Source organism: Cygnus olor, chromosome Z, assembly GCF_009769625.2.
Source record: "Cygnus olor isolate bCygOlo1 chromosome Z, bCygOlo1.pri.v2, whole genome shotgun sequence".
Lineage (NCBI taxonomy): Eukaryota > Metazoa > Chordata > Aves > Anseriformes > Anatidae > Cygnus > Cygnus olor.
In genome coordinates this window covers 35,098,573-35,242,751 of record NC_049198.1, presented here as the reverse complement: position 1 = coordinate 35,242,751, position 144,179 = coordinate 35,098,573, and the positions used below count along the sequence as shown (strand labels likewise).

Genomic DNA, 144,179 nt, shown 5'->3' with positions numbered 1-144,179 from the left:
GGTGCCCTGTAAGACCATTGCCTTTATCACGCATCTGTGATATTAGTGAATCACATGTGGGACAGGAATCACAGAATTGTAGGGGTTGGAAGGGACCTTGAGAGATCATCGGGTCCAACCCCCCTGCCAAAGCAGGTTCCTTAGAGCAGGCTGCCCAGGTAGGCGTCCAGACGGGCCTTGAATATCTCCAGAGAAGGAGACTCCACAACCTGCCTGGGCAGCCTGTTCCAGTGCTCCGCCACCCTCACTGTGAAGAAATTATTTCGCATGTTGGTGCGGAACTTCCTGTGCTCCATCTTTGGCCATTACCCCTTGTCCTGTCCCCACAAACCACTGAAAAGAGGTTGGCCAAATCCCTCTGTCTCCCACACCTCAGGTATTTATACACATTGATGAGATCCCCTCTCAGTCTTCTTTTCACCAGGCTGAACAGACCCAGGTTTCTCAGCCTTTCCTCATAGGGGAGATGCTCTAGGCCCCGTATCATCTTTGTGGCCCTAGCAAGGCCCCAGCTGGCAGCTATTTAGATGAATAACTGGGTGAGCTGCCACCAGATGAGCACATTACAGAGCTTTTGTCCTCAGGCCACAAAACATATGGATATTTGCCGTCTGGAGGCAGGTGTTGTTTAAAGGTTAATTACATTACTCTAAATGCTTTATCATGATCTTGTACAACAAAAGAAGAGTAGTAACTACAAATTTTAAAAGCCTCCCCTATGTTTTTTGATCATGAGCATGCACTGGAAACACCCCTCTTTAACTCTTCTGGTAAGGTCTGGTAACTGTGGGAAATACTGCTTTGTAAAAGTATCTTGGAGAATGCCAACCAGTAGCCAGCTATCTATTATGACTGGGAATGCTGTGTGGTGTGACAGGTGTTGGCAGAAACTGCTCTCTAAATATCCTTTTATCACATTTGTGGGGACTTACCTGAAAGTCTTAGAGATAACTAGTTCTTTCCCCCTAATAAAGTAAGCATGATTGTTATCAATGATCTGATGAACTCTGCTACTGAGGGTGACAAAAATTGAGATTTTTTTCTAAGTATGTGCATCCTAAGAGTCTCAGCATCCTGCACACGTCCAGAAAGCTTTTTGCCATCATAAAAGGAGCTGCACAATCACACACAACACAAAATATGTGATATTAGTAAGAATCCCCAAGATAAGCTCTAGGTTGCATCCCTGGCAAGGCTCTGTTTTTTTCAGAATCATTTGGAGAGGTTATGAAGGTTACACATGGATAGCTGTTTGTCAGTTAAAACACTTCTAACTGAGAGAATTTTTTGGCTAAGGACCAGTCTTTTCCAGCCAGAGTGGATGGCCACTTTGTTATGGTTTAATGCTGATAAGCAGCTAAGCACCATACAGCTGCTCTTCCACTCCCCCTCCACAGAACAGGAGCAGAAAGTATGATGAAAACAAACTCATGGATTGAGATAAGGACAGGAAGATTGATGACCAATTATCATCATGGGCAAAATAGACTCCATTTGTGAAAATTGATTTAATTTATTGTCAATTAATAACAGCACAGAGTAGTGAGAAACTCAAAACAACATGAAAACACATTCCCCCTCCCCAATCCACTCTTTTCTACGTCGTTCCCCTAAGTGGCACAGGGGAATGGGGGCTGTGGTCAGTCCCTGATGCTTTGTCTCCGCTGCTCCCTCACGGTCACTCTGTGCCCGTGCTCCACGTGGGGTCCCTCCCACAGGATGCCGTCCTTCCTGAACTGAGCCTGTGGGGGCTGCCCAGAGGCAGCAGCTCTTCAAGAACTGCTCCCACATGGCTCTGTACCACGGGGTCCATCCCCCAGGAGCAAACTGCTCCAGCACGGGTCCCCCACAGGTGGGCGGCAGCTCCCCCCAGACCCCTGCTCCTGCGTGGGCTCCTCTCCACGGGCTGCAGCTCCGGCCCGGGGCCTGCTCCTGCGGGGGCTCTCCATGGGCCGCAGCCTCCTCCAGGCCACATCCACCTGCTCCACCGGGGGCTCCTCCACGGGCTGCAGCGTGGAGATCTGCTCCATGTGGGATCCATAGGCTGCAGGGGGACAGCCTGCTCCACCAGGGGCCTCTCCACAGGCCGCAGGGGAACTTCTGATCCAGTGTCTACAGGGTTGCTTCTCTCAACATTTTCTCACTCTTAACACAGATGTTGCTACAGTGTTTTTTAACTTTCTCAAATATGCTGTCACTGAAGCACAACCAGTGTCTCTCATTGTCCAGCAGTGGTTTTGCTTTCCAGCTGTATGGAACAGTCTCTTACCTGATACAGGGCAGCTTCTGGACTCTTCTCACAGAGGTCACCCCTGCAGCCTCCACTGCCGTTCCTCTCCTTCCCTGCTGTCCAGACCTTGCCACATCAACTACATTTACAAATTGAAAATAAAAATGACTGGTTTCAGCAGTAAATAGTGAAGACAAGAGAGTGACAACCCTTGTTGCTATCAGTGCTGACTTGGGAATGCGTTGTCCCACTGTCCCTCCTGGACCTGTTGGTCTGGTCTGACTCCTTGGCAGAGGGAAGCAATACTCTGCACTGCTTCTGATGATCTGATAAAGGTCATTTCTGAAACTGCCCCGTGTACCGTGAAGGGAAGCACTGCATAAACACCGCACCAGATACATGTTTTGAAACAAGTTTGCAGATTCATTACAAGCTTGAGTAATAACCAAAAGTCAAAATCCTGTTCCTTGCAAGGCTACTGTAGGCCTATTTCAATCCAAGTCTACATATCATGGCAGTATTTCCTTAAAGGAGAGCACCAGATAAGGCATTTACTCTGTCATCAGAATTGGATTACATCTACAGTCTATCAAACATCAACTCAAAATCAGAAATGAAGCTTTAGTTTAGTACACAGGGTGGGTTCTGAGTAGGTTGAATGGATACAGTGCACTTCATAGCAAAATGTCCTTTCAATATATTGCATTTTTGGCACCTATATTATAATGTAGTCCCAAGCTACGGACCTACAGACAAAAATAAGATGAATGGAAACACCATGGATTGACTATTTGTCTTTCTTCTCTTCATTCCTTAAAAGAAGAATTTTTACTACAAGCTTCTGAAGAGACAGAAAATAATTTTTCCTAAAATAAATAACTGAATAAAATTAGTCGTGTTAATGTGACATGGGCTTACAATTAGTCACAATAAGTCATAGACTCAGAATAAGGATTAGACCAGATCATCTAGGATGTTATTTCTGCAGGGCACTTATGCCTGTTTCCACTGGTGTTGGTGCCAAGATTTCTGTTAATCTCTTAAGCAAGGTGATCTGATCTAGACTGAAGGCAGAAGATTCAAGCCTATTCAGATCCCAAAACTGGAGTTAAAGTTACTCTAATATGCATATAAAAATTGTGTGCTGCCTCTGCCTGCATAATCCACTGAATCACACTCAGCTCTTTCCCTTTGGGGTTTTGGACAATGTTCCGCCTGGGCCTATTCAACCAAATTCCTATGGGCAATGTGAAAAGATCAGGGTCACAGTCCAGAAGGTTTATGCTGGCTTAATTTTTATTTCTGACTAAATCACATCAGATTTTGTTTACCTGGTGACAGCAATTTTCATTCCTGGCTGCAAAGTTCTCCACTGCAATCGCTTGTAAGTCTTGATAATTCCCTCAAGCCTTGCAAAGGAGCTAGCAAGAAGAACAAATAAATTGTGAATTGCTGCTAGGCATGTGAAACTTGGAGGTCTGAAAGTGCAAGGTTAGATGATCTCCCAGGATACATCTTAAACCCACATTTGAGCCTATTATTTAGTGGAATGAAGCTGGTGGAAGCAGAGGGAAGAAAGATTTAGCTGTTTAAACTAAATAATGAATAGTACGGGAGAAAGGCCACGTTAAAAAAAAGAAAAAAAAAAACAAAAAACAAACAAAAACAAACAAACAAAAAAAAACAGAGTTTAGAAACATGTACACAGTTAGAAGGCTGGTTCCTTACTTTCATGCCCTTAGCTGTGTCAAGTCTTTTCATTAAAAATTTAAAGATTTAATTGAATTCAATTCTCTTTGGCAGTTAATGATTTGAAAAAATCATACAGCCTTATGAGACACAGGTGGGATGAGGATTGCTATTAGGGTCAACTGACACCACACATTGGGGGTTAAAGAAAGCATGCCCCAATTTGCTTTTTCTTATTCAGGCTTTTTTAATGGAGAGGGGAGAGGGAAGGGGAGGGGAGGGGAGGGGAGAGGATTCCTCCTCAAAAGCCAAGTACTCACACAGTCTTCTGCTTCATGGGAATTAATGATCCCCATTCAAAACTGTGCTACATTCAGAGTAGCAGGAAATACTTTGTTGCGATGAAAGGGTGGGTCCCTTTTGACTTCCACAAAGTTTGACTTATTTATGCTAGCAGAGAATTTGGCCCTGAAATTATTAGTTGCATTATGTGTACCTCCCTCTGCCAGAGCAGGATTATTCCCTCATTCAATGCATTTTGCAGTCTAATGTTAAACATGAAATCTTCAGCATTCCATATGACAGGGTTTTCCCTCTGTCTGCCTCTTGGGATGCTAACTCATTAAGAGCTTTTTCTGATTGCTCAACTTATGCTGATTTCTCTTTATTACCATCTGACTCCACTAGTCCCAGTTCTACCCCATGGTACCACCCAAAGCAATTCTCCATCGTTTCTTTGTGTGTAAGTCTTGTGTTTCAGGAAAAGGAAAGATCCTCTTTTCATAGAACAAACTTATGCATATCTGATTGTTCTGCAAAATGTTCAACATTTATTATTACAAGAGTTAAAAGTTAATTTAAAAAATAAGCAAAATGTCACCTTTGATCTTCTTTATGTGCTAAAGGGAGTACAAAAATTCTTACTGAGCAGGTTGCCAGGAAAAAGGATGTGAAGAAATATAGTATGCTTCTGCCCCTACATGTAGGTGAATGAAGACTGCCAGATGCACCAGAGGCACTCTTTAAAGGGGAACCATAAAGAAAGCAGAAGAGGAGCCTCCTACTTCTCATCTGGAGCTGGAAGTACATTCTGTACACTCCCTGACACTGCTGCTAAATGCCAGAGATTGAACCCTGCTTGTTGAGAAGGATTAGACTAGCAGAGCTCTTAAAAAAAAAAAAAAAAAAAAAAAAGGTCAGCGACCCTTTGGCCCATTGTAAGGCCACTTACTTTGGGTTCTCCAAGACTGTGAAGATTCTGCTTTGTGGTCTAATTTTGCTTTGCTTATGTATGTTGAATAGTAATTTACCATTTTTGTATCCCCTCAGAGCTCAATAAGACTACTTATGAAACAAAATAGTATTCCATTGCCAGTAAAGATGGCACACAAAATTGCCCCTGAGCCATCCTTTTAAAAATCCTGTCATTAGACAGCTCAGCAGGAGTTTAGCCAGTATACATACTTTCATACTATCCTGAGTTGCAGAAGCTGGAAGTCCTTCTCAGCTCCTGACACAGTAATTTACATGTTCTTTTTCTAACAAAAATATGCATCTCATGCTCTCTTCTAATAGATCTTTCTAAGCAAATATTTACACCTCTGCAGAATACTACAAGTAGCTCTTACTAATATACTGTGAAATAGGTCAAATTGAATGCAGATTGATGTCTAATACAAAAGTGGGGTCTATAAAGTGAGAAGTTAGAGCACTGTGATTTTGGCTGCAGGGCCTCACTGGACTTGAGCAGCTAAATTGTTGGAGCCCAATTGCTATTCTGATGCCAAACATTTCTTTGCACACTGTTCCTGTGCAGCTCAGGCTCGGCTTTGTCAACATCCCTGTGACTTAGAAGGCACTGCTCCTCCTAGCCTCACATGTTGAAACTGTCCCCTGTTAATGAAGTCATACTGACTGAACATAGCTTGCTCCAAGCAAACACTGATCGCAGGGCACGGGAGACACACAAAGAACAGCCCTGCCCTCCCCGCCCCAACACACACCATTTTACAGCCCACGGATTTCTAGCAGAGAGAAAATGCAGAAGTGTCACATCTTCCAGTTCTGCTGAGAGGTGCTCCCAGCTTTGCCTCCGGCTGGTCACCACCTGCTGTATGCTTCTGCAGAATAGAAACATGTTTATGAGGCAGGGAATTCAGTTTTTCTTTTTGTATAGATGCCACAGAACAAATTATTTTCAAATACAGCCCCTCCTAGATGAAGGTTTAATATGCATACTGCACCGCCTACAATACAAAGTTAGTAGAATATTCACTCTTTTTAGTGAAAGGTACTTACCATCACAGAGTGCTTGTTTTCTATATTAGGTAAGTTGACATAAAAGTCTATCCATGTTATCAGCCTCTGGGCTTAGCTTCATCAGAAAAATAAAGTTCCTTGAAGTGTACTCTGCAATGATACAGGTATCAGTGATATCATTAGCTTAAATCATGAGGCTTTACCCTTCCAGGCTTATTTCCATAAACAGTTCAGAGAAAGTACACATTCAAGAACAATGGCACTTTTCAACTCATTGAAATGATTATCATGTGTAAAGGAAGCAACAAATTGGTCACAAATGGGGAGTGGAGTTGACATGTTGGAGTTAAGAAATTCCAAAAGAAGGAACAATAGCTTCATAACAATATATGAAAATGCTAAATCTGCCAGTGTATGGCAAACTGCGTGATCTTCATTATCTATATGTTTTTGGTTTTGACAACAACATATCTTCGATTCTTTTATCCAAACGACACCTTTTAAACCTCAGTATGAACCTAACACAGTTGTGTAGTGAGATAAAACTTCAAACTCAAATCTCATATTTGAAAAACTTCTGAGCTCCATATTTTAAACTTTCAGTAGTTTGCTTAACTGGTTTTATAAAGCAGTAGCAATCACTTGAAGATTTCCAGCCCCTGAGGTGATACATGGGATCATTCCAAAATTCAACAGTAGAATCTCACAACGAATGAATGCAGCTTAGCCTCCATACAGTATCATGCTATCCTCTGTTTCAATTAAATATTAAAAAGTCAGGATTAAAGGAATCTCAGTTTCAAATACAGTCAGCATAAAGTAAACTTTCTCAAAAGAGATGTATCGGATATAAGACAAAACTGAAAATGTAAGTATATGAAACAATATAAGACAAAAAATGAGCAGAATGGTCCAAGCAATGAATACTCCCCACCAAACATCTGGTCACTGCAAACTCTGAGGAAGTTACTGCATCAGAGTCCAGATTTTGCAGCTGTCTTGTAACGAGCTAATCCAAAACCTTGGATCTGTTCATATCTGAGTTTTAAAGATGTTTGTATTTGAACCTTAGTTTTTAGCTCTGGCCCAGTTAAAATACATGCATTTTAGATGTTTCTGAGACACTAAAATGATTGAGATTTGTAAAACAAACAGACAAACAAAATCAATATTTTGAAATTTATTTTAAGAGATGTTGTTTTACCCTGATAAGAAACTGGATTAATTAAACTTTCTTATTTGGATCATTTTTATGTATGCATTTAGGTAAAATTTTAACTTTACATGCTCTACAAGTTGCACTGAATGTAAGTGTGTTATGTGTCCATAAGTTTCACCTTTTAAGTTCCAAAGAAGTACTAGGAGTTTAAGAGGCTTCTAAAGGTTTTTTATCACTCTTGCTAGTGTTCAGTATTACTTAGCTTAGTAAGCACAAAGCACCATCTGTCGAACTGGTCACTTCTTTATAATGTGGTTTTTCACATATTAGTCAGAATATTTAACATTTTTCCTAGGTAATTTAAAATTCTTGAAGATCTTTGGTATTCACCAGAATATTTTCTCTTGCAAGATAAGAAGCTTTTTTGTTTGTTTGTTAGAACAGAAATGTGAGCAAAGAACACTTCTTTATTTCCTGGTTTGCCATCATACAGATTCATTGATTTTGTACCACAGAGGGATGAACTGTGGCTTCTTCAAATACCATTCCTATTAAATCTAGTTACTTAACTATTTCATATATATCTTGTGACCTAGAAATGCTTACACAAAGAGCAACTGACAGCAGTTTCTCGGAGAAAAATTACTGTGAGCCAGAAGCAAAGCCTGAACCCCGCTATAATAACTGTGAACCCTGTAGGTGCACATAGTCAGGAGAGTTGATTCAAATACCTGGCCAGCCAAATAACTGTTTGAAAAGGTTAAAGTTTTGCCACAGAACAGTGTTCAATATCTCTTGATGCCAGTAGACACTGCTTCTGTCCCTCTTTCCTTCCTCCCACCCCAAGCCCCATGCTGAAATCTTCACCATTCTCTGATGCAGACTTTGTAAAGAAAAAAATCCTGTCAAAAGCCTGATACCTGCCAAGTACTTCTGGAAAACAGTTGGTGTCCCCTGGGCTGCAGTTTCCTTAGGTAACACTCACATTATATGAAAGCCTCACCTCAGCCAGAAGACAGGTTACAGAATCAGTGTGCCTGAAAGCCTAGCAGAACTGGAAGTGAAATTGCACCTTTATCTATCTCTCTGTGGGGAACTGAATTACAGCTTTGCTGAGGATTGCAAAGACTTGTCAGCTGTACTTAGCAGCGCAGAGCAGCTGTGTTTTTAGTTTTCTTCATGCAGAAGACTAAAACAGCAGCAAGATAACAAAAACACCTTTAAAAGGTAACATTTTTCTTGAGAGAGAGAGTTTGGGGAAGAAGAATTTCCTTTTCCTTCAGGATGTATTTTTGCTTTTCATACCTTTTCAGAGAGATGTGGATCAAACAGCACTTCTAATATGATGCAGATTACAATCACAAGCTGCTATTGAAAAGTACAAGATTCTTAAAATCATTAAATTCTTCTTGTTGTAAACATCCTTTTTATCTGTCCCCATTTTTTTGAGACTTTAGGAAGCATTTGGAAATCTTATAAACATTCTCAGTTTCTACATGAGCAAGAAACATACTTGAAAGATTTCTCAGTATCCATTAATTTCTAAGTGTTAGAGGTTCTTAAATTAAACCGGACATATGGCAAGAAATGATGATAATGAACTTTGAAAATTGACTGTAGTGGTCAAGAGAGCTACAATAAAACTATTTAATGAGCCATGAACATAATCCAATTCTTGTTTTCATACCTCTGTGTCTACCACCAGAGTAATTAGACAGAGATCAAGCCTCGAATAGTGATTTAAAATAGGGTCTTAAACACACTACTGCCTTCACCTTCATATATCCTTCCTCACCCATTTGTGAACTGTAGTTAAAACAGCACAAAGGACTTCAGTATCAGCACAGAATTTTGCTTATATAGACTGAAGTTTTGATGTGAACCAAGATGAGTAAATGAAATTGAAGTCCTGGGACTTAGGAAACAGCCATGAACTGGCTATTTAATTTCCAAGGATTTTCAGTCAGTCATCACAGATATTGGATGATATCCATACTGAAATGGAGATGGGGCATAACTGGAACGTTTTGCTCATAAGCTTTAGTTAGATAAGTGAAATCTAGATCATCAGTGATCCTGATTAAAGTAAGAGGATAGCAGGTAACTACATTGGCAGGCATCACCTCTCATTCACGCACTGAAAACATAGGTAAAACAGATGGTTAAAGTGTTATAACTATTGGTTAATTTGTCCTGCACTTCTACCTATCCATGCTTCATGGGAAACATGGGAAAGAGAAGGATGATGACGGAGTGAATGTCATTGATTTCTGCAGTCATTTAATTTGCAAGAGGAATACATGATATTAGAATGAATCACAGATAACCCTTAGGAAAGCAGCAGGAATTAATTCTTCAGTTTGTGTCATATGAAAGATTCAAATCTCACAGGCCTGGTAATAATAATCAGTGCTTTCTGTAGCTAAACAAAAGTCCTGTTCTGCAGCTATTATAACAATAAAAAATAATCAACACTCTTACTGGCAATTTAAGCTGAGTAACTGAGGATTTAATGATACTCTTAGGTATGACCCTAGAGTCCATGGTTCCAGCAATCATGATAATAAGCTTGTTTTAGATGATAATAAGCTTGTTTTAGAAAAATAAGATTGAATAGGATCAGAGAGTTAGCCAAATCCTGTTCTTGAAATGTAAAAAGTACTTTAAAAAGGCTCAGCTTAGATTACTGTCTACACAATTTCTGTTCTGTATTCAAACATAGAAGCCATAGCACTTTTAAATACCCTTTAAAAAAGTTAAAGCTAAATGAAGAAATTCCACAACTATGAAGAAACATGGGAAAAGACCAGAAAGGACTGAAGTTCTTACTGATCATAGCTTCCTGATTCCAAGGTCCCCTTTGATGAACCTCCTGGTTAGTCCTCAAGAGGAAACCATGACTCACATTACTACTGAGAGGGGAAAAATCTTTTTTTTTTCTTTCCAATTTGATCTAAAGCAAATTTATTTATTTCTCCCCAAGCTGACAACTGGTTAAATCCTGAGTATATTCATTGGTCACACCAGTCAGACACCTGCTAAAAAAAATAAAAATAAAAATAAAATAATAATAATCCATAGGCCATAACTACAGTTTATCTAAATTTATTTTCAATTCAGTGCTTCAGAGAAATATGACAATGTCCAGCAGCCAATTCTTTAAGTGCTAATGGTGGGGCTGAAGGAGGGAGGAAGAGAGGGAGGGAGAAGGGTCCTTCCTTCCTTGGCATGGAAATAAAACCCAAAGCAACTAACAGAAGAATCAAAACATGGATTAACATAGCAAAGACAGACTCCAAACAAAGAGTAATCCAGCCTCCTTTCAAACTCCTTTTGGAATATGATGTATTGATACATCCAAAATTTCATTCTTGATCTCCTAGCAATTATCTTATTTTAAACATAAAACCATGTTCATAAGTTTCTTAAGCTTCATGTTAAAAGAGTTTGGATTTCTTGACCCTCTATCCTATTTCAGAGAATATTACAGCACATCTCCTTAGATATCTGGAGATACCATTGTAACAATATTTCAGCTGATATGCTCGTGTTCATTAGTATGAATTTCACCCTAACTAATGTATAACCATTTGAATATGCACTCTTGTCATCCATTAACTTCAAAAGCCTTTCCTCTTCCTCAGATACACTATTTTGTGAATCTTCATAGTAACCATTCTGTGCATCTACTCCATTATCATGTTGTCTTTCTTCAGTACAGGTGATGACAAATGTATGATATCTAATATTCCCGGTACCTCCTTAACTTTATAAAAATATCTATCTATAGAATTGTAAGTTTTCTGTATTTACAATACACTGACCTCTTTTTGTTCTTTAATCCTGGTAGGCAGCTCAGCCCCACACAGCCGCTCGCTCACTCTCCCCAGGTGGGATGGTGGAGAGAATCAGAGAGGTAAAAGTGTGAGAATTCTTTTTCCCATCAAGACCTTTTAATAAAATATAATAATGTTTGTACCAGGGATCCTATTTCCAGTAGGAAAATTACCACCTAAAGTGACACTCAAAACATTCCCAGTTTTTCTAATTGAATTCTTACTTGATCTCTAATTAAAATAATCAGTGCTAGGCAATCAGTTTTTGCCAGTCTCTTAAGACTAACTCCTTTATATAGCTATGCAGAACAACTTAGTTGGCCCATCATTTTTTACATTTCCTTTGTTATTTATTATCTGGCATATTTGTGCTTGGATAAGAATAAATTTGCTGACAGACAAAATCCTGTACTTGTGACTTCACATTTTGTTGCCATGGAAATGAATACAGTGTCACAAATGTAGCATTATTATGACCTACACTTCTGGATCAAATTGAAGGATGCTATAAACCTGAAAAGAGCAAAACATTTTAAGTGCAGTAATAGTTGAACAGGGCAAAAGGTCTTTCAAGAAATGATTGGCAAGGTTGTGCATAGATTTTTCTTGAAATTTAAAAATTTGTAATTTGACTCCTATTTCTTCTGTTCTACAGACTTCATCTTGTGGCAAAACCTCCTAATAATTTTAAAAAGGAAGAATACGGTCCAAACAATAAAATTTCCTAACCTAAAGTGAAAAAGGGGCTGGGAAGACAGTGAGCTGTTGGGCACTTACTGGCAGCAATTACAGAAGACTTTTTCTTAGAAATTGATCTGTTTACTTCAAAAGCAGTGAGTTTATGTAGTGTTTTTACTCAGCTGGGCCACTGAGCTCTACCATAACTGTTCTCTCACTCCCCCTCCTCAAAGGGAAAGGGGGAGAAAATACAATGAAAAGGGCTCAAGGGTTGAGATAAGGACAGGGAAATCACTAAACAATAATCATCCTGGCATAAGGGTCTCAGCATAAGGGAGATTAATAATAATCTCAGCATAAGGGAGATTAATGTAATTTACGTACTACTAACAAGCTAGCGAAGTGAGAAACTCAAAACAAAATGAAAACACATTCCCCCGCCCAGATCCACCCTTTTCTATGTCCTCCCCCCAAGTGGCGCAGGGGAATGGGCGCTGCGGTCAGTCCCTGTCGCTTCGTCTCCGCTGCTCCCTCACGGTCCCTCTCTGCCTCTGCTCCCCGTGGGGTCCCTCCCACGGGATGCCGTCCTTCCCGAACTGAGCCTGCGGGGGCTGCCCACAGGCAGCAGCTCTTCAAGAAGTGCTCCCACATGGCTCCGTACCACGGGGTCCATCCCCCAGGAGCAAACTGCTCCAGCACGGGTCCCCCACGGGTGGGCGGCAGCTCCCCCCAGACCCCTGCTCCTGCGTGGGCTCCTCTCCACGGGCTGCAGCTCCGGTCCGGGGCCTGCTCCTGCGGGGGCTCTCCATGGGCCGCAGCCTCCTCCAGGCCACATCCACCTGCTCCACCGGGGGCTCCTCCACGGGCTGCAGCGTGGAGATCTGCTCCGTGTGGGACCCATGGGCTGCAGGGGGACAGCCTGCTCCTCCAGGGGCCTCTCCACAGGCCGCAGGGGAACTGCTGCTGCGTGCCTGGAGCACCTCCTGCCCTCCTGCTGCACCGACCTTGGGGTCTGCAGGGCTGGTTCTCACTCCTCTCTCTCCCAACTGCTATTGTGCAGCAGTTTTATTTTATATACATATATATACATATATATTTTCCCTTTCTTAAATCTGCTCTCCCAGAGGTGCAAACAACATTGCTTATTGGGCTGGCTCTGGGCAGCTGTAGGTCCCTTTGGAGCCAGCTGAACCTGGCCCTTATTTAACATGGGGCAGCTTGTGGACTCTTCTCAAAGAGGCCACCCCTGATGCCCCCACTACCACAACCTTGCCACATAAACCCAATACAGTTTGACAGTGTATCTGTGTTGAAAATGACCCAGATATGTCTGATGCATCCCTAGTGAATCGTACTGAAGCTAGTGTCTAAGGGGCAGAAAGTTGGCAAGAAAACTTGTAGGCTTTCTAAGTCATTTGTATATTAAGCAGATAATGATTTGTAAGCAATGTACTTTGCAGTAAATTTTCACTTTCTGCCCTTACAAGAGTTAAAATTAAATATGAAAGACAAATTGACATATTGTGAATTCTGAAGGTTTTTGACCAGTTGGGTTCTTGGAGCACAGGGACCTAGAAATACTGTTTCTTTGGGGCATATAACATTAGGTAGGAGTGTAAAGGTGCACCTGGACAGAGGAGTGAAGGAAATGCAAAGGAAAGGAAATACAAACTGTAAAATAGCTAGGCTAAAAGAGTGTAAGAGTATAAAACATTTACATCTTGCTAGATTTCAAGGAAAAAACACAGGCACGACAAACAGTGGGACAGAATAAATTGTTTAATATGCAGGAGATATGAAGGGAAAAATAGAAATAGGGCTTATCAGCAACTGAATTTTTCTGCCTTTACAGTGAGCAAGTGGCATATTTTTAAATCCACAAGGAAATTTGTGAGGTTAGACAATTTAAACAGGGCTATTAGCAGCACAGAGAGTTTTCTATGAACAAAAAGAAAATCAATTTTATGCTTGTAGTGTTCTGGCATGAAATAAATTGAAGATATCTTTTCATTATTTTACAAATACTCTTGAATCAAGTATTAAAATCTGTGTCCCATTCATAACAAAATATGTGTTAAACTTTTTTTTTTTTTTTTTCCAAAACAAAATTGTATCCTATCATGAGATCTGCACTCCATAATCACTTCTGAAATAACTATAACATGTTGAGGTCTTTTTCTAGATGTTACCAGCCAGGGCTAGTGAAAGCTGTTTAAATCTAGGAACTCATACTAAGATTATTTCTTCTTTGCCAAAATGTATGTTACTTTGAAGTGCAATAATTCTTATTTGGTGATGACCTGATATTAGATGTGGAGTGAAAGGTCCTAAAAAAAATCATATTAACATTAGTTCTAACAACAAATAATCAATGATGTACTAATGACCTGTGAGACCAAATTCACTAATATTTATACCAACAACAAACAAACAAACACAAGCTTTGGAAATCATGGAATCATAGAATGGCTTGGGTTGGAAGGAACCTTAAAGACCAACTAGTTCCATGTTTCTGTCATGGGCAGGAACACCTTCCACTGGATCAGGTTGCCTAGGGCCTCATCCAACCTGCTCTTAAACACCCCCAGGAATGGGACAATCAGAACTTCTCTGTGCAACCTGTTCCAGTGCCTCAGTACCCCCTGAGTAAAGAATTTCCTCCTCACCTCTAATGGCTTTTAGTTTAAAGCCATCCCCTCTTGTCCTGTCATTATTTGTCCAAGCAAAAAGTTGTTCTTCATCTTTTTTATAAGCCCCCTTTAGGTATTGAAATGCTGCAATGAGGCCTCCCTGGGGCCTTCTCCAGGCTGAACATCCCCAGCTCTCTCAGTCTTTCTTCATAGGAGAGGCGTTCCAGCCCTCTGAGCATCTTTGTGGCACTCCTCTGGAATTGCTCTAACAGCATTAGAAAAAATCTAAAGCACATCCTTCTGGTGCTGGGGGCCCCAGACCAGGATGCAACACTCCAGGTGGGGCCTCACAAGGGCAGAGCAGAGGGGCACAATCCCCTTCCTCAACCTGCTGACCATTCCTCCGTTGATGCAGCCCAGGACGTAGTTGGCTTTCTGGGCTGCAGGTGTGCACTGCTGGCTCATGTTGAGTGTTTCATCCACCAGAACCCCCAAGTCCTTCTTTGCAGGACTGCTTTCAATGAGTTCTTCTCCCAGTCTGCGCTCGTGTCTGAGATTGCCCCGACCCAGGTGTAGCACCTGGCGCTTAGACTTGTTGAACCTCAACAGGTTCACATGGACCCACTTCTCAAGCTTGTCCAGGTCCCTTTGGATGGCTTCCCTTCCTTCTGTTGTATCGACTACACCACTCAGCTTGGTGTCATCTGCAAACTTGCTGAGGGTGCAGTCAATCCCCCATTGTCTATGTCATTGTTAAAGATATTAAACAGTACCAGTCCCAAAACGGACCCCTGAAGGACACCAGTCACCACCAGCCTCCACCTGGACATAGAGCCATTGACCACCACTCTCTGGGTGTGACCTTCAAGCCAATTCCTTATCCACAGAATGGTCCACCCTTCAAATCCATATCTATCCAATTTGGAGATCAGGATGTCATGTGGGACCATGTCAAAGGCCTTACAGAAATCCAGGTAGATGACATTGGTCAGTCTTCCCTTGTGAACTGATGCAGTTACTCCATCATAGAAGGCCACCAGACTGATCAGGCATGATTTGCCCTTGTTGAAGCCATCCTGACTCTCTCGTATGTGCCTTGATGTTGCTTCCAGGAGGATCTGTTCCATGATCTTGCCAGGCACAGAGGTGAGGCTCACTGGTCTGTAGTTCCTTGGGTCCTCCTTTCTATCCTTCCTACCCTTTTTTAAAATGGGAGTGATGTTTCCCTTTTTCCAGTCACCAGGGACTTTGCCTGACTGCCAGGACTTTTCAAATATGATGTAGAGAGGCTTGGCAACTCCATCAGTCGGTTCGCTCAGGACCCTGGGATGCATGTCATCAGGACCCATAGACTTGTACCTGTTCAGTTTCATTGGGTGGTCTCAAACCTGCTCTTCACTTACAGTAGGAGGGACTTTGGTACCTCAGCCCTCATCTTCAGGTTCAGGGAAATGAGAGTCGTGAAAAGCCTGACTGGTAGCGAAGACTGAGGCAAAAAAGTTGTTGAGCACCTCAGCCTTCTCCATGTCTGCAGTTACCAGTCCTTCCTTCTCATCTGTCAGATGGGTTACACTCTTCTTGGCCTTTCTTTTCTTGCCAATGCACCAATAGAATCCCTTCTTGTTATTTTTTGCATCTCTTGACAAGCTCAGTTCCATCTGTGCCTTGGCTTTCTTGATCCCATCCCTACACATCCAGACGACATCCCTGAACTCTTCCCAGGCCACATGTCCCTGCTTTCACTGCCTGTGAATTTCCTTCTTGCACCTCAATTTGACCATCAGGTCATTGCTGCGCCATCCCGTTTTTCAGCCCTCCCTGTCCACTTTCTTACACACGGGGTTGGAGAGTTCTTGTGCTCTAGGTAAACATCCTTAAAGAGTTATCTCTGATCAGCTCCTTTGTCTCTAAGGACATTGTCACAGAGGATCTTGTCCCCTTGGTCTTTAAGTCTGCTCTCAGAAGTTCAGGATCCTGGCTTTCCTCTGCCAGGCCCATATTTCTCAAGATCACCAGCTCAAGCAGGACATGGTCACTACAGCCCAGACTGCCTCCAGTCTTCACCTCTTTAATGAGTTCATTCACCATGGTGAGGCCCAGGCCCAGTAACACTTGTCCTCTGATTGGCTTGCCTAATACCTGGATGATGAAGTTATGTACTCCAGGAATCTCCCGGATTGCTTACAGCCTGCTGTGTAGTTTTTCCAGCAGACATCCAGGTGGTTGAAGTCTTTCATCAGGATGAGACCATGCATGCATGACACTTCTTGTAGTTGAAACAGGAAGGCCTCATCAACAGGCTACCTTTTATCAGGTAGCCTGTAGTAGACCCCAACCACAAAGTGTCCTTTATTGGTGTGGTCCTTAACTTTCACCCACAAGCTCTCAACTGCTCTGTGGCTGTTTCTTAGAGGCATCTCTTCACAATCCCTTCTCTAACGGAGAGAGCAACACCCCTGCCTCTCCTTCGCTGCCTATCTCTTCTGAAGAGCTTGTAGCCCTCTGTTCCAGTGTTCCAGCTGTGTGATCCATCCCACCATGTTTCCGTGATAGCAATCAGGTTGAATATTTCTAATTGCACCATTGTTTCCAACTCCTCCTGCTTGTTTCCCATGCTGCATGCATTGGTGCAGAGGCATAGCTGGGCTATGCCTCTCACCTTTTCAGATGAACACTTCTTAATTGCTTTGGGAAGTGCCTATACAGGTGTGACTTTTTCCTAAATATTTTGCAACAGATTGCATCACTAGATGCAACACTCCTCCTTGAAACACTCTCCATTTATTTCAGGAGCTTGTTTGAAAATCTTTGGCATGACCTGTCCATTTTTAAGGGAAGTAACGTTACAGAGCGCTGAGACTTAGTAGCTTTACCTTGTCTTATCCTTTCGTGAATTCACCCCACTTCTTCTAACTCCATGAAAGGCGTATAAATTAAGTTTCTTTCTCAGGGTAATATCTGAAGTACAGTTCCTACCTGTCTTTTTTTTTTTTTTTTTTTTTTTTTTTCAAATTGTTCTATAGAACCCCCAAGGCCTCAGAAAATAAGGATCTTTCATGTGGTATTTTCATTTTTATAGGTGAAAACATGGAAAACAAAAGAGATCATTAGCTGATTAGCTGAAAAGAGTAAGCTGATTCGCCATTTGTAGCACAAGGTCACCATTGCCAGAAAACAGGCACATTTGCTGAGACTGGTAATGCCACATTTTCCATCCTTAACATAACATTTTGCATGTGATTAAAGTTTTCCCAGTAATCTTGTGCTAAAGCTAAAAAGCAGTGATGTATGCGTAGGTATCTCATAGGAAAAAAAAAAAAAAAAAAAGGCTCTTAGATCATGTCCAAACACCAAGTGATAAGACGAGGGGAAATGGCCTCAAGTTGCACCAGAGGAGGTTTAGGTTGAATATTAGGACAGATTTCTTTACTGGAAGGATTGTATGGCTGTGGAATAGGCTGCCCAGGGAAAAGGTTGAGTCACCATCCTTGGAGGTCTTCAAGAAACACGTAGATTTAGATCCTAGTAGTGTGGTTTAGTGGTGGACTTTAGTGTTAGGTTAAGGGTTGGACTAGATGATCTTAAAGGTCTTTTCCATCCTGAATGATTCTATGATTCTATGTATTTACATACTATTATATGTAGTGTATTATATACTGGGTATATACACACTATATATACATACAGGACTTATGTCCTGATAAAAAGCTCACTGAGCCAACAGTAACACTACATTAGGTTTTAGTTTAGATCATGCCGATATAATCAGTCATAAGTATAGGATATTTGCCTTAAACAGTGAAAATTCACTCTTTGTTATCCAAGTGAATTTATTAGGGAACACATAGCAAATTTTGTGGTAAATTTTGGCCACCAAAAATCATTTTACACAGAGCACAGCAAACTGGTACTTAGTGTGATGCCAATAAATGCTACTCTAACAGTCACATGGGCAGCAAGTCTTCACTAGATTGGGTAATATTAAAGAGAGTTGATGAACAGTTGCTGCTGAGGTACACAGAATAGGTTTTGCTCAGGTGCACAGAATGAATCATCGAATCTGAGTACAAATCACAATCTTCTACCTCAAAATATCAAATAATTGGGCCAAATAAAAATTCAATGTTCAGTACTTTGCAGCACTGAACTGAATTAGAGTCACTGAGATGATTCTAATTGATTTTGCTTCATATGAAACCTAAAATATAGCACTAACATGAAGTCTGGATTTTTACTGCTTACATTCAATGAATTATAATTCTGTTTCTAGGATTAACAGAAAATGTGGGACAATTTTAAAGTCTTTCAAAAAGATTGACAGTAACGAAAATTTGAACAACTGTATACCGGGTCCTGTAACATAGGCTCTAGCAGACAGTTTCGTGCAGCCATTAGGTCAGAAAAAAGATTCTGGATTTTATTTTCCACCTCAACTCTATCACTGTCTCTACAACTCCAACCTTTAAGACTCAAATTTACCTTTTCATGAGCCACTTTTGAGACCCTTGGGAAAGAAGCACTGAGTTAAACATATTAATGATAAAGTAAACAAAACTCCATAAGAGGTGCTTTCTGAGAGCAAACGAAAAAATGAAGCAACCTATTGAACACTTCCAAATGCAAACAGTTTCCCTCTTCATCACCAAGATTCTTCTAAGACAGTTTACCTGGATGGTATGCAAGCCTTTCTCACTGTATTAAAAGTATTTGCAGGTATCCATTTCTTTCTGTCTTGGCCTTGTGCCTATTGCTTAAAGTTGTTGGAGAGCTGAAAGTAAGACAAAGCCTTCCTAGTTTTGCATGAAAAAGAGCCCACAGATCATTTGTTAAAAGATTTTTTCTTGACATATATCAGTTTGTTTTGCGTATCTCTAGCCAAAAGCTTGTGTGAGCCTTACATGTTATACTTTAGCCACTTCTGTTATCTGAAGAAGTTGTTTGACATATTTCAAAGGTTATTCAATTATTATATTTTTACTGTATGAGGAATTCATTTCTTTCCCTATTACATCCAAAAAAAAAAAAAATAATAATAATAATAAAAAAAGGAACTGGAACAATGTAGCTCCTTTTGTAAAATGAAAATATGCAGGGAATCCAGAGGTGTGCTAATAATGCTTGACATTAGGAATGTTTTTCATAACAGAGAAAATAAAAGAAAAAGCACTTGTTTGCAAGCTAGGTGGAGATCTTAAATGTGATAACATTTCTATTGCACTGTGCAGTTCTAGCATGCAGTTACAAGCGTCCAAATAGAGCAGAAGAACATTCTTCAGGACTCACTGGGGCTAAAGCATCCATTAAAACTTTAAAATCACCTGTCGTGAATGTAAATTGCATTGTTCTTCCTGTATTACAGAAACATGCATACACCTTTAAACTGAAATAGATGGAGTCAGGCAAATTTACAGTGCAGGAATTACGTGGGTGAAGTGCTGAAATGTTTGACTCTATAATGCTGATGAAAAAATTTACACAGCTGTCCACTTTAGAAAGATTCTTTTGTTATATTCTGTTTCTAAAATAAATAAGTGCAAATCTTCAACTTCTAAGAATACTAGAAAAAGCCAAGTATGAGAGAGAAGGAACTCATTGTAAGTTTCCAGAGGAGGAAAAAAAAAAAAAAAAGTCTAAATCCAAATAATCCAAACATTTCTGTTTGATTTTTAGTGAAAGTTAACTTTTATTAATCAGAACAAAGTTCTCTCAGGTCGTGAATGTTGCATAGTTAACTACAGATATAAGAAGCCGTTCTCCAAAGCTCTTCCCTTGTTTGAAGCAGTAAAAACTGCTGCTCAGAAGCAATCATATCGTACTAAATTATATTGAGAAACTATGCAATTAAAAGCACACTACGTCTTTTTTTTTTTTTTTTTCCTGACATTTCTTTGAACTGGAATTGCAATTTACAGTGATACATTAAATATTGGGACATTTTCATAAATTCCCTCATTCGTTCTTTCAAAATACCTTATTTTTTCTGCACATCAGTACCATTAAAGACTAGTTTAGAATTGAGCTGCCATAATAGAAGATCAGGATATTTAGCAGGTTTCTGACAGCATACCAGAGATATAAAATTTGAGTTTTTTAGACCCTATGTACCCTTTCTTCTTCTTCTACCTTCTAATTTCTTTGATTGGATGTTTCCCTAACATTCAAACAACTTTTTTCACACATTTTTCAATTTCTTTGTAAATGTTGATGTTAGAGCTGTATTCAATATTCTGGCATCAGTTTCCCAATGATATATATTATACTATAATGTCCTCGCTATGCCTACTAATTTATGTACTGCCCAATTTACATAATTTACATCATTCAGAAAGTTAGTGTAGCTGTTGTTAGGATAGAATTATGGTATTTATTTCCAAATGCTGAAAGCAGATGACAAATTAATAGTAAGTATGTGAACAAGACAGTATGTCAGCTATTAAAATCTATCATGTACAGCCCAGGCCTTATTTCGAACAGTTCTCCCCAATGATGTTTAACAAGAATATTGCACCTGACATCAATTCAGCTTCTCAACATGTTCTCATGTGTAAAAGTTTGTGACCTTTGTTTTTATGTTATTATTTTGGCTAAAATAATGATGTTATCACCTCACAGTGATTTTTATAATCTCTGTTTATCAGCCTGTAACAGTAATGCAGAATGAAAAGCAAAGAATTGGGCAAACTCTGTATCTCTGTTCATGCACCAACAAATCATTGTTGCATTATGTTGCATTGTTGCACGTGAAGTAAGAACATAAACATTACTAGATGGGGAAGAAAACTGCACAAATCTTCAGACCTCTGTGATAGCCTTCTGAGATATGTAGGTTTGGAATTTTGATCTGTTAATAAAGAACAGTCATAAGTACTCACTATTAATTCATCTAAATATCAGATCACCTGCACAGAATTGTTGGGAAAGATGTCAAGATTTATGCACCTATAACTCAAGAGAAACTGGTCAGAAGATGTAGCCAGTCTTTTTTAAAGATAAAGTTTTACAAAGTAAAAGCATCCATAGTATCTCATCAATGTGGTTATCTATCCTTGAGTCATTTTCAAGGTGTCAGAAACTATCTTAAGCACAGTTATATGGAAAGCTTTCACAGAATATTTCAACTGGTAAATCAACAGTTTGGGAATATATTTTCTGGAAAGGTTTAGTTTTCTTGTTCTTAAGTGGAAATAATAGAAATAGAAACTGAGATGCTCATACAAGAAAATGTCTTCAGACTTGATGGGAAGAGAAAAACATATCCTGAAGCTTTTTCTCATATCACTCTGAGGGGAGAACATTTGGTCAGAAGCTTCTTGCTTCCTTTATTTGTGTCAAGCTTAGCTGACCTTGGATGGCATCCTGCTTGATACCACACATCCAGGAATTTCTAATTATCCCTTTCTATCTCCAGAATTACTCACCAGATTCCTAGCCCCTGGCATCTATTTCTGTTTCCCTCTGCGTGCAAAGCTCCCACTAGCTTCTCCTCGTCTTCAGGAGTACAAACCCCAGGGATACTAACTGCACAGGGTTAGCTATTCCTAAACATTGCTACTAAAAGACACTTGGCCTGTTACTTTTTTTCTCTGTAATTGCGCTTGAGCAGCATCATCTGAATAATGTCATTACGATCTAGATTATCATTACAGACCTTAATACTGGAGATTTTTAAAAGCAAGCCTGAATAATTGGGTATTATAGAAAATACACAGAAAACCTGCTAAGGCCAAGATCAAGATGTAAGATGGTGTCTACAGCAGCTAAAGCGTGATATGCAGAATTACCATGAGCTTGCGTCATATTGCACATAACACTCAAAAAACAATACTGAGATATATATTTTTTTATTTTTCTATGCTATGTGCTGTAGAAATCAGTTAATTAATTGCCTAGGCATAAGATCAATAACTGAAAGACACAGGTGGGGGGGTGGGGTATACAACCTGTGACAATGCACCCCTACATGCAGATATAAGGTATAAATTAGAAGATTTTACAAAGTATTTTCTCAGATAGATCCCTGATCTCCGAGCATTGAATACAATAATAATAATAATAATAATAATAATAATAATAACAATAATAAAAAAAAAACTCCACAAAGTTTTACAGAATGTTAAGTAGATGAGGACAAAAGCCAAATGCAAAAAAAAAAAAAAAAAAAAGTTGCAAAGACTACTGTGATACCTAGCCAGGAGAGCTGAAAACAGAAGAGGAGTTACTATTTTCAGTCTATGCTGGAACATGACCAAATTCTCAAGATTTACAGTAAATACATGAGAGAGGGAGGTGATGACAGGAAAAAAAAAAAAAAAAAAAAAAGTAAGAAAAAGAATCTTGATAACAGAAATTTGGAATTTGGGATTACCTTTATAAAAATTATCTCCTCAAGGACAAACTGATTAACAAGTAAAGAAGTATCCTCTATGGACACCAAAATTATCAGCCATGAAAACAAGAAAAAATACAAAATATAAAGCTGTTGCTTCCATCAGTTCACTGGAATACTAGTGTGGGGCAAAGACATGGTACAAGATGTCCAGTATTCTTTTCTTGTCATACCTTAGCAACTATGGATACCATTTTACATAACACTAAGTGTATCTTTATCTTGCCTAAGCAGCTTTTTTGTAGCAAGGTGACATCTCTGAATAATGAAGGTACTCAAGAGCTGACTGAAAATTGTTGGCTTTTGTCAGAAAAAAAAAATATGAAAAAAATGAAATTTTAATTACAAATTGTTTCCAGTGGCATGTTTCTTATAATAACAGGTCAGAGTAGAATACCTGAGGAGTGTAAGAGTGAATGCTTTAAATACTTTTTTCAAAATTAGAAATATTCACTTGTTTTTTCAACTTGTTGTTTCACATGCTTTCTTTTCTATCAAAAAGTGGGTAAAACATGACATGTAAAATGTATAAGACAGAGAAGATAGCTTACATTATATTTGAAATGTTATAATTAAAAACAGAACAGAACACTAAACCATACTGGTTCAAAAGCGAGAACTTACCAATTTTTTTTCCTCTAATGATGAGATTTTTGCAGAAAACATTTTAGTAGTTAAAGAAAGTTGTAGCCTTCCCTAAATATTATGAAGCAAGATAACTTCCGTGGTGTTTTTTTGTTTGTTTGCTTTGGTGGTTTTGTTGTTGTTGTTGTTGTTGTTTGATAATAAAAACAATGTCACAGAGGGAAAAGGAAAGCTAGGTAGCATGACATGGCTGAGTAAAAGGACCAAAAAAGTGGGATAGACTGTGTCAGATAAAAGTATTGCATTCATATATACACACACACAGAGTTGTGTGCATGATTCCCTCCAAGTTCTCATGTCAGATATTTGAAGCTGCAGAAAAAATGCTACTCTCTTCACCCATTCTGTGGTGGGCTCTGCCTAGGGACTTGTCACCAATGTTTTAACAGTTGCATCTCGGGTCTTCTGCTTCTATGTGCTGCCAGATGTCCACATATCAATTTTCCCCAGTCACTGATACTGGAGTGTTTTGTAGCCAGGTGTTGTCTCATATTGGTGCATGATGGTATCACACTCTGCCTTTTCAGCAGTTTCATGTGTTGTTCTCCTGTCACTTGTTGATCCATAGCCCACACCAAGGGTCATCACACTCGGTTCTTGCTTGCACAATTGTGTTGGCTATGGATTATTATGCTTAGTTACCTGCTTCTTATGCTTCCATAGTAAATAAACAAAAAAATTTTTAGAAAGATAAAAAAAAATAAAAAAGGTTGGAAAGGGATAAAGACTAAAACATCCTATGAAAATGATTTACTTTCAGCCATCACAAGATGTTTTGCCATCATCACAGAAATTTTGAAAATTTACTACAACACAGAACATGAATAATTTGAATCTTGTCTTCAGAAGCCCTGTGGTTTGTAATCACAAGGGAATTCCCTTAGGTCTTCAGAAACAAAGTACCTGCTAAAGCAAGTGCTGTCACTGATGATGCTTTGAAAGGACACAAGAATAAAGACAGCAAAGACTGCAAGGGATTTTCCAGTGCTCATCAATAAAAGCTTTCTGCTTTGCGAGTTCAAGAAACTTGCAAGAAATGTGTTGATATCATCCTTCCTGCAGCACAGCATGTATGTCTTTCCTAGGACAGTGGTATGTAAGTGAAAGTAGCAACATATACGCATTAAGTTTTATCCTCATGATTGTGTTCTTGTATTTCTATTGCAATGACAAGAAAAATAAATAAATAAATAAGTAAATAAATAGATCTATAGATAGATTAAATAAGAGCCAAGTTTCTTCTTTTTAACCCGTTCTAAATAGTCAAAATGAGAGTTATAAATGGTCAAAATGTCAGGAAAAATGGTTTCTATTATACCAAGCAGAAATGCATCTTACAAAGCACTGCCATTGCTGATGACACCAGTCCAGCTCACCAGTGGTACCGTGCAGGAGCACACATGGCAGTGCTTTGTCATCGCTGCTCCTGTCCCTTTGATATCCAAAGTATGCCTTGACTACACCAACAATAATGCCTCAGGTTATTATCCTTTTGCCCCACACATTGCCTCCTCTTGCACATGTACAAGTGTTCATGAGGTGGATAGTCTTAAAAGCTGTTTTTGAGGCTGTTTGTAAGATTTCACATTGATGAGTAGTTGTTTCAGAACTTTAACAGGTGCCTTTTGGCTTAGTTGTTTACCAATACAAAGAACTTTTGGAAGGTCTCTGGAGAACCCATCTTTACTCCTTAGGGTCAAGTTACTGATTAATTAAATTCCATTACATAATGAGTCCACTCATGTCCCCTTACTAGTAATACATCACTAGAGAAACAACCAAAACACATCTGAAATCACCCTAAGCTTACTGTGAAGTACAACCTGGCACTGAAACAACTACTTCAAGATATGTTTTGGAAAAAGCTGGTCTTATTCACATGTGCCTCAAGGGCCCATATGTAAAATGGGTATAATAAAAAAGATTTTGCTACAAGGCGCCGCAATTAATACGCATGAATTATTTGGAGAACTTCAGATGAAAGGTGCTATGAACTGTCAAAACATTCATATTCTAATATCTTCCCTGAGACAGTTTGGCCCAAAGAAAGCATAACTCTCCTTCCAGCTAGAGGCTGACAAGATGTATTTCATGATGAATAGTTTGTGCTTGAATGAACAATTCCAGAAGTGATTCTGATTTTTTTAATGTTTTCTGAAGGAGAGCATCTGCAATTCTATTATTATAAGGGGGTAAGGGAGAAAAAAAAATATCCAGGCATGTGTGTACCTGACAGAAATTACAAAGCTTTATACTGGGAGGATCTGTAGGTAGGAGACAGCTAAAATAACTTTATTTGGGGCAGATGGGTGATGTGAATGTATGGGTGCTATTCAACTGCTTTACTGGACTTTTCAACCCTTAGATGTCTTTCATTAACCCATTCTGAAGATCTGCATGAACAAAAGATTTCCTGTATTATGCAAAGATGAAGTATGCCAAGATGATATATGGAAGTATGTAGGGTGAGCTTTGGCAAATTCCACAGGTTTGGGATATTTTTGTTTGTTTGTTTGTTTCCGTTTTTTTTTTTTTTTTTTTAATTTCAATTTTCATGTTTGGGTGATATTGAAAATGCAAGCTTTCACAATCAATTTTACACAATGGCCGTTATCTGTAGGAACCTTTATGTTTGTTAAAAGTATCTTTTAAAACTTTAAATTTGACAGAAAAAAAAAAAAGTATCTACTAGTTAATAGTATTAAAATTAAATGCCAGAGTGCCCTCTACTGGCTCCCAATATTAACAGCAAACTAACAAAACGCAAGTACTTCTAACCTGGCAGGAGCTATGATACAAAATTTATGAGAAGTTTGCCAGCTGTATTTAATTAGAGCATGCTGGGCTTGTTAAAAACAGATTTGGGTCCCTCCGTTGTCTTGAGAAGGTGGTGGAAGCATATGTGGTATGCAGCTTGAAGAAAATGACTGTCTTATCCAGTGGCTGCTGATGCCTTCCTTACTGGAAGAGAAACCACATTCATATTGCAACAAAGAGGCTTCATTGTTATACATCACCAATCAAAAAACGCTTTGCAGGGTATGAAAATAGAAACAAAGCATGCCTTATTACATTTTCTAAAGCTCGTGGGAGCCTATAAGTTCAGCAGGGATTGTGAGATTCCTGCTCTTGTGCAGTCGTTCCCTGCTGTGGTTTCCCACAGGAGCAATGACAAAAGTGAGCTGCTAGGCTGTATTAAGTTTAGAACACAGACTGACAGTCACACACTATCAAGAGAAATCTCTTTACCTCAGAGATCAAATAAGAGGCTTCTTGCACAAACTGGAAATACTTGCGTAGAGCTGACTGCTTATCTTCAGGAAGTAGTGCCCCACATATGAGGAATATGAGGCATTTTAACACCTGACTGTGCTTCCAGCTTCACCTCCTAGCAATCTCTAAAAGTGTGTATACAGTGCTACAAGTCAGATCAGCAGACTAGTTTCTTCGTATGTCTTCATACTACAATAGCAACAGATAAGTGAGACCTTACTGGGTCCTTTTCTTGGGGTTTAAAGAGTTGGAGAATTCCAAGAACTTCATTTAGACATAAAGAAGTGAAAAGCATACCAGCTAATGGGACTATTTTTCACCTTTGCAGGCTTTGAAGAATAGAGAAAGAGCTGTTCGTGTTGTTTGTGCTATTATTTCATAGGCACTCTGACATAGAGGTGTGGAGGAGCACATCTGCTGTTAAGCTCACAGCCTAGTGAAATGCTAAAGTTGTGGTCTCCAGATATTTGCCTATGAAATTGCAGCACATTAATACCAGTATTTGCCAAACATCACCCTAATATACACTGGAGGATACCTTCAGCTTAATTCCATTTTCAGTCTCTCAGCTGAAGTTTAGGGTACGAAAGCTTAGCAAGTATTCTAAAACAGCCAAAGGTAACACTTCAGAGTTGTAATTTTGTCCTCGGGTAAATGCAGAAATTTTTATTTGGTTGGATTAGTGCAATAATTGCACAGAGCAAACTGAGCAGATTTTTCCTCAAGTCTACAGTGTTAAGTCTGAGAGCTTCATGCACATTAACACACATTCTCAACAGCTCTGTGAACCATGGAATTATTTTCAGTCCTTATTGTACAATTGGAAGTCTAAAACTAAACGCATGGACCAACTTCTGGCAACAGTTCTCTGACAGCGCTGGAAATCAAATCTATGCTGAGCCACATCCTAGGACCTTAAACAGATCTCTGTGTGCTTTGGAAATGAGTATGATGTGACCTCAGTAACTTGGGGATCCCCATGAGACCCTGTTAGACTTCCAGGCCAAAACAAATAGTAATTTCTCAATGATCTAGAGTGAAAGCAGGGAGCAGTTTCTGGGAGAAGAAATGCCGAAGAAGCTGTGAAATTGTCTGTACTGTTCTATTCCTCTAGAGGCTTCCTCATTTTACACAGTTATTTCAACTTTACGCACAGCTGAACACAACTACTGCTGTTCTTTTGCAGTTAATGTTGTGAGTCTAAATTATTTTTGTCTAGTGTGTCTGGCTTTTTATCCTTTTTCTGACAAGTGTTAAAATGATGGCATACACAGTCCAGATGCCTTCTATTTACTTAATATCTGTAATTCATTATGCTCTTTGAAGAGCAAGCTTTACTGCACCTGCTGGCTTACAGGAGCTGATGAGCTGCCTTAGCGTTATCCTTCCCTCTACTCCACTCATCACACAGAAACTGAGTACAACATTGGATCAGAAAATTGCTGTAGTATTGGATGAAGCTGATGCATCTGCAGTTTCCTTTGGACATCATCATCAGTGCATGCCAATGTCCATCATCATACCATATCTTTTCCTCATGGTTCAAGTTTGCACTATGGTAACTGTGAGCTGTTAACAAGCTTGTTTTGTCTCCTGTACAAGAGCTATTGTCATAGGCCAGCTCCTTCTCTCACTCTGAGAAAGTAAAGTATGTTTGCAAGGTTTTCTGTTCGTGTCTCTATTTTGCTCTTTATGTCAGTATTTGTCTTGGGACCAGCAAAGACCATTCTGATTGCTTTTCACTAAACAGTTAAAAGTCAAAGAAATTCCAGGAATATAAGTCCCATCTCTGCTGAAATAGTTGAAAATAAATAAAATCCCTTCCCTATTTACTTACTGAGTATTCTGCTGTTTCCTGTTGATTTAGCAAGCATTTATTCCTCAACACCACCTGAAAAGTTAGTGATAAGAGAGGATAGTTCTAGCTCTGAAGCTTCCTGCAAACAGACCAAACATCCTTTGTGCCTCTCCTTGAGTTGCATTCTTCATCATGCAACACCATACACAGGCTGAAATTTCAGACATGACAATTTTGCATTACTACAGGAGCTTGTGGTTTTCATACTCTTCTGATCTCTGGAGGGCTCAGGCAGAAGGGGATATAAAATATCTGTCTGGGACTGCCCAACTAGAGTTAGTGCTATAAATTTGCTGAGAGTGCTTAAAGAAAAAATCACCTAGCAGTCCTTGATATAAATTAAGAAAATATGAGACTGCAAAGTGGACTGAGTTCTGCTTGCAATATTGCCAGAGTATTACCTAGCCTGTCAGTTGCAAAGGGTCAAGGTTGAGTTTTGCCAAGGCTTCAATGCTTCTGGGTAAGACATGCAGACACTTGAGGAACTTTGCAAACAAAACCTGTAATCACCACCAGCCTAAGTGGCAACTCAATGGGCACTTTAAGAAACCAAACTTTATACATAGGCACTTACAATAGATGTTAAATCCTTGAAACCTAGCCAAGGTTTCGTGGAATTCTCCTTATGCAATTAACTCAGTGTAATCACTCAAACTGTGTATTGTCATTTCCACTATTAGATGCCTCACTAGCCCTCAAGTACTTCATGTTGTCAACCATTATAGCCTTAACCATTACACAAAGCCATAACTAGTCTTGATCTCGCTGTGCATAACATACAGGCTTTGGAAAAGGCCTGTGGACATTCAAGTATTTGACGCATAACATATAACAGTTAAATTTTACAGAGGCAGCTGACAGACAGAGCAGTTTGCACAGCTCTGATGTGAAGGACATGGGGGACCCAGTGTATGCCAAGTTGACCACAAGCCAGCTGTGTGCCCTTGTGGAGAAGGCCAACAGGCTCCAGGCTTCTTTAGGCAGCGTTGCCGGGAGGTTGAGGGAAGTAATCCTTCCCCTCTCTCTCATCAGCACTGGTAAGCCAAGTTTAGAGTCCTGGGTCCATCCTTGTCTCCCCAGTACAAGAGAGGCATGGATATACTGGAAGCATTGTCCATAGGTGAGATTGGTCAAACCTGGTGTCAGAGGGTGCCCAGAGAGGCTGTGGAGTCACCACAAATATCTGTGGAGATATTTAAACCTGACTGGACAATCTGAACAACCTGGACCTGAACAACCTACTCTAGCTGGCTCTGCTTGAACAGGTATGCGACTAGAGAATTCCAGACAGCCTCAGCCATACTGATTCCGTGGTGACTCATAGCATCTCTTTTTACAGAAAAAATATAAACAAAATAATAATTAATATAATTAAATAATAATTCTGTCCTTGAGGAAAAAAAAAAAAAAAAAAAGAAAAAAGAAAAAAGATGATAAGTGATTTAGGTATTAGAAAGCAGAGATCTCAAAAGTGTGCTGAGCTCCAGGATTTGAACAGAGAAGATGTAATGGTATTAGTAAAACATTTTAGATGCACAACAGATAAAATTTTTCTTTCCTTTTTTTTTTTTTTTTAACAAAAAATTTGCCTTTAAATTCTACACTGCATAACTGCATATGGTGCACATGATGAAGGACAACTGTCTAAAATGCTACTCAATTGTGCTCTGTTATTAGAGATTTTTGCACAAAAGTTTGTAAAGTACAACTTTTGCAGTTGTAGGCCCTTACTGATCTTTTCAAGGCATGCATCCTTATTAACTTCACCTGATCTTTTCTAAACAGAGCTAAGGGGTCTTCTTTCTTGTGTCTTTCACTTGCCACCATTCACAGGCTAATGGCAGTGTGCTGGGTTTATATGCAGATGGAAAATTGATTAGTAATGTATTTTCTATAAATGACCTGGTTCAAGAAAAAAAGACCAACACACATGGGTCATGACTAAAATTGTGCTATGTACACTTAGATGTGGCTTGCAATTTTTTACAAAACTTGGCTAAGTTATTCCTTATGCATTTGTTCATTATTCATCAAATTAATTAAGTGGATGTTTAGTCAAAATCTTATTAGCTCAAAGTCTTTCACTATTTCACTTTAGCCCATCACTCTTGCCTGTCTTCATATATCAATAGTTAGATATAACTATTAAAGGTACATAGCATAGAATTGATCTGTACTTTACAGTTCACAGGAAGATTTTTTCACAAAGCTGTTCCCATCTTCCACAATATTTTGGGCCAAACAATGAGGCAAGATAGCAATACCTTTTGGAAATTCCAAGTCTGCATTTGGACTGTCAGTTTACAGATTAATAAAATAATGCATACAGAGCAGAAAATCTGAACTTAAATTCTAATTTTCTTACTTGCATAGTAGGCTAGTTAGTAGGCTAATTGCATAACCAACCTACTGGTGCATTACAGAGAATTAACACCAGGTTCATTTCAATAAAATGGAGTCAGATTTATATACTGCTACCTTGGAATGTGCCCTAATTCACTGCTTAATATGCCCATCTTGAACACGGCCTACTTTTATGCTGGGAAGAGACCCATATGTACATAGACCCCCATACACCCTGCTCCCTGCTTTTACAAAATCTATGCAGTTTTCATAGCCTATTGATGTGACAAGCGTAGGGCACATCTTGGAGCAGAACTATTGCTCAGCTTAGATGGTGCCATCTAGAAAGACCTAAGAACGTGAACCCAGGAAAGAAGACCCCCTAGCACTTTGCAGGTCTTGTCTCCTTATAAAGCAAGAGTTGTCTGCATGGTGCAATAATTGAAATAAAAAACTCTCTGTGCGACTATCATCTTCTTTCAAACTTTCTGGAAGGAAAGGAAAGGGATATTTTAAAAGAGAGAGAAAACTAAAAGGCAAAACAAAACCAGTTTGTTTGTTTCTTTTTGTAATCCACAACTGTTCAGGGGAAACCTTTGTGTTTTTTGTTTTTTTCCCCATTTTTGTTTTTCACAGTTTTACTTTGCAATAAATGAGAAAGAGAAAGAAGGCAAAAAAAAACAAAACAAAACAAACAAAAAAACCCACAAAATATTTAGCTGTATTCAGCAGATGATAGCTTATGCTGGGAGACTTTCTTTTTTTTTTTTTTTAATTTAATTTAATGTTTTTTACAGAGAAGTTTGATAATTAGGCATCCATACCAAATTTTAAAAATGTTTCTGAAAATATACACCTTAGGAAGCAGGATTTCAAAAGTTATGTCTGCCAGTGAAACAGAATGTTGCCTCCCATCAGTAAAATGTTAGAAGGGAATGGAGTCAGAGCTCTGTAGACAAAGCTTTGAACTACCTGGGATGTAAAAACAGTTTCCTGTTTTCTTCCTTTCCCTAATCCTATCACTGGAGCTTTAGATGCAAACTTTTGTCAGCCCTAGTAATCTCTGTTGTGGCCAAATAAAGTTTTGATCCTACTTAAGGATTCCTATAGAACGTTCTTCAGGGATCACCTGGATGAGACAGAAAACAGAAGCACCAAGAATACAACATGTCAGGTCTGTTCCCACATCACAGAGTGATGGCATTTAACAGATTTTTTGACTCTTTGTGCATTCTTTCTGGCCTTATTTGTGGAAAGACACATTTCCCCCCTGTACTCGGCTCTGGTGAGGTCGCACCTCCAGTACTGTGTTCAGTTTTGGGCCCCTCACTACAAGGACATGGAGGTGCTCGAGAGAGTCCAGAGAAGGGCAACAAAGCTGGTGAGGGGTCTGGAGAACAACTCTTACGAGGACCGCCTGAGGGAACTGGGGTTGTTCAGCCTGCAGAAGAGGAGGCTCAGGGGTGACCTTATTGCTCTCTATAAGTACATTAAAGGAGGCTGTAGAGAGGTGGGGGTTGGTCTGTTCTCCCATGTGCCTGGTGGTGCCTGGACAAGGGGGAATGGGTTAAAGTTGTGCCAGGGGAGGTTCAGGTTGGATATTAGGAAGAACTTCTTTACCGAAAGGGTTGTTAGGCATTGGAATGGGCTGCCCAGGGAAGTGGTTGAGTCACCATCCCTGGAGGTCTTTAAAAGATGTTTAGGTTTAGAGCTTATTGATATGGTTTAGTGGAGGACTTGTTAGTGTTAGGTCAGAGGTTGGACTAGGTGATCTTGGAGGTGTCTTCCAACATAGATGATTCTGTGATTCTGTGACTTCCCTATGCTCTAAAAAACAACTCCTCAGCAGGGTGGGAGTGGGGCAGCACTGCATACCAATCATCTTTTGCTCTAGATCATACATAATTTTCTCTAAGATAGTTGCTGTATACTTGCACACCCTACAAAAACAGTACAAAATAGTAAGCCAGCAACAATCATCTGGACGTGCTCCATGACACCTGAGCAGATACGCTCACTGCAGCACACAGAGGGGCCCCACAAAGAGCAGGGCAAAAGTGCAAGGAGGAAGGGGAAGCAGAGAGGAGCTGCTCTGGACCGACCACAATCCCAGCTCACCAGCCCCATGGGCTGTTTGGGGAAAGAAGAGTCAGGAGGGAAAGAGTGAATTTGAGCTTGGGAAACGGCAGGAAAGGTGTTATTTTAATGTTAGTCTTTTTCATTTCTCACTATCCAAACCTATTTTAAGTGATAATAAATTTCTCCAGGTTGAGTCTGTTTGTGACAGTAACCAGTAAGCAATCTCCCCATCTTTATCTCAACTCACAAGTTTTCTCATTGTTTTCTCTCCCATCCCACTGAGGGACCGTGAGGAAGTGGCTGGATGGGTGTCTGGCTCTTTGCCAAGGCTAACCCATCACAATATGTGTACAATAAAGAGTATAAAATGAAATTAAATGCTGAATTATATAAAACAAATGAAATATTACTACAAACTACTAGCATTGTAGTAAGGATTACTAGGTGTTTTTTTGAAAACCATCCATCTTTAATGGGAAATACCACGTCTCCACAAGATTGGATGCTGGTCTTTATGACATTAACTTAATGTGCTCAGTGTTCAGCTTACCCTGTTTATGAGGGCTATTATACATATGGGTTGCAATTCAGAGAAGCAATATAATAATATAAAAAATAACCTATATATATATATAAACATTTGCAGGTCAGGTTTGAAGAAAATGCTTTCTGAAACAAAATTCTTATTAGCTGAAGTTAGCACAACAGATTTATAAGCAATAAAATAATAATACACAACATTATTCCAGTTATTCTCTCAGCATTTATTTGAAATATCAATATTTCCATGATACAGTTTATACATAAAGCAGTAGGGAATGTCTTCATTTCACATCATCCAGTACTGAAGTGGCACATTCGAAGCAACACATTAAACCTCTGAAAGAGTCTGTATAGTTTAGATAAACAGAACCCTGGACTACTAAACTAACAGAACTTTTGCAATTGTTACCAAAAGAACGCTGAGAAGCTAGGCACAGCACTGTACACACCAAGTGCAGTAAGGAGGAAAAAAATAATGAACTAAACATATGGGGAAGTGTTTTTGCATATACAGCCACATGTCTTTAATTGCTCAACACAAAAATAAATAAGTTTTATTTAGTCCTCATTGAGGGCAGAATATGCACAAATGATGTTCGAAGAACACATGGTAGACAGAAATAAAAGAAGGGAGGGTTGTGTTTGGTTGGATTTCTTCCCCAGTGAATGAGTTTACAAAGAATATCTGGTTCTTAAGCAGCATGACTTTATGCCAAAAACTGACAAGAAACAGTTAACACTTAAGCAGTTTTATCCCCTATCTTGCCCTCCTATTGGCATTTTGTTGAGCATGCTCAAAGTTTCTGAAGGGCAAATTCATGTGGTTTGTGGTTCAAGCTTTTTGTTATAGGAATCCCCTTTTTATGGTTTACAGTTTACTTCTGGATGGAAATAGGTTTTAAATAACAATCAAGAATACAAAAATGAGCATAGATCAGAAGGGCACACGGTACAGTGGTTCACTTTCGAGAAACCAGAGGGTCTACATTTATACTGTCTCTGTGAGAATAGCAAGCCATTTTGGTCAGAAGACACAATTCTGGTTAGACAAGGTTAGACCTGTGTGAACTGTACCATAAGGAAGGGAAAGATGGAATGGTAAGAACTCTTCCCTCTTTTTATAGAGAACTAAGATTGAAAAGTAATACAGTGGTGATAGGCATTATCTTCCCAATACCGCCTTCACTTCCTGCTACTTCACCATGAGTCATCTGTCTGGCTTGCTATTGTCTTCCCAACTCCATCTCAGCAATAGCTCTGGTTACCACCAGGCCAGCATGGCCAAGTGATCTAACACTGTGTTGGCTCACAACATTGTGTTGGCTCAGAAGATACCACGCATCACCACTACGTAGTATGACAACACATAAACCAAAGATGCTCAGTGGGACTTGATGACTCTAACCACTGCAATTTGCACTTGTAAGGTGTAAGAAGCAGCATTTGGAAAGCAGTGGTACTGACATTACTATCTGGGTCAGAGGTGGTGAATCAGCCATTCTAATTGGGTAAAGGAACTAGAATATCAACATAATTGATAGGGAAGAAGCCTGACTGGCCATGAAGCATCCCTTCATACCAGTTTTCATCAATCTGGTTAGTAAGGGTAATAATATCACCCTCTTTAAATCCCAGCTCCCCCTCATTTTCTGGTTCAAAGTCATACAGAGCTCGGCAGCATGGCTGATCCATGTGAGCACCTGTGGAGAAGAAACAGAAAGAAACAGCATGTTTAAAAATCATGACTGTTACAGTATCCATTTAACCCTCCTACTTTCTACAAATTTTGCCGTTCTGAGGTAATTCATATGGTGATGACAGTCCTTTGACAGCATCTAAATTTGGACTGCTAAACTGCATTAGAAGGTAGTTAAAAGCTTTTGACAGCCTTGAGTCTTCACATGTGGTTCTGCTAGTAAATGAGACTACTAAAATAACTAAACTATAGTCAAGCCCAGTCCTAAAAGAGCGGCTACTACCAGTTTGGGATCTGATTTTTATCTGTTTACAAAACACACAAAATGAAGCAAAAGCCCAAATAAATTTCCATCTTTACTGGCACAGATGCTTTGTCTGGGTCTCAGGTAAACAGTGAAAGGGGTATATTGAAACAAGAGTGAAGATTTAACTATGCCTTTATTTGGAATCTTCACTGGTACAGATATACTTCAAACAGTCATACATGATCCTAATCTTCAGAATTTAAAAGCGAGGTTTCCAATGACAATTTCTCCCCATTACCACAAAAAAAATGATGATTGCGTGGCCATCAGGGTAGATTTGGAACAGGTTTAAAATGGAAAGCTTTCAAATATGGTAGCTGATAAACATCATGTAAACCCTTTAGAATGGCTAACAAATATTACTTAAAGTCATTAGTTAGTTTAGATTTTCATAGCTTATATGAAATTAAGAAATATTCTTTCCTTCTTGCCCCACCCTTCTACCTCCCAAGTCTCTATAGCTTCAAGCCTACCAAAAGCACAACTGTTCCTGGTCAAAATATTTAGGATTTATCAGAACTACAATGTATGAAACTTATATTCCTACCTGACTTCCCATAGTAAAAGTTCATGTACTTCCAGTGGTCTGAGTGAACTGATGCATGCCATTACCTTATAATGACATTTCTAGGAATACATATTCCAGCTTTTTCATATGTACTGGCTTCATGATGAATGAAGACCTATGCTTGAGCTACATTTCTATAGATGTCAATACAATAAGCTTTTCAGATAGTATATTTAATTTATGAAATTCTGTAGTGAAACCTCCTTTCATTTCTTTACATATTGCTCACTGTTTATTTTGCTGGAGGAGTAAAGTTAAAGATAAAGATAAGAGAGCAGACATCCTTTATTTTTCATGAAGTCTATTTTGCTGGCATTAACAAGCCTTATGATGCCTGTTTGGTATCCTCATCACTACCAGCTGAAACACAGAAGACTTAGCTATGAAAGGTAAACTAGAACTAAAATTCAAATGAACATTGAAGATCTGAGCTTTGAATGAACCAGCCCAAACCTATATTAAAGAATTTTCAAATAAGAAGACAATTCTCTGAAACTGATGAGAACTTCAAAAGACAGAACCCCTAATGAAGAAAATGCTAAATATTGCTCTCTGAAAAGGAAAACACAAATGCTTAAGGGATACAGGAATATCAGTCTGTACTGCCTTTGCACAGACAAGTGTTCATGACACCACAAAAACACAAAGGAAGAAGAAAATTCTGATGACAAGACAGGAAGACCTTTACTATGCAAGACTCAAGCCACACTCAAGCACAAGGAATCCCTAGTATAACCCCCCGTGCATAATCCCTTGTATAATCCCCCATGTCTTGCCAGTATAATGAGAAAATTACTACTTTAGAAGGCTATGCATGACAATTTCCAGTTGCAGGTGGCAAATGGAGATACTGTTGCTGCCTGTACTTGGGAGAACATTAAATATTCACATCAGGATACAACAAGAAGGAAGGAAATCCTGACTAAAGATCTAGTGAAAAACCACTATCTTGCAATACAGAATGTGCTAGCTATTGTCATTGAGATCAACTGGAACAGCTGATGTCAGGGACCAGACAGAGGACAACCATCACTGTAACATGGAATTAACAGACCATTACTGTGAGAAACAAGCAACAAGGCTTTCTTAGTATATGCCGATATGAACTAAAGCACATCGTTAAGACAATAATGATGCATGCTTACATAAATGTTTCATCCTGTTCCCAGCTGAATGAAAAACTCACTTCGCTTTGTTCTTGTTTTTAGTGATTTTTAATTTCAGGCTGTATGTCTGTCTTTACAGAGCAGGATAAGATTATGGAGTTTTTTGGGGTGTCAGGATTCTGCATGCTCATGGAAAACTTACAGTTGGTTTTTGGGTTTTCTAAATGATTGTTTTGTTAAGATCTGTATTTCAAGGTGAATTTAGTATGGCAGCATCTCTTTGTGTTTCTAGGACTAAGGAAACTTCTGACTCAAAGACAGATTTAAAGCAGTGGATCCATGTTCACATGCCTGAGGATGTGAACATTTCAGAAAGAATGCTGTACTTTGTTTTGCAACTGGACCGTGTCCTTTGGTGGAATTGGTATAGCCAGTTCAAACAGTTCAAGTAGTTCACCTGTACTATCTTCATTTTCATTTTCCCTCACTAATGAAGAACTACTCTCTAGGACGAAGCATGGAACTTCTGCATTGTAGTAAAATTCAGCCAAATTTGGCGCTTTTTTCTCACATTGTTGCTGCCATTACCTGCTGGTTTGGGAGTGGTGGCATGGGATATTCCTCCATTGTGCTGAGTATTGTCACCAGTTGTGAAATCCAGGCTCATACGAGGTTTGGGCTGGTATTCTCTTTTGGGCTGAGATGACGCCTCTTTTATTCTGCCAAAACATATCAGTTGAATGTCAAGAGTTACTTTCTTGTCAACAGATGAGATGCAAGCATCATTATTTCCAAGGCTAAAGTTAACATCCATCAATCAGCCTGTCTAAAAAAGTTTTGGGATTTGGAGTAATTTTTATTTAATGTGTTAGTTCAAATTACCAATAATGACCTGATGCAACTGTGCCATGGAGTTATTAATTTTTCTTTTCCCTTAAGAAATAGCGTTTTGGCCAACTTCCTTTTGTCTAAGAATAACAAAGAGCTTATAATGGAGAAAAACCTGTGATATGATCTAGCAATGCTAAAAGAAGGACTGTACAAATATCTCTACCCTCATTTTTAGCTTGACTGAAACCTGTTATTTTGCTGCTGTTTTTGGCAAGCCTTAACTATTCAGTTGGTTGATGCCAACTCTTGTCATTTTGTGCAGAGACTGTGTGGGAATGTATTGACTTCAGCTGTATTGACTCCATTCATCTGTAATTTGGAATACTTGTTTCACAGAGACGTGCAACTCCAGTTTTCCTGGATTCCCAAAATAAAAATATTATGCATCATTCATTTTAATTTATTCTTTTAATTGAGAAGTCTAGAATTTCTAGGAAAGGGTACTTTTTCAGATTCATAGTTAAGGTTGATAAAATGAGAGCAATTTATGCAAAACAACTTCCATAAGTAATTCTAATACCACTTAGGGAAGAATATTTGAGTCAAGATCTTTGCATTTAAAGTGCAAGTTGGTTTATCTAACTGTCCCTAGTTTGGCCCCAGAGTTGCTGTTGGTAGCATTTTGATTTATGTATTGAAAAAAACTGCTTCTAACTTAACCAGTTTTGGTCCTGATAACAAGAGTCTCTTCACCATCCAAAATATTATCAGTATTAGTCAGTCCCCAGAAATTGCTTTTCTTCTTCAGAAATATAAAACAGAAATATATTTAAAACAATAGTAATGATGTTGTCAAAATAAACTTAAACAAAAAGGCTTTGTTGTATTTCATTCAGTTACAGTTCACAGTAAAGTTTTGAATAAAAAAATACTTAATTCTATTATACATAATATTTCTGTGAAGCAGATACCATTTTTCACAGATTATGAAGTTGAAGGTGACAGTTTTAGTGACTTGCTAAAATCTCTCTAAAAGCTCAGCAAGAGCCTTGTTTCTTCAGAAAAGAAATATCTCCAAGGAAACTGTTCTTGCTTCCCAGCTGCTCTGTCATGATACTCCTTCTACTCGATGAAAAAGAGAATTTAAAAGGAAAAGTCTTTGCTGACCTTCCAGATTTTATGAATTTTACTCTAAGTCTTCCAATGTTTGCCAAGTCCTTTCCTGGAATCATGGTATTTTAAGGAAGTTTAACCCTTCCATTAATGTGTAGAAAGGTTATCTTTTGGAACTTGTTAATTGTGTGGTTACGAAAACAAAGACTGTCTCACCAGGCAACTGCAAATTAAGGTTTATGTGTTTTAGAGATGTAGATGATTCTGAGTGACTGAGTAGAGGAAAGCATCTCAGCTCACTAAAGCTATCAAATGTGATTTAATTGAAAGCATGTGTTTATAAACATTGTAAGTCAGTGTTACATACATTTTGCATCCTACTTATAGGTTTTCTGCCTCTGGAAAACATAAAAAGCAATTCAACAAATTTAAAGGAAGTGTATTACCTGTCTTCCAGCTTAGAAGTAACTCGCTGAAGGATCTGTGTGGCCTGCTTGTGGTACTCCAGCTGGGCTTGTACAAGAGCAGAAAGCTGGCTCACTTGTTCAATCTGAGGATTGACATTAAAACATCGTATCTTAGGTCAGTATCAACACATCAGCAGTAGAAAGTAAAGACCACTTTCAAGCTGACACTGCAAAGGCAGTGCCTTTGCTTTTCACTCTAAAAAATTCATCCATCTTTGTAGTTCATAAATAGTTACATATCAGCCTTTATGTATTACCATGTCTGGTTATGATCGGATATGGAATGGTGACTGCAACTTTTCTCTGTTGATCATCTCCATGGCCTATTTGCACGAACAGTAGCCTACAGACCTACTTCATTCAGGAAACACTGTGAAAGTAAAGATCAGACTGTAATGAAAACATAGTACACCTTCTCTGTCCCACCATTAGATGGGCACAAAATGGTACAGAGTACGGTCATGCTTCTTATGCATTCTGGGCTGTGAAATAGACAGAAACAGGAAGATGTTACATCCTTTTGTATGTAGGGTATTTGTAGTGAAGTCAGACAGAATTCTACTTCGTGAGGGAAAAATCATCCAAAGCTCTTGTGAGGATGCTGTAGTTCCCAGCAGTTCACACAACACACCTCAACGGTGTCATGCAGGCCAGGACTATCTAGTTATATGGGGATGTATTTTAGTACAGGGATTAAAACTACAAATTCATTATACTTTCATTTTAGCACAGCTGTATTTCATTTATGACATGCAAATGTTTTCATTTTTGTTAGGTCCCCTCTAAAGCGCTCTGGCAACAAAATGAGGTATTAAGTTACACATGAATTTAAACTTAAAACCGGTCATTTCCTTCAACTGGAATATTTAAATAGAGTATCAGTTGACAAGATACCCTGTAAGACAGACTTCAGATGTAATGTTTGTTTGTTTGTTTGTTTTCATCCAGAAGTAGCAACTTTTTCTTCTCGCGTTACAGTTTCAAGATTACTTACAAATAGAAAATAAAGAAAACTAATAGATGCTCATTCCTCAACTAGCGCGTAAGTGAAAAATATGCTGCAAAGTCATGTTTCAGCAGTCACATTAAGTTTGGCTTTTCTATTCATTACTGCATACGATTACAGCAGAGACCATGGGGGTTGTGAGCTTATCATCTCTGACGTTTACCAATCATCTCAGCAGCATACATACTTGAACAAATGCCTCAGATCATACCCCAAAACAACAGCAAAGTAAAAATCATGATTTACATTTATGTAATTCTAAATAGGAAGGTGTTGTGTCTTTGTAAGTGACACTGTTCAGTAACGAAGCACAACGCTGTTACAGAGGATTGATGTTCTTTATCTCATTTATTTATCAAACACTTGCTAAATTAGTCCTGCATGTGCATGCTGTACGTTACTACAGCTTCTCACTGTGTCTCACTGAGTCTAGTGAGGTAGGAAGTGCTTCCCCATTTTAAAGTTATAGGAAACTGTGGCATCACAGACTTATACAGGTTTTCAAGTTCTAGACTGCTTTAGATTGCCTTCACTGCTGAACAAGCATCTTTCTTTTGTTGTTAATATTCAGCTCAAAGCATAAATGAGGGATATCTCACATCCATCTCCAGAAGGTTGAACATGCTTGACTCAGCAATTTCTTTTGATTCATCAAATTTCTCCAGCGCTTGGCGAAGCTCTTCATCAGGGAGCTTGCCCTGTCTTTTCTTCTTGTAGTCAAAATCCAGGCGCCGACCCTCCATTTTCTTTAGGTGATGCTGAAAAAACAAAAAGGCAAGCACAGAATAAAGGGTGTTTCCCAACTCTCTTTAGCCAAAAGCTATCTGCATTGTAATCAGATAGTCCATGTAGATTTTCAAGTATGTGCTGTTTGCTGTATATCATCCCTTCCTCAGAGGGGAACAACAATGACGTGGTTTTACATCTCTTTTGAGATGCTCTGCCCTCTAAATATGACAGACATTCAGCATTAAAAAAGGCCACACAGAATACACACAGAATGGATAACTGCAGTCAATACTTGTATAAAAGATACGAGAGTTTCTGACATTTAACTCTGATGTAGAGTTGCCTGAACACTGTTATTTTCCCCTAGAAATTTAAGGGAAAATTCAAGTAAAGTCAAAAGGTTGTACATTTTTGCTTGCATCATAGTTTTCATGAACAAAGCAACAGAGAAAATACAGTTTCATCAGATCACCAAAGGATCTTAATGTTACCTTTTATTAAAGATTTTCCGGTTTGTTAACTGACAGAACAGTCGTGTCATTCTATTTAGTAGTTGCCAGGTCAAACCCCCAAAAAGTTAATGCTACCAGCCCCAGAATGAATATTCAGGTGTTTACTTTCCCTCAGAAGCATCAATGTTAGAATTTTGATCTTTCCCCTTGTAAACCATCAATGAGAGAGACAGGACTGGAAAGTAAAACTCAAAGCAACAGACCAAATCAGATCCTCTGTAGACAAAAAGCCCTTTTAAAATTAGACAACAAACAAATTTTGAACATTTACATATTCTGTACAGAGTACAACTACCACGTTTAGGACAATACCTGTATTTCTCTCAGGTCTTTGTCATGGAGATTCTGAAGTGGGTCGATGAAGTTTTGTTTAACTTCCATGTCTAAAGAGTCTTTGACCTCAGAAAGCTCCTTCATAGCTTCTCCCACATCTGCAAGTGCTGGTCCTGAAAAAGAGGATGCCCCGTTTAACTTAACTTAGTTCCAAGCACTGTAGAACGAAATTGACTCATGGTAATTTCAGCTAATATTTAATTTTCAGCCTCAAGTTTAGGAAAGAAACAGAGTATGACACACCACGTGAAAGGGCAACATGTATTTTGCATTTCTGCAGCCCCCAGAGTTTATGCCTTGCGATACACCTGAACTTGAGAATTCATGCTGCATAAAGACAGCCTGCCTCTACACACACCTCATTGTCCATTCATTCCTCAATCTTGTGAAGAAAATATGTTAGAAAATAATTATATTCATTTGCTCCAGTGTTGCTGCCAGACGTTAGATTGCATATAAAAATAGTTTTAATGCAAGTCTAGGTCTTCCTATTTGTATCAAAGAACGTAAAAATAGTTAACATTTACAATGTTTTTTTTATTGGGCGGGGTGGGGGAATGAAAGATTCTTTTGAAGAAATTCTCAAGTTCATACCCTTAGACAAGTTCATATAACTCAGTAAGAATTAGCTGCCTGAATTTCTGAGATCTCCTCCAAGACTCACTTGATGTCCACAAAAGTTACTGTTCTATTTTATGTCCTCTACATAGAAACAAAAGCTCAAAAATACTCTGTGGTTTGAGATGTAGGATGGTGGAAGAAAGTCCACTTTCCCTTCAAGAACAGAAAGGGTCTGAAAACTTAAAAATGAAAGGGATCAGAAGGAGCTTTGTCTCCCAAGCAGGGGATGCCAGCAGTGCAAGGCAAAATTAGAGAGCCTGCCAGACCTGGATGACAAACAGCCATAACAGCTCCTATTAGTTAAGAATGTGAAAATAATTGCCATATCTATTCTGCTGTGTACTAATGCAATCATCAGAGAATACACAGCAATTTGCACAAATTAAATTCTATTAGTTCTTCATTTTCACTTTAAAAATATAGTTGAAATTCAGCAAGTGAGAGGCAACCAATAAAAAAAATAATTCAGCAGTGTTTAGTACAAACCAGCCTACATTTGCCAAGCTAGTCAATTACTAGTCAACAAACAAGTACCTTCTCCATTGCACATATCTTTATGCCAGGAACAAAGGAACAACGTGCTATGAAGATTCAAAGAGGAATCAGAATTTTCAGGGTCCTATTTGAATGTTTGGGGTGTTGACATATAAAAACAGCCAACAGAGAAGCTCACACAATTAGGACACAAACGATCCTGCAATGAATGCTACCTCTTTTACTTAGACCTCTAGTGTTAAAGAACACCATGCAAAATCTTGGTTTAACATTTCTGACTCGGGAAGTTGTAAATTCATCTGGGGCTTGGTGAGAAGAAGGATTTTACAGGTAAGACAGGAGTATTCACTAGTGCCTTAAATGTGTAAGCTGGCCAGAAAAAAGGCCAAAATGCAAGGAATGAAGATTTTCAGTAATGGCTTTTAAAAAATGGATTAGCCTTAATTCCTTGCCTGTAATGAAGACAGTAACATTAATTCTGAGGTTAAAAGGTTCTTATTGTACACACATATAGACAATAATACCATTTCTGAACACATATATCTTCCACCACAACAAAGACCCTTTAGCATAATCTATGACAGAGCCTAAAGCCTGTATGGGTATGGTTCCAAATGGAAACAATTTGACTTCCAGCTCTAAGAGAAAAATCTCTAGTTCAAATCTGCGGAAGATACTGGAACCACGTCATCTCAGCAGGTTGACCTCAAAAGGTTAAGACTGATGAAGCTGAACTCTCACATTTTTTGCAGAATTTATTCCTTTATAAGAGCACAAGACTTCAATAATGAAAGTAATACTAAATTTTGTTACCGTTTTTATTTCAGTATAATGGAAAGGGAAGTAATAAAGTTACCAAAGTTGCATTCTTCTCCAAGTTCACGGCCAAATTTCAGCATTGCATCTGCCAGCAAGGCTTCAGCCTGTGGGTAACCTGGTCCCTTTTCCTGGCCTCGAATTTTTGACATAGTGTTGATCATGCTGAGTTTAGCTCTGGAAGCTGAAAAAGGAAAGTGACAGAGGTTACAAACACACAACAGTTTGAATATGCAGACTCTGTTGTGAACTTCAAGTCAAAAACTCCCTTGAAATGACTCAGACAGAAGAAAGTCCATGAACATTTTCAAGGCACAATGTTTGATGTGCTACATCTCAGGAAAAAAATCTTTAAGCTATCCCCAAATTATTAAACTTAGAATCCATGACTAGCAGACAGATAGCAGATTGAGTGAGCCTTCCTGTCAAGGACAAGTCAAGACTAGGCACTCTCAAGATTAAACTTGTGGAACCCCAAATGTTTATGTTTGACAGTTTTTCATCTGTAGAGTATGAAATAAAAACTTTGTTCCCGAATGTCCAAAAACCTTTGAAAAAAAAATTTATTTTTTTAAGAGAATTTTGGAAAACTCCTACATCAATATGTTTTTGACCGTACTTTAGTTTATTTCAAATACACAATTGCAGATCAGAAGAAAGCATACAATTATCATAATTGATGAAAACAAAGGCAGCAAAAATAAACTAAATAATTTGCTTGATGATGTGCTTTAAAGTGAATTTTTGCAGCTACAGAATGTGAACGGCCTGCAGAGATTGAATTAAGTAATTGCATTTTACTTCAAATTTTGCCAGCACAGCTGACTCAGAGTATGCGTCTCTGCCTACACTACTGCATGTGCTACAGGACAGCAGCTGTGAATGCCTCTACCTTCCTCCATGCAAAGATTCAATTCTGGCAGTTGCTCATATGAGTTAGCATTTCTGTGGAAAAAAACATCAGTAGCTAATGTCATTGTTCAACACTCAGCCTTGCATGCATTTCTGTAAGACGAAAACATCAGCAGGCTGCAGTCAGCAAGTGTTTTGCTCTTAATTTACTGATGAATAGTGTATATCAAAAGATGTTTTTCGTTGCTGAATGTGTTTCACTTCATGGCATATGCACAGACATAGATGTGCAAACAAAGGAAAATAAGGCAAATGTCATAGTACTTATTTTGCCTGGGAAGCAGCTATGAAAAGATAACATGTTTTTAATATATAGTAACCATATTTTTGTAAGCTTTCTCACTGCACTTCAGCGACATCAGATCATGCTTTTCTGCACTTGGAATTGTTTGATGCTTTGTGTTGCTACCCATTACAAAACTACATTCAGCTGACTAGCTGACTGCTCCGTATAAGAAACTGCATTTTAATGAAGTGCGTGGCCTTTAAAAATGGCATTGAAAGGATGGTTGAAAAGGGAAAATACAGAAGCACAAAATGGAACCCAGGCACAAACAAAATCAGTAGGACAAGAAATGGAAACAGAGGAATAGAGGCAGCAAGCTGAATTAAAATGGGAACAAATGGGAATAGTTTCAGAAATTAAAGCAAAAACAAAAGAGGGAATTTTAAAAAACAACAATGTGGCTATATTCTAGACAGACTGGCAAGAGTAAAAAGAAAAAAGTATAGGAAAGAATGCAATAGATGAAAGAACAATAAGGGAAGGGCAAGAAGGGGAGAAAGGTACGCATGAAAAATTCATGCTTCAGTGATTCATCTATTCGTTGTAAGCATTAAATTTGGTTTCTACAGTTAACTTTATTGGAAATTTAAAGTCCCAAATCACATCATTTTAGTATAAAATCTTAGAATACATCCACCAGTGTCTTCATTCCACCTTCCTTCTTTTAAAGTTGATTCCAGTAACTTCCAGGGAAGCTGAGGTAGGCTTGTGCTCAGTCAGTCTGAAAATCCCATCCTGACCCATTTCAGTTCTATTGCTTTTGCTGTGCTAGTGCCACATACTTTCTTTTCTAAGTTATGTCTCAACCTGAGTGAAGACAGGCAGAGATGTACAAAGCACTACATGGTGGTGATCTGAATGCTTGATTCTTTTGCCAGTTCTCTCATTTGTATTGACTTCCCTGCTGTCACTTATGATTCACCTTAATAGCAAGTGTTAACAGACCCATGGTGAAACATAGTTCTTTATTCTGTCTTTATACTCATTATTTCTACTTTCAATCATGTTCATCTTTCATCTCTTTTTCTTCAAATTACATGTACATCTTCATGGAAAGTCTCCAAGCCTTCATCATATTTAATTTTAGTCATTTTTCAAGAGGCCTTCCTTTTTTTTTTTTCATAATTTGGAAGTCTACAAAGCTTTTTCCTTCACAGTAACCTCAGCCAACATCTCTTTCAATAACTTCACCTTTGTCATTAAAATTCTTCTTTTTCCTTTCTTCTCCTTATTTCCTTTCCCTTCTTTTCCTTCTAGTATCAGTTCACTAACTGTTTATTGAAGTTAGGCAATGGTGCTTACTTCATTTGTTGATCCCCCAAAGTACCATGAAGACAATAGATCTCTCATACTGCTGTACGCTGTTATACAATCATAATGCTGTTTTCAGGGCATATCTTACTTATCAAGGAGTGTGCGGTACACCGCAAACCTTCTTTATCCTATGGAAATCAGGTAAACTTCTAAAGAAAATCATATTGCTGTTAAAGTGTTTTTTTTTTTTTTCATTAATTTTCCCTCCACTTTCTAATTTAATGTTTCTATTTCTTATTAAAACAAACAAAACAAAACAAACAAACAAAAACAGGAAATAATGAAATAATGGAAATAGGTAGTTTGGGTGCCTCAAATACTATTTTGGCAAATACTATATTAGTTGTACGGAAATAATCTTTTTTCTTTTATTGAAGAAGAATGTCATTTTTCCATGTAATTCATATCACTATATAGGAGCCCTTTTGCAATCAGCATACACCAATCCAAGATCAGGTGAGAGCTACAAGAGGTAGTCCTCCTTTCTGCTTACTCCATCTGCTACCTCTGCCCAGGTGGCAAATAAGGTGATCTCATTTCATATGCAAAAAAAGTAAATCTTCCCCTGTCTATTACAATTTTAATCTTCGGATGTTACTCACACACTCCACAAGCAAATGAAAAAAATGTGCAGCTGGGGTATGGGAACTGCTCCTTCCTGGAGCAGTGCAATCTTATAACAGCCTCAGGTGCCTGAAATCACACCCTGAGCTACTTCCAGAGATTTTGTTCTCTGCTGTTGCAGTGAGCCTCTTTTGTGATTCACAGCAATCATAATCACTCAGATGTGTCAGGAAGGCAAGACAGAGAAGCACAGAAGAGCCAAAACTTATTACTCAGTCTATATGATGTTGGACAACAGCAGCTTGACAGTAGTTAACAATTTTATCACTAGCCCCATGTTTGTCAATCTTATTTCTTTTCCTGCAGAGTGCTTGTTGATGATGAGCAATGTAGCTGTGGACTCAAGTCATAAACAGTATTCCATCTGTTGACATAGAAACCATTTTAGTCATTATTTTCTCTTTAACAGTTCTTGTACTTGTAAATATTCTTCCTCCTTTTATCAATCCACTGGCAGCATCATCGAATTATCCTCCTTTCCTCTGTGATCTAACATACAAATGTCACCAATTAAGCTATACCAGCAATGGTCCTTCATTCTACCACACTGGCAATACAATGTTTCACACTAGCTTGAATTTGTTTCCAGCTATTAAGAGACACTGAATGAATGTTTTTTTCTCTGTACTTCCATAAAACTCTAAGACACTAATAGTAGGTACACAGACTAATTTTACTTTCACATTAATTCTTCACTTGCACAACTCCATTGATGCCATCAGTGAAGCTGGCATTGACTCAAAACCCTTACATTCCTAGATCACTATGGAAATATTTAAGTAATTGAATTTAATGGTGTACAAGTGACCACAACAGCTTCACTGACTCCGCATTAATCTCAGCTGCACCAGTAAGGATGAGATCTGTCAGGCAACGCACCAGTGAGAAAAGAGTATTTTCAAAAAGTGCTCCAAGTACTGTGAGATTGTGAAATTATATTACCTGGATTGGGCTGAAGATATTCTATTGTCTTCGCCATTATTTCCATAACTGCCCTGCTGGTAACATCCACTTTCTAAAGGACAGAAAGTTAAACAAAAAGAAACATGAAAAGAGATGTCAGATATGCACGATATGTGTTTCACTCTTCTTTTTGTTCTTATGAATTCTTTTAACTGTTCTTATCATTTTAATTTTGTGTCCCTGAGTACAGCTGTTGAGTAAATCCAGCTCTGGTTCCAGCACGGTAATAATGCTTGAAAAAATACCAAAACACGAGTCCATCATTTCTGCTTGTAGCAGAATCACTCTTAAGTGAGGCCATTAGTACAGAGTACCTCAGGATGTACAGGGAATTTGATACAACTCTTTGCAATGTACTGATGTTCTGCATCACCCTAGGAAGTGTCCACAACAGGGATAACTTTTTGATAGAAAGGTCATTGAAACCTATTTTAAGAATTAGTAATCTTTGGTCCCTTAGTAGCTGGCAAACCAAGAGAAAAGCAGATGCCAATCAAAACCAAACACCAGTGATAAAATGCACTGTCTACATCTTTCAGAGTGAGTTCTGGTAAAATTTGGATAGGGAAGACAAAGTATTTCTTGCCATCTGATTTCAAGAAAATTATCAGCTTGAAGGCATCAGCCATTTATTTCCTCTGGATCACTCCATGAAGAAGTATTTTGTATTCTGGAATTTAAAATAAAGCAACAATTCAGAACTACTATTACTCTCTTTTACTGTAGTAGGAATTCTTGCTTTCTTAAGAAGTGTTCTGCATCATTTTCCTAAGTTGCTTATAGTGAAATATACAACTATTCTATCTCTTAGAATCAGAACTCAAAGGAAAAAATGTTGTTTTGGCAGATTTGGGGATCCCTGTAATGTGTGCTGTACTCTGCATTTATGAAGACACATTGCTTATCTCTGCAGGTAGCTTGTATCCCACAGAGTGAACTTCTTTACCATAATGGCAAGTTCCTATTTTAAAAAAGAACACCTGAGATAAGTTGTTTGCAGCATGCTGTGACTGACCTCTTTCCTGTTTTCTATGGCCATTGCCATCTGCCAGGCCTTGCTCTATGCTTTACACAAAGAAGCAGCAGAGGTCTGTCTGCCCTGGGTGAACAAGTAGCTGAACTGCCTGGTAGGGAGCCCAGAAATGGCTAGAAGGTTGCAGAGGAGAGTTGGGGGCGAGGGAACAGAAGGCCATGGACAGGCAGAAGGAGCGTGTCCTCTGCCTACAGAAAAGCTGGCAATCGACACAGGGCCTGGTGGGGAGTGGGGAGGCAGCCGATGAGCTTTCTCTGTTCTCTTCTCAGCTCTCAGTGCTCTCATCTTCTGGGCTGCCAACCCATGCCACCCACAAGCATATGTGGGACCCAGCTGTGGCTGTTGCTCTGTCCTACTTCCAGCTCTAAACCTAGCATCAGTTTTCTGAATTTTCTTTAACAATTTCCAGTTTTGATGACAGTGCTTAAACCTATGACACATTCAAAGGGAAGCTGGGGGAAGTGAGAAATCAGAAGTGAGAAATCACTTCTGTAATATCTCCACTGTGTGAAGAAGTGCAAAGGATATGCCCTTCTCCTTTATTTTCCATCTTCTCCTTTATTTCCCCATCTCCCTACAAAAATGTGCAAATAAATAGCTTCTGGTTCTCTTGGCTGGTATCAGATACATACCCTACAAATCACCTAGCAGTAACTAATGTTAAAACATTTGATGGTAACTTTAAAATCTGAAGTTAAAAAAAAACCTGCCACCACTGACCTTTCAGCTAACATATTCATACTACTACACATAGCGTGGGCTCTTCTTTCCACGAAAACACTTGGTGCTACCACTGCCAGCCTCACTGAGAAGTCCATTGGGAGAAATTAGCCCCCATTTTCCTGAAGCATTTTGTCATTGGAGGCTTCCTAACTCTGAACCTGTGAGTGAATAACCAAGTGCTTACGTCAGCCCCCTTCCTCAGACAGCTCTTGCTCCTCTCGACTGATGCCCAAGGAGCTGAGAATTACAGGCACCCTCTGCCACTGAAATGACCATACTTGTAAACAGACTCTTTCTGCTTACAGGGATCTTCCACAATAATTTAACTGAAGGTAATTTGTAGCTGGCATCAGCCTCAATCTCTGAATGAAATATTGGCAGTATAAAGAGTGCCAGACATTATGTATTCCTCAGTCAAAAGATAAAATGGGATAAGAATCCAAAAATTCAGTCCTGACAAATAAAAGTCCAGTCTTTCAAAATTACTGAAATGGGGACAAAAGCTTTGAAAATCCTGTCCTAGAAAAGAAAAAATAATGGTAATAGTGGATGTACATATCTGCATTTAGACTTACCCTTTCCATTTCTTTGAAGTCATCATCTAGCTTGGTTCCTTCTGCACCTCCTACTTTTTCACTCACTTTCTGCAGTTTAAAAAAAAAAAAAGAAAAAGAAAAACATTCAGCAATAACATCAATTTTGGTCACCGTGTTTTTCTGGGGAAGTGTTGTTTTTTTTTTCTGTAAGTTGGTACAACGTTCAGATGTATCATTCTTTCTGAAAAAAAAAAATTTCAAACACACTTCAACATAAGTTAAGCAATCAGAAAACAAACAAACAACAAAAAAAAACTATTGTATAAGTCTCACAGACCCAATCCTCTGCTGCTATCAGAAGACATACATACTATCACATCTTTGCACTATCACACCCTTATTCCTCTGTGGGATGGAGGTCCGTATCTTGAACTTATCTAGCAACTAATCAACAACAGAGCTGTATTCAGCAGACAAATATCCGTGGTCATGTGTGCTGGTGAAAAAGGAAGTGACTTGACAGAATGAACTAGGAAAAGAATCACAGAACGAAAAACTTTCTCATCAGAGCTGAAAAATGGCCCTGCTGCATTGTCCCGTACATATCAATTCAACGCCAAGGATAATAACCACGTATAAGCACAGAGCAAGAAGCTCCCAAGCCATGACTCCAGCCACACAGAAGGCAACAGGCGTCCATGCCCTTGAACTCTCAGAACATATTGACTAAAGCCACAACCAGACCTTCTACATTAAAAATCAAGTTTATAAATAAAAGGGATACATATATAAATATACATCCATATTCACACCATACAATAGCTTGAGGATCACATGAATTCTACCCTGAAGAAGGCTCGGAGGGACCTCACCACAGTATTCCAGTACTCAAAGAGGACTGCAGCAAAGCTGGAGAGAGGCTTGCTCTTAACAAGAAGCCACAAGGAGATGAAGGGAAATGGGTATGGGTTGCACTTGTAAAGGTTTCGTGTTCAAATAAGAAATATTTTTTTTACAGTGAGAACAATCAGTCATTGGAAAAACTTCCCCAGGGACTTGGCAGAATGAATCCCCATCACTGGAGGTTTTCAGGATGCAAGTGGACATGGCTCCTTTTTCTCACAAAAGATCTCACTTGATCATTTTTCGAGATTCCTTCCAACCTGGGCTGTTCTCTGATTCCATCATTCTATGTAGAATACCTAGCTGACAGACCAATTAGGAATAAAAAAAAAGTGAATGCTGGTGTCATGTTTTTAGCAAATATTCTTTTTTTTTTTTTTTTAATAAAATTCTCATTTGGCAAGCAAATTGGAAAACAACATGATGCTACCAACAGCATCCTGGCTTGTATCAGAAACAGTGGGGCCAGCAGGACTAGGAAGTGATTGTCACTCTGTACTTGGCACTGGTGAGGACTCATCTCGAATACTGTGTTCAGCTTTAGGCCCCTCACTACAAGAACATGGAGGTGCTGGAACATGTCCAAAGAAGTGCAGTGAAGCTGGTGGAGGGTTGAGAGAACAAGTTTTATAAGAATCAGCTGAGGGAGCTGGGGTTGTTTAGCCTGGAGAAAAGAAAGCTCAGGGGAGGCCTTACTGCACTTCAGTGTTCTAGTAGACGAAAAGCTGGACATGAGCCAGCAGTGCACCTGCAGCCCAGAAGGCCAACTGCGTCCTGGGCTGCATCAGTAGAGGGGTGGCCAGCAGTGGAAGGAGGTGATTGTCCCCCTCTGCTCTACCCTTTTGAGGCCCCACCTGGAGTGCTGCGTCCAGGTCTGGGGCCCCCAGCACAAGAAGGATGTGGGGCTGTTGGAACGGGTCCAGAGGAGGGACACAAAGATGCTCAGAGGGCTGGAGCACCTCTCCTGTGAGGAAAGGCTCAGAGAGCTGGGGTTGTTCAGCCTAAAGAGAACACTCTGGGATGACCTCATTGCAGCTATTCAGTACTTAATGGGATAGAAGATAGCAACTTTTTTTCTCAGTCAGATAATGACAGGATAAGGGGGAATGGTTTTAAACCAAAAGAGGGAAGATTTAGGTTAGAGGTTATGAGGAAATTCTTCACCCAGAGGGTGGTGAGGCAACGGCAAAGGTTGCCCAGAGAGGTTGTAGATGAAGTCTTCTTTAGACCGTTTTAACAAAGTGTAAATACTGATTTCGGGAAAGTGACTCCTGCATTAAACAAGCAGAAATTAAAGAAAAATTGGACTTTTTTTTTGCTCTTAGTTTCAACCCATTTTAGCTCATCCATATCTTTCTTTCACAATATAGAGAAGGACAACCCACAGCCTGCCATATGCCTGCTATTAATAAAATTCAGGCATCTGATTGATTTCATATTCACCACAGTTCACTCCTACAAAGCTGCAAGTGCAGCACAGCCAAGCACTTATTAATGCAGACTGTTATGTTTGGAATAGAAAATGGCTATCAGTTCTGTTTTTTTTCTGACAGCTCTTTGCAAATAAGTACCAAAAATCATGCATTAATGATACATCAACACTACTAAAAGCTTAAAAAAAAAAAAAAAAAAAAAGGAGAAACTTATCCATTTCTTCCTACACAAAATAGATGTCCAGATCACACAGACACTTTCCTGTCATTAATTTGAATATAGAAGATAAGTTTGTGTGGTCTGTATTACTGAATTTATGCCTTAAAGAGATCAGTGAGGCACCACAAAAAGTCACAGATTTCAAACTCTGCTCTGTTAGGAATAATTCCACTGTGGACAATAGGTTGATTCAATGTCCTAAAAGATACTATTCATCTGCAGATTCTGTGAAAAATGGTAACTAAGGAACCATAAAGGCCAGAGGTTTTCTTCATCAATCCATGAATGAATCTTCTGCAAATTGATCTCCTATTACAGCTAAGATGGCAAAAGCTGCATAGGAGCTATCTAACAACAAAGAATTCAGGTCCCTGAAAACAACAGCAAAGATGCTAGCACTTAAATATTCAAAGCAGATTTTGAATAAATGAGGTTCATCTCTGAGGATACAAAGTAAACAAAGGTAATTATTCCAGCCTCTTCTAGTTACAGCTTTTCTTTTTGTACTTCTAATACCTTAGGATCTCTTCATAGCTGATGAGGTTTTGCAGACATGTCTTATCATCCCCAAAGATCCCCTGAAGATCCCATCTCACATCTACAAACCTTAGCAATTACTCTTTCCCTTCATATTCATCATTACTCTAGAGGGAGAATACATGACACTTAACCATGCAGCTCTGTAGTCAGCTGGAGTGACCACTGTCAGGTCACGTCAAAAAGGCAATTCACTCCTTTATTCTCAGCATGCTTTACATTTTTGGTCACTTTGTCAATATTAGTTTCACAATCAGTATTAAGAGTCACTCATTTAAGATGACAAACAAAAGAGCCATGTTCTACACATCAAATTAATTTGTACAGTTCTGGGTCAAGCGCTGTTACAGACAACAGGGATGAGTCACAGGAGGGAGGCAAAACATGAAGCCTTTACTCCTTCTGGAGTGGTGTGACTCTTCTCTCAGGGTTAGTTACATCACAGACCTTCAGAAAGTACCTTCACCTCCATTATCCAGACAAAAATCTAATTTGGAGAAGTGCTGACAGACCTTAGGAAAAGAGCAACTGAACCACCATCATATCTGAAAACTTAAATGCTACTTATTCTTGAAAGGCTACAGGCACTCAGCAGCCAGAGATAAGAAATCAAATTAAGGGTTCAAATTTAAAGGAAAAAAAAAAAATCAGAAGTTCTTTCCCCTTAGGGCAGAAGGGGGCAATCTTCTCAGAGGAGGATATTAAGACCCCATTTCAAGGCCATAATCTATGGTGGTCCTATGGGAGCTGTGGGCCTGAGAAAGGAAACTGAAACATTTCCAACTTAAACCACATCTATGTCATCACTGTATTGATTAAATTTAGAGATATTCCTTAGCCTGTTTATATTCATCCTCCTAATCAATTGTTAAAGCATTGTTAAGGCATTTAATTATGGCTGGTACTTCCACTGTTCTCTAAGACTGTCAGATTCGATTATCATAGGTCAGGAAGATAGAACAGCTTACATCATCTGAAGATCTGCTTGTGCCAAAGATTCAGAAGCAGTCAGAAAAATCCCTAGCTACAAACAGCAAGAAAACAAAATTCTCTTTTGCCCTGTCATGTAAGTCAAGGTTTCAACATTTTGTTTCTTATTTTACAATGGAATGAAGATTAGACCCTTGAAGTTGTCTCTACCACATTTCTCCTAAACCAGTCATCATATGGAAGAAGCAAGGCCTAACCTAATATCAGGGCAATATTATTTAATTATTTTCTGATCATGAGTTCTCTTTCTAATTTTGATTACTTATTTCATCTTGTCTCCAAATAGCCTTTACAATAAGATTATCATAAAAATACAAATTTATTTTCATGAAAAAAGACAGGTTCAACAAACAAGCATTATCCAAGTGTGGGAAAAATATGAAAAGTTTTTTATGCATCGAAGGTATGCAGAACTTTCCTACACCTAAAAATGTGATGTTTTATAGTCATGATCTTCAGGTCTTATATAACTGAAAACAAGTGCTGTGTGCATCAAAGCACAGTCCAATTGTTTAAAGATCCCATCTCCACTCAGGTAGAATATTAACATTACATCCAGTGGTCAGAATGGTTTCAATACAGACAGCAAAGGTGTCACGACAACATTAAGCCTATTTTTTTTTTTCTTCTCCAGAAGATAATTTTTTAAAGGTAGTTTTGTCGTAGATTCTGACAGGACAAGGAATATAAGCCATTGTGACAGCAGATAGCAGTGTGATTTGGTAGATGGAGTTGTTGTGAAACAGGAAAACAGGTCTTGGCTATGGAACCATTGATTCTGTTTTCATACAGCTATGCAAATTACCTGTTTTGTATTGCTGTGTCACAAGCACTATGTTGCACAGGGAAAAAAAATTATTGTGCAGTCACTATGAATATGCTGAAAATTCCCATTACCTTTTTTAGAATACACTGATAATTACTTATACAACATCCTATAAAGCCATCTTTTAACTAGTAATGATACAAATCTGACAGTCATCTCTCACTACTCACAAGATGTTAAATCAAATGTGCATTAGGTTGCTATTCCATGAGAATTATGTTCTTCAGTAGTATGATGTTGCATTCTATTAGGCCGGTCAGTCTCACGTCAGTGCCTGGTAAAATTATGGAGAAGATGATCCTTGAATTTATTGAAGCGCACCTGGGGGACAATGCAGTCATTGGTCCCAGCCAACATGGGTTCATGAGGGGTAGGTCCTGCCTAACAAATTTGATTTCCTTTTATGATAAGATCACCCATCTAGTCGATCAAGGGAAACCAGCTGATGTGATCTTTTTGGACTTCAGCAAAGCTTTTGACACAGTTTCCCATAGGATCTTATTGGACAAAATGTCCAGCATACACCTAAACAAAAACATCTCATGATGGGTGAGCAATTGGCTGACAGGCAGGGCTCAAAGGGTTGTGGTAAATGGGGCCACATCAGGCTGGCAGACGGTCACTAGTGGGGTCCCTCAAGGCTCCATTTTAGGGCCAGTCCTCTTCAATGTTTTTATAAATGATTTGGATGTAGGACTAGAAGGTGTTTTGAGCAAATTTGCCGACGACACCAAACTTGGAGGAGTTGTGGACTCAGATGAGGGTGGAAAGGCCTTGTAGAGACATCTGGACAGATTGGAGAGCCGGGCAATCACCAACCACATGAAGTTTAACAAGAGCAAGTGCCGGGTCCTGCACCTGGGACGGGGCAACCCTGGCTATATGTACAGACTGGGCGACGAGACGCTGGAGAGCAGCCCCGCAGAGAGGGATCTGGGGGTTGTGGTTGACAGCAAGTTGAATATGAGCCAGCAGTGTGCCGTGGCAGCCAGGAGGGCCAACTGTATCCTGGGGTGCATCAAGCACGGCATTGCTAGTCGGTCAAGGGAAGTGATCGTCCCGCTCTACTCTGCGCTGGTGCGGCCTCACCTCGAGTACTGTGTGCAGTTCTGGGCACCACAGTACAAAAAGGACGTTAAACTGTTGGAGAGTGTCCAGAGGAGGGCGACGAAGATAGTGAAGGGCCTAGAGGGGAAGACGTATGAGGAGCGGCTGAGGTCACTTGGCCTGTTCAGCCTGGAGAAGAGGAGGCTGAGGGGAGACCTCATCACAGTCTACAACTTCCTCACGAGGGGGAGTGGAGAGGCAGGTGACCTATTCTCCTTAACCACCAGTGATAGGACCCGCGGGAACGGTGTTAAGCTGAGGCAGGGGAGGTTCAGGCTGGACATCAGGGAAAGGTTCTTCACCGAGAGGGTGGTCGCACACTGGAACAGGTTCCCCAGGGAAGTAGTCACTGCACCAAGCCTGTCAGAATTTAAGAACCAATTGGACTGTGCACTTAGTCACATGGTCTAAAATTTTGGGTAGACCTGTGCGGTGCCAGGAGGTGGACTTGATGATCCTTATGAGTCCCTTCCAACTCGGGATATTCTATGATTCTATGATTTTATGATTAGAGTGCTTTCTGAGCAATTCAAACAGAAAAATCAATTCAAAAAAGAAAATCTTGCATGGCAGTATATGCCACTATCCAAACTTGAAAATGAAGCAAAATCATTATCAAACCACAAGAGTAGTCACCTGAGTCTGCAGCTCTACTAATTTGGTGAAATACAGTAATGAAAGGAGGTTAGAAATGCATGATGGAAAACAACAGTACCCTCTGTAGTTCATGCTTATTAAATACAAGTCACCCTGTTGATGTCTCACTCCTTAGTACCTGTTCCATAGGTTCCCTGCAATTCCTCCATGCAGTTTTTGCCTCTTTGACTTTTGCCTGTCCTTATAAGGTTTCATGTTCTGGGAGTACAGGGACAGAAGTATATTCAGGTTTGCTAAGGATTTTCAAACAGGCTCTAACATGCTGTAATGCTTTGTTAGCATTGCAAACAGATGAAAGACATAGCTGGCTTGCAAAAGAAAGTAGTGAAAAATACACATTTTAATGGGAAGAAGTCTGTGTACACATGGTGATGGTTTGCCAACATTTCAGGCTTCTCAGAAGGAGAAAACATTTGAAAAAGAACATTTATAAAAAGTACAGTCTCTAATCTAGATTTTTTTATTTATTATTCTATTGCTTCCCATTCTGTCACTTCACACTTGCAGGCTAATTTTTCTGCATGTTTGATTCCTGTATATTTTGGCACTTCAGGTACCAGAATTTGTTACCACAGGAAGCGTGACACCTGAAATTCCAATTCATGATCATGGCCCTGGTCCAATGAGGCATACATCCTGTGGCAAATCATACTCTCAGCAGTAGCAGTAAGCAAGAGAGGAGATTCTCCGGTAATTTCAGACAAACTAGAAAACAGACTAAAAGAAAGAACTCACCTCATAAGTATAAGTAAATTAGCTGTACTTGAGACTTCTGCTTCTCCAAATGACATTAGAATAGTAAATAAAAGAGACACCTTTTCAAGGTCACTTATCTCCTGTAACACGGAGATAGCTCATCTTCAGAAATCTTAAGAGGCTGTAGAAAATATCACTGTTGGTTCAAAGAACCTTATTCTGTACTGAAAATGAAATTTACATCTGATTTCAACTGAGGTAAAGTGATCTTGCTCAAGTTTTTCAGAAACAGCCATCTAGATATGGGAATTCCCAGTTTACAAGTAAATGATCCAAAACCATTAGCTTTGGAAAGCTTCAGAAAATTCAACAGGTCTGACACAGCTCACCAGAAGAATCTGATTTACCTTACAAAGTATTCCACTCTTTTATTGGAAAAACTGAGCAAAAACCGTATTTTTGTTAAACAGAGAAGATTTCAAAAGACAGGAAAGCTTATCACCCTTTCCCTTGCACTTAATATTCTACGTACTTTATTCTATTTTTCTTTTAATTTGTAAACACATTGTATAAAATAGGAATTGTTAATAGGATGCAGGACAAGCCACTTCAGTGGTAAAACACAAATACGATCCCAGCTTTATATATGTGGAAGATTCAAAAGGACTGTAATGCTCGTTTACTTTCCATTAGTAAATTTCTCATTCCTCTGTTGTGACAGCAAGAAGAGCAGTCCAGAATGCCAGCTGGGGTTCGTCAGCACAGGATCCTCCCCTTGCAAAACTGAGAAGCACAGTGACTGTGCTGCTACAACAGAAACCGTAAGGAGTCATGAAAACAGTGTGAAAGGCAAAAGGGAAAAAACAGACGTCCAAGAATCTCCAGGGAACTTCGCTGTTTCTTTTCTGTTTGCACTGATACTTTGATTATGCCATTGAAGCTTTGCTTTCTCCCTGGCAAAATGAAGAAATACACTTGCCTACCACATGGGAAAATTGTGAGCATTAATTTGCACCTGCTACTGCTTGTAAGCACGAGCATATCTAACAAAAATGTTAGTGATACACTTAAGGCAAGCATCTGCAGCCAACTCTGAGATTATCTTTTCTGTTCCTTTCTGTCACTTGACAGATGTATTTAATCAGGAAATAATATACTACCACCCCTGATAGCACTCCAATCACTTTCTCCCTGCTAGAAGTCTTTTTTCACTGATCTGTGCCACCTCGAGTGCACACCAACCACAACTGAGTACTTCTGTCCCTTCTTAAAAGTTCCCTTGACTCTGATGATGTTGGATGCAGAATGACAAGAAGAGCACTATCCAAAGATTGGTAAGTGAACTGAATTTGGGAAAGTCAAGAAGAAAAGCGAAGGCTGAGACTGGCCTACAAAAGGCTTGCCTTCATCTCTCTCACAGCATCTTCTTGAAGTACTCTTTATACACGTACGATAGCTTGGCCGTGCTAGTTCCTGCAGTTGCTAGTAGCAGGGCCCACAGCCTTGTTAAGAGCCTTACTTGTCCTGGAGACAGTTCAGGAGTCCAGGAAAATTAATAATAATGTGGCATACAGAATGTGACAATTAAAAACAATGTGACATACAGAAGAAACAGGACTTGGCAATCCTAAAGACAACCCACTGACAAAGCTTGTCAAGTCAGGAGCAAAAATCTTCATGGGACAGGTTCTCCAGTGACTCCAGTGATAATCTGGAGCAAAGGCAAAATGGTTCACTGGAACATTTCAAGACATCTCAAGGAATCCAGTGTAAGAAATAGCCATAGTGAACCTGTCCCATGTTTCTACTCTCATCACTTAGAATAAATCCCTAATTTGACCTTTTTTTTTTCATTTTCAGCTCAAGCTGAAGGGAAAAGAGGTTGTCTGGATCAGTGATTACTTTGCCATTCTGGTCTAGCATTTTGCTCCCTGCCTGCTAGCAAGGACCACACCGCAGAACTCCTGCTACGCCAGCATTGCAGAGGGAGTCCACGCTCAGCACGAGCACACAACATAAAAGTACACCTGCCTCTGCGCAAGCTTCTGCGCTGACGGCAGTGACTGCAGAGCCGCCGCTGCAATGCCACTGTGTTACACTGGAGACTGGCCACTGGTGAGAGAAACAGGGAAGGGTGAGAGCAGGGACAGAAGTGCTGAGGAAGTGCTGCTGTACTAGTAGCCTGGGCTGTACCCCCACGGAAAGTCACTGCACAGAAGCACCCACCCCAAGAGGTGACTGTAGGCAGTACCACAGGGAAGACACAAAATTAAATGGGTATTACACAATCTAGTGACAGAGGTGTGCTGGTAACTTGAGACACTGCAGTGCATCCCCAGTGAGCAAGGGAATCTATTTCATATGTTTACGCTTATTACCAAAATTGCACGTTTGCCAAATGCACACTTGAGGAGTTCTGTTCTCTGCAAAGTTTGCGTTCAGCCAGGATGCCAGCACCTTGCTGTTCAGAGTGGGCTCAGGAGTTGGCAGAGAGAATCTGGCAAAAGCTGCCAGGGATCTGAGGACAATCAGAACACTGTGTGCTTTTTCAACATTACCTCTCTGTTCCCAGCAGGCCACCAGCACTAGCAGCAGAGAAAAAATTGTTATAAAAAAGGTGCCTGTATCACCTAGAAGATGTGCCAATCTCTACTTTTTTGTTGTTGTTTGTTTTTGCAGTAAGGAGGAGGGACAGAGAATCTACTCCCATATGGTATTTCTGCTTCTGATGACAACAGTACCATGATCCAGTCCCTGTAGTAGACCTGCAGGCAATAAATAACACGTTCACAAGCTTTTCACACCTGTGCAAAGGAGTATGGATTCAGACCTACAATCCTTAAGAGCTCCCCACATTGCAGCACTGGGAGCTCTGCCCTACACTGTACTGTCACAGAGAAAGGTCACATCTGTGGTCTATTTCCCAGAGTGCAAAAAAGTTTGGTAGCAGCCTGAGTGTTTTTCCAAGGTAAGCAGCTCACTCAGCTGGATGGTGGTAAGGCAACTCTGAGGGAAAGGCAAAAACAATGCAAGAATACCACCAGTTTTGGAGGTTTGTTGCCGGCAGATGGGAGCAGTACCACCTGGAATGCTATCAGTTGTCAGCTCCTGACCCATTGTGCTCTATTACCATAAATAATGTTTTTTTTTTATTTTAGATGGAGAGTGTGAACCACAAAATTACATATTTATTCAATCTTCCATATCTTTTTTTCATGTCTCCAAAACAATTTTTATGAATTTTTAAGGGGGAAGATGCTTCTTATAAAACTCCTGAGTAGGTAGAACCTAGAATTGCAGCTTTGTTTTGTTGCTGCCCTTTGTAAGAGGAGTTGTGGATATTAAAACCATATACAGAGGTGTATAACAGCACACAGAGTGAAAAAAAGGCAAAGAGAACACAGACCACGTATCCATCCAGTTAGCATCCTATCTGGAACTCAGGTACAGTGTGCTTATTGATCATGATCTATCTTATCTGCATACATTACCACATGCATGCCCATAGCTTCTGACTTCAGCAGAAGCGATGATCTCTTCCTTTTCACTGCTTCAGCTGCCATATGCTTACCTCACCACCTAGCAAACCTGCTCTGGGCACAGGCAACAGGTGACTTAAGCCATCCCTTGGTTTCTTGTCACCAGGCTGCCTGAGCTCATCTGGTCCATTTCAGCACAGAGCTGTGTGAGGAAGCTTCCTATAGCTGTGGTTTAATCCGCCAGCTGAGAAGCAGAGCTCACCTTCACCCCTCATGACAAATAACTTTTGCATCAAACTTCAGCTTTGAAAAGTTGAGTGTTTCACATGCAGGCATAACACATGGAGAGCGCAAGGACATTCTGCCCACCACTCAGGTCTTACAGGCTGTGGAGCCCAAATGCCTGACCAGCATTACACAAGCAGTGATGCAATCACGTACTGTTCATCAGTAAAGTATAGTCTGCTGCATGTGACTCTGTCAGGCAAATCAACCACACATTTTACACAGTATTAAACCTTTGGAGTGACATAATTTTCTCTCTTGGTACAGGAAAATTAATTAAGTTTCAGTAGAAATAAATAGGGCATACTCAGGCCTAACAAAGCAAAATAACAGCAGGAGAAATTTATAGCAATTAAATACCATTTAAGCCATATTTTATAACTCTTCAGAATGTATGCCAGTCTGCAGGCCTTTTGCTGGGTGAAAGTCATGGTAGTCCTTAACATCTGGAAATGTGGGAATGCTAGGAACATTGAGAAGCTGCTGCAGACCAAAAGAACAAAACATGGCTTAAACATGATTCATCATTTTAACAGCTGCACAAACTACACAATTGTGAAGTTGATCTTTCTACATTTGAAAGTTCATTTGCTAGACTCCGTCAGTGAATTAACTGTTATCTAACAAAGACTTGAAGTTAGGGGTAGTTTGCAAGCGAAAGCATGTCTATAAGCTGTTGCTGGTAGTGAAGCACATTTATTTCTCGTGTTCCTATTGCCACAAGATATAAAAGGCTGCAGAGTCTGTACAGCACATCAGAGAGCCAGTCCAAACCGTTTGTATATCTCCTTACCCTATCGGCAGCAATGAGAGTTTATTCACTACATACAGAGCAACCAAAAGCCCAAAGCCACCCACCACCTTCAGTTTAATAACAGCATATTTAGACACTGCTGAAAATTGACCTAAGTTTTTCACATGAGCACTACGTTTTTCACATGAGCACTACTAAGCTGAATGCCCTTTCCTGAAATTCACGTCCCCCCTGCACATGCTCTCACACTCACTGCACACCAGCAGCGTGGCCCAAGCACCGCCTGGCTGTCGGGGCAGGAGGGGCATAGCAGCAGGCACTGGACATTCCTGAGGGAATGTCCTTGACCAAAAAGGCAGACTGCCTTTTTGCACTCCTGGGATGTACACCAACGAGCAATAAGAAGAAAGAAGGGACTGGGTGGGCTAGGACTGGGTGAAACATGTCGAGAGGTAAGTACAAACATGAAGGGTGGAGATGCTGTGTGGCATCACCAAGCCTGCTGTTGTGCTGCACTATGCAGGAAATGCAGGGAGCAGATGCAGCTTCTCTTCTGCGGCTGCAGCAGAGCTCGGAGAGGGGATTCTGTCAGTCAGAGTGAGAGGGAAGGCCAGCCCTTTCTTGCTAACATTAATGCTTAGTCACAGCCCTCAGGTATTATTATTTAAATTTGCAGATGATCATCTTTCTCCTCTTTCCTCCTTACATCACTGTGTGCACCAGTTACCAATGGCACAGGACATTATGGTAGGTAAGGAACCAAAACTTATACAACAAACAAGAGCCCCAAGACCTCAATTCCGACCTAAACACTATTGCAATTCACAAAAAAACACCTCTGAGTCCAGGCAGTTAAACAAGACATACCTGCACGAAGCTACAGCAGAGCCGAGCGTGCTGTTCTGTGGTACTTATTTGGGAATTCTAAGAGGTACCAAAGAAAAGGGGAAAAATGACCACAGAATCCCCCCCGGAGGCAGATGATCTCACTAACTGGTTCATTACCACCACCAAGACTGATAATAAGACCACACAAATCAATACAACAAGCTGTGCTTCACACGCGGAAACAATTTGTGTCTATGGCTCTAGCTAGTGTTAGAGATAAAGATACTCCAAGAAGTCTGCCTTGCAATGAAAACCTTTCTTTAGGTTTTTATCTAATTTACAAAGCAGTTTCCTATTAGCAGGAGGGATAAAAAGATTTTTTAGATATAATAATGAGACAGGCAACTTTCCTAATGTTATCTTGGAATTCATTTGAACAAAGGAAGTCAGATGAAAATAAAATAAAAACGAACACTGGGCTTGGTAAAAGGACCAGCTCAAAAAAAAAGGCCAGCTCAAAAAAAAAGGCCAGCTCAAAAATTAGAAATATTTACACCTTTACATATCTCAAGATATTCACATAATGCAAATATTTTCAATCAGTTTTTCAGTCTTTTACAGCATCTGAAGCCAAAAACATTGTGTATGAATTATATACACACCTGATGTTCCGCAGAAAAGAAAGGGAGAAATGTTTCTCTGAAAGAGCAAATTCAGTTGCCTAGTTATTTTTTGCCTTTTTGCCTAGTTATATTCCCTGTGATTTTAATTTCAAATGAAAATAAACTATTCCATCAACAAGTTCAGCTTTATAAAGCTATTAGATTTTATTGACTTTTCCTAAAAATATTATGGAATCTTCACGAAGATTGCACTGGCTGTGCAGGCTCATTTACAACTCCTGAATTTTAAAACAAGTTAGGAGGATCCAAAAGTGGAATTGCTTACATTTCCCGCTCAATACACAAGTGCGAAGATTTATAACATACTCTTTCTGAACTACTTTCTGAGACAACTAATCCATTGTTACTTCTCCCCCTGCCCTCAGTGTCTGGAATTCCTCTGTAAGTTCACTATCCACAATAAAAATTATGTGCCCACTGCACTGGCCCATGCAGAAAAACAGGCAAGTTAGATGCCCATGTGCACAGGAACATGCAGGTAGACTACTTTCAAAGGTAGACTACTTTCAGAGAATAAGTAAGTCTAAAAAATAGTGAAGTCTCCATAAAACATAAAGGGGAAGACCACGTCTGCTGAAATTCCATCCTTCCTAAGTTACACCATAGGCATGTCCCATCACAGAGATGGGCAATTACCTTTTAAACTGCACTATGAAATAAAACCATAGCTGTATGAAGGGAGTAATATTCACACTTCAGAGTGCAGAAATGTATACATGGGAATATACCTAGTAGTAACAGCCCACCTGATCCTCTCAGCAGGTACATGCAGGTGAAGAATCAACCTAAGAGTGTCCTTTTAGAAAAATGGCTGCATACATTTAACAAGTATGGTTACAGAGCCATGGTCTAGACCATTCTCATCGCACTTTGAGAGACCATGGCTGTCTCTGACAGGTGAGGGAAGCCAACCCCAGTGGCCCACTGCCACAGAAGCTGCCTGCCTACACAACCACAGCCATCTCACTGATGCCTGTTTTCTCTGGACTGGATCTATTTTGCAGTACATAGCTGACATCAGCCATGCTACACAGTCCTTACCACATGCACAGAGGCTTTCCAGCTGCTGTAGAACAACTGGGGGCTAGTACCTTCCCCCTGCAAAATACCCATATCATCTTCTTCTGTCTTCCTGAAAACATTTATATCATGTTGCCTCGTGCTGATCTGTGGTTTTGTTTTGTTTTGTTTTTCCAGCTTCTATCCAAGAGGCACCACATTTCAACAAAAAGTATTAATGTACTTTGCAGAATGAGGTGTAAGGGAAATAAAAAATAAAGCTTTTAGATGTGTAGTATTTCTCTTCCATTTGAAATAAGCTAATGCAAAACTTTTTTAAGGATAATTGCCTTACACTGCAGGTGAAAATAACACTTCCTCTTCCCTCCTTCCTTGTTGTCATTTTCCATGCTGTCAAGTCTTAAAATTTGTCTTGAATTTTGAGATTTAAATATCTCACAGTCTGCATGGAATATTAAAGCATATATGATCCTTTACATCAATCTGCTAATTAAATTTAGTAGAACATTTATATTCAATACTAAATCTACTGTAAATTATTCTGTGGTGGTGTAAAAGCAAACACATGGCAACAAATACAGAGCAGGTGAGATTTTCAAATGTCTAAATTCGAACCTCACAAACACTATTAAAAATACAGCATTAGCCTCTTTATATAATTAGTTAATTAGCCTGATTAGCTGATGTACCCACATATTCAGATTTAGTGTCCATCGTATAATTACTACAGTAACGTGTTCATTATATGCATATTGCTTTATCTTTTGGGGATAGGGAGGATAAGTTGGGCTCTGTATTCTTTCACAGCCTTCAGATCAGTAGTGGGTTGTGAAAGAAGAAACGCAGAGACAGACAGAATGCCTTATTCTGCATTAAGATGCTTAGCACTTAAAATAATTCCTGAGAAATCTGTATCTTTTACACTGTCATTGCTTTAAAACACTGTGTTTGAATTAGTTTCCAAAGGCAACATACAAGCAGAAATCATGGACAGAAGTGGTTGGTTTGAAATACATAAATATACTATGCTAGACTTCAGACATCTTAATACAACTTCAAATCTGGAGAAGATCCGAGGTTAGTCAGGACAAAAAGGTCAGCGACAGGCAGAAATTCCTGGCATTCATCACAGTACCACCTGCAGCTTATGGAGTCACTGAGAACACAGATTTTTCACTGTCACCTTCTTATGATGGTGCCTGACATTTATGTAGCTTAAAAATCTATTTTAAACTAATTTATTCTCACAGAAAGGAAGCAAACAAGGAAGGCCTGTATTGCAATTGATGCTGCATCCCCACAGACAGCTTCAGACACCATTTCTGCGTGCATGTGTATCTCTTTAATGCCATAGAACTTTCTTCCATTGAGGTATCTCATTGACTGAGTGTGGCCTATGCCTAGTCATTTAATCTACCTGTGGTCAGATTTCAGCACATATGCACTTTTCCCTACACAACGTCAGTACAAGGGTCATTTAATTAGCTGTGATCCCAGTTTCCACAAATCTTGGAGCTAGAATGTTTGCAAATCACAAATTTTCTTAATGGGCAGGCAGCAAACCTCGTTTCTTTGCAAACGATAGCTTCCAGAAATGACCTTTTACCACAAAGACAGGTAGAAAAATTCCCACTGACCTTATTGCCATAGGATCAAGCAAAGCAGAAGTGATGCAAAATGCTGCAGTCTGCTTACCAGTCATCTCATTTTTAAGTCAGTCTTACCAAGGTCAAGACTTTCCTCATAAGCCTCTGATCATCCAAATACTTCTTCCATGATTTCTTGAGTCTCTTATGTTAACAAGAAATGACTGGAGCTGATAACATCATACTAGACAGATTTCAGAAATACTAGCACAAAATGAAACACCAATGTTAGGTATTTTTAAAGATAAACTTTTACAGAAACTTTAACCTTTTAATGGTTTTGCACTTCATTAGTATTTAACTGCTGTTGTTTGAAACAATACAAAACAATCAATATTTAACAACTATAATGTGATAGTCTACAGTTAAATCCATTATTCCCTTGGTTTTAAGCACCATTTTAATTGATTTATAAGAATACATAAAAGTTTTGCATACTCTAGGGAGTCTTTTGCAAAAGAACCTCCTCCATGGCAAGGAGTACCCCAGCTCCCGCAGGACTTCATATGCTGCTGGCAATCCGAACACTGCTACTTCTAAACCTGCATACGTTTTCACTATGCAAAGCCAAGTGACCTACCTACACATGGACTCCCAATACAGTCAGCAAAGGTGGAACTCAACCAGGTTAGTACTTCTCTGTTGCTAGATGTGATACGGCAAGGACAATTGAGACTTGAAGATGGCTGCTGGAATTTAAAAAGCATAGCAGCATGCTGAATTACACCCATTGTTGCACACATGGAAGATGGGAAAGAAGGAATGAGAGAACATACAGCTACATTTTAACTATGAATTTCCTAAATACAAATAGAGCATTTTGGTCCTGTAAATTAAATACAAACGTGGAAGGTCAGGAACTGTGTACACAAATTGCGGCATTAGCAAGCACCATAGCAGCATGCCACCCCTGTTTCCTAGGTGATTCACCCTTAATACTTAGCTCTACAGGATAAAGACACTGCAGCATCCAAAAAAAGAAAATCTGCTCTTTCTCCTTAAAAATAAAGAACTATCTGCATCTTAAGCTTCTATATTGCCAGTAAATATTTAGTGTTAAATTTGTAGTATACCTTTTCATCACGTCACATACAGGCATTGCAAGACATACGAATATAGGTGAGATGTTAAATTACATAGGATTTGGAAGTCTCTAGGCAAAAGTAAACATGCAAGTATTTCTCTCTTTAGCTAATGGCGATGCAAAACTGAGGATTTTAGTGGTGAAAAAGTATCTAGAACTGAAGCTAGGGTGTATGGAGACAGAGAAATCACACTGGTTTTGCAATATCTCATCTTTCATACTTTATTTATGCAGAATATGTCACTCACTTTGAAGTTGCGTAGTCTGGTGGACAGTAAATAAGTCATGTTGTGAATATGCACGAAACTGTGAATAACATTTTCTGTGTCCTAGTTCCTAGGCTTCTGCGTGAAATGATACCCAGAATAAACCCAGAATAAACCATTTCTGTATCTTCTCCTTAAAGTGTGCCTAAGCTGTGACGGCATCCACAGATCAGTTGTGTTCCACCATCTAGTTATGATCCTATTAACTCATATGCTAGCCACCCTATGCCTACGTAAGCATCAACAAATGGTAGAAAAGAACTATGAAAAGGTATTATTCTTTAAATATAAATTTAGAAACTTTTCAAAAGCCAAAAGAATTCCACACACTAGTAACAGTGAGAAAATGAGCTTCGTATATGCAATCACAGAATCCCGGAACAGCTGAGGTTGGAAGCCACCTCTGAAGGCCATCTGGTCCAACACCCCTGCTCAAGCAGGGACACCTAGAGCTGTTTGCCCAAGACTATGTCCAGACAGCAACTCTGACAAATTAGGCAGATTAAAAAAAAAAAAAAAAAAAAAAAAGGGGGGGGGTACATATACTGGTGATACTGTCTCAAGACTTAGTATCCACTTCTTATTCTTCAAGCCTCATGTTCATTGCCTCATTGATGATATGTGGGCCATGATTATTTGAATCCCTTCTGTGTTAGGGCTTTCTAAAGAGCCATATGCCTCTAGCAGTGGTAGGGAAACAGCCTGGAAAAGGCTGCCTTCCAGCACCACAGAAATGTTTAGTAAGGCAACAGGTATTGCCAGTACCAGCATGCTTCTGAAAGTGGAGAGCATGTAGGGGTGTCATGGTTTTGCCTGGAATAGAGTTAATTTTCTTCACAGAGGCTCAGATGATGCTGTGGTTTAGATTTTTGATGAAAATAGTGGTGATATCACACCACTGTTTAGTTGCTGCAGAGCAGTGCTCACACAGAGCCAAGGCCTTTCCAGCTCCTCATGCTGCCCTGCCAGCGAGGATCCTGGGGATGCTCCAGTTGCTGGGAGGGTACACAGCCAGGACAAGTGGCCCAGATGGATTAAAGGGATGTCCCACACCATGTGGTGTCATGCTCAGCAATAACAGCGGGGGTAAGGAAGAAGGAAGGGGAGGGAAGGCTGTTCGGAGTAATGGCATTTGTCGTCCCAAGAAGCCATTTGTGTGCTGAGCCCTGCTTTCCTGGAAGTGGCTGCACGCCTGCCTGCTGTGGGAAGTGGCGAACTGGTTTGGCTTTGCTTGTGCAGGGCTTTTGCTTCGCCTGGTGAACTGTCCTCAACCCACAAGTTCCTGCTTTCACCTCTCCGATTCTCTCCCCCATCCCAACTGGGGAGAGTGAGTGGGTGGCTGTGTGGGGCTGAGCTGCCCGCCGGGGCTAAACTACAACAAAACCACCACCAACAGCAATTCTTTTTAAAGACACCAGAAATGCACAGGCCAATACTACCTTCTTTCTAAGGAAAGAAAGTTTAGCCCCAGCTATACACCGTCTCCTGCTCTTCACCAAGAACATGAGGCAGTGTCTAGTGGTGGAGCTGTGAGAAAAACGATTACAGACACAACCTCCTGACCATTTCCAGTCACCAGGTACCACACAAGAATGTGTCCGTGCATTAGTTCTGCCATCAGCCACCCTGACTCAGTATTTATATGGTTCCAGCACCAGTATGACTGAGTCCTTTGCTAAGATAACCCAGCAGTGCACGACACTCTCACAGCTGCTAGCCTATTTTAGTCAGCAGAAAGTGGGGGAACGAGAAGACTCTGCTGCTGTGCAGTTTCCATCTCAGCTTCAAGCTCATCTTACCACAGCACAGCCAGTCTGAGGAATAGTGGTACTTTAAATTACCGAGGAAACTGAAGAATGAATTACTGTGCTTAATGCGAAACAGCATGTAATTTGCTCTTGTAAGAGACATTGTCCTTATCTTTTGGAGTAGCTGCTAAGTTTCTACTTCTTTTTTTGCCATATAACATTGCTTTGTGAAGTTGGTATTTTTCCAGTTCACTCTTCCCTTAACATATGAAGTTGCTAATGTCAAACAGAGAAAAATGAACATTTAGAATTGTAAATTAGTATTTCCTTATGTTGTGTAATTATCAGTGAAAAAAAAAAAAAGAAAGAAAGAAAGAAGAAAGGACATTTTCAAAGGCTTATTATGCCCTGAATATTTTATCAAAAATTTTACAGTCACCTTTAAATTTGAAACTGGAAAAATAAATCAAATCAAAAGAATTAAAGGTTCCAATTTTGCTGTTCTGACACAAGAAAAATTCCTATTTAAAACCAGAGAAACGTTACCTCTAAAATACTGCAGGATTGGGAACAGATGCACTACTCATAAAAGCCAACAGAGCTAGTCATGTCTCGAAATGAACTTGGCAATGTTTCTGTGTCACTGATTTTTGTGTAAGAGTAATATCTCCCTTTTTCTCCACTTTTATCTTTCTTGCGTATTTGAGCTGTAAGTCTGCCTGGGTAAAGTCGAGACTATTTGTATGCAAAGTATACAGCATCAATCTGGTTCAATCTATCAAGACCAGAGGTTTGACACTCCCTAGGCACTACTGCTGAGGAGATCTGCCTTCATTTTGACATGCAAAATTAAGTGAAAATTATCCTTGGGCATTTTGATACTGGAAAAGTCTAAAACCTCTCACATTCCTCACTTATGCAAGCTTTATAGCTTCCTGCAAACTGCACATAAAAGCATTAAAACTGAAGTTATTAGAACACTGGGCATCTCATATAAGACAGTCAAGGAGATGACTGATCCAAGCTCTGTTCAAACAGCTCAGATGACAGCATACAAGGATCTCTTGCTCTTTCTTGAGAACTCTGCTATGTAATAGATTCTGATGATTCAGATGGCCTTTGTAAAGATGGTTGGGAACACAAAAGATCAGCATGTTAAACAATTGAGGAAGTATTTTTATAGTTTAGGGCATGTGAATGGTAACCACAAATGGTAACTGCCTATATGCTATAGAGTAACTTCAGAGATGCAGAGTATTTCACAGTTTGACAGCTAATGTCAATTGGCCAAAAAGACTTTTAGCAGGACTTCATTAGTTTCAGGATGACTTGAGAAATGTTTCCTCCATGCCTAGATAGCCATTCTGTTCAAAACCATACAGAACAAGTGACTCTGTAACTTTTCTCTGGGAACCTCTTTCACCGAAGAGACTAAAACGTAGGTTTCTGACATTGCACAGCCTTACCTGTTCTCTGACAAAAGTTATGCTGGCCCAATTAACATTTGGATGCAAGGGAAGTGGAGAAGGAACTCACACAATATGGATCATACAGTTCACAGGAGAAATCTGAGTGGACAGTATATACTTAGGTAGGCTACTCTCAGCTTTTACATAAAAAATTCCTCTGCTATCTCAGAACTGTCTCCAGTGCCATGCACGTTAGCAGATTTTTTGTAATCTCAAACAGACATACAGGCTAAGAAACCATCCTTCTCCTAATCTGATGAATTTGTTTCATCAGACTTGTTTCATACAAATTCCAGGTGTGTTGTGTTTTTAGCAAATGTTGTGGAAAATATCTTGCCCTGGAGGTCAATGACAAGTTAGTTTGCCAACCCGATTTCTGTCAGGATAGTATTGAGAACATTGTCAGCAGCTAATATGTGTTCATTACAAGGTAAGGTAAGAAGCGAAGAAGATAGCACTATAAATGCAGAATGTGTGAATCCCTCCATATGTTCGTATCATAAAACAACAGCCTTGGTTTGCTCTGCTGTGGCATCACTGAAACTTCTTTTAGGTGATTCCTGCCGTAGAAAGTGTCAGAAAGAGCTACAGAAACTACATGCACTAGAGAAAAATATTTTTTGCACAGCAAAAATACAAAGGAAAATTATTTGTGACCTGTAAACCTAATTATGTAACATTTCTTAATTTAATAACCCATTAAAATCAATCTGTCTATAGCTCTTGAAAAGGGAAATGATCAATCCTGCTTACTCAGGCAAAGGCATTCTGGTACTCATTACTGAGCTAACTGCTACTAACATGCAGTAAATCCTCCCTTCTTTTGTATGTAAGCACAAGTTATAATCTATATATTTCTATTGCACTGTAATGAGTTGTTTGAATCATTTCATGGTAGCCTGCTGCACGTAATAAAAGGTTTTACTGCATCAGCTTTCCCAAAGGATAATGCAAGTGCCAATTATTCACAGCAGAATGATCATTTTCCTTTAGATTTGTCAAGTCTTTCCAATGTAGAAAATGGTCAGAGTTTTCAGACAGGCTTTGCTACTTTGATGAGAGTTTAGACAAATGCAGCAATGCAGTGTGCAGGGTTGCTGAATTTTAGCCCAGGTGGTATGTGTAAAACCTTTCAAGAACCGAGTAGCTACTCTGCTGGTGACTGGACATCCTGCTTTCATGCTTAACCTTCAGTTCTACATGCCTTATTACCTCAGGGAAATACTTTGATCAACAGAGGCAACAAAACTTGCTGATATTATGGAAGCTGGCAAAGCTGAAAAATTTGTGATTAGCATTATACCAATTCCACCACAGTGACAGATTTCATTAGTCCCTCTGAGCAGTAGTTGTCTAAACCCAGATCTTCAAAAGTTTGAATTTTGTTCCTCAAAAGACCTGTGACTCGTGCTGATGTCATTTGTGGAGCTAAGATTTGGGTTCTCCAAGTCAAGCAGGTTTTGCTACAGTGAGTATAACTGTGCTTAAATTCTGCCAAAATCTGTGCTTCCAGTTTTGTGCCATAATGGTCATCATATGTTCTTTTTCTACACCTCTAATGGTGTTTGTGGACTACAGCCCTGTTCTTAGGACTACTGAAATTTCTGTAATGTAAGACTAGTTTCCACTAAACAGTGGAAGCAACTGTATTTATAATACAGATATGGTAAAGTCCTTGTTTTGTACATCCTACCAGACTGTATGCACTAGACAATCTCTGGCCAAAATAGGATAACTTGCTGTTATTTTTCTATTTTAAAATGATCCATAAAGATATAAAGGGTAACTTTTTTGCTGTGTTGGTCATTACTAAATTAACTTTTAATTGCTTTCTGCTACAAAGCAATTACAAAAAGCTAAAAAGCAACTACAAAAGTCATTTTTGGAGCTAAGATTTGGGTTCTCCAAGTCAAGCGGGTTTTGCTACAGTGAGCGTAACTGTGCTTAAATTCTGCTGAAATCTGTGCTTCCAGTTCTGTGCCATAATGGTCATCATAAAGAGATAAAGGGTAACTTTTTCGCTGTGTTGGTCATTACTAAATTAACTTTTAATTGCTTTCTGCTACAGAGCAATTGGCTAGTTTCACTGATTTGAATATAAGGTATTTTCTGAGAGGTGAGCAGCTGTTGCATGCCAAAACATCTAATTTCTTGTCTTCAGCCTCATTAAACTGACTTCCGCACTAGGCCAATTTCAGTAGCAATGCTAGTGGCACAGGTTTCCTAAATTAGCTCAGCTCAAATTAAATATTTAGAGAAGAAAAGCTTTTAAGGCAGCAGGGCATCATTAGGCCACAACTGGCGTGCACAGGTACTGAAGTGTCATCTCAAAATGCATGCAGAAAAAGCAATCTGGTGGCTGCAAGGGGGGGATAATCACCAGGCACCATAGGTTAATATAAGGATTCAGGAACACGGTGCAACATCTTGCATTGATTTATAAACTATGAATATGTATCTCTTAAAAAATCAAAGGGATGCCAGAATTCTAAATTAAGCAAATTTAAAGGAAAAGAAGACAAAAGCAAAACTTCCACTTTTTTAAAGCTGCACTCTCCAACAGTGATATCTACTGAAAATACTGGGAGATAGGACAGGTCCCTCAAATCACTGAAGAGTGAAATTTTGTTTTTCTCAAAAGAGCAGTAACTGTTCGAAGAAATGGTTAATTCATACCAAGTAAGGTCACTAACTCAAGTAAATACACTTATCCAGGCAAAGCAATGGATGTATGCTTTACTGTGAAAATCTGACTGTGCGTCACTGATTTCACATGCAGAAAATGCTTCTGTGTTAGACCTAAAGTAGAATTCCACAGAGAGGAAACAGTGTTCATCATATAGAGGTTTGTACAATGCCTTTAATAACCATTGCCATTCTAACCATAAGAAATTGGCATCGATATAGGTTCATTGCAACATCTCAGAAGTAAAATTTCTCTTCATTCAGAATTTATTTTTCATTGCAATTACATCCTTAAAATTTTCTCAGAAAAGAAATATACTACCAAAATATCAGCAGAAACGTCTGAAACCACAACCCGCATTAAAACCTAATTGCTTGTTTGTTTGTTTGTTTTCTGCTTTTGTTTGTTCTGCTTTCTTTTGCAAGCACTCCCAATGGCAGCTTAAAAGCAGAAAATTCCGAAGTGTGCTATCAGCCACTTACCACCCTGACGTGGATTTCTGCCCACTGTTTGGACTTTAAGGGGCATTCTCTAAGGTGTCATACCTCAGCCTTAGACAGTCTAGCTCTCACTTCCCACACAACTAGCATTTATTACTAGCTTGTCCAACTTATTATCAGTTCTGCCACCGCTGTTTTAGTTTTATTTAAGAAGTCGTCAGATGAGCCACAAGTCACAAGAGAGATATTGCACAATGCCATGAACAAAAACAACAAGATGCAAGGAGAAAGAAAACAAGGAAAAAAGGCTCCATCTCTTTGTTGGTAACTTTTGAAACATCTTGGTATAGCCCCAGCCCTGATACAAAATGGATCCTGACATGGTTTTTGTACACTAATTTCCCCACTGTTGAAAGTAATTGCTGCCCAACCTCTTCATATTCCAACTAGCAGGCACAGGGTACTTTTAAAAAGTGTCTGAGTAAAACGGAAAATGCAAGATAGCAGGTAGTATAAGAGTATTTGACGTGCAGTCCTGTTCATGCCTAAAAAAATTCAGCCATAGGCAGTTCCCTGTTCTGGCCAGACTGTACTGCCAACCTACAGTAAAATAATAATCCATCATCCAGTGACTGCTGAACTCCATTATTCCCCAAGTTTCTCCCGCAGCTTTGTTATTGTCCATAGTGCTTTTCTCAGCCATTGCACATCCTTCCATGTCCCTTCTTCAAATCCCAGCATCTTCACTTCTCTGTACTTCAGATGTTTCTCTCCCAGCCCTCTCACAGGTTTCCCTCCCTTAAGTATCTGTATAAAAAGAACTATCTGACTGCAATCAGAAATCTACTGAAGTATTTTACTAACTACACCTTTCACGAACAATCTGTGTGTGGCAGAAGTAACATTAAAGAATAGAGAAACTACAAACACTGAAGCTCAACAGGAAACAAATACAGGACATAAAAGATGCAACCTGCTAGTCTGATGAGATGTGAGGAAAAGGATGCCCTGAAAGCCTCAGATCATTTGGCTACACAGTTTGATCATATTTAGACATGATTTGCGTCACAAGTTGCATCACAGTTGCAGACACATATGAGATAGCGCTTTTTACCAAATCAGAGCACAAAAGTGAGAGAGCTTTCAGAGAAAAGGAAGAATAAAATAACATCCAAACATATGTAATACAAATTATGTCTGAAACTCTTATATGTACAAGAGACAACAAAAACATATTGTAATCAGCAACCTCAGCTAACAATATTAGGTCACTACAATTGTTTTGCCTTGAACTTATAATGTGCACATAGAGGAAATTCAGAAAAGCTACTGTAGCATGACAATGAAAAATCTGAACACCTATTTCTAGTCTCAGGCAGCCACCTGTGCTGCATTGCTTTTCACACATCATTCTACCTGCCTGTACATTAGTTTCTCCTCAAAAGGGAAATAATACTACTGTCCTTTGTAAAGCGTATGTATATATATATAGTGCATGTCTTCTCTAATACAAGGATTCCTATTTACACATCGAGATTAAAAATATTCTATGCATATTCAGAATTTTTCGTAACTTAAATACTTAATGAGAAAAAAAAAAGTTTCCAGTGGAATCTTTCTCTCCTTTTTACACTGGGATTAGTCACTTCCTCTCTTCTTCACAAAGGCAGCATTACCAGGAAACATTGTATTATGGACAGTTCCTCAAATGTTAACCAAATGTTGGTTAAACTCTAAATCACATAATTAAAGTGTGCAGTCTGTAACTGATGTTGTCATTTTAGCCAATTACTATCTACAGTGATATCTCTTAAATGTTCTTTGATATTGAAGGTGATGATACTGAAGACCTATTTTCTCAGAGGTTTCTACCATTATGTTAGACTCTATATTGCTATTTTTAGAAACTATGCTATTGTCTGCTGGAGATATTAGAGACTTTTTAAAAGTTACTATGTTTGTCTGAAGATATTTCAGGATGAACCATGTCCCAGTTTCATTCTGCAAGATGCTGTATTTGTACTTGAGCTAAGCTAATGTTTCACTTGGAAAAAAAACATAAAATGCATCTCTGAAGGCAGCTGAGCTTCACCTACATCAGCTATATGAGCAGTGGTAGAGCTATGACTCAGTGAATGCTATCTTTGAGCTGTGTTTCATAACCAGGACACAGCTCTCTGCTCATTACAGATGGTATTGTGTTTTTTTCATTTTTTTTTTCCCCTCTTGGACATGACAACGATTTACTGCAAGTTCATCATGCTGCTAACATATAACGCTACTAAACTGAAAGGGTTTTTAGAACTTTCAAGGCCTATGTAAAGACTTTTCAGAGATTAGCTGCAGAATAAAATTTAAACCAGCAACAGTTGCTTAAATTTTACCCTGTAGCATCTGTAATAAGACAACTAAAGAGCATCTGCAGACTTTGTGCACAAAAAGACTTCTCCCTGGATTCAGCTTTTTCAGAGTTGAGGTGTTTGTATGCCAGTTTCATTTCAGTGTTTAATTTCATATCCTGTTTTACCCTATAAAGGAAAATGTGATTAATTTCAAGCTTACTGTTGCTTACTGAGACCACACACTTGTACCATGAAACCATTATTCAGGGTCAGTAATATTTTTTTAGTAAAGGACCCAGAATGGTTGAAATACATTAGCTGGTGGTCATAATTTGGTGTTACCACCCACATGACATTTTAAACAAAGACTTCCCATACTTGGATTAATATCTGCATTGCCCTTGATGTAGCAGAGATGTTATGATCTAAAAGTCCACAGGATTAGAGATTTCCAGTCACTGTAACTAATAGTTGAGCTGCCAGATATCATTAAGCTTTTCCCACATGGGAGCCTGTGGTGGTTTTACTCAGCTGGGCAGCCAAGTTCCACCACAAACACTCTCTCGCTCCAACTCCTCAAAGGGAAAGGGGGAGAAAATACGATGAAAAGGGTTCAAGGGTTGAGATGGGGACAGGGTGATCACTCAATAATTATTGTCACAGGCAACAGACTCAGCATAAGGGAAATTAATGTAATTTATTACCTATTACTAACAAGGTCGAGCAGCGAGAAACTAAAAGCAAACTAACAATACCTTCATCCGTCTACCCTATTCTATGTCTCTTCCCCGAGTGGCGCAGGGTAAATGGGGAATGGGTGCTGCAGTCAGTCCCTAACGCTTCATCTCCACCGCTCCTTCACGGTCACTCTGCCCCTGCTCCATGTGGGGTCCCTCCCACGGGATGCCGTCCTTCCCAAACTGAGCCTGCGGAGGCTGCCCACAGGCAGCAGCTCTTCAAGAACTGCTCCCACATGGGTCCATCCTTCAGGAACAGCCTGTTCCAGCACAGGTTCCCCATGGTCAGCAGCTCGCACCAGACCTCCTGCTCCACCGGGGACTCCTCCACGGGCCGCAGCGTGGAGATCTGCTCCATGTGGGACCCATGGGCTGCAGGGGGACAGGCTGCTCCACCAGGGGCCTCTCCACAGGCCGCAGGGGAACTGCTGCTGCCTGCCTGGAGCACCTCCTGCCCTCCTGCTGCACCGACCTTGGGGGCTGCAGGGCTGCTTCTCACTCCTCTCTCCCAGCTGCTGTTGAGCAGCAGGTTATTTTTCCATTCCTTCAATCTGCTCTCCCAGAGGCCCAACCAGCATCTCTCACAGGCTTGGCTCTGGCCAGTGACTGGTCCCTTTTGGAGCTGTCTGGAGCTGGCTCTCATCTGACATGGAGCAGCTGCTGGGCTCTGCTCACAGAGGCCACCCCTGCAGCCCCTCCACTACCAAAACCTTGCCATATAAACACAATACAAAGCTTTAAAGAGAGAGAGAGGCAGACAGACAGAGACAGAGACAAAGAGAAGAGCAGAAAGTTATCTTGAAGGTGCACAAGGTACAAAGCAACCAAGGAGCTGAAGAGGATCAGGAAGTCACACGGGTGAGAATGAAACAAAGCATATATTCCTTTGTACAAGATTTATTGCTATTTCCTCCCTTTCCCCTTTCTTCTGCACTACGGATTATAATTGCACTTTAGGCTCGCTCTCGAAGAAAACTAACAGTTCTGAAAAGCTCCCTGTAACACTCTCTCTTTACAGATGACATAAAACTTTGCTAAGTATTGTCTTTTGTGGTTCTGTACACAATGTCACAAGTTAGACTCAAGGACAGTTTTACAATACTTCTGAAAACTGTAATGTCATTTTACAAATCTCAAACTGACAGTAAGGTTGCCAATAGTGTTTCAAAGGTTAAAATTTCCAGGTTAAAATTTTACTTTTCTGGCTTCCCAAATGAAAGACAACTATTGAAAAACACACAGAACAGAATAACTGCAAAGACAATAAAAACAATATTCACAGGTGCAGGAAAAAAAAAAAAAGGGAAAAGGAAAGCACCTAGTATCAAACTAATGAATGATGAAATTGAAACTGTGTAAACAGAGAACTGAAGAGAAATTGCTAGAAGCAAGAATAAAACTAGCTGAACACTTGAGTACAAGGAATGGCAATGCAAGCAGAGATTTTTCAGCTACACAAATCTAAAATGGAAAAGGATACTGAAAACAGCATTGTACGCTTGGAGCTGCCTGGCTCATACTCACCAGCATGAGAAATGCCACAACAGATGGTGTGCACACAAGGGAGGAGGGAACCATGGGGAGTTAAATATGAAAGTCAGCAACAGGTGGTTTTCAGGTAGGAAGGGAATACAAGCAAAGCTTCTAACAGATGAAGAGAATATGCAGAATTATCCTTACCCTGTGGTCTACAGTTCAGCTAATCTGGACAGGAGGGAGAAGTTTTAGTACTTTTATTTGAAAAACACTGGAACAATTTCTTCTTGGGGTGGATTTTTTCTCTCACTACAAACTGGATATCTGTATCCCACTTAAAGTTCAATATAGAGCTGAATACAGAGCTTTCCAACAGGCATCAAAATGTCTCAAGTACAGAGAAAGGATTGTTTTGAATTTGGCTAGCTCGAACAAAGCACTAGCTCTAACCTGACTGCCTGTATTCCCTGAGCTTTGCAGCACCAAGGACGTGACCCAGTCACACCTGCCGTCTAAACGATGTGTTGCTTGCTCATCCTTTCAGAAGGACCTTTGTGAGTAATAATGGTGACGCAGCCCTCGCAAAGCTTTGCGAGGGTCTTCTGCAGAGCTGAGTCCTCCACATGCTCCAGACTACGGTTTTCATTTTGTGACTTAAGTTTCCAGGCAAACACAAGCTGAATTAAAATAACTGTGTTAAATAGAAATGAAGTACAAAAAGGAGGTATTGCCACAAGTGCAACAAAGTATTTTTGTAAAAAGAGGAGCAACCATTTGTTTCTTAACTTGGACCTAAAAGGAGTAAACACTCTTACAAAACACTTTATCCATGGCTTTAACTGAAATTTTTCTCCCTTTATTCCCTCTCTATGATAACCACCTAAATAAAGTTTCAAGTAATTATTTTTTCTCTGTCTCACACAGACATTTTATTAGTAGTAGTAGTAGTATTATTATTTATCTGAGCAGTAGCTAAAACTACTGAACAAGGATTACATTGCAAGTAGATATTCATTATTTTGAGTGGACCCAACTTTTGTTCTTGCTTTAAATTAGTCTCTCTGTGTACTGGCTGGCTATGTAACAGTAAGAAAACGTGTGATTATAACAGTCTCTTTTTCTGCAGTAATAACTGCAGAACTGTGTGAAGAGAAATTAGCACACTGTTTCGTATAGTTGCAGAAGCATTAAATTCAAATATAACATTAGGTAAGACATTTCTCCTGTGAATATGAAATGAAATTTATAGCAACATTTGAAATCTGAAACAGTACAATTTATTTATTTTTTTTATATACCATCCATTTAGCCCTTCTGCACTAGCCAAAATGTTTGCTATGTATATTTTTAGGGTTGAAGAGGTCTTTGTGGCAACAACAACAACAAATGTCTAAAATTCTGCAAGATCTTGAGCTGGAAAAGCATTTCAACGTCTGCAGTCTCACCTTCATCCAAGCATGTGACAACGATCTCAGCAACACATTCTACCTGGTTTTGTTTCACAGACCTCCTGCAAGATTTTGCAAGTAATTTTGTTCATATTTTTTATTCTCACATGCAATGGATAGGGAGACTTTAGCTCAGAGAAATAGCTACATTTACTCCCAAATGGACAGCGATGAACACAACTTGTAAGTAAAACTGAAAAAACATCAACTCAAAGTTATTAGCCCAAAAAACCTTCCCTACATTCTTCTCCATGACATACTTGAAATCTCACAACTCCATTATGTTTTTGGAGTATCTTCAATTCTAGAGCAACTTAGAAAAAACAAACTAGATAATGCCAGTATCCCAAAGCAGCTGACTACCATCCCACTAAAAAATTTCCATGCCTGTCCTACAAGCAGGACACATTGTACAACATTCCTTGCAGATAATGCCTGCAAACTCTGGGCCACTTTGTAACTCCCTAGGGTTTCAGTTCTGAAATTAACCACTGTGGTTCCACTTAACCACACAAATGCGGACTGATAGGAAAGTGAAGGTCACACTAACACTCCCTTTATATCCTGTAAGGTAAAAAGATACCTTTGCAAGAAAATGATGCAGTGCCTCCACACATCATGTTTACCACTGCCATCAGAAAGTCACAACAACTCACAGTTCTCTTATCTTAGCACTCTTTAACAATTCTCTACTAGTTATCAAGTCTTCTATGGCATTTCGTTATTTGAAGCTGAACAGCATAGACTTCATAGATATTAAACTCCATGAATTTTTACATATAGACATACAGAATCATAGAATCATCTTGGTTGGAAAAGACCTTCAGAGCCCCGAAGTCCAACCATCGGTCTGACCTAGCGAGGCCCATCACCAAACCATGTCCCTAACTGCCACATCCACACATCTCTTCAATATCTCCAGGAATGGCCGTATCCACGGTATCTTTGGGCAGCCTGCTCCAATGCCTAACCACCCATTTCTCCATGAAGAAATTCTCCCTAATGACCAACTTAAACCTCCCCTTGAGCAACTTGAGACTATTTCCACATCCCATCCATTGTCACCTGAGAAAAGAGACAGACACCCTACACACTGCAGCCTCCTTTCAGGTAGCTGTAGAGAGCAATGAGGTCTCCCCTCAGCCTCTTCTCCAGACTAAACAACCCCAGTTCCCTCAGCTGCTCCTCATAGGACTTGTTTTCTAGTTTCCTCACCAGCATTGTTGTTCTCTGCACACGCTTGAGCAACTCAACATGCTTCTTGTAGTGAGGCACTCAAAACTGAACACAATTTGGGTATTTAAATAATGACATATAAAGACTGGTTTCCTTTTCTTAAATTCTATCAACTTTAATGAGAAATAATTGTCTAGTTGCAAGAATACTTCCTATATAACTCTAAATAGCAGACAGGGATTTTTGATCCCCAAATTTGCTATTCCCACAAAGACCCTAACAACCTATACAGGTGAATAAACAGTGCAGGATTCTTCTTCAACAATTAAAATATCATGTGCTAATGGAATAAAAGGAATGTGAAACTGATTTCCCCGTGTAGTCAGACTGCTGAAACAAAAGTAAGTAGTACAGTTCATTACACTTTCCTGAGCAGGTTCTGCAAACATTGGGTCACATACCAATTAATTTAGTCAGCGACAATTCTATCAACAGGTAGAAACACCAGGTCTACTTAGAAAATGCAGAAGAGAACAATATATTCTGAATTCTGTAGCATAAACAAAAGATTAGAGTATGCTTCTTGCCAATACCAAACCACATGAATATCACAGAAAAAACTGGATTCTAAAAGCTATTATTGCTGGGAAAAACAAACAAACAAAAAGACAAAACAAAACAAAACAAAAAAAAAAAAAGAGAAAAAGAAAAAGCAGTTTCATCTTATGAAATTGGCCCAACTTGAAAGCTAGTGCTCTCATTCTGTACCTGTTGCATCAAGATATCGATATAATTGTACACTAATAGAAGTATATCACTCAAGCAAATCAACATCGCAACTAGCAATTGGGCCAGGAGATCACACAACATTACCAGATTCAGTTTCTCATACAGCACAGGCAAAAACCTGCACCGAATCCTAACATTCTTGGCACACGAGAACACACAGTCCCAAGGATGCTATCAAACAGGTCCATTAGAAATGGCATCTTTTTCCTTTCCAATCAAAGACTGAGATAACCTGTCACATGGACTGCTTTCTTGTGGAGACAAACCCCTCACAATAGCCTAGATATGTCCAGACTGGTGGTAACAGCGGAAGCTTGAAAATAAGCTGCTGTCTCACCCTGTGTCCACAGCAATGCTCTGGCAGTGAAATGGTCAGTTTTGTTTTACCAGTTCCCTGAGTACTTCTAAGCAGGACAGCAGAAAGAATACTTTGAAGCAGACTAAGAACATCATTACTTTCATCTCCACCTACCCAGCTCACCTTGACACTAGATGGTCACTTAAAGTTCGAACTCCATTAACCTCACTACCCCTGTTATTTAATGACCTTCAGACAGGTCATTTAATGACCTTAATAGATCACGTGAAAACATATTCACATATCCTATGTTAAAGTAAGTTACATTATTCAGTTTGTTATATATTCACCTGTTGCCTCTTCAAATCCCAAATCATCCTTTAAACACAGGTTTTCCGACATAATTTCTTCAAATGTATAAGCATCAGCTCAACTTAAAGGACCAAATTTCCATGCTTTTTCTGTGTATAGTTTATATTATTTCAGGTTGGATTTGCAGCAATGTAAGAATTAGAGCAATTGTGTTATCTTAAAGTAGGAAATCAAAAACTCAACTCGATCTTGTTCTTACCATTACCTGCAAAAGAGAAATAACTTTACAATCACATTCTATGCAGAAAGACCTCTGTCCACAGAGACCCACTCTAACAGCTGATGACATAAAAACCAAGACAAGCAAATCTTCTTTTTTTTTTTATAGTCTAGACTTTTACTTTTAGTCTTAAAGCCCCTTTTCTTTATACAAATAGAGTTTTGCTTCAGGAAACTATGAGTTCATGTTCTCATTTAAAAAATCTTTCTGAGAGGTTAACAGTAACACTGGATTCTCAGCCTTGAAAATGCTTTATATTCTGCTTTGTTTTCTGGAAAAAGTGGGTGTTTTTTTCATAGCCTCTCTAACAGCACTGAGTAAAGCACTTTAATCAATTGTGGAGTGCTTTCAAGCTGAGATGCCTATCTGAGAGGAAAGTCCTGAGACAGTGATTGAACAGTTTTGCTATTTCTCAGCATTACTACTGTGATTCATTATTTGCAAGCCTCAGAATGACTTCCATAAGTCCCAGTTTTACAGAATACAGCTCATCAGTTTCTCAACAAGACCTGCAGGTCAGATCTGTGTACCATGCTGTATATCTCTGCAAGGATATCTAACTCCAACATTATCAACTCTTTGACATGAGTTTACCAACTTTTAAAATGAGGTTGTTACATAATCACTGATAAACAATCTGTGGTTTATATTCATTTTGTGGCTTTGCCATGAGCCTTCAATGAGGTAGAAGTTGAAAAAAATATCTGAGATAGAGTTAAAACACACACAAGTTCCTCCAGAGCTATAAAATGTGGCATTCCCAAGCAGCTATAAACTGTTAAAAAAAAAAAAGAGCACTCTACTTTAAGTACAGGCTACTTGCATTATCATGCTTGTTCTTCTCTTACTCCTGCTGAAGTTCAGAATTAGCTTTAAGATTAAATTGCTGTTTTGTAAGATTATCAGTGGTGCATGTTCCAGATCTCCTTTATAACTTTGCATGGATGGTATGTGTCACACATGATGTAGGACGATAGTGTTATCCAAAGAAACATACACAGTCCCAACAAGCCGTAATAGTTCATGCTCTAGAACTCTGTGCATTGTGAAAAAGGAACTTGGACCACTAATGTCAAAAAAATACTTCAGGCCTGAGCCTATGATGCATCCCCCATAAAGTGCAGCACCCCACAAATGATTAAGTAAAGAGGGCAGCTAGCCATCAGGAGTCCCTAAAGCAAATACTGTCCAAGGACAAATGCTTCATATGTTCAAATTTTGTATGAAGCATTCAGAGACAACCAGAAGATAATTAGCTTTATTTTAACATCAATTTTTCCTTAATTTTTAGGTAAGTCATAATTTCACAATTAGACAATTTTACCTGAATGTTTCAGAAATGAAAATGTGATTTACTCTGGCTTGCAGAGAAGCTGGTACTGGCAGCTCTCACGCAGCACCACGGGTCCCTTGTTTTCCCTGGGGAAAGGCTGCCAGGCCTGGGCTCATGACCTAAAAATCACTCCAAATGCCCCAGTGAACTCTGCTTCTCTCCAAGTTCCTCCCAAGCCCACCCTCAAATTTCCCAGGCGTTTCACTCAGCACACACACCTTGAACTGGCACAGTTCAGGGTGCATCATCAGCCTGCCCCTGCCTCCTCCCCCAGCAGACAGAGACACCAGGTGTGGGCTCAGGAAAGGCAGTCCCCAGAGACATGCTACCCCACCAGATGAAGAAAATCAGGTTCTCACACCAATCTCCCGCCACAAGCAGATGTCACCAATTCCTTATAAATGGGAAGAGGATTTTTCACATTAATCTCCTCCTAATTTGAAAGCCAGAGATGAGTATTTGCATTCAGCTACAGAGGAACCTGTACTGCAACGTTCAACCACTGTGCCTTTCACTGCTGTCAGTGACACTTGGTGATTACACCTCTGACAGGACAAGTTAACTACCTGTTACTTGCTTGCTGTACCTTAACATATGAGGAATTCTCCCATCTACTAGAAACATAGACATACAATGAGAGTACAAAGAAATATGGTTTATGTGAGATGTTTTTTGCTCAGAAAACAGCTTCACATTGAGCAAGCAGACCTAAGAACTTATAAAATTATTAAAGTGCTGTTGCCTGGATACAATTTTTTCTATTTCATTCCGAAATGACTAAAAAATCCAGGTTAGCTTTATTCTTACTGTTCAACTGAAAAGTAAAAATTCCTTAGACTTCAAAGAACTACTCAAGCAATTGTTGTAAACTGAAGTTATTTATTTGTTTTTTGGAAATAAAGAAATACACTAACATTTATAATTTAAATTAATATTTACAACTTCAAGAGGGCAGCAACAGAAATGCCATGTTGGGTGATTCACAACCCTTTTCCCTAGGCTTAAGTAAACACTCACAAAATCACCTCCTTCATTTCAGCCATGAAGTGTGCACCAAGTTCAGAGGATGATTAAGAGCAAAGAATGGATAAAAAGTTAAAAAAAAAGGGGGGGGGGGGAGGAGGGGAGGAGGGAGAAAAAGAAGAAAAGAAAGCAGAGTATGAGAAGGAGAAAAGAGAAAACTGGATGGAAGACCTCACAAAATGTGTCCCCTCCACCAGGAGTCCTTTCTTGCAGAGCAGTCTACTTACTGTTTATGTGATTGATGGAATAAGCATAGTGCTTACAATTTATTTCCTGAACTGCAGCTTGGTGCTTATTTGTTGCATAACTTGAAAAAAGCCAATCCTTTAATGAAATCATAATTATTTTTATTATATAGAGTCACATTTTATCTAGCTCCCTGCAGCATATGCTGTCCCGTCACATAGTGAAAGACCTTGTACTGTGCCCCCAGGAGTGAAGGTTGTCATGACAACTACTACTTCAAAAGTCCTGACTTTTTATGACTAACATTTTATGTTTAAAAATAGTATTACAACAAGACATAAAAGACAAAAAACACTTCTCTGGGCATGGTACTATGGAAGCACAGTAAAAAAGCCCCTTTCTCTACACCATTTAAGATCGCGCTATATGAAAGCAAAGCAACTTTGGATTGCTTTTCCATGCATTTAGCAAAAGCGCTCTTTAATGTCTCTAAAGAGACACTGTTTCTAAAAGCATGATGGAACTCAGGATAAAGTCCAGCTTTAATAAAATGCATTAAATAAATTGTCACAATTCAAATAGTTATTCCTGTATGATCAAATTGTACTAACAATTTGCTACATGCGCAAGTACTGCAATATTTTTATGTCATGAGGAGATTTCTTTTATCTCCACAAATTTTTCAAAGTCTTGCTCAATTAAGAGCCACAAAATCATATTACTGAAATAAAATACAGGGAAGAAAAAGAAATTACATAATATCTGGAATGAAAGTCAGGCTTCACAGGGAGAGTACAGAGCTGCAGTTTGCATCTGCAAGTAGAAAACATGAAAAGCCAAAGCTCAACTTGAGCTGACACTGGCCTTGTGTGGTGTTAAACAACAAAATAAGCTTTCTTCAAATACGTCAAATACATCAACAGCAAGAGGACTGATATATGTGATGCAGGTGGTAACACAAGTAAAGAGGAGGAAAAGGAGGCATTTAATACCTTTTTTGGCTCCATTTTTAATATTAGTGACAGATTTTGAGCTGCCCTGTATTGCAAGACCATGACTGGGGGATCAGTGACTTTCCATTTGTGGTTACCAAAATTGTAGGGGAACAGCTGAATGTTTCGAAGTCCACACACAGGGCATGACAGGATTCACCCGTGTGCTGAAGGCATTAGCGGATGTCATAGCTGGAACCCTCTCAACCAATTTACCAAAGGTCAGGGCAGTCTGGGGAGTTCTCTGCTGACTGCAAGCTAGCCAGTGTTATATCCTACACCTACAGGAAGGGCATGAGAGAAGATACAGGAAACTACAGACCTCTTGGTCTAACCTCGCTGCCTGTACAAGTTATGGAAAGTATTTTGGAGGATACTGAAAGGCACTTAAAGAACAAAGCTATTATCAGGCATAGACAACATGGATTCATTGAGACAAAGGCCTACTTAGTAATTTGATCTTCTATGATAAGGTCACCCTCTTTGTAGATGAAGGTAATGCAGTGCATGGAACCTCTGGATTTTAGTAAGACCTGTGAGGGACCTGCTGACCCTCACAGCACCCTTCTGGTCAAATAGTCCAATTCTGAGAGGAACAAGTTCACGCTACGGCAGCTTATCAACTAGCTGAATGGTAGGGCTGTAGCGAATGGGGCTACATCTGGCTGGCAGACAGTCAGCTAGCGGTGTTCCCAGGGCCCTACTGTAGTGCCAGTTCTGTTCAACATTTTATCAATGGTCTGGATGCAGGAGTTGAATGCATTCTTGGCAAGTTTGCTGATGTACTAAGATGGGATGTGTGGCTGACTCTCCGGAGAGATGAGAGGCTTTGCAGAGGGATCTAGGTAGACTGGAGCATTGGACAAACAACTTCTCTCTATATATTTAGTGTTGATGCAGCCTCGCCTTGGATGTTGTGTGCAGGCATTCACAGTGTTCATGAGGCGTTTTGACAATGCCCTCAGTAACATTCTTTGGCTTTTGGTTAGCCCTGAGGAGGTCAGATGATCTTGGTAGGTCCCTTCCAACTGAACTAATTCTATTCTATTCTATTCTATTCACTTTATTACTTTTCTACAGCTATGTTGCTTTAAGGAATGGAAATATTTTCTTCTATTTTGGGCATAGTGACTCAGCTCTCCTTGTGCAAGACAAATCATGGGGATTTCTCCCTGCTGAAACTGCCAACATCAGAGCCTTCATTATCTTTTAATGAAGTACGTAAAAGCGTGTTCCTCCGTATAGCAAATGAGGTACATTACTCCGTCCTTGGACCCAACTTGAATTTACCTTCAACTCTTTTGTCAATTCATATTTCTTCCTCTTAATGATACTGATAGAGCATACACAATCAGTAGAAGATTTTAGAATCTGAGATTTCAATTCCCTGTTGAAATTCAATGTGTATATTATTTCCAGTGAAATCAATTAAGCTATACCATTTCTGCATCAGTTGAAATCTGACACAGAGAGAGCACCTAGAGCCACTTTTTGGTTAGGATGGTAACCAAATATATTTGGCGAGGATAATATATATGCTACATTTGTTCTTGTTCATTGCTGAAGACACCCTTTTTCCTACCTGCTGATGATGTGGCTTGCAGGACAAGAGCTGTGTGGAATCCTGTCCATCTTTGTTTTTTTTGTTTTGTTTTAATTCTTGAGCATGAAAGGGAAGATAAAGAAGATTCTCTTCTTCACTGTCTGCAGTGAGCTTTCCATACTAACATCAAACGGATTGTCTAGCTATAAGAGCCTGTCTATGATAAACAGCTGGACTACTCTAAGATGTATTTATTGGGTTTATGTGGCAAGGTTTTGGTAACAGAGGGGCTTGCAGGGGGAAGGAGCAGCAGAGATGAAGTGTTATGGACTGACCACAACTCCCATACCTCATCTCTCTGTGCCGCTCAGAGGGGAGGAGGTATAAGAGTCAGGAGTGTAGTTGAGCTCTGGAAGAGGAGGGAGTGAGGGAAGTTGGTTTCGCTTTGTCTTAATTACTCACTATCCAACTCTGTTAATAATTGGCAATAAATCAAATTAATTTTCACCAAGGTGAATCTGTTCTGCCTATGATGGTAACTGGTGAGCAATCTCCCTGTCCTCAGCCCACAAGCTTTTCATCTTATTTTCTTCCCTGGTCCTGCTGTGAAAGGGGAGTGGAAAAGCAGCTTGGTTGGCACCTGGTGATCAGCCAAGGTTAACCATCATCACAATGTAATGTAATTTCAAATTGACTAAATTACAATTAATTAAACCAAAATGAAACATATCTTGCTTAAGCAAGAATGTATTCCAGAAACATTCTGGCTCTGTGAAAACAGTTGTGAAATATTCTTAAAACAAACAAATAAATAAATAAAATATAATTTGCAGCAAATATTATAAGGATATTTTTTACCTAATGGTGCTATAACACAAAACCACGTACCCTAGAAATAATTAGGATACAGTGGCAGAGAGAAATCTGCAATAAAATCCTGGTTTTTAGGAAGATATTAATGGCAACATGCAAAGCATAAGAGAAAGACGATTTACACTTTAGGCTTAAAACACTGGGTTAAGATTTTGTAAAATGTGCTAGGTGCATTTTTGCCCAGCTGCATTTATCTGATGGTAAAGCCAGCTTCAGTCAGAGGGTCTCTCAAGCAAGTAAGACTTACTATGAACTATTGCACTTTAAAGAAAGTCCTATCAGAACTGTCTAACTTCACAGTTAAAAGGCTGAAAGGTCAGCTACACTTCTGAATATGCAAGAAGTAATCTGGTGATGTAATACGCTTTTTAGTAATGCTTCTGTAGAGAAGAAATGCACTTTTTAAGCAGAAAGGGTTTCATGCTATTTCGTTCAGGGTGAATATTTCCCTTCTTGTTATGTGATCTTAGATTAGGGGAAAATGCCCCAGAGCACAGAATCAGAGACATGTTAAATAAAGGTGCAGTGGTTTATGACTTCTGGCATCTTCCATCCCAATGAATAGTAGTAATGTTTACACATCTGCACTTCTGATCAGGATTCAAAAGCTACTGAGTATGTCAAAAGGGAAAATATTCAGTAACAATCTACCTTCTCATTGATTAGCTTTAATGTAGGCTAACCTTCTAAATGCTACTGATATTAATAGCAAAGGAGAATCCTAAGGGCTTAATTCAACTGTCACTTCTGGCGTGGATGAAAAGGATACAAACAAAACTAATTTTGACTTTTAATGTTCTGCACAATTTCAACACCATTCTTAGCACAGAACATCGACTAAGATCCACCCACCCCCACACACCCGAAAAAAACCCAAGCTCTTGAAAAACGGACATAAAAAGAAAGGATACCAAACCGTCACTTTATCACTGGAAACCTTAATGTGAAGAATGAAAAGACTGTTGTATTTCTGAAGGTATCTCTCTGAACTGTAGCATTCAGAATTTTTCTCTTCAATGTACATCCAGAAGTATGGCTTTTTAGGAGTAGAAAAGATACACTGTTTTAATTGTAATCTAAAGAGATGACTTTCTCAGATACTTATGCCAGCAGAAGTAGACTCTGCTGTTCCTCTGTATATGGAGAGTATGGTATTTTCTAAGTAATCTTTGGGTTCCAATTAATTCTTTATAGAATCATCTTTGCCAGTATCAATCCAAAATGAAGAACAGTATTTAATAGAAAAAGACAGTTAAAGGTTAAGCCAAAGTGTTTCTTAACAAAATCGATGTACACGTAAACTCCTACAGGGGCTTGGTTTCTTGGAAATTCACCTGTTATCTGGCCAATAGGCTACAACAGGGAAAATGCCTCACACCTAAATGTTCCTGGTAAATAGAGAAGCATTAATATACCAAAGAATTACATACTTGCATATACCAGGTGTTCCTGAAAAATGACACTCCTCAATAAAATAGAATATTGAATGTTTTTACAGAAGTGCCCATACAAAAATTAGAAGTACATTACATTAAGTGTTCAACAAATATTTTCAAGATCTGCACCAGTTCTATATCCTTTCAAAACCTACATTAATTCAACCATGCTCAGAACAATCCATAGTTCCCTTCCTACTTACATGATTGATTTTTAATGGAAGGAACTGATAATAAACCATTATCCTGAATGACCAATTGTTATTTGGTGCTCAAAATATTGAAGTGTTAACTCCGTAAGAACATAAAACACAGGAAATGAGTGGCTAAACAAAGAAGAGGACAGAGAAACTGCATCCAGACACTCCATGGGAACAGTGAGATGAGAAGTCAGACTTCCAGCCTCTGAGTTAGTCATACTGCACGTGCCAAGGGTAACTGCCGTAAAGACAATTTGGCTTCACTAGGCTCTAATAAGAGTATCACCATTACAAAATCCTGTCTGGACTGGTGGTACTGTAAGATGCTGTATGTTTTACTGCAGCAGTAAACACTAGCTGCTTTATAAAGCTGGCAAAAACATATCACCATGGACAAATTATGATTCTCAGGACTTAATGAGTCTCTGGCCTACAGTTCTAGTATGAAGTGTCAAGAGCATGACTCATATACTCATTAGCAAAGTACTCAAAGCCAAATCTACATCTTTGGGACCCAGAAGATAAACCAGACGTGTAACACTAACAATTTTCGGGTAAAGTTTCTGGGTATAAATGGAATACAGGGAATTCACATGGTAATTCTGTAATGGAGATCAATCCTTGTAATTCATGACAAAGATCAGTCTAGTCTATGTGGGCATACCTTCTGGGTAAAACTGGCAAATGGGAGAGAGAGAAAAAAAGAATTCAAAGACATTTGAATTTTAATTTTAAATTTCTTTCTCGCACCTTTTTTCCTCCCCCCAGTATTCAAAGAAGCCGGCACTGCAGTTGTTTTGGACTCAAATTACTTCATTTCAAATGTCTTAAAAGATGGACCATGCCATATTTCAACATTGCCAAGGTTCTTAAATAAACCAACAATTTTATCTACCTATTTATCTACAAGTTACCTGCTTTGCTTTACTTGCACTATAATGTTTGCTACCACAGATGCAGAACTACATATAGGTTAGCAAAATGCCTTATTTAATATCTGCATGTTTATTATAGTGTTTACAGGGCACTGCTTCCACACCAATGAGGGACACTGCAGATATATTCCACATGTATATTTCACACATCTATACACCCGGTTTCACCAGCACCTGGCTATTCCTGATTCCCTGAGGCTATCTGTTAAACAATTACTTCAAACTCTGACTCTAGAAGACATCACTCTTCTGCAGCCTCTCAGAAATTTGAAAGCATCATGTAACAGATACTAGGAGCTTGGATCCTAATTAGCCATGAAAGCTCTGAAGAGGAGGCACCACTAACAAAGTAGTTTTTCTTTACAGGTGTAGTTAATCAACTACAATGATCATGCCAACTCATACTTGCTAGGATTACTCCAAAGCAGGCAAGAGGGAAGCAGGGGATTGTGGGGGTGTCTGTATTTAGTCCATGAAATGTACATTTTCATGCTATATGCAGGATCCTACTACAGGATTTTCCATTACAAATGCCAAAAGATGCCACTTAGGTGGAACTGTCTCAGAAAGAGATGATTTTGGCTAAGGTCCCTTTCCTCATTAAAAGAAAAATGCCACCTTAAAGCAAAGCAGAACAGCAGTTTGCACTCACTGCCACAAGCAGAGAGGCTTCTGTGAAGGGTCATCTAGCAACTTGCAGCCCAGGCAAACTGCTGTCCTCCAAATTTAAACACGGAGTCATTTTCAAGGACGCTGACTACCATTCAGCTGAGTTTTCGCACAGTCAGCCATTTGTAATATATACTGAAATGTTTCCTGGCCATGCAAGTGTGACTTCTGCAGTCTGCAGGTCCAGGGCACTATACTTTGCAGATGCAGAGGGACATTTCACTTACACTGGCATAATTTAGCTCCCAGGGATGTCTCACTCAGCTTGAATTAAAGGACATCTGAGGTCATCACCTCCTCCGTGAAGGACTACTGATCAAATACAAAATTACCCAATCCTTAGTTATTAATCCTTAGTGGGTCTATATGGAAATATGCCATCCACCAGAGCAGTCAGCAGTAATGGAAGCCAAAGTAGTGAACTCCTCTGTTTTATAAGAGAATCAAATTCTTAAATGTATGACACAAACACAAACTTGTGCAAAGCAGTACTTAAAGGGGGCCCTACAGGAAAGCTGGAGAGGGACTCTTTCCCAGAGAGGGACTCTTTATCAAGGAGTGTACTGATAGGACAAGGGAGAATGGTTTTAAACTAAAAGTGAGGAGATTTAGATTAGATGTTAGGAGGAAATCCTTCACTCAGATAGTGGTGAGACACTGGCACAGGTTGCCCAGAGAAGCTGTGGATGTCCCTTCCCTGGAGGTGCTCAAGGCCAGGCTGGATGGGGCTTTGAGCAACCTGGTCTGGTGGGAGGTGTCCCTGCCCATGGCAGGGGGTTGGAAGTGGATGCAAGGTCCCTTCCAGCCTGAACCATCTTGTGACTGACATAGCACACATGTTCCTTCTGTACTTGTACACTTGCATTTAAAGGATAGGGTGAAATACATTTTTAAGGTTTCTCACACAGATGTTAAATTTTTGTTTCTTTTGAATTTTATTTTTTCAAGTTTTCTTTTACTCTGGAGTAACATGATCAAAAAACAATGTATTAGAAGAAAAGTGAGTGTCTCTAAGGAAGCACAGACTTACAGCATGAGGTGAAAAAGCATCACGTACTAGTCCCCAATTTTTCTTAGAAGACACATTTTTATTTTTTTATTTTTTTTTTACAAAAACAGCAGATGCAAACTTTCTGTCTAAAGACAGCTCCAAAAGAAACAGAGCAGTTGACAAGTTTCCCTGTCTGCATAATATATTCCATGTGCTGAAGTTACTTTACAGACTTTTTTTGGTGGAGCGAATATTCAGTCTTTAAAAAAAAATAAGTAAAAATGAGTTAATTTCTGTTGACAAGTGCTGATACTATTCAGTCATCTGAAGAAATCCATACAGTCTTTAGTAACATAGTACTGCATCTCCATCATAAATTCCTATCATCATGGCTTGTCTTTGCCATGTTTAACAAGCAGTATATAATCTCTTTACAGAAGAATATTATGTATGTCTAATTTCTAACTGACTGCTTTATTAATGAGTTCTCAGTGCCATCAAGTAGTTAATTTCAGATTACCTGTCACAGTTGGAAAACAAAAGAAAATGAACAGAGTTCCTTCTGTCACTTGATGAACGACTATTTTTAGAAAGTTTTAAGATAGAAACCTAGTTCTTAAGCTGTAAGTATTACAAAAGATATCAGAATTGGACACGATTTATTGATTCTGTTTGCTTTCTACTTATAGGTATTCTATTCACCAAGTGATTAAATGAAATAAATTTGAAAACTAATGCAGAGTTTAATTAGCAGACTGATGTTCTTAACACAAGCTGTTCACTTACATACAGTGTATGTTTATCTGGAAGGGGAGCAAGTGCATCTGGATAGTTTAATGCGGATTTTAACACAGATACAAGTAGCTGTAACATAATCACACGTCCATTTTTATACTTACATCTCTGCCTCATTCCTCGTCAAATAGGTTTTATCATATGTTCAAGAGTTTTTAAGTAAATTTATGTTAGAGTAATCCTGGCTGGTGTTAAGTCCACACAATTCAACTGAAGCTGTGATAAATCTGCAGGCATCTACATAATTACAACAATAGATGAATCTGCACAGATGAATCTGAGTAATGCTGTCTCCAGAGTCCTGAGGAGGATCTTCATGATCCATTCTCTCACTGTAATCAAAACAGCCTTTGATTTCACTAATATAAGAAGTACATGCCATAAAAATGATACTTGCAAAGGAGAGCTGTCTTAGAATGTCAGCCAAGTAAGTTGCCTAGCCCATTGCCTCAGTTTCCTCATCTGTGAAAAAGAGACAAAGATCTCCGAGATGTCATGGGAGGCACTATAAGTGGGAAGTGCTACTTAGTCTGTGGATGGGAATTTGTTCAGCTAAATCTCTCAGTCTCCTGTGAGGCCCTTCTCTTTCTGCATGTTTTTCTCCTTTTTGAAAGCAGCTTTTACAGAAATGATTGCAAGTGATTTTTAGAAGAGCTTTGCATCCACAAATATTCATGGAAGCAGTGGAAATTATAGGCAGCTTCTTAGCATAAAGCAAAACGTGGGTGAAGTTAGACTCAACAGATGCTAGGCTACAGACATTCCTCTCAGAAAAAGACAAACAGCTGTTGAGTTCTGCTTTGTGGGGCCTAACTGCTCCAAAATGATAAAGAGTACGGGAACAGACATACAAACTTCTTTCTTGACTGCATATGAAAAACTGACAGGGTATCTTTTTGGTCACAATATCTGGACACACCGATGCATATTCTGTCAACTGATTTCCCTCCCAGTCCTACTCCTTCTATATTTCAGCAGATGTCTCCAAAACCTATTTGACCCAATTACTCTAAATGCACAGGGTTAATTGTAACCAGCTGGCACAGTAGGCATTCAAATACCTTGTGAGGAAGCCAGAACATTAGACAATTTTTTTCTTCTCTCCCCTCCTCTTTTCTTACCACCCCTACTGCTAAAACACATTTTGGTCTTACAGATGCCAGCAGGTTCTGGTGTCATGTGGAATGAATGCTCATGATGATTTGCTGAAAATGAAAATGTACCGATCATCTAATTCAGAGACCATTTAAAGTTCCACTAACATACACATGCACCACAGTGAGTTCAATTTTCAGTCTTGTTTGCTATTCATGTGTTTCACCTTTCCTTCACATGCAGAGTTTTGTTCCACTAGAAGTTTTCCAAGCCCTCAGAGAATGGTTAAGGGAAAGGAGTAAAGAAAAATACTTTCAGTAACTGCACTTTTCTATGGCTTCAGTTAGGTTTTTATTACAATGCTAACATTTAAGACTCTTTGGAGAATCCTGGTTAGCATTAAATAACAATTTGCTATAATGAAAATGATATAGCAGTAAAATTATTCAAGCGGGAGGTGTTACAAGGGTTACCTCCCTGGCCTCCCCTTGTTCTCCAGACAGAAATCTTCCAAATCCCATACGTTCAAGCCACGTACAGGAAAATTATATCTTACAGCCATGATTCCATTCACTTAAAAGATCACATCTTCATTTGTTATATCTGCTTAAGGAATAAAGTATAACAGACACATTTTGGTGACTGTGAAACTGTTAAGAAAAATAGGAGATGGGACATTTGAATTTTGAAAGCCTCAAAAAGAAATCTCCCATTTTCTGAACGAGTGTCTTAAGGCCTGGTAGAAGAAACGGTAAAATGAATGTACCACAGAAAGAGAGATAACCATCCCTACATTGAGTACGAAATCAAGTCTTACCACAAGGAAGGCAAGAAGCACTAGTCTCTTTAGGGAGAGCAGACAAATGAACATTCAGTTTCTTAACCCCAGTTCTGACCTATGACCAAGGTGCTAAGCTGCCAAATTGCCTAAAGGCAATTCAGCTGTTTATCCACAGACACAAAACTAAAGCCAGGGGTAAATTTTAAAAGTCAGCGAAATTCTGAATGCATTCTGGGTTAGAGGGTTTCAGATCCACCTGTAAGGATAAATGGCCTGTAAAACACATACTATTATTGTTTGCATTGGAGAAAGGAATCTGCCTAATTTTTACTTCTCAAGTTAAGTTTGAAGCCTAATATTGCTAAATAGAAAATCATTGATTTTAGGATGCTGTATAAAAACACAAACCCAACAACTCATAAAAGGCAATTTTGGCCACCTTCCAAAGTAAAACTACGCAACTGTAAGGTAAATATAACATTGAAATGCAGCACCTTCACACTATTTTGTTAGCCAAGAAATCATATTATACAGAGAATGTCAAGATCCTCCCCTAGACTCAGAAAAGAGTAAACCTATGCAGAGATAAGAATGGCTTATTAACCAATGATTAATTAATAATTTGCTTTCCCTGATGTACCCTAAATCAAAAATACCAATCAGATGGCTGTTTCTTACTGGTTTTGATTGCCATCTATACCCAAGCACAAAGCTTTTCAGTGAAAGAAAATAGGGCAGGCTCACTGAACTACTTAAAGTCAACTGACAGGGAACTGTTGCTGACTGTACAGTCTGAAGGAAGTAAAAATCACAGGGCTCCACCCCAAAGCAGCACCCTTTTAAATCATTCAAAAGCACTCTTTACACTATCTCCATTTGCCACTTGAAATGACAACTGTAACAACTTAAGAAGTTTAACTGCTAAGAGGCCAAGATAATATATCTTCAAGCAAGAAACTCAAAATGAAAAAAATATATGGTATAATAGCAATAAGAAGATCATACATAGTGATGACTAGGTGAGACGGATTTTAGGTAATACAAAAGTAAGCATAATCATAATGATTCATTAAGAACACCAAACTTAAGATTGCTTAATTTAGCAGCTGACAAGAAAACTCAATAGTTTGTAGTGAGATGTTTCATTGTGGTTTTCAACCTTTTATTACATTTACTTTGCATTCACTGAACTATTGCAATCAGCCAAGCAATGAACTCCACACCACTTTCTCCATATCCTATTTTTATTTTGATTGATACAACTTAAAGTCTCAGAAATCCACTTTGTCTTAGTCCACAAAAATTTTAACATTATATAATGCACAATGGATCCTCTGGGAGAACTAAAATTTATTGTAAGCCATGATACCAGCTAATAGAGTAGCTATTGCAAAAGGTTTCTCATTCTGGAGTACCAACATCTGTTCTCTATACCCATACTGTTTTAAATTCTCTCCTCACTCTTAACTCAAAAAAAAAAAATAAATAAAAAAAAATTAGCCAGATTCTTCGAGGAAAAGTCCAAAAAAGTCCAAATCTCAGAGAAGCCTAGAAGAGACTGTATCAGATTATGCCAGAATACGATGTATCTGTAAACTTCACACCAACACAACAAAAATGTGTCTTGCCTTTCTTTTTACCTTTGAGGGTTGAATAAAAAGCCTATGGATGACATCTTGTACAAACTCTTTAAAAAATCACAGAACTTAAAAACTCTGTAGAAAACAAACCAACAAACAAAATAAAAGGTTCTTCTGTAGCTCATGGGAACTATGAGCAAGCCCAGGATGAGTACACTTAGATATATGAGCCAGTAATTAAAATGACTTACCTTACAGGTACTCCTTACTGCATATACCCTGGTGGTTTCTCAGCATCACCACAATACATTATGTAAAGAGTGGTATTTCATTAGTATTTCTTCTGGCTGCGGTTTTCTCTGCAAAAGTGGCAATAGGCTCATTTTGAGGGCACAGTGGAAGACACCAAAATAGCAGAGCAAATCCAAGGTAAGTGATTGGCACAGTACTCTTTTTCCAAGTGGTGAAAGTGGGGAAAGAGATTATTTGTTTTGTACTTGGACATAAAAGTCATCAGCATGCCATTAACAGATTCTCATTCTCTGTTAAATGAAAATCTTCTGCCTTAGCTAGGTTTCTTGGTTACATGTGCCAGCCAAGCAATAGAGATATGTAGATTGTGTAAAATGTGGAATATGAGTAGATTTCAAGTCACTGGAATTTGGGCACTTTATGTAATTCAGTGTTCAAAAATAACAATTACTTCAAAATATCCGAGTTCCGACAAACACATTTTAAAGTACTGGAACACCACTGACCTAACTATGAAACCAGTAAGATGACAATGACACAAATTGACTTTGTGGCTTTAGGTGGGAAATCTAAAACCACCATGGAATAAAGTGGTCTGGTGAGTCTTTTTTTCAGTCTCTGTTCCTGTTTATGCAAAAAAAAAAAAAAAAAAAAAATTTCATTGTGCAAAGATAAGGGCAGAAATATTAAGAGTGGCTGTCACTAAGTATGTCTACAACAAATACTACTTTAGCAGCTATTATGCTGTAGAAAAGCACAGCTGACAAGACCATCCCTTTCTTCTCCGTATATGTTGAGAAACAAATCATCAGTGAGAAAAGGAAAATATAGGTAAAATGCCACGTCACAAAAGTCCTGTCTCCTCCACTTCACCAGCTGATTTAAACTTGGAGCTGCCTACCATCACCTGAGAAAAATGTCCACAGTTTTATTGTTACTAGTCAAGCGCAGCCTTAATGAAGACTGTGGATATATTCCTTGTGTTAGGACTAAATAAAAGCATCAGAATTTACACTACACAGAAAAATTCAAACATTTCATTAACGCTTAAACTCAAAGGACTACTTTAAGAAAAAGCATTTACACATTAAATTTTCAAGGTATCATTTTCATCTTTCTTGAATTCAACAGAGCTAGCAGAATTGCTGAATGAAGCTAGTTTTATTACCTGATAGTCATGTTAAATTGTTCTTAACAGCATACAACAAATTAAATACAGTCAAAATACATTATCTTTACCCATCCGCCATGCTTTACTGGGTTGAAAACTAGGACTCAGAAATGGTACTGTATTCCTTTTAAGCATAACAATCTATGATCCTCCTGAAGTCCACCCTTCTGTAGAAGTCTTTATAAATAACATAACTCATAGATACCAGATCATCACCCTTTTTGCACATCTGTAGGCCACTTTGAAAACTCAGCCTGTAAAAGGGAAAAGACACCTGAAATACATCTCCCAGCAAAGGAAAATATTTCCTAACCATACTTTTCTGGATTTAACATAAGTCTAAAATTTAATCAGCTGATAATTCTTGTGAAAGTGAAGTTTACCTGAAAGATTGATTTTTATGAAAAGAAGAAACGTAAGCTGAAATGGAATGTTACTGAAAACACTTTAACCCTGCCTGCCTACTTTTCATGTATCGGCTCCACTAAAGATGGGTTTGGCAAGATCTGTGAATTAATTTTCAGTGAATAACATGCACTTGGAGAAAAAAAGAAAAAAAAAGAAAAAAACAACAACAACAACAAAAGAAAAACTACAACCCCCTCTCATATTTGAAAAAAAAAACACAAAACCCTCAGTCTCTTTTGGATGCAGTTCTTTCTGTTTGGACAAGAGACATATACCAAGCTTCATCATAATTATATATTTTCATCAAGTAAAAAGTGACAACTACTGCCATAGGAGAAAGCACTGGACTGTATCAGCGTGAAGAGACAACCCTGTACAAGTCTCCTTCTCCAAACTCTTCCTTTGGTTATGGTTTTAATTAAGATGAAAATCCCCTCTGGATGCAAAAAAATGAGAAGGAAAAACATTCTCTTGGAGTTCTGATTCATATGCAAGCTGTAAATTAAATAGGAGAATGGAAAAATAAGACGTTTGTTAAGAATTAATCAGTAACTGATACGGGATTGATCCATCTAGGATCAAAAAAAAAAAGAAATCAGAATGAAGCTGCATTGAGAAATTATTTAGTACGGAGAGTAACCGGTGGGAATAATTTCCCTTTAGGAAATAAAAATATAAAGGCTTAGAGGAATACAAAAGTCATGCAAATAATCTCATATGATGGTCATTCAAATAATCATATAATTGCATATCCCTTTCAATAAGTAAAAAAATAATTTAGATTTTTTCACAAACTTGCAAATTAAAAAAAACAGTGCTTAGACCTTTTTAAATCTACAAAGCACATCAAATTATTCCAAGTATGGACCTTCCCATGTTTCTGTATTGGATTTACCTGGCAAGGTTTTGGTAGGCGGTAGGCCTCTGTGAGCAGAGCCCAGCAGCTGCTCCATGTCAGACCAGAGCCAGCTCCAGACGGCTCCAAAAGGGACCCACTGCTGGCCAGGGCTGAGCCAGGGAGCAACGCTGGTTGGGCCTCTGGGAGAGCAGATTTAAGAAAGGATAAAAACTGCTTCACAATAACAGAGAGGAGTGAGAAAACGTGAGAGAACCAGCCCCGCAGACCCCCAGGTCAGTGCAGCAGGAGGGCAGGAGGTTCCCCAGGCACGCAGCAGCAGTTCCCCTGCAGCCTGTGGAGAGGTCCCTGGTGGAGCAGGCTGTCCTCTTGCAGCCCGTGGTTCCCACATGGAGCAGATCTCCACGCTGCAGCCCGGAGGAGCCCCCGGTGGAGCAGGTGGATGTGGCCTGGAGGAGGCTGCGGCCCATGGAGAGCCCCCGCAGGAGCAGGCCCCGGGCCGGAGCTGCAGCCCGTGGAGAGGAGCTGTCCTGGTTTCAGTTAGGACAGAGTTAATTTTCCTCCTAGTAGCTGGCAGGGTGCTATGTTTTGGATTAGAATGAGAAGAGCGCTGATAACATGCTGATGTTTTAATTGTTGCAGAGCAGTGCTTACACCAAGCCAAGGACTTTTCAGCTTCTCGCTCTGTCCTGCCAGCGAGCAGGCTAGGGATGCAGCAGGAGCTGGGAGGGGACAGACCCAGGACAGCTGACCCAAACTGGCCAAAGGGGTATTCCATACCATCTGACGTCATGCTAAACAATATATAGGGGTGGCTAGCCAGGGTGGGGGGGCCGGCTGCTCGGGGATAGGCTGGGCATCGGTCAACGGGTGGTGAGCAATTGCATTGTGCATCACTTATTTCGTACACATTATTACTATTAATACTATTATTATTATTATTATTGTTGTTGTTGTTATTCTTTTCCCTGTCTTAATAAACTGTCTTTATCTCAACTCACAGACTTCACTTTCCCGTTTCTCTCCCCCATCCCGGAGAGGGAGGGGGGAGGGTGAGTGAACGGCTGTGTGGTGTTTGGCTGCCAGCTGGGCTAAACCACAACAGGAGCCCACGCAGGAGCAGGGGGGCTGGGGGGAGCTGCCGCCCACCTGTGGGGGACCCGTGCTGGAGCAGTTTGCTCCTGGGGGATGGACCCCGTGGTACGGAGCCATGTGGGAGCAGTTCTTGAAGAGCTGCTGCCTGTGGGCAGCCCCTGCAGGTTCAGTTCGGGAAGGACGGCATCCCGTGGGAGGGACCCCACGGGGAGCAGGGACAGAGGGTGACCGTGAGGGTGCGGCGGAGACGAAGCGTTAGGGACTGACTGCAGCCCCAATTCCCCTGCACCCCTTGGGGGAAGGAGGTGGAAGAGGGTGGATTGGGGGAAGGTGTTTTTAGTTTGCTTTTAGTTCTTTTAGTTTTAGTTTTTAGTTTTTTAATTATTTTTCACAAATGAAGTTTGTTTGCCCATGATGGTAATTGGTGAGCAATCTTCCTGTCCTCATCTCAACGTTTGAGCTCTTTTTCATCATATTTTCTCCCCTCTTCAGCAGCGTCATGGAGTTTAGTTGGCCATCTGTTTGAAACCACCCCAGTTCCCCAGAACCAATAGTTTAATTTAAAACCATTTCAGAGAAATCCTTCAGAATGGATGCTACTGGTGTTTTGCCATTTTTATACAAGTTTACACAGAAAACCAGAGCAGTAACAGATCCTTTAATATGTCAGTTTTCTGGGGACTATTCATTTCATTTAGCCCCAGAGACGTGAAAATTAACATACATTATTATTTCAGAAGTAAACATTGGTTTCAGAAGGATAGATTTGCATAAACTTTGCTAAAGGTTCAGAAATCCTGACCAATATTTCTGTCACTTTTCATCTTCTTCACAAAGAGTCATGAATGTTTACTTCCTCCAAGAAACTGATTAAAATTCTAAGATGACCTGCAATGAAAAGGTCTTAAGACTAATGACATAATCATAATACACCAAAATTAGAATGCAGTTGAATCAACTTTAGGTATCTGGCCCAGATCATCAGACTACAAATGAATACTTCCAGTACAGTTACACATATCAGAGTTTTACAATGTCCTGTTCACTGGAATGGATAATCTCCAGGAAGCTTCTGCTGAACACATGCTTATTCCAGAAGCTGCATCAGTTAAATAACAGGCTAAGACAGCTGGGTTCAATTTAGGTTGAGGATTACTCATTGAGTCAAAAAGATAAATGCTGTTATGCCAGTGAAGCCAGCACTGCTATTAATGAACTCAGTTGCAATGTCCAGCTTTTTTTTCCAGACATTAAGGAAATATTTCTAAAATGCTATTTTCTTTTTTTTTTCTTTTTTCTTTCTAAAAAAAAAAAAAAAGAGAGAGAGAGAGAGAGACGTTTCATTTCTAAACAATAATTATTTCCCCTTAAAATAACTACTATTCCTAACACCCCAAATTAGTATAAACTGAAGAGATTATAAACATAGGTATTTGAAATTTTCAGCTTATTTGAGAACAATCATGTTCTGTATTTTACTGTGCAATTGATTTGTCATTTTCTGCCTAAAATCTTTGTACTGGGGGAAAGGCTCTGGAGAAGGACTATTGTTACAGATAATAGCAAAATTCATTTTCACTATTCAACTCATAAATACCTTATAGGAGGTGGTGCAGTGAATCAAGTGTGTGTGTAGTTATCTCAGTCTACCTACTTTCATTTTCCAACTGTCTCAATTTCGATCTACTCATTTTCTGAGAAAATTCTCAGTTGGTTATACACTGACCTACATAAACAAAGGCACTAAAAGATTCTCTGTCATATTTTCCATAGGATCTTTGGAAAAATATGCATTCAAAATACATGGCATAGATTTGATATGATTCCACGTAGGCTCAAAGGCAAAATCTCTACCTATTTTTTAGCACAAAGTAACCACTTATTAATTTCTGGTTTTACTGATATTTTTTTTTTCCATCCAGATATGATAAATGTGATACTAAATTCTGTTGAAGTATCTGAAGACAGCTTATGGTTAAATGTATTTGTTGATCACTCACATTTGACTGCAAGAATTTCCCATGTGGCTAACACATAACCTCACTACTTATTTTTTCTAGAGTCTATTTTAGGGTATAGACTTCATCTTTTCAAAGGTATGTCTTCAGAAACTCTTGACAAGGCAGAGATGAAAATGACCAAAACTGCTGCAAGAGTATCCAACTGCTGTCTATGATTTATTTATTTGTAGAACACATTAACGAGGTTTGGAGTGTCTGACTAATCCTATCTAATGGCAAATCTCCACTCACTTACTATTCATCTTTTATTTCTTCACGCAATTGCAACAGTCACTTTTGGAATATCTTATCTGTAAAGTATGTATTTCCATGTTTATGAAATGTATTAAGAGTATCAATAAACAGGTCAATACCTTGAGAATCTGTGTGCCATAAGTATCCAAGAAAAATTAAAAGTATCACTTCAGTGCAACACTGTGACTTGTAAAGTTTCTGCATATTCAAGGATGGAAACAAATAATCTTTCCAGTATTGGTTAGTTTCTGGGTCTGAACTTGAGAATCAATTAAATCAGTGTGATAGTGATTTTTTGTAGTAAATTCTTAATTTTCATGATTGAGCTCTAGTGGCATTCCCCTAGAAATGCAACATGTTTAACAGCCTTTGCATCACTAAAGTAACAAATTCCTAGCTTTCCAAAACAACCACAACTAAAAAATCTTCTATAAGGCAGCAAGAATATCCATGATATAAATAAGCAGTTAAATTTATACCAGTTAAAGCCTGAAGATAAGCCCTCAAAGATAAGTAGCCCATATCCACTTAAATATTTTGCTCTCCCAATGCACGTTAGTATTACAGACATCAAAAGTTTTTATGTCAAAACATGATGAACATAATATAATTTATACTACATCTGGAAGCTTTTGACATTTTATTCACCATCAACCATAAATAGTTATAGGAGGTCCACAGCCCTATCATTGGTTATGACTTCAATGGAAATAATCCTGTGGGAAAGTAAAGTTTGCTCTCTGTGACTACTGGTAACTGGCTATATTATAGCAGTATAATATCAGATTCTTTGATCTTTCAGAGTATTAACACTGGTATTACATTCCACCTCTGAAGCACCACATTCTAGTAGGTAAGGCGCTTCAGGCAAAATCCGAATCTCACCAAGGTACGTGAAAGTTTAGCAAATGGCAGAACATTGACAACTATTTCACAGTATCACCTTTTCAAGACAGCAGAAAAAAAAAAAAAAAAAAAAGACCTTTTCCTAGATGCTTTATCCTGGTAAGAGTTGGCCATAACATCCTTTATAAAAGGCCACATGAAAAGGAAGAGCCATTTCTAAATAAATGCATAAATATGGGTCCTGACAACAGCACCGCAGCAAAATGTTTCCTGCCTATCAGTGAAGAGCCAGCACAAGACAAAATGAGCCCCCAGCCTGCATTCGTGAGATGTTATGTAACATACACATAAACTATACAGATTATCAGTCCCTGTGACTAAACACAGCTTTACTTTGTATCAGGCAAACGGAACACAAGTAGGTTGTACTGCTTTATTAGCTGGCAATAATCACTTTAGGAGGGTAGGGGGCAAGGAGGTCTGACAAGGCGTAGTAAACCGTAATTTCTCCGATCGGTTGGCCTCAGACATGAAATCTTGAGACACTGTAATAACAGCATTACGTAAGCACCTAATGCTCTTAAATCAATGGAAGAGGGCTGGGCACAGGGCAAAGCACGGATACCGTGCTCCCGTAACTGAAACGTGCTGCATGAGGGCCTGGCCCCAGGCCGTGCTTCAGCCGCCAGCAGCCTGCCTGGGCTTGGGTTCCCTCGGGCCTCCCACTGCTGCGAGCTTCAATGGTGGGCTTCGTAACTCCATAACCGCTTCTCAAGTGGGTGTATTGCTCTGACCACTCTACAGCCTGGAGAGAGAACCCTGCAAAATAACCAATGCAGTTCTTTGAAGAACAAGGATAAAAGAGTTTGGCACAGCTGCTTTCAGTCCTACCAGGAGAAAAGGTGTTAACCTGTGCAGCCGATGCAGCCCCAGCAGCGTATTTGATTATTTGGTGATGAGGACGAGGACAAAACCTCTACAGCAAAAGCATGTTCTAAATACAGCTCATCATATATTGATTGACTTGGGTCTCTTAGAAAAATAGCAGAGGACTTCATCCATTATCCCGGTTTGAACTAACTACCGATAAAGAGTATGACTCTTTATCACAGGGATGGACATAACGATTCAGCTCTGCTCCACTAATGACAGTTCTTTTCTATCCTCTGTCTCTGTAGAATATAAACTGGCCATAACCCCAGCCAGAGTGGATTGGGATCCAAGATTAACCTGAACCATCCTGCATTTTTAGTCATGGATGTTCCTCATTTAGCACCGAACAGTCAGCCACAATAGCAATCACCATCAAGCAGGGAACAGAGCCAGGGTCTCTGACTGAGACTGTAATAAGTGAGACTTTGTTCCTACTTTTATATGCATGTAAAAATGGAATTGATTACTTTACAATGAAAAAGTGAAGTTTTCATTTTAAGAGATAGTCTTGAATGGGAAGGGCACTTATTTATAGCCAGAAGTGCAATGAGGAGCAAGGTAGTACCACAGAGATCTCCATTTTCCTTGGTGAATCCTTGCAGGAGCCAGTCTTCACCTGACTGTAAAATCTCAAGGGCTTCTGCTTCCAAGCTATTAACAGTGAGAAGGTGAAGGAATTGCATGCATAAGAAACTTTGTACCCCCAAAATGCCATGGCAGAACAGCAAAGTATTATTAATATTTTATTATTTTGCACAGATGTGAGAGTTAAGTGCAAAATAATACCAAACAATATGCTTACACTAATGATACCATTGGTCTTCTTAGGCAGTCTCAAAACACAACACTATTCAAAGCACTAGCAGCTCCTTCATTCAGCGCCGAGATTATGCAACGCACTAGGATACATTTTTAATGTGGTAAAATGCCACTTCAATAACTTTGTCACTAAGCCATTTTCCAGCTACCAGTGGATATTCCGATCTCCACAAGGTGTGTCTGTTACCAGGCTCTCAAGTTACAACAGAAACAGACTGCGCCATGCGATGTCTGAAAAGCTGGTATTGAAACAACAATTCCCTCATTTCTAACCATTTCATACTCAGTTTAAGATTGATCTCCCTGTCACTCAAGTCAAATGCAATTTTCCACGCTGCTTTCAACTACAGAAGGGACCCAGTCCTAGATGACAGAAACAAAGTCACTTCAATTTCCTGGCTATTGTGACCTTCAAGAAGTCAGCTGATGATCCCAGATTACTTTGTTCCAAGAACATACTGAAACGACAGCAAGCATACTACTGACATCTCAAAAAAAGAAGTTAAGTTTATGAGCAAAGAGGGCTGATAACTCAAAGTCTTTCAGAATCACAGCACAAGCTTAAGTATAAATTATTCTAAGGTACCATACACGATCATGCTGAGCCAAATGAACACCTTTCTCAGGGCCACCTACAAAAACCTGTTCCGATAGCTTGCATAGCGTGCGTGAGCACAGGACTTCCACAAGTAAGAAATTCTCACTGCTTTCTCCTTCCACTTCAACCCATCAACAGTGTAAAATCTATTCCAGCAGCACACCATTCCTGGCTCTAAGTACTTTTTAAGTCCTAATGACAACTTATCTCTGTCAAAGTGATTTAGCAGGTCCTAGAATGTCAGATCACTCTTACCATTAACTTGCCTTAAACATCACTGTAGACTTTCAGCAAAGAAATTCCAGGTTATACATCCAATGCATCACTGCTCTGGGGACAGTACATAAAACACAAGCACTCAATAGCCTATTCCCTTTGCTGTTACAGCAGTTTCACCTCCTTCCTAGTGAAAGATGCTAAAAGCTAAACCACACTGCTGTTATTTGAACTCTGACAAGCCTTTGGTCTGGCTATGACAATGTTCTTCCTAGCTTCCTCTCCCTGTGATCACATTCCAGACAAGAAACAAAGGATAAACAATTAAGCAAATTTTTGTTTCAATTCTGTTCCCTGTTTAGTCTGCAAAAGTAAAAATTAAACCCAGAAGCACTTGGACGAAGCTCTCGTTTTTCCCACTGAAACAAGTGTTTGTCATCTTTGGAAACATAGATCATTTTGTAGACAACCAATGGTGCTATTTTTAAAAAATAAATCTTGTAGTGAAAAATTAATCTTTTTTTTTTTAATCTTCTGATGAAAATGATGACTATTTTCCACTAGTTCAACAGTACAAATTAGCTGAGTTGGCCTGTTTTGTTGTTAAAATTAAACAATTCATCCAAGTACTTGGTTTATGAGAATTTATGACTCCATCAAAAGTGAAAATTAGCTCTACAGAAGGTACTATAAAAAGACTGAAGAACTGAACAGTGAATGCCAAGTTGATAGAAGGAATTCTGGTTCCTATTAAATTTCGCTGGACTTCACCACGGCAAGAATTAATCTAAAATGGCAATACTAATACTACATACTGTTACCACGACCAGCTTATTTCATCAAGGTTACTATTACATGTTTTCAGAGACAAGCTGATGTCATAGACCTCACCTGGAGTACTGCGTTCAGCTCAGGGGCCACCAGCACAAGAAAGATGTGCGCCTATTACAGCATGTCCAGAGGAGGGCCACAAATGTTGTCAGAGGGCCGGAGCACCTCTCCTGTGAAGGCAGACTGAGTTGGAGCTGCTAATCCTAGAGAAGAGAAGGCTCCATGAAGACCTTAGAGCAGCCGCCTGGTACCTAAACGGGGCCTACAGGAAAGCTGGGGAGGGACTCCTTGTCAAGGAGTGTGGTGATAGGACAAGGGTGAATGGCTTCAAACTAGAAAAAGGTAGATTTAGATTAGACATTAGAAAGAAATTCTGCAATGTGAGGGTGGTGAGGCACTGGAACAAGCTGCCCAGAGAAGCTGTGAATGTGGATGTGAACACCCCCTTGGTGGTGTTCAAGGCCAGGCTGGATGGGGCTTTGGGCAAGGAAGTTGAACCTTCCTTCTAGTGAAAGGTGTCCCTGCCCATAGCAGGCGGGTGAAATTAGATGGCCTTCAGGGTCCCTTCCAGCCCTAACCATTCTATGATTTTATGGATTCTGTGTTCTTAGTTCTGCAAAACCATACTTTCATGTATGCTTTTGTCTTCACACACCATGAAACTGGCTACACAAACAGAATCAGATTTGTATTCCAACAGCTTACTGCAATGTTTGTAAGCCAAGACAGACTTCCCCAAAAGTCTGAATTTATTTTCTTTCTTTGCAAGTGTTGTTAGTTCCTGCAAATTTGGATATATTTTTTTTTTCAGTAACTGTGCAAGACCAATGTCAAGAGAGTTACACAGGAAAGAGAACACAGAAATATAAGACCATTTCTTTCAGTCTCTATCTTGCAGTAGACATTTAAGATACTTCTGAATGGAAAAAATTGTTCTGGTGGAAGAAATGTAAGAGCAGACAAAATTCCCCCCAGACAGATTTTCCTTAGGCTGAAATAAAACAAAAGCAAGAGCTGAGAATATAGGCAGCTTCCCCTAAAGGGGAGGTCACAAAGGAGCATTATGCTCTCGGACACTGCCACATAGCTCGCCCTATGCTGGAAACCACAAACTTGACTAAAAGTGCTCTGAGCCAAAACAGGCATCACTGTTCCAATGTCACTGGTCTCTGCACAAATAAGCACAAAGGAAAGAGCAGTGGAAGACTCAGTTTTCAAATCAGCAGTGTTCTGAGAATGCTGAAAAGAAATGTGACCTTGTAACATCCAACAGACAGGCATCATTAACATTCTGATATTAATTTCAGGTCAGTACTGGCTTTCAGCTGAGTATCTTCTGTGATTCCTGAATTGCCAAAGCTCAAAATAAATGTATTTACGTAGCCTCATCCATAAAGCCAACAAATCAATGTATCTATTTTTACTGTCTCATTTGAAAACACTCTTGACAAATGTAGTAAACTTCGTTCTCCAGCTATAGAGTGTGATAAATCCGAACTCATTTAACCCTTAGTTCACCAGTAATTCATCTACTGTGCATAGCAAGTAGCTACATCTGAAGCACATGTACCAAGATTTCAGTATTTTGAACATGAAATTTATATAGAAATGGATATTTCTGTATAAAGTTAAATGGCAACACTGTGTGGGTTTTTTTTTTAATGATGTTGAACTTCTACAACATCCTCCTAGTTGTTTCTCTTTTGTTTTGATCAGATATGTTGTTCCTACAAAACACAATTATCTTGAATCTTCCATACAAATCAGATTTCTTCAGATGGCCTATGTAGCAATATATATATATTTTTGGGAAGAAAAAAAAAAAGAGACAATAAGCTTGAAATCCTTCAACAGTGAATAATCCTTTTGATAGTGCTTGACTCTGCAAAGGTTAACACTCAAAAGGAGTTTAAAATTATTTACTAAAGAATAGAACAGAACAGAACAGAACAGAACAGAATAGAGTAGTTCAGTTGGAAGGAACCCTCAAAGACCACGGAGTCCAACTGCTTGACCTCCTCAGGGCTGTCCAAAAGCCAAAGCATGTTACTGAGGGCATTGTCCAAATGCCTCGTGAACACCGAGAGGCAGAGGGCACCAACCACATGGCTAGGAAGCCTGTCCCAGTGCCTGACCACCCCCACGGCACAGAAATGTTCCCTAAGGCCCAGCCTGGCCCTCCCCTGGTGCAGCTCTGTGCCGTGCCCGTGCACCCTGCCATGGGTGACCAGGAGCAGAGAGCGGCACCTCCCTGCTGCTTCCCCTCCTCAGGGAGCTGCAGGGAGCCGTGGGGTCGCCTCTCGGCCTCTTCTTCTCCAGGCCGGACAGCCCGAGTGTGCGCAGCCTCTCCTCTCGGGGCATGCCCTCCAGCCCTCCTGCCGGCCCTGCTGCCCTCCTATGGGTGCCTTCAAGTACCTGAACACCCTTTTTGTGCTGTGGGGAACAGACCTGCACATAGCATTCAAGGCGAGGCTGCACCAACTCTAAATATAGCGGGAGAAGTTGCATTTGTGCTTGCTGCAGACTAAAAGCACGCAATACAATAGTTACTATGGCTTTGTTGTGCTGTGGCACTTTTGTAATGAACATTACAAAATGCGTCAGATCCTGAGATGTGTCAGAACTTTAGGCATCGTCATGTGACAAAGATGCTTTCATCTGCACAAAATGAGACTAAAACACCAATGGTTGCTACTATCATCTGGACAGTACAGTCAAACATATTCATATATTACCATGCATGAATAATTTCTTAACTAAGCAATTATCAACATTTTCTAAAGTTTTTTTACATGAACATTAAGGGGATTATTGTGCTGTTTCAGCCTATATTATACAGACTGCATCTCCATCTGGAAACATGCATCAGCATTTTTCCTCCCTCAGACCAATTCTAAAAACATGTATTTTTTAACCCCGGCATTTGTGGTTTGAACATTTGTGTTTTTCCCTCTTAGACTACTTACAATGGAAACTTAAATGTTCAAGAGTTCTTTTTTCCTCTTCCAATGAAAAAGCCATTATTTAAGTGAAAGGAATTAATATCCCTTACTTAGGAAAATTAAATCCCCTTTCATACGCGCACAACTAGAGAGTTTTCACAGGAGGCCTGAAAAAAAGTATAATAAATACTCTTATTTGATTTAAAACACCCGTGAGGCTGCTTCTACCAGACTCCCCCACTAATCTTCACTGCTGTGCTCATCTAAAACCTGTTGTTTGTTTTTTTTTCCTGAATACAGTGTTTTCCAGAGTGATGCTTCACAAAAGCCTTCTGCTTTTTTTTCCTGCAACAGTAACTCTGCTACGACTTGCATCCCTGATGCTGAGGAACCAACACTCAGTCATCTGAATCTAAACTGACTTTACTGACTGAGGCAGCATTAAGACCAGCAGCCTCACCACAGAAATACTAGATTTGGAACTTATCAGTGAGAATCAGGAAGGAAAATAGAAAGAGGTTATTGCAAGGTACAAAGCAGCATGTATCTCCTTTTACTTCATTTACTCATACAGTGAATTCTTATTCCCAAGTGAGTATTTCCACTTTCAGTGTATCACAAGCCAAACTGGGCTCTAATTGGTGTTCAAATATTGTTTACTTGTAAAAGAAGATGCCATAACTCTCACAGTTTGACTTGCCTCTTACCTTAGAACTACAGACAGCTTTTCACACTATCACCACAGTAGCTGGCATCATCCCTGGGTATATTATTTATGTCCACACCAGACTTTTACAGCATTTGTGTTTTCAATATTCTTCAATACACCAGGAGTAGCTCAAAGAACAATTTATTTGAGAATTCAGGTTCAAAAAAAAAATCACTGTGCAGGACCTGAAGTAGAAAAATAATCTATTTTCTTCCCCAAAATGCAAAGCAAGAAACCTATAATAAATTATAATGTAATACTAAGCATTACGATTTTAAGAGCTTACAAATTTCCATGCAGCTTCAGTAGTTGGAATGAAGTAAGTTACAGAAACTATCTACACAAAAATGTTTCATATGTTACATCTATCTATCTATCTATCTATCTATCTACCTACCTACCTTTCTATCTATCACAAGCCCCTGTTTACTTCAACACATCAGAATCCGTCCTCATAGTCTTAAACCAAAACTTTGAGCCTAAATAAAGGATCTGAAAGTACAACTGAATGTTTCAAGAAGCATCACATTTTCAGGATCTGTACAGTGCCTGCAAACCAGGCCCTGCATCCTCAGAGAATCTGGAGATTTGGGTTGACCTCTAAGAAGCACCCTGTCCCTGTGTGGCTTTCTGCATCCTGGCCTGCCTCCCAGGCTAGCCACAGATCATTACTGCTTTGGACTCTGTGGTCAGTGTGAGTGATACTGAACAACCACCCTGGTGTCCTTTCATTTTCACACACACCATCCCAGGCAGATCTAGACAGCATTTGCCCCAGTGCAGTTATCTCAGCATTGACTGGGAACTCACTTGACTCCCAACCTGCAGGCCAAGAGAAGTGGACCGAGAACAAGACCTGCAGTGCCAAGAGAAGCCATTTGCAAAGAAGTGGCAAAGCCATTTTTCTTCTGTAGTTTGTTTTACTTGAATGGGATTTATAGTGGCTTTATTGACTTTATAGCTTGTCATGATGGTACTGTTAATACAACAATCACATTATGAGTATACTAATATTTGCATATTGGTACAGTAATCCTCATTCAGGTAGAGCTTTCCTTTCCCACTGCCACTGAACAGCATCCTATGGGCAGGATCTCTAGCACACAGAGCTCATTTTGTGAAATTTACCTGGAGCTGACTCCCTCTACTCTGTGCAAAACTGAGTTGCAATCCTGCTGTTTTTATAGAACTACTCCACTGGGGTCATTATATCACCCAGCATAAATGAGTCACCACTGTAGTTGTACACATGGTGAATCAATGCACAAAGGAGAACTGGAGGAGATGAGAACTAAAGCAAGAAGACCCAGCAAGAATTTTCATGACGGTTGTAAGGATTGGTTAAAGAAGTTTCACGCATTGCTGGTGTAAAGATAAATAGTAAAAAATGTAGTATGCCATGTGAGGGTTGTGTAACACTTAGTTAAGGCATCCACTATCCATCATTTTTTCCCAGCAAAGCAAAACCTGTTTAGATTTGGAAGAGTATTATCCCAACAACAACAATGGAAAGAAAAGGCCATACACTATACTTACACTATGGGGGAATTTAGTTTATTGTAAGTTCTGAGCTTCCGTTACTTTAAAATCTTGCAATTTTATTTAGTATTTTCCTAAAAGCTCCAGATCCTGGATGCAAATGATGGTTTGGAAATACCTGCTTCATACACTTCTGAAGTAAGCTTTCTTGTAAGGTTTTTAAACATGAAAATGTTTAGGATCAAATCAAGAGTAATACAAAATAAGTCCAAAAGTATTTTTTTTTAATTTTTTAATGCAACCTCTTGCTATTATAATGGCACACTTCATGATTTTAAAATGTTCACAGTTGTCTATGCTATACCAAAATAACACTGCTTGTCTCATTATATGGCCATAATTAACAACTTGGATATGCGACATAAAATATTAATCACCACTGCAGAAGCCATTTTCATCCCTTAATTTGTAATAGGATAATGTTCTCCTTAAATCTGCTCTAAAAAGCCTGCTAACGTCCTTTCTGTCACTATCCACACTTTTTCTTTTTGTGTTTGCAGTGGACACATTTACAAAGGAAGCACCACTCTTTCGCTAAATATCTGAATAATGCATTACATCTCAGATATTTTGTGATGGTCAGATAGTGGCAGTAGCTTGAGATTTTCCCTGACCTACCTCTTCATTCTAAAGTCTGCTCAATTTGCAGTCTGCAGATTGCCAGAGATGGGATATATATATCTAAAGATCCCCTATGCTGCACATGAAAAATTCAAAACATACACAAAAGGATGTATCTCTTTTGTCTAAGTATAATCATGGAATCACAGAATGGTCTGGTTGGAAGGGACTTTAAAGACCATCCAGTTCCAACCCCCTGCCATGGGCAGGGACACCTCCCACCAGACCACGTTGCTCAAAGCCCCATCCAACCTGGCCTTGAGCACCTCCAGAGATGGGGCATCCACAGCTTCTCTGGGCAACCTGTGCCAGTGACTCACCACCCTCTGAGTGAAGAATTTCTTCCTAACATCTTATCTAAATCTCCCCACTTTTAGTTTAAAGCCATTCCCCCCTGTCCTATCACTCCACCCCCTGACAAACAGTCCCTCCCCAGCTTTCTTGTAGGCCCCCTTTAGGTACTGGAAGGCCTCTAGGGTCTCCCCAGAGCCTGTTCTTCTCCAGGCTGAACAACCCCAACTCCCTCAGTCTGTCTTCATAGGAGATGTGCTCCAGCCCTCTGATCATCTTTGTGGCCCTCCTCTGGACTCACTCCAACAGGTCCATCTCCTTGCAGTGGGGGTCCCGGAGCTGAATGCAGTACTCCAGGTAGGGTTTCATGAGAGCAGAGAAGAGGGAAAGAATCACCTCCCTTGCCCTTTTGATGCAGTCCAGGATACGCTGGCTTTCTGGGTCGCAGGCACACATTGCCAGCTCATGTTGAGCTTCTCATCAATCAACACCCCCACATTCTTCTCCTCAGGTCTGCTTTCAACCCATTATCCACCCAGACTGTATCTGTGCTTGGGATTGCCCTGGCCCAGGTGCAGGACCTTGCATTTGGCCTTGTTGAACCTCATGAGGTTCGCACAGGCCCACCTCTCAGTCCTGTCAAGGTCCCTCTGGATGGCATCCCTTCCCTCCAGCATGCTGACCGCACCACACAGCTCCACACAGCTTGGTGTCATCGGTAAACTTGAATATGTATAAATAATGTGCTCATCCTCATGGCTGGGAGCGCTTGATACATAATCATATAAAGTTCTACAAACAGGGGATGTACTGCAGTAATTTCACTGCTAGTTCCACAAGGACAAGTGAAGTAGAGGAACTTGAAATCAAAAAGGCTTGCATGACTACAGGGAGACACTAATTGGATCCCAGAATTTTAAATCTATCTCTAAATGCAGAGAAGCAAAGACTGACTCACAGGCATTTCCGCAGAGCACGCAGAGGTGGAATTAGCTGGGAAGACAATGAGTATGTATGCAGTAGAACTGGTATAAAAACAAACACATTTGTAGATGAAAAAAGCAAATGCAAGTAATGTATTTATAAGGGTCCTAAGAGCTACATAGCTTCTAAGAGAGGCAGGCTCTCCACTCCTCAGAGGGACGTGTAGTCCAGGGACTTCCTATACTTACCTAAGATACTCCTGTTCCAGAAGGAACTTTGCCTATCTAGCGTAGATTAAATCCACCAGGTCTTCCAACCCCACTGAATACTTCATCAATGGCAAAATCTCACCTGACATCTCACGGAGAAATAGTAGGCCTACCTCTGGCTGAAAACCCTCATTTTTAAAGCAATATATTTCAAACCACTGGCAAGAGACAGGAATGGCAGTATTATTGCCCACTAATATTGTACATTTGAGCAATTTAGCAAATCACGAATTACATACCAGCCCTCTGCAGCCAGAGCAGCATACAGCAAGATCATACTCCACTGTACTCACTGGGCAAATACTGTGGTTGCATAAGTGCAATGGCTCCAAACAGAGATAAACAAAGAGATATGTAACAGGAGTAAAAGTCAGGATACAGACAGTTGTCCTTAGGGCCATATTTACAATAGCAATCCTTCCTGGCACACCAAGAGATCAAGAATTCACAGAGTCTTTTCACTGGCTTTCAATTGATCTTTCAGTGTCACAGGTCTGGCAGATGCGTGAGCACTGATACCTGCCTTAGTTGGCCTAAGAAGTAAAGGATGTTTAATCACTCCTTTTCTGTACACCTAGATACAAGCTGGGCTGTAGATACTCCTAAGGGATGCCCAGTGGCAGTGCAAGCTTTGCTGTGAGTTCCCCTCCCTCTTTTGCATTACTTCTGTCTCATCAATATGCCCAAACTGTGACCTCTGCTGGGTAACACTGGGTCATCTGCACCGGTTGTTCTGTTCTGCAGACCCGTGCCTATTGCACTGTGTGACTTTCCAACACAGACATAGCCTCGGAATTTCAGATCAGCTGATATATCACTCAATATGAAAGAAACCAAGAGGGAGGGGTATAACCATGGCTCACAGTCAAAGATCTGGCATACATTCTGAACTAGAACAGCTCCCAGAGGAGACAGGTTGCTAGAAGACAAAATGACTCAAAGGAATTATTGCCAGGTCTTTGCAAAAGCTGTCATCTGCCTCAAAAGTCTTAAGTCTTATAATCATATGATTATATGAAAATCTTTTGCCCTTAAAAGAACTGAAAACTTAAACCCTGAAATCAGGGGAATATAGAAAAGAAAAGATAGAAGACAGCACTATTAATTTAGCACTATTAATTTTCAGATGTCTTGATTCTGTAATGATTTCTTAATGTTTGGGATTATACGCTGAAAAAAAAACATAATTCAAAAAAAAAGTTCTGCTAAAAGTGACTGCTGAACACTTGAAATAAAATACGCAAAATAACCCTAATCAGCAGAATAGTCAGCAAAACATCTGTTTTGCTACTGAGTAAAGGTATATAGCACAAACACTAGTGATCATCTCCCACCTACCTGGTCAACTCCATTGTTCACTTCCAAGTCTTAAGAGACAAAATTATGGCAACATTTCTGAAAGTTTTCAGTATGCATTGTTTGCTCCCAAGCTCTTTGAAATTACATCGCCTTCTGCTTTTGTGAACTGATTTATCTTTTAAATATAGTATTTAAAAATTAATAGCCATACTATGCTGTTTTATAACTTAGAGCAGTTGTTAAAGACAGAACTCTTGCTTTTTAATAATAAATAACGTATCAGAACAAACTCCAACCTTTCCAGCCTGCAAACCAAACACACTTTTTCAGAAGAGCCAAGGGGACGCAATGAATTAATTGCTTCTCTTAAGTTGCAGCTCCTTTGTGACACTGAAATGGTTGTAGAGGAAACCAGGTCCACAAACCCTGCCAGAAATTCTTTAAATGTCAAAGGATGGCACTGAGAAAGAGACAAAAGCAGCTCTTCTCTCCCTGCTGGTCACTTTGCAGCAGAGACCTGGATGAAATGGATCACTTGGGAAGGGAAACGGGTGCAGAATAGTGCACTGCAGAGAAGTTTTCCCTGTTGGCTGAGGCTGGTGAGAGTTGCAGCAGGAAATAAAGTTGCTCTAATTATATTTTGGTTTCTTTTTTGTTTCTTGTTTTTCTCCCCACTCATCCCTGGGCTTTTGAGCCTGGGAGGTGGGTTTGTCTATGATAGGTCAGGACCAAGTCCCTGTCTCCTTCCCTCAACGCTGCCCACAGCTGAGCACAGGGCAGCCAGAAATGGCTGCCACTCTTTTCTTCAGTGTACAGAAGGTAACCTCCAAGGGCAGCCCATGCAACTGAAAAAGGGGCAACAACACTTCGAAGCATTCCTAACTCTCAGCTAGGAATACTGTGGGGCAAGGTGGCATTATCTCATCCATGCTGTTTCAACACTGCATGTCCTACATTTATAACCACAAAACCACAGTTACTCTCTAGGGCAACAGCAGAGACCTTAAGCCAGAAAACAGGCACCCCAAGCTATCTGCTGACTTCTTATAGAGATACAGCCACAGTATGCTGTCTTACCATGACTACTTGCATGATGGTGCACTAGAGAACAGAAAACCCAATAACGGAGTCATAGCCTTCCTCATAAGCTCTTCTGCAACAGTGTAGTGCTAATAAACTTTCCAAAGCACAGCAAACAAAGGCAAGGCCTGTTCCCACTCTCCCGTCTTGCTGGCCCACTGCCACCTGCTCCTTCGCACCCTCTCGAAAGCTCTAGGATTAAAGGAGGCTTTGCCACTGGCTCGGACACGGCACAGGATTGTTTCTCACGCTCCTGATCTGGTCTTCATTCTTTAACAACAAAACTCATTTGATATGTGTGGCTTCTCTCCCAGATGTTTAATTTACCTTCTTAAATTTAATTTTATTGCAAGAAAATGAATTAAGCAATTAAAGGAAATACAATTCTCAGTAATAATATTTTACAAATGTTTGAAAGAAATAATGGGAGGAAATCTGGGAAAAGAAGTCTACAGCAGTGAATCTGCTTAAATCCATGTAGATGAAGAAGTTCCCCTGGACACAAGCATAGTTAATCTGCAAACACAAATGAGCAAAATATGGCACTAGAATAGCCTGTTTTATTGCAGCTTCATTAAATTTTCAATTCTCCAGCGCCCTAAATGAGAAGAGAGAAAAAATGTCCTTCACAGAATTTAAGTGAACAAGATACAACAGCACCATGGCAGCATGTCTCTAGAGAACTTTCCAAATCTGCTCGGGAAGACTGTCTGTTTTTTATAAAAGTTGCTACAAATCCCACATACCTGATTTTAATGTATGATTTTGGAAGTGGTCTTGTTCTCAAGATGAGAGGAGTAAATCAGTAATCACCTTTACAGAGCCCATAATTACAGCAAAAGAAATGAGACAGCACTGAATTTTCTCCTGTACAATGGCAGATATTTTTAGATTTAAGACCACCTACATTCTAATTTGTTTTTAACTTAGGAATTAATTTTATTATTAAAATGTATTCTGCAGTAGTACTCGTAGGTATCAATCAGAAACTGAACCCAAGCATGCCCAGCTGCTTTCTTGGCCAGTACATTGGCGATGTGCATCAAGAAACACAAAACCCTAGCTCCTGGAACTGAGGCTTTCTAGACCTCAGCATCACAACCCCTCATACGTCCAGCGATTAAACTGGAATATGAGCAAGGAGGCAAAAGAATTCAGTCATTTTTGCTACGCACTTATCAGCACAGAACAGAAGGATAACTCATTTTCTAAAGACACTCTACAACTTTTGTCTTAGAGTTGCACCAGCACTTCTTTGCATTAAAATAACACAGTTTTCTCCCTATGTCAGGGTTAGGAAGAAGCAAGAAAAACTGAGACTGTCTTGTCTTGAATCACATGAAGCCATGCAGCAGTATAGCTAGCAAACTAAACACTTCATTTCACCTTCGCAACTTATCCAGGTACATTCCGTCACTGGCTGTACCAGCGGACCCAGCACAGATGCCACGGCATTTCACAGAGATGCAGGAATATGCTAATGCAGAGTTCAGCTTCTGCCCAGAACACTTCTGAACTTCATTGTTACCTGTTAGAATGAGTAAAAGATTTCAAATAGGCACTTTGTTCATCACAAGCTTGCAGAGTGTTTGGCAGTCGACACTGAGGAAAATTTTCACATACTTAAGGACTGCCACCCTGTTTGCTAACCAAGCTCAAACTATGGGAAGGAACAAGCACCCGAGTCACAAGTGGCTTATTTTCCAGACACTGTCTGGAAGCTTTTGTTAAAAGATTGTTCACAAGTTAGACCAGCTGACTCTTTTCCCTTTTCCTTATTCTTTCTCCCCAATGAGACAGGAAATTTGCAACAGATGGGCTTATCATCACAGAAATAATGTCGGCTTTTCCTTCCTTAGTCATGTTCGATTCTATGTACACGGATGGACACAGTTAAATCCACATTGACCTCTTTAACCACTGGTTTTATTGAGGTTCTGTGTGTTTTGGGAATGCTGGCCGTCTTGTCTCCTGTGCTGGAGCAACACATACTGTCATAGTGTCCAGATCAGGAATTGAGGACCCTGGATACAGTGCACTAATGGAGCAGAAAATACAAAGTGGCAGCTTCATTCACCAATGCCTGCCATTTCTCCTGGCTCTGATAGTCAGAGTTATCCATACAAACATGAGCACAGAATTTGCCTCTGTTCTGGTTTTGTGGCTTTCTGCTGAGAACTTTCCTACTCTTTCATCCTCATTCATCTTCATTTCAGGAAATCTTACTCCCACCCATCTTTACAGTTAAATAAAAACTACAGTACTCTGAAGAGAACACCAAAAGCTCTACAACCTATTTCAATTATCACAGGTTGGGTTTTTTGTGTTTTTTTTTTTTTTTTTTTTGCTATCAAAATGCAGCCATTTTGAAACAAGCCAACCAGACCTTTGCGGAGAGATTTCACAATTGTGAAAATCACAGGTTCCAAAATGAAATTATTTTGAACTAAGACATTGCAAAATAAAGTGAAGTTATCTGCCTTTTGATATCAGGTATTTGTGGTTCTTACTTTAATAAGAGAATCCAGTTCCTACCATGCAAAGCTTAACTTTTGCTGCCACGTGCCCTTTGTAGCTGTTTACAGAGGCAAGACAAACTGGTCAAAACTAACAGAGGAAAAGGTTTTCTGCATGAAAACAAAAGTTAAAGATCTACATTACCTATTTCACAAGTTTCTAAGCTTGTGTCTTTTTTCAATAACTGAGTCTTCCTCTCCTCCAGAAATTCACATTTTCCCTGTCTATACTTAAGACAGGCAAGATGAACAGCATATTATACCTACTGCCTGCAACAGAGTCACATTCTGACAGCAATGAATCTGCCTAATATATAGTAAAATGTTTTTCAGCACTTCTGTGGAAAGGGAAGGAGATTTCCCCTCAGTCTAAGAAACAAATAGTCCTATTTTAGAAACAAATTTAGAACATAAATAATAGAGACCATGTGAGTACCGTAAGATCCAGCCATTCTTCCTGAAAGACAAACTTCTATTTTTTAATGTTAGCACAAGGCTCCCTGGATTAGACTCCATTCTAGTCAGTCAACCATGTGCACATATGCTTATTCTGCATTTGAAAGTACATTTCTACATTCAAACTTTTTGGTTCCTAAAAAATATTTGCATATCACTGAACCTTCCTCATGCTGGAGCTGTTTTAAGAGTTCTTACTTCCTTTAATAACTGTAGGAAGTAAAATCAAATCCTTTCTTTCTTGGCCAAAGCAAGAAATGGGATGAAGCAACCAGCAGAAAACTCAGTTAAGACCTGCTCCTAAGTACTAAAATCTCCTATTACTTCAACTGGAGCAATACCGACCTTTAACTAACTCTGTTTCAGCGTCAAAAATAGCATTCCTACAGAAGAACAAATTCAGCCAGTGAATTAGTTGAGAAGAATATACCAACTGGTCATCTCTAATGCCATGAACAGTTCTGTGCAAATACTCTGATTCCAGTGGAAAGGACGGTGCTTCATTTGCTGTCCTCAGATCTTTTTCCAAACAATATCAATTAAGTGGCAAAGCTACTCGAAAAGCTACTCCTATACTGACAGGAGGAAATCTATCCATCCTAGAGTCATACTTCTAAAAATTGCAGCACTTTAAGTTCAGTCCTCCGACTATGATGCCATAACTTTCCAAGACAGACAAGCTCTAAGTGACTCATCTGGTAACACAAACACTATCTTTGACATTTACGTCTTATGAATTATTAACTGGTTTACTGCATCTACATTGATTTTGCATGAAAAGGAATTCTTGGCACATTCTTGAAGGCTGAAAATTGCAGACTACAAAAGAACTCAGCAAAAATTATATAATCAGCTACTGCTGCTTGAAAGTCCTGTTAGTCTACATAAAGTCATAAAAGATGAAATCAAGAACAGTTTTCAGGGGAGCGTTCTTTCTAGGGAAAAACAAACAATGCCCCCAACAAACAAAGAAACAAACCAACAAACCATCAACCTTAATCTCACAGAATCACAGAACCATAGAGTATACTGAGTTGGAAGGGACCCACAAGGATAATCGAGTCCAACTCCAGGCTCCACACAGGACCACCCAAAAATCAGACCATGTGTCGGAGGGCGTTGTCCAAACACTTCTTGAACTCCAGCAGGCTTGGTGCTGTGACCACCACCCTGGGGAGCCTGTCCCAGTGCCCAACCACCCTCTGGGTGCAGAACCTTTCCCTAACACCCAGCCTGACCCTCCCCTGTCCCAGCTCCATGCCGTTGTTCCCTCGGGTCCTGTCGCTGTCCCCAGAGAGCAGAGCTCGGCGCCTGCCCCTCCGCTCCCCTCGTGAGGGAGCTGCAGGCTGCCATGAGGCCTCCCCTCAGCCTGCTCTGCTCTGGGCTGAGCAAACCAAGGGACCCCAGCTGGACAGTCCCTTCGCTCGATCAGCAAGCAGCGCCGTGCTTGATGCATCCCCGGAGCATCTATTTTGGAATGTATTTTGCATCACCCTATTTTGTTATTGTGGCACTTTTCCCCACAGAAGCAGAACAGAAGTGATGTTCAGTGTTGATATTTTAAAGTCAAAGAAAAATGAAGTGTGTCCTCAGTGCTAATGAATTTTAACACTACCTAAATTCGTTAACACAAAAGTGAAAAGTAAGCCCTATTTCAAAATGTTTAGGTAAATGGTCTTCACATTTAAAGATTTTTTTCAGCCAGTAGAATAACTAGGCAATCTAAATAAATAAATGACATGTATGTTCAAAAATCAAACTGCAACCCATAAAAAGATGAAGACAGAGGAGTCTGTCAGCATTTTGCTAGTATGGGGTGTAAGCACCTTTTCTGTCACCAGAGTAGGGGGAAAAGGTGGATACAGTCAACATTTTTCTCTTTTTAGAACTTCAGCTTACAAGAAATCAGTATAATTTCCCACTTTGACAGACAGATTACAAATCCAAGGTTGATATGACCAAAACAGAGTCCAACTGAAAATACAGAAATATCATTCCAGCTGTTTTGTGGCCAATGAACTCAGCAAGTGGCGCCTACCTCTTTTGAAATATACATGGATTCACTTTACCAGCCCTCCCCCAAGTGGTGTGCCTGTTACCTGAACCAGAACCAGTGGGTTAATTTCTCATTCTTTCCAGAGGCCCTCTGGCATCACATCAAGCCACCTTTACAGGCTGCTGCTAGTAAGGTTACACTTGCTGCTGCCTCAGCAGCACCTCTGCTGGGATTAAGTAGCACCCCTTCACTGGTGGGTGAATGGAGATGAGGCAAACCATTGCCCCTTGGTGTGACCCATACAATGCTGCAACAACTACTTCAGCCACTTTCAGTCTAAGAAGATTCTTTTAAAAATGCCATTTAATTATAAAGACATGGCCTCCAGCATGGGCAAAAAAGCATCATCAGTAGCACATCAGTTATAATGACAAGCCCACGAATCATCCTGTCTGAGACTGTCATGGCAGTTTCCATTTTCAGACAAATTAGAATTACCCTGAACTTCAAATAGCTGCTTATTTTTTATTTTCTTCCATGAAAAGTCTACAGGGACTCCATAAAGGGAAAGCTTGTGAAAAACATTAGCACAGGAAAAGTAAAATTCTTTTCTTTTTTTCCCCTCTTCAGGACAAAAAAAAAAAAAAAAAGAAAATTATTTTAATTCCTGTCATTTCTGTGACAGGTTGGATGGATTCCTCTAACATCTGCTATAAGCTCAGATTTTAAAAATGTACTCTTTCTTCTCCAAGATTAAGTGCAGGATTAGATAATCAGTGGAAGGCCAGGCAATTCTAGGTAATTCTGCTGTGGCAAAGACCATCATAAGAATACTGTGCTTTAGCTTAGTGCTCCTTCCTCTGCAAATAGACATATATTTAAAAGAATATCAGCACCACTGCTGTCCACCAGAGACCAGTACGAAGACAGTGAGGACCAGAGTCAAAGAAGCTGCCAGAAGGCAGCACAAAGCAAGAACTTGTAGTTTTAGGAGAAAATGGTGTTGGAAGGCAGCTCTGGTTGCCTGTGAGGGTACTACAGACTTTCACTAAGAAGAGGGGCCATGGGTCTGCTTAATTCCAGGCACCTCCCACCACATGCTGTCCATTCACTACTTCTCTTCAGATTTACTCACAGAGCTGCAACAGTTCCCCATGGCCTGCAAAACATATTTTCAATGCTGTCTGTCCTGTTCATCTTTTAAAGTCAAAGACGTCACTAGCAGATTACTAGGTCAAACAGGCGGTGTTCAAGCTCCTCCAGCCTCCACAACAAATGTGTACAGTCATCCCAGCACCTCGTTTAAACATGCACTTGACAGTTATGTAGCACAGCATAATATTCTGCAGAGTAACCTCTGCAGAGTCCATTTCTGCTAAACCTGTGTACGCTGCTTCAGCACTTCTTATGAAATGCCATTAGCATGACAGTCACGAGGGCATGTTTAGATCTAAGACACTGTTGTACAGGAATGACCAGGAGCACCCCATTCTTCCTATTTCTTTGCTGTGTAATACTTCCAGTGGTGATGAAATCAAGACAAAAAACAAAACTCTGATCCTAGTTGTGCTTTGAACGTAGCAACCACAGATGTTCTCTGCCTCCAAAGATCACTGGGAGAAAAATTGCAAATGGCTGTCAATCAATGCTTCAGCTGTGTGTATATACATACACACATACAAAAAATGGGAACCGCATATAACAGGTGGAAAGATAGTGAAGTGCTAAATGCCTAAGAAATACTGCAAAACAAAAGAAAAAAAAAGAGCCATTATCTTTTTTACATACTAAGCAGTTGTTCTTTCTTTCTGTTAGATGTAGAAACAGTTAGAAACTGGAGCAGATTGTTTAATCCATCAAAAATTCAGAAGGGTTACACAATATCCAAGTAATGGGCAATTCAGATTAAGGTCAATTTTTTCACCCTTTCAATTATGTAATATTGATAAAAAGACATATGGGAATGATGCCAACTATGAATACTGTATCTGGCACACAAACTAAAGTGCACAAACAGAAGGAATTTCCCTACCCGAAGCTGAAAATATTCCTCTCCACATTCAAGTAAATAACTTTCTCAAAAATTGTCTTTACTCCCAGATCAAAAACTTGCTCCCTTTCCCTGACCTAAAAATATACCACTCTGCACTGAGAGAAAATGACAGACAGGGTACACAGCCTGAGAAATTTTTACACAGCAGAGAAATTTTTAACAGCTAGTTCGAGTACTGACCTCAGCCGGCCACCTCACAAATGTCCCTTTTTGTCTTACCTCCACCTGCTCACAACCTTCCACACCATGGGAGGTGGAGGCTTCCTAAGTCCAACGTAAGCAATTTCAAAGTGCAACAGCCCCACTAGGAACAATATAGCATTGTCCAACTTCCCAAACTAGTCCACATACCTCTACATGTATGGGAATGGACAAGAATTTGGTGGGTAGCGCTGAGAGGAAAGATGCAGGGAGATCGGCAGACACAGTGTGAGTGCAGTTTCAATCAAAGTCAGCGGGAAAAGGCAGGTGAAGTGCTTTGCCTGGAAAGGTCGAGGTTGGCAAGCATGCACAGGTCCCACTAAACACAGTGGGACAGTCACATACGTATTACAGAAGATGGGACTGGATGGGTATTTAGAAAAATACTGGTATCAGTATGTCACTTTCCATGTCCTCTATCAGTACGAAAGAAATGCTAAGAATTCGTTAGTTGCAGTTTGAGAGCAAAGCAAATATAGAAAACATGTTATGTCTAAAGAAAGATTGCTTTACCCACTGCAGTGAAAAATATTTTGCACATTCCTGACCAAGGAACTAAAAATAAACAAATAAATTAGCTAGATGAACCACAATATAGAAAGCACTTGAAAAGATAAATTTTTGTCATTCTCATATTCCCACTGATTTCATTGGAACCCCTCACAAGTTTATGGGGTTACACACACTCAGTTTTGCTGGACCCTTCCTAATAAGCAGACACTCTTCCAGGACACATTCAATGCAGATGTTCAGTGTTTTCTAACACTGCCTCATCTCTAATGCGGTCTTCTTGCGAATGAACCTATGTGCCAAATCCATGCTGGCAGTTTTAAAGCCATACACAAACCTGCAGGCTGCAATAGTCTCTCTTTCATGCTGGGATAGTGCTAACGGCAGAGGAGTCTGCACGCCTAAAGGAAAGGAGACCATTTAGTGGCATAGGATTTAGTTACCCATTTCTGGGAAAAATATAAAAAAATAAAAGGACATGGAGCAATCTTCTTAGCTCCAGGATGTCCAACAGATTTGCAGCAGCACAGTTAACATTCAAATGTGTTTATTTTTCTTCCTTCAGCACTCTGTGGATAATTGACGTAAATGAATAGTCTAGCCTGCTCTCCACTCGTCAATTTAACTTCTTGTAATTCTGAATAAATGTCAAGAGTTCCAGACTCACCCTGGTTTTTACAAACTCAGGAATACTTCTTCTGAACTTTATGATGTTGCCCAGAGGTAAAACTATTATTATTATTATTATTTTTCTGAAACTCTCTGTGAACTATTTTTCTGTGAACTCTCCATTCATTCTAGAAAGAGCAAAGTTCCCACCTGCTTTTCAATGACTTACTGCTGCTGCAGCTGGTGCAAGGAATTTGACAGACCTCAAGTTCTTCAACATGACTTCTAGTTAAAAAAACAGAGTGTCAGTATTTAATACAGGTGAGTTTGATCTTTCACAAGTCAAAAAATGATGAATGAAATCAAAAATACTTGCACAGTACAAAACAATCCAGATATGGAAGTCACACGATTGCAAGTTCTGCTAGGGACTTACTGATGTAAGAAAAATATTTTTTTAATATTTAAATTGTGCCATAAATCTTTATACTAGCAATTGGAACTGTATTATCTAATAATAACATTGTATGCTCATAATGCACCCATGTGTATAAGGGCTACTAATTTTACAACATTAAAGACAGAAAGAAACTAAACCAAAGCCTTCAAAATGCTTAACTGGATTAAAGGACACTGCAACCTCATAAATAACTTGAAATCGTTCCTGGTATGATTTAGGACTCTAGTATGACTGCACACCATACACAGGATCTTATGTGAATAAGAACCAAGGGAATGAGTCAGAAACTTTAAAACTTCGAAATTGTTTGGTCATTTCTGGGAAGCTTTATTCATAGTGGCAATGCCAATCCATATTCCACCTGGGGATTAATCCCTGATCAAAAGGATTACTCCCAGGAGTAAGGCCAGCACAACCAAGTCCTGGATTTCTCACTCCTACTGAAAGCAAGACAATGAACAGATCTGTCTTGCAACCTACTTGTGAGTCATTCTCATACATGAATGTGTCTTCATGCCCTGCATACAATCTGTGAAAGTCAAGGCTGGGCCCAAAAAATCTCTGGGTCATCTGATATCAGGCTGCTAAATCTGGCAGCAGAAATTTACTATTTTGGCTCCAGCCAGCTAAAACTCTTCCTTCCTCCTAAATGACAAGTATTGCTGACAATCAGTGTGAGAGTGTCATCTGAAGGACAGAGCAGCATTCACAGACCTTTCACACCACGCTTCCTCCGGAAAAGATGCTTACCCCTGCTGATGCGGAGGCACACTCATTAACTTACAGTAATGGTGAATCAAGACACATTATTCAAAAGTGAACTGCAGCTTGCCCAGGTGACACAGACACTGCAATTCGTATGTTTTGGCACCAGAACACAGTGCAGCGGTGATGGTTTGATGGTTCTCCGGGCTCCTGCTAGCGCCGTAGGTAGTAGGGGGGGATAAAACGAAGTAGCAGCAGCAGATGGACACTGCAGCATGGGCTCAGTAACACTGAACTGCTCCTTGCCGCATCTGCCAGAGTACAGCAGGTTTCTGTGAGGACTGTTTTACCAGTGAAGCAGCATAATTTGGTAAGAAAGGTGAGACACAATGTCACCCTGTTCCTGCATGGGCCCATGCAGGACTTGACATACCCCACTGCACTTGTAGTCAAAATGGGTATGGTATAAAGACTACAAGAATGAGAACTGGGACTACTTCTATGAGAGATCATTCTTTTGGGCAAATTTCTCCAACATTGCAACAAGAGATGAGATGAAAAAGATGAGATGGATGAGAACAGGGAAAAGCACAGGTGTTGAAAAGCCTAACGGCTGCTGCATCTTGCATGTCTGCACCTACAAATTGCTTACAGCGACTAAAACTGCTACCTGAAGATGCTTGCAAGGACAATTAGTGGGTTGTAACCAGGAGTTTTGCACTGGGTTTCACATAAAGTGAAGGAGCATCAACACAGGTCTCAGTCTCAAATCTCTAAATCCAAGGAAATTCCCCAGACTTCTGTGAAAGCATTTTACATTTATCCCCGAAGCATGTTAAGTCAGCCCCTGGTTCAGGAATTGCACCCTTACAGAGCACAACACGCAGGGCTTTGCATTATGAAACAGATCGAAGCCTGGTGAAACGGCCACCCTGACCTTCCGCAATAACACACCGTGCCTAAAGCAACACAGCCAAATCTCATTATTCAGATTTTGGCTGTACTCAGGGGAAGGGGGGGGGAGGGGTAAAGAAAATTGAAAAAAAGGTCACTGTACCGCGGATTTAGAAAGTCAGACCGAGCAAATGCAGGCAGAACCCAGTCCTCGGAATGGGAGCTCCGAGGCCCACGCGGGGGGAGGCAGTGCCCAGCCCTGCACACGCGTGAGACCTACAGACCTGTGGACACCTGTGCGTGCCCACGCACAGCCGTGCACACTGACACACTGCGTGAACCCTTGCACACTCACACACCTGTGCATGCTCACACACTCATGCACCATGCATGCCCATGCATACCCATGCACGCCTGTGCACCATGCACTCCCATCCATGCCTATGCATGCCTGTGCGCACTCACACACCTGTGCATGCTCACACAGCTGTGCACCATGCACACCCGTGCATACCCACACCCATGCACCATGCATGCCCGTGCATGCCCATGCACATCACTGCATCCTCACAGATCTGTACACACTCACACACCCGTGCACCATGCACACCCGTGCATGCCCATGCATACCTGTGCACGCTCACACTTGTGCATCATGCACACCCGTGCACCCTCACAGATCCGTACACACCGACACACTCATGTACACTCGTGCATGCCGACGCACACCCGTGCACTCACAGATCCGTGCACTCACACACCCGTGCATGCCTACGCACACCCGTGCACGCTCACGCACCCCTGCACCGTGCACACCCATGCAACCCGTGCATTCCCACGCACACCTGTGCACACTCTCACACGCGTGCACCGCGCGCCCTCGTGCAAACCCACTTCCCTCGCGCCCCCCCCGTGCGCGCGCGCGCGCACGCACACGCGCACACACACACACACACACACATCCCGGCGAGCGCCCCGCACGCCCCCTGCGGCGCGGGCACCTGGGTGGCTTTGTGGAACTGCTTCTTCAGGCCGGCCACCGACATGGCGCCAGGCGGCAGAGCGGGGCCGAACGGGGCCGAACGGGGCCGAGCGGGGCCGAGCGGAGCCGAACGGAGCCGAGCGCTGCCGGGGGGTCCGCGCGTGCCGCTGCCGCTGCCCGCAGCCCCGCGCTGCCGGACGGGGAGGAGGCAGGCGTCAGGCGCCGGCCGCGCGGCGCTGCGGGGGCGCCGTGACGTCAGGGTCGGCAGCACCGCCCCCCCGGCCCCCCCCGCCCCCCCCCCGCGAGCCGCCACAACGGCCGGAGCTGACGGCTGGTGCTGCGCCCCCTCAGCCTGTACCCACCTCAGACACAGAGCCCTTTACCCACAGAGAGCCCCCGGGGACGCAGCCCAAGCCGGGCAGTCCCGGTGCCTGAAGGAGCGGTGCAGCCGTTCCGGTTCCTTCAGGCCTCCGGTTTGCCTCAGGGGTTCCCCCGACGCACAGCTCGCTTCTCCCCCCGCCCCCCCCAGTCCCTGTGCCGGTGACACCAGCAGGGAGCCAAATGTGAAGGCTGCCCTGCTGGCACGGCTGCTGGCTTCAAGGTAAAAAGCCTCGATTGATATCTGGGCTTTTTACTGCACTTGGTATCGATAAACGTCGATACCAAGTTCTCTAGCATCTCAGTCAGATGGGTTTTAAACACTCGCGGAAAAGTAGTTAACGATTATTTGGCGCTGCCAGCAAAAGCCTAAACAATGTGAGAGCAGCGTGATCCAAACGTAATGATCCTTCTCTGCAGGCTGGACCCATCGCTGTGCATGTGTGCCGCAAATTAGCACAGCCAAGATGTGTGTTCACACAACGCTCAGCCAGCTGGCTGAAAGCAGCCATGCTACCTTGGCTTTGTAACACCGTCACAACAAACACTCACCACAAGCTAGATAGGATGATTCACACTAGACGGGATGAAAATATTTTCAGAACTACCTGAAGATGTTTTTAAACTCCACATGGACTTGCTGTGGTGTACCACAGATGCTTGGTGCACCCAGCAAAGCTGCAGCACTGCACTGTGCAGGCCCACATCCCACTTCTGGCACAGGCTGCCCAGAGAAGCTGTGGATGCCCCATCCCCAAAGGTGTTCAATGCCAGCCTGGATGGGGCTTTGAGCAACCTGATCTAGTGGGAGGTGTCCCTGCCCGTGGCAGCGGGATGATTGGAATTAGAAGGTCCCTTCCAACCAAAAACATTCTGTGATTCTATGATACGATGTGATATGATCTCAGCTCTGTGAAGCACATGAAAGCACCAAGACCCCATGCCCCTGACCCAGAAGTGCAGTTCTCCAAAGGGACTTGCAGTGAGGGAAAGAATCATGATTGCAAGTCACATCTCTGCTTTCTGAAGCATTACCAACATTGTTAATAATGAAGAATGGCAAACCAATAATAAATATCACTCTGCTCATTGTAGAATGAGAGCTTGCAACAGCCAAGTCCTGGGCGCAGCAGTAGGTGTTGCTTTCTGACCTAGTCCCAAGCCACATAGAAACACTTCCATCCACTTTAGTGTTTGTATTATTTTGAAGGATGAAAAATCAGATTGTATGGAGATTCCAGGTGAGGAGTGGGAGTTTCTTGTGCTCTCCGTTGTGCGTTTGACAGAAAACTTCCACTGTACGTAGTACTTGGGAAAGGGCTCTACAGTCTGCATACACAGTAAGACATAGAAAGTAGACCTAGGAAAACTAGAAATGTTGTCATTTTAATTACTTATGTAAAATTAACATATGTTAGCTATGTTAAACTATGTATGTAAAATTAACATATGTTAACTATATGTTAACATAACTATGTTAATGAATCACTGCTGCATTTCAGTATCTGCAGGTTGCCACTGCAATTTCAGAAAAATAGATTCTGGTTCATTAAAGGTTTTACATGGAAATTATATGAATGAGAGACAATGTAGGCCTAGAAAAAGTCCATCAAAATCAGTTTTTAGGGATAAACTGGAAATACAAGGCATCCTTTTACAGTACTATGCCCCTGCAACTCCTATTGCAAGTTGATTACAACTATGCTGCCCACCTGTAAATCAGCCCAAATAGTAGTTGGAAGTCCTGACTTACATACTGTTACCAGTTTTGTGTAGTTGCATTCTCACAGCTGAATCAAACACTACTAATTGTTCTCACAATTTTTATTTTATTTCAAAGAACACTTATATTCCTGGAAGCTGAAAGTACTTTCTTTACTAAAATACAATTCATGCTTGTCAGTGTCAATGGACTTACAACTACGTTGACTAAATTAAATGGTGAAGTTTGTTGTCCAAAGACAACTTTGTTTGGTGTATGCTTTTCAGTATATCACATCATTTGTGACTCTGGTTATTGTTCATTACAGTTTATTAAAACAGAAGTCATCGCACTGAAGTGGACTTCAGAGCATTACCTAGATTTCTCTAAGAGAATCATAGAATCATAGATAATAAACTGTAGTGAACAATAACAAGATGTTTGCTTATAACATATCATATCTCATTCTGCAATATTTATATTTATTTATGATATGTATAGATATATGTACATGCAAAATTAATTAAGAAAATATCATTGTTCCATATCCAAGCAATAACCAAATGCAGTAAGTATTTTGTTACAGGTAACCCTAATCCTGTCTTTTGTTCACACTGTTACAACTTTGAGTGGTTAATCACTGTTTTCTCATATAACACATTGTTGATTCTGCAAATGTAGAACTGCATGCTACTTCTAGCAATATTTGCGTTATGTGATGACTTTGAGAGCAAAATACTTTACTAATTTAAAAATGCTGTGCAAGTACAATGGATAGTAATACTCAGAAAGTATTTCATATGTCACAGAAAGATTTGTGTTTTTGACTACCCAAGAGCTGTAGTGTGAACTTGTAAGCGTTGATAGAATGGTAAAGATCATACGAGTTTCATTTCAGGGAATTTAGAATGGCAAGAATCTTCCCTATTTCACCAGTTGCCCGCACATGAATTCTTCATTTTTTTAAAGAAGGCAAAGAAGAAAACATATAAAACAAAACAAAACAAATAAAATAAAATAAAATTAAATTAATTAAATTAAATTCTATACTAGATTATTAAAGCAGCAATTAATTTGAGGTATGTTAAGCTCCTGACTCAAGTTGTCTGATTTTTGGAACCCTTACAAGTAGACATTGTCAGGCTAATTGGGACAGGACATTGCTGAAAACAATACCTTGGCTTTTTCTAGCAGAACGCACAAAATTTCATAATCTTTTTCAAAATATAAGTAATCTAAACTGCATTATTCAGCAAAATAAGGTGGAAAAGTCTTTTGTGGTTACCTAGATGGTAGCATGAATTCTTTATAAAATGTAGCAATTTCCAGCTCAGTACAGTACTAAGCTAAAGCCTGATGGCAGAAAGAGTTTTCCATTAATGTTTGAACATGATCTTCCTTAACACAAGTAAAAGGCTTGTTCCCATTTACTTTGCACCTTGATTTCAGTCTAAAGTTTTTGTTAATTTCTTTGGGCACAAACACAGTAACATGCTCATTTTTTCTCAAAACCCTCACTTCATTCTTTTGCAGTGGTGTTTCAATTATGTTGTTTGGCCATTCTTAGCTTAATTCTCAAGTTATGCCTCATATTTTACTCCAAGGAACTGAAATCCCTTTTACAGAGAGAGAATAAAGGGGAAGCACAAGTAGATCATTTTCAGGAAATTGGAGCTTGATATAATTCCCATTGTCAGCAGATCAAGATGCATAGCAGAGCTCCAGAAGACTTCAGCCTCTACTGATACAGAAATCTAGACATCTTCCAGCAGTGGTATGAGACAGCCCCCATGCTCCTTTCATAAGCAAGAAGTTTTAAAGATGCAATCTACTGTACAGCTCTAAAGCCAGTAAGAAATGAACAGCTATTTTAATTCTGAAAGTCATTATGTGAAAGAATTGGAAAAAATATGATTAATTTCAATAGACCCTGAAGAATTTGATCCCTATGTTTTTTTAATACCAGCTCCATCTTACGTCTTTTTTTTTTTTTAACTCAGTTAACTAGTATTTCCAACAGCACAAAGAGATGTAAAGTATAATAAAATCCCTTGATAGTTTGCCCACCAAAATAAAATAAAATGCTAAGAATAAAAGAAAAACATTAGGAAGAGTTACTTGAGCCGAAGAATTCAAAAATAAATTCCAGGAGAGAATGTTGTGGCTACATATTACAGGTTCTTGCAGAATGTGCATTGGAAGCAAATCATTCTGTTCCAGCAGTTATGAAGTAATAAAGGCACATTGAAAGACCAAAGGTCAATGTAATCAAACAAGATGAAACCATCAGGCATTATGAACACAACTCTTTCAAAATAGATAACATCGAAACACCAGAATGTACTTACAATGTTCACTCACACTTCACTGGGGAAATATTTGGATATTTATAAAGGTACTTACAGTGTCCCGTTGATGATCTTACATGAAAACTTTGTTGATATTATACACACTTTGCTTGTGTAAGATGGAAAATATAAAACAACCTTACAAATGGGAATCCAAGCTCCAGGGAAGGTTCAGCCAATTACCCACAGTTGCTCAGAAACTGTGTAGGTCAACCAGAAATTAAACAAGAAACTCTACCTTGCATATCAAAGTCATTGTTCAAAACCTAATCCATTCAGCTACTCTTCTATAAGTCAGCTAGCAAAGACAGGTGAATTCAAAGAAGGTAAATCAGCAGGAACTGACTGATCTTATGAAAATAAAACCAATTATTTAATTGGTCAGTTTATCAAAAGAGTGAAAAAATAGATGTGAATACATTGTGTTACTCTGTCCATCATCACAGCAATTGAGCATGTAAGTAAGACATAAAGGAAACAAAAAGAAATTGCATTAACCCCTTATCTCTTAAAAAATGAATTCCTACATTGATTGGGAAATATCTTGGCAGTTCAGACGGTACACAAGATGTAGGCAGCTAGTCCCAAGGAAGGGAAGATGGAAACACCCAAGAACAAAAGAAACAGGACAGAAAAATGTCCATAAACCACATCCTCTTTTTGGAATTACAGCAGCCATTTCTTTTTGCAGAAAACAAACAAACAAACAAACAAAACAAAACAAAACAAACAAAAAAAACATGATAAGCAGGTTTGTTTTCTATCATTGAAGTGTTATTATTCTTCCAAACAACATTGTAGAGAAAGTAAATATCTGAATTCTGGTGTTTGTTTCAAGCATTATATAAATTATCCAGATTTAGTCCCAACAGATCTACCCTTTCAAACCATCCAATTCCAGTCTTACGGATTTAAAAATTCAATTTTCTTTCTTGGTACATGATTGACAAATGATGTTTCCTATAGAGAGTTCTTATTTATAAAAGGGTACAAAGCTTAACTGGACACAATACTCTGATACTGCACTTCCTCTCAGATTCACTCCTTGCCGATTTGTAGCAGGCTATCAGCTACTATGTGGAGCAGATGTTAGCATGTCCACATCACCAGCTCCCAGGAGGCAGAGCACAGCAAAAAGGTAAGCATCATTTGTTCTTGCCAAAACTAATGAGTGTTCCTTGTCATCTGTTTGTTTGTGGGAGCCCCTCACTGTACTGTACCAGCAGGCCTGCCATAAATAAAGCTCTGCAGCCAGCATAGTCTTATTTCTGATAACTTAAATTAATCTAACCTATACAGTGAGATATTCCATCTCTTGATTCATTACAGATTACATTACATGTAGATAAATAAAATTTGATCAGAGTGTGCAAAGTGGGAACTTATCAGACTGCTTGCAAAATTCTTACTCAGTTTTTCATTCCTGTGCTATAACTCTGTTTTACCTAACTGACCATTTCATTTTTGCTCATGTTTTTATTACATTGTGGATGTTTTTAATATTTTAATCTTTAGAAACTTTTATCATATTATCTTTACCTCCCTGTGCCACACATGGGGCTGATACAAACTAACATAGACCATCTAAAGAAATGTCTGGCTTTTCAGACTTCAAGGCCTGAGAATCAATGACTAGCCAGTTTTTCTTGACTTTCTGCTCCCCTTTAAAATTTATTTTCTTTTGCGGAAGCATGGGTTGGCTAATAGAGAACAAAATGTTCCAGACAGGTGAAGTGAGAGAGATATACAGAAATACAAGACAGAACTGCAGAACATCCAAGGTAATTTTTTGGCAGACATTGTTAAGGTGAAAACATCTTCGGGGATTCAAATTGCCATTGCAGTCAGCATGAAACAACCACAGTTTCATATCAAATGATATAAGAACATGAGCTTTAAAGAACAAACAGCAGTTCCAGCTTTGCAGCCACAGCTGAATCAGTAAATTCTGGTGCAGTAATGTGCCATTAGCTCTTAACCTCCATCAGAACAAAATGCACAACTTTTTACCCATATATGTATGTTTCATGGTATTACCACTAATCCATGTGAGGTTTGGGGTACAGACTGGTTATTCTGTCATGTTGAATGTCCAATAATTACTGTGATCAGATAGCATTAAAATCATTTTGTGTCCAATTGTTCATATTTTTGTCCACAGGTTCAGAGGCTATCCCATACGTGCCTGTTTGATGCCCTGAGAAGAATTATCTGCCACGCGTGACACAGGTTAGTCATGAAGTTCACAGATGTTATGACCTATTCCCCTATGAGCTCCTTAATGCAGGAATGATGTTACGACATTACGACATTAATGCAAACGTAAGGCTCCACAAGCTTCACATTTTACAATGGTTTAGTCTTTGTACAGAAAGACTGCTTCTGAGATTTTTGTGTAGATCAAATAGGCCATGTATGGGACAACAGAGGCAATGAAAGAGTAATTGAAGTATTCAAAGTCTTCATGACTTTTCTTCTTGAAAAAACACCTGGTACACCTTGATTTTGACCTGCCACATTGGATAGTTAGTAATATGAATGAAGCACCCAAATCTCTCTCTCTCCTTCTCAAGCTTTGTGGTTGTTTGTTTGGTTTGTTAGTTGGTTGTGGTTTTTTTGGTTCGTTGGTTCATTTGTTTTGTTTCTAATTTTCATTAGTTGTGTAAAGATTATCAGTTCCAGTAAAAAACTTGTAATAATTATCACTAAGAATGCTATGTGTTGTACCACATAACAGATCCCAGCCAAGTTCTGATCCAGGGACCTCAATGACAAACAAATGTACCTTGAGTACCCTAGTCAGGATATTTAAGCTGGGAAGATAGAGACCTTTGCTATGCAGTATGCATTGTGCCCCCATTAAAATGAATGTTCCTACACTCACTGTTTTTAGTGCTATAAAAGAACCAGTTTTAAGAGGAGTCTAGGATGCCTCGGGTTCTCAGTCCTTCATTAACTACCCTAAGTGAACAAACTGGCATGGGGATCCAGGTATTGGTATGAGAAAATAAAACAGAGTGTCATTCCAGAGCTTGGCATCACCCATACTGCTTTCACTTTATAGACCCCTCTCTATTAAGTAAGTAACCAGTACTTCTCTCTCACCGAGATGATCAATATTCCATCTTTTTGCTGCACAGGGGGGCTTTCAGAATGCCACTGTTTTTTGTTGTTGTTGTTGTTGTTGTTGTTGTTGTTGTTGTTGTTCCACTTCTACGACTGAATTCAAGTTATGAGTTTGCACAGAAAACAAGGAATTGACTTCCAATATATCTCCAGTGGTTATAGAGAATTTATACAATGAGTGAAGTTGTTTTATATAATTGATTAGGGATCACAGTTTGGACTAACCTGAAGTCTTAAACTGGAGAGTAAAATATAAAGTAGCAAATTTTGCTGCTTCTACAAAAACAAAACAGATAACAATAAAGTCTCCCACCTCCACTGACTACAAAAACAAGAAACAGTTCTGGTCATACACCTGCTAAACAAAGATTACTCCTCTATTCCCTACAGCCTCTGTTTCTTTGCTGCAGGGCATTCTAAGTATTTTCCTCAAAAATGTGACACAGGGTAATTCACCAAAGTGTTGTGAGATAATCAAGCTATATTTTCCCATAACCTTTTCTATAACCTGCATGAGAGAATCAATACAGCCTGAGCAGAAACATGCAGAGTATGTATGACTCTTTTATGTATATATGTATGTATATATATATGTATATATGTATTTTATGTATGTATGTATAAATAGGTATGACTCTTGTACTGCATTGTGGGGAAGACAGACATTCATAAAAGCAGGCAGCACGCTCTTGACAGGGTACAATATTTTTTCAGAAAGGCTCCAGGACTTAGATTTCCTTAGCCCCAGAAATTCAGCAAGGTAGATAGCAGTAAAAGTGTTCATTATTCCTTAAAAATTTATCTAAATGCCCCACAAGAAATAGGAGTAGAAAGTCAATGAGAAAAGAGTGAATACTGAGCACTATGTAAACTTCTCAACCCATCTTTCTCTAAGCAGCCTAAGGAGGTCATGTCCATGTCCATTGCCTGGCCTATTATTTAACTTTAAACATAATTTCTGAGATTCTGTGATACGTATTCTCTTTAAAGCACTGGCCAGCTCATTTCATTCCCTTTTGTCTGCATTATAGTCAAAGGTTACAGTTTTGTGCTCCCTGCTCCTAACATATATATATATATAAAACAAACGTCTTTGTCCCAGAGTACAATGGGTTTTGAGGCAAATACAGAAATTAGCTAGTTCTCATGACTCTGCTTATGCGAGAGGTTTAATAACAAACTAGAAGAGGGATTGACGACCATTTCCACCCGTAATTTCAGAACCAGCCTATAACCATATCTCTCTATTCGTGTATAGAGTAGAATCATAGAATCATCTAGGACAGAAAAGACCTTCAACATCATCAACCTGACCTATTGAGTCCCATCACTAAACCATGTCCCTTAATGCCACATTCGTACATCTCTTAAGCACCTCCAGGAGTTACTCCACTACCACCCTGTGAAGCCCATTCCCATGCTTGACCACCCTCTCCATGAAGAAATTCTTCTTAATGTCCAATCTAAACCTCCCCTGGTACAACTTGAGGCCATTTCCTCATGTCCTGAGAAGACACCACCACCCTCCTCACTGCAACCTTTCAGGCAGTTGTAGGGAGCAATGAGGTCTCCCCTCAGCCTCCTCTTCTCTGTAACAAACAACCTCAGTTCCCTCAGTGGTTCCTCGTAAGTCTTGTCTTAGTCTCTTCATCAGCTTCATTGCTCTTCTCTGCACATGCTCAAGCAACTCAGTATCCTTCTTCTAGCGAGGGGCCTAAAACTGGACACAGTATTTGAGGTGTGGTCTCACCAGTGCTGAGTACAGGAGATCACTTTCCTAGTTCTGCTGGCCACAGTTTCTGTTGAAGGCCAGGATGCTGTTGGCCTTCTTGGCCACCTGGGCACACTGCTGACTCATATTCAGCTAGCTGTTGATGAGCACCCCCAGGTCTTTTTCTGCTGGAAAGCTTTTCAGCCACTTCCAGATGTGCCTGTTCTCTCAACAGACTCTAAAAAATAAAAAAAGACAACCAGCACAGATGTAGATTTTTTACAATGCAGTTGTCTAAACTTAGATGTGATGAATCTCATTCAACATCTGCATTCCTGGAGATATTGAAACCCAGGCGAACATGGCCATAAACAATCCAGTGCAGCTGACCCTGCCCTGAGCAGGGGGCTGGACTGCACAATGTTTTGAGGTGCTGGCCAGCTTCGACTAGTCTGCGACTCTGTAATACATTCTCTGATCTTTGGTGAGTCTTCAAAGCTGGAAGAAAATGTCTTGAGATAGTAAATAAACAACTTTAAAATGTAATGCACCTTTGTAAGGACAATTCTCTTTCCAAGCATGCCTTTTTCTCAAGCCTGGAAGAAATATCGTTTGTGGGTTTGTGCTCAGTGCAACATACCACTTTACTCTTTGCTAGTGATGTCATGTAGATTGCTGATCAGTAAATTTGCCTCACATACAGCACAGATTTACACTGAAGTTCTACACTGCCAAAACAACATTTCAAAATCAATAAGAACCATGCTGTTATAAGTACTAAATTATAAAATAATATTTTTGCTGGAAGTGTTTCCGTTTTTTAAAGGAAATGTTTGGTGGAAATGAGGAAGAAGGACTGCAGGCTGATGATGCTTTCCAAAGCAGGTAAATTAATAAAAGAGAAGAGAGCTGGTTCATACATTAGGAAATGGATGTTGTCTCCCCTCCCAGTAAAACAAGTATATGTATGCTTTGCTGAAGTCCCAGTGAGACTTCTGAAAGAGACAAACACTGCCTGTGCAAACAGCATAAGTAAGTTGTATTAACTGAGTACACACAGCTTTTTGTTGAAATGCACACAGAACATGCTTTATAGGTAGGTTATTAGAAAAGAAGGATATGGTTGAAAAAATCAGGAAGGATTTTGTTTGTTCCCTTCTGTTTTTGCATGTAGAAGTCATGATGACTTAGTTTTCTAAAGACTTAGTTTTCTAAATATGCCAGTATGGATATCAAAAAAAAGGGAGTACCTCTCCCTGTGAACTTGAGAGACCTTCTGAAAGATGGATTCAAGCTTTGAGGGGTGCTCTCCTTCCTCAGCACATAACGTAAAATCGAATACCCTGAACAAAATGCCTTGAACTTTGCTTCTGTTATTTCTTGGCCTATGCTCGTTAAATTAATTGTTCATGTTAAAAAGAAAACACACTTTAAGCATCCCTGGTTTTGTTTACACTTTCCACTAGAAACTGAATTTTCAGCCTGGTGAGAAAGTCAGGCATACTGTAAAGGAGGTGGTGGAAGCTTCAGTGTCTTCCCCCAGCACTGGATGTGGGTTATTGAAGTTACACACACACACACACGCAACAAAAAAAAAAAAAAAAAAAAAAAAAAAAGCATCAGGTTTTGCAACGAACTAATTCAAGCAGTAAAAACAATTTCTTTAGTTTCTTCTTCCGAAGAGCAGTGGCTTGCCTTAGGCCTGCTCTGAAGAGAAATGTTTAAATCTTTTAGATGCACCTTTCCATCTGTTGTTCGGTTTGTCAGAGACCATTAGGATCTCTCGAACTGCTGAAAGTGCTTCTGCCTTGCACTTGCCTCTGCCGCAAAGCTTTAAAATACCAGTACTGGAAAGTGACCTTGGATGATGTAGCTCTGTACTGTCATCAGGCCATACTTTCTAATGTCATTTTAAATATGCTGTCAACATCAGTGCATACAACACAAAATAGGCCAGCTGCTCCCAGATGTTGATGGGATGCCAGGAGTCTGAGCTGATATTCAGAAACGAACAATTGAAGGAAGCACTTACTGCTTTCCCATACAACATTCAAGACTTCAGGCACTGCCAGACTATAAATATCTTCAGCTCAAGCTGCTTAAGGTCACTGAACTAGCATTAACAGTGAACAATCATTTACGCATTAAACTCTCACATCATCACAATTAGTGGACCTGCTGAGAAAGCAAACATTATAGAATAACTGTCACTAAGGAATTAAATCCTTCAGTTGTATATTGTGATCCTGTGCTCAAAGAAAAATAGGCTAAAAATTGTGCAGTTTTGTTCTTATAGCTCTAAACAGGTTCTTATTTTAGACCACTTCCTAAATCTTGGCATTGTGCTTTCTGGAGTTATTTATAGCATGTGTGAAAGGGCCAAGCATAATCATTATTCTAGGGAGTCCTTACAAAAATCCCCAAACCCCAGTTCAAATCTTCCCAGTTCCTGTTCAGTAGATCTCCCGCTACATTGCTCTTAACATTGCCTTTATCATGTGCTTAGATAGTTCCAGATACATCACTATATAAAGAAGTTAAGAGGTGCAGTACATCATGTAAGATAAGGTACACAGCCTGTATTAATCATTCAAGGAACAGTCTTGCACATACATTTTTAAAGCAGTCACTGAAAGCCATCTTTTCTTGTATATTTCTTCCTGTTCCTTGTTCACCAAACAAACCATTTTCTTACTTTCCTTTTCTTTTTACATAATCATTCTTTCCCTGGGTATTTTATCCAGTGGCTGCCACGCTACGTTTGTCTTGAGTTCTCTTCTTGACAACATTTTTGCTCTCCAGTTCACGTTAGATTTGACTGCATCTGTATGCCATTTTTGCACTTTGATATTTCCAGTATTTTACCTTCAGCCACAAGGATGTGGTAGGAAGTTACCTGAGCTGGTGGGAGGATACCATTCTTTCTCAGAGATGAGAGAAAGGAAACCAGAAAAGCTAATGCCAAAGTCTTCCCTCAAACTTAGTTAAAAACAATGGCCCGTGTGTATGAGATCCTTCGGAGATTAAACTGGGGGATTAGTGACGCCAAATTCATTATCATGTTAAAGAGGTTGACTACTGTTGTGCCTGGTACCATTAAAATTACTACGATTTTCATGTGCTTGCTTCTATCAAGTACCAGTTGCCAATATAGCTTTTTCCTATGAAATACAGAAGCCAGTGTAGGAGAGCCTTCAGAGTGAGATTTACCATCCCATGTCCTGGTTTCAGTTAGGACAGAGTTAATTTTCCTCCTAGTAGCTGGCAGGGTGCTATGTTTTGGATTAGGATGAGAAGAGCGCTGATAACATGCTGATGTTTTAATTGTTGTAGAGCAGTGCTTACACCAAGCCAAGGACTTTTCAGCCTCTCTCTGTCCTGCCAGCGAGCAGGCTAGGGGTGCAGCAGGAGCTGGGAGGGGACAGACCCAGGACAGCTGACCCAAACTGGCCAAAGGGGTATTCCATACCATCTGACGTCATGCTGAACAATATATAGGGGTGGCTAGCCGGGGTGGAGGGGGGGGCCGGCTGCTCGGGGATAGGCTGGGCATCGGTCAACGGGTGGTGAGCAATTGCATTGTGCATCACTTATTTGTGAGCGAACGGCTGTGTGGTGTTTGACTGCCAGCCGGGCTAAACCACAACAGCCTGGTACCATTAAAATTACTACGATTTTCATGTGCTTGCTTCTATCAAGTACCAGTTGCCAATATAGCTTTTTCCTATGAAATACATAAGCTAGTGTAGGAGAGCCTTCAGAGTGAGATTTACACATTGCCTTACTTAGCAGATGAGGGCAAGATGAGTGAGATATTTTGGTTGCTGCAAAATGGATTCACTAAATGCAAGAAGTGGTGCATTACCTGTGTAAAAGTGATGTAGTTATTTCCAAAGGGGAGTCAGAAATCCAGAATGATTTTCAAAGCTGTCTCTTTTGACAAGTGCAGTGATCTCAATCTGAGTGGACTTTCCAAAGAGCAAATTGAATATAAGAGCAAGAATGGGTTTCCAGCTTTGAATTCATTAAGATCTAGATTTCAGTGAAAAACATCTATGCTTTTCAGTTGTAAACGAAGAAAAAGCAAGCCTTTTGGATTTGCCTTTTAAAACAAATATATGAAGCATTGTTTTCCTTCATTTCTACTCACTGTACCTTTATAAGCGTTGTGGCAGTGTTTAGACTTTTAAAATTAAAAAAAAAAAAAAAAAAAGGTTTGAGTAAAGAGCAATTTCAACATCACTAGATAACCTCAAGGCATGATCTTTCTCTGCATGCTGATCTTTGCAGTGGGGACTCTGAATGCTGATACGGACACTAGCACCATAGTGTCTTCTTCCTTCAAGGAAATTTTTTTTTTTTTTTGAGACTTGGCAATATAGATGTCTGAAAGATAAAGGTTCCTTTACTCTGAAATGTATGGTGGAGTAAAATACATTGAAACTCTGTATCCCATAGGAGTATTGTACATTGCTGTAACAACCACCTGTTCATCTGTTAAAGAGGCTGGGTGATCATTATTTTGATGCCTACAATGCCTAGAGCATCTGCTGAAATTAGGCCTTAGGCTCCTGGATGCAGGATTGTTTCCACTGGGCTTAAGATAATTTAACATGTGCTGAAATGTTTCCCTTACAGGAATGTGGGGAAATTCTACCAAACTCTGCACAATAGACATATCCACAAGGTTGGAATCCGAGCTGAAATCAGTATACCCGAAGTTTAAATTGAGGACTGTGTTCCTAAAACTCAGTATTTTAAGAATGTGACTATCTTCTCTGCCCATGCTACTTTGTCCATAGTATACAGCAACTCTATATTTTTCTACAGGTTCCAATCAATTCTGCCTTTGGCATCTTCTCCAGCATAAGCATTCTAAGCATGCTTAAAGAGACTGAAAGATATGTTTAGCACACAGCAACCAGCACAGACTACTTTGATTTCTGTGTTCCTCAGAGCAAAATCTTTATTCCATTTAAATCAATGGGGGATGTGACTTCTGAAGCCAACAGACTCTGACCCATACCTTCATTCCTACAGCACAGGAAAACCTGCATTTAAAGGCTCAGCATTACGTCTTGGGCTGGACAAGCTGCCTCGTTACCTAAAGGCTATTGCAGGTGAACACAAAGTCGATCTCTTGCAAGAAGATTAAGCCATGAGGATAAAGTTCATGCCATTTCTCACTCTTTCTCAGCTTGTGGTTTTTTGTTTGTTTGTTTGTTTTTTTCTGCCCTTCCTCTCCTCCCCGTGCTGTGACTGGCTGGATTTCTGCAGCCCCACAGCAAGCTGTGTCAGGAAACTGATACAGCTGAGAACTAACCAAATGCAAGAAAATGGGTTCAGTTTGTTTTCACCCACATAGCTACCAGCAGTAGCCCAAAGGGAGCAGCCAAAAGGCACATGCAGACAAGTGAGGGAGTGATGGAGAGATCCTTGTTTTTTATGGCAGGCAGCATTCCTGTTGGTTTAATGTGACTGCAAAACCACAGCCTGAGTAATGCCTGGTCACCACTTAGTACTCAGCAGGGAAAGAAACCCTAATGGGAAAGATGGAGCAGTCAAAACCACACTGTAATTTAAAGTCTTTGTAGATGGGTACCATATCAGAAAAAAATAAATTTAAATAAAACTTCACTTGGAAAGCAGAAGAGAAGACAGCATTTGGTTTTGAAGCCCATAATAAATTAAACATCTTTTAGTTTAGTCAGGTGCTGGCAACTGAATCCTATGAAACCAAGGAACTCCATATAAAAGGAGAATGTAAGAAGACTCTTCTATATTAAACAAAGAATGGAGTTAAAACAAAACTGGTGAAGAGTGTGTGGCTAACCTCGTCAAAAAAAGAAAAGGAATCTGGCAGTTTTGGAGAGCAGATCAGGAGCAGATTCTGGGAAAAAAGCTCAGAGAACATCACTAGGGTAGGGCAGGG

The 144,179-nt window shown here is 39.8% G+C and overlaps 1 protein-coding gene and 1 long non-coding RNA gene across 2 annotated transcripts; both read right to left on the bottom strand.

Annotated features, from left to right (window-relative positions):
- Positions 1–33,813: 33,813 nt before the first annotated feature.
- Positions 33,814–129,233, bottom strand: SH3GL2 (SH3 domain containing GRB2 like 2, endophilin A1). The gene is made up of 9 exons (XM_040541456.1): positions 129,002–129,233; positions 50,639–50,707; positions 48,287–48,359; positions 44,249–44,392; positions 42,256–42,389; positions 41,302–41,460; positions 39,676–39,779; positions 37,874–38,004; positions 33,814–35,308 (listed from the first exon to the last, which is right to left on the bottom strand). Exons 1-9 carry the CDS (start codon positions 129,044–129,046, stop codon positions 35,109–35,111), a joined length of 1,059 nt encoding a protein of 352 aa, XP_040397390.1. The 5' UTR covers positions 129,047–129,233; the 3' UTR covers positions 33,814–35,108.
- LOC121061961 lies at positions 102,016–121,536 on the bottom strand. The gene is made up of 2 exons (XR_005815350.1): positions 118,987–121,536; positions 102,016–102,316 (listed from the first exon to the last, which is right to left on the bottom strand). It is a non-coding gene; the product is annotated as an uncharacterized LOC121061961 (long non-coding RNA).
- Positions 129,234–144,179: the final 14,946 nt, after the last annotated feature.

Bases quoted from the DNA above. Each gene is read 5' to 3' on its own strand.
- SH3GL2 (XM_040541456.1), bottom strand. From the start codon at position 129,046: ATGTCGGTGGCCGGCCTGAAGAAGCAGTTCCACAAAGCCACCCAG. The intron at 44,393-48,286 runs GTAATATAATTT...TTCCTTTTTCAG, and splicing joins ATATCTTCAGCCCAATCCAG to CTTCCAGAGCTAAACTCAGC. The intron at 38,005-39,675 runs GTAATACACTTC...ATGTTTTGGCAG, and splicing joins ACTTCTAAGCTGGAAGACAG to AATAAAAGAGGCGTCATCTC.